At 38.0% G+C, this 140,390-nt stretch overlaps 7 protein-coding genes across 7 annotated transcripts; 4 read left to right on the forward strand and 3 right to left on the reverse strand.

The window, feature by feature from the left end:
* Positions 1–12,886: 12,886 nt before the first annotated feature.
* Positions 12,887–26,487, forward strand: LOC100888137 (solute carrier family 15 member 4). The gene is made up of 7 exons (XM_030987045.1): positions 12,887–12,919; positions 13,886–14,055; positions 14,677–15,128; positions 19,042–19,228; positions 20,256–20,456; positions 24,866–24,997; positions 26,129–26,487. Exons 2-7 carry the CDS (start codon positions 14,004–14,006, stop codon positions 26,404–26,406), a joined length of 1,302 nt encoding a protein of 433 aa, XP_030842905.1. The 5' UTR covers positions 12,887–12,919; positions 13,886–14,003; the 3' UTR covers positions 26,407–26,487.
* Positions 26,488–29,257: 2,770 nt separating this feature from the next.
* Positions 29,258–36,195, forward strand: LOC115924573. Its single transcript, XM_030987046.1, has 6 exons — positions 29,258–29,867; positions 31,641–31,848; positions 32,522–32,691; positions 33,857–34,497; positions 35,352–35,539; positions 36,086–36,195. Exons 1-6 carry the CDS (start codon positions 29,357–29,359, stop codon positions 36,135–36,137), a joined length of 1,770 nt encoding a protein of 589 aa, XP_030842906.1. The 5' UTR covers positions 29,258–29,356; the 3' UTR covers positions 36,138–36,195.
* On the forward strand, positions 36,133–41,473 carry LOC115924574 (solute carrier family 15 member 4-like). Its single transcript, XM_030987047.1, has 3 exons — positions 36,133–36,286; positions 37,148–37,279; positions 39,323–41,473. Exons 1-3 carry the CDS (start codon positions 36,148–36,150, stop codon positions 39,595–39,597), a joined length of 546 nt encoding a protein of 181 aa, XP_030842907.1. The 5' UTR covers positions 36,133–36,147; the 3' UTR covers positions 39,598–41,473.
* A 12,616-nt stretch (positions 41,474–54,089) lies between these two features.
* On the reverse strand, positions 54,090–57,998 carry LOC115924575 (hyaluronidase-like). The gene is made up of 3 exons (XM_030987048.1): positions 57,479–57,998; positions 56,206–56,781; positions 54,090–55,119 (listed from the first exon to the last, which is right to left on the reverse strand). Exons 1-3 carry the CDS (start codon positions 57,899–57,901, stop codon positions 54,775–54,777), a joined length of 1,344 nt encoding a protein of 447 aa, XP_030842908.1. The 5' UTR covers positions 57,902–57,998; the 3' UTR covers positions 54,090–54,774.
* An 18,375-nt stretch (positions 57,999–76,373) lies between these two features.
* LOC580123 (aminopeptidase N) lies at positions 76,374–98,228 on the forward strand. Its single transcript, XM_030987473.1, has 18 exons — positions 76,374–76,702; positions 80,314–80,633; positions 81,177–81,450; positions 81,943–82,063; positions 82,602–82,750; positions 83,560–83,673; positions 83,956–84,090; positions 87,436–87,567; positions 87,777–87,952; positions 88,624–88,715; positions 88,847–88,983; positions 91,605–91,808; positions 92,427–92,509; positions 93,203–93,343; positions 94,553–94,714; positions 96,218–96,358; positions 96,892–96,985; positions 97,840–98,228. The coding sequence occupies exons 1-18, from the start codon at positions 76,403–76,405 to the stop codon at positions 97,993–97,995; spliced, it is 2,931 nt and encodes a 976-aa protein (XP_030843333.1). The 5' UTR covers positions 76,374–76,402; the 3' UTR covers positions 97,996–98,228.
* Positions 98,229–99,728: 1,500 nt separating this feature from the next.
* LOC115918709 lies at positions 99,729–104,630 on the reverse strand. Its single transcript, XM_030987609.1, has 5 exons — positions 104,441–104,630; positions 103,623–103,784; positions 102,513–102,659; positions 100,507–100,623; positions 99,729–100,227 (listed from the first exon to the last, which is right to left on the reverse strand). Exons 1-5 carry the CDS (start codon positions 104,465–104,467, stop codon positions 99,967–99,969), a joined length of 714 nt encoding a protein of 237 aa, XP_030843469.1. The 5' UTR covers positions 104,468–104,630; the 3' UTR covers positions 99,729–99,966.
* A 2,862-nt stretch (positions 104,631–107,492) lies between these two features.
* On the reverse strand, positions 107,493–119,410 carry LOC100893554. The gene is made up of 5 exons (XM_003724585.3): positions 119,172–119,410; positions 117,927–118,088; positions 115,193–115,333; positions 109,209–109,325; positions 107,493–108,194 (listed from the first exon to the last, which is right to left on the reverse strand). Exons 1-5 carry the CDS (start codon positions 119,196–119,198, stop codon positions 107,967–107,969), a joined length of 675 nt encoding a protein of 224 aa, XP_003724633.2. The 5' UTR covers positions 119,199–119,410; the 3' UTR covers positions 107,493–107,966.
* Positions 119,411–140,390: the final 20,980 nt, after the last annotated feature.

Raw genomic sequence — 140,390 nt, forward strand, 5'->3', positions numbered from 1 at the left:
GCAGGCAATCGCAACAGGAATCTTCTTGTGCTATGCAACTATCGGCCAAATTGTTGCCATACTCATCGTACCTCTTATAAACACAATCACGGCAGGTAAGAACTTCCACTTCCATTATTTTTAACATGGTCAGTCCAAGCTATCGCAGTAGGAGTACTGTGGTATATTGGTGAAGGCTCTTGATTCTCATACGAGGGGTGCACGGTTCGATTCTTTTGAACGGTGTTTACATCTTTGGACAAAGTATTGGCCCACATTCCACTAGAGGTGTTGTAGTAGGCCTATTGTAGTTCGTTCACTTGAGTTTCAATCTAAAGATTGAGGGTTCGAATCTCAGCCAGGCACTAACACCCTTTGAAAAGACATTTGTAACTCTCCACCCACATGTTAATGGGTACCTGTCAATCGTCGGGTGTAATACCATTTGCAGGGCCCTAGGAAGAACAGAATTGAAGCTAATAAGAATCCCCGGAGTAACCAACATTATAATTATTTGATAATAAAATCTGCATGGCCGCCTGGAGAGCAGCATTAATACTGATGCTGAGACGAAAATTAGTATTTCCAGGGCATATCTGACCTTTGGTGTAACCAACAACATGCATGTAATGGGAAACTGTTTTTTCAAATCACATACTTTATCGTGGTACCTATAAAATCACGCTGTTTTCACGAAGTGACGGTAGTGAAAAAAAAATTGCATTCACTTTGCGTGACGATTTTCCTCACTACCGTCACTTCGTGAAAACAAGGACGGTATGTCCATGACGACGAAAATCACAAACTTTATCATGGTACCTAAATCATGTATGTCCCTTACGACGAATGCACGATCAACATCCCTCTAAAAGTACACCAAGTAGACAGAAATATCTGAGGAAACACCCGTATTATATGATATTTTATACCAAAACACCATTATCGTTTCCAAAGTTCACTCAGTATAAACTATAATTGTATTTTCAACCTTCTCTTTAATCTAGATGACCCATGGTATCCACAAGAGATCAACAATGGACATCTCAATTACTATTTCCTCGTCTTGACCGCCATAAGTCTGACCAATCTCATCATGTTCTGCCTGGTGGAGAAATTTTACAAAGCATTGGGACAATTTTTGTCAGAAGATACAATTAACAGCACGACGAGAGATACAACGATATCTACACAAGCGATGACTGCAGACAAAACTACCACCAATGTCACCACTGCACTGATCAACGATCCGGCTACGGGGCTTCCCCAACCGGTACTACATGTACCTACGACACCCTCTACGGAGGACTAACGATGAAGATCGGAAGAAAATTGATTACCCTGTAAATATGTTGCCGACGTTTGACGCTCACGTCCTGATGACTGCATATTTAGAAGAACATCGTAAATTGTTCGTAAACAAGGCCTTATTTAGAGTTTTCACTAAGTATCAAGACGCTATATACTTGTTTTAGTGATATGTATTAAAGGGCACCTGCCATCCAAATACAGTTGGTGCGTAGTCCTGCATACATCTCATGTTTTGATATGTAAACTTCTGAATGTGTTTCATAGATTTCTACATTTTAAAATATCCACCCTCAAAATCCTCCAGATCCCATGCCCCTTGTGACATCTTCTGTCAGTCATAAATGAACTTACTTGAGAAAGTGGTGTGTAACTTTGCCAAAGTTGACCACCTGTTACAATACAACAAAAATAGCAACATATAAGTTGCTATATCATGTCAGACTAAAACAGTCGGCTAAACTAATACTCTACAATAGACAATGGTATGTAATTTCCCCGTACTGAGCACACGCTCATGAAATAATTGCATGTTTCATATATGTACAATACATCATCATTGCCTTTTTCTTCCTGCTGATGCTACAGCATGTGTGACATATCAACTTTTATGTTGCTATTGTATTACGTATTGTGCAAGGTGATCAACTTTGGCAAGGTTACATACCACTTTCTCAAGTTAGCTCATTGGTGACTGACAGATGATGTCACAAGGGGAATGAGATCTGGAGGACTTTTAGGGTGGAGCTTTATAGCAAGTTTGAAGAAAAAAAACTTTCAAAAAATATTTGAAAATCTATGAAACACATTCAAAAGTTTACATATAAAAATATGAGATGTATGGAGGACGACACACCAACAGGAATAAACTTGCATTTGGGTGGCAGGAGCCCTTTAAGACAGTGTGAGATTGTGTTTTGAATCTATTACCCGCACTTATGCTAATGGTATCAAACTTATTACCCTAGATGATAGGGTTCTTTCAATGTCAACCGAGTTGGCGTTGACCACAACAGTATATCGCATCTAACTAAATGTGTTTGAGAATGATATTGATATGTAGTGTTGTCTTTTCCTTTCACTCTGATCAGACTTTCTGTCTCTACTTAATATTTGCTGGTATGTTAAAATCATAAAATTCTTTGTGCGGTTTCTTTGATGCAATTTTGTTATTAATATTGTAAAGTCATACATGATATATTACATGTAGGAACCGTTCTTCATTTTGAATCCGTCATTCGTATTAACTCGAGCTAGAAGGCATTTTGTATTGTGATACGAGCGTGTCATGTTCAGTTGGTGCGTGTGTGATATTAAGGGGAAATTAAGGGGAGAAGCATTAATTGAATGTGATGATGAACATTTCTTGTTATTAAACCTGCGAGTTTTCTTGAATAAAATTAAAAACATAAACGCATCGTGCCATGTAATTCATCAACGGTGTGCCAAAGCACGGGTTCGACCCATTGAAATCTTGTTAAAACACGACAGTTCTATTGAATCATGTCTAACGTTGATGATACTGCACTTCCAACGTCGTCTACGACACCTGCAGAGGCTGGAGAGGAAGATGTGGAGAATGAGGTGCCTACAGTCACGCTAGCAGCATCTATATCCCCGGTCACCCAAGCTAATGTCACCGACACCATCGACAACATCGAAGATGCGCTCGACGGAGACATGACGACGGCCGACGGTACGGTCATCCCGAAAGAAGTCGTCAGGAACACCGCCTGCATCATATTTGGTGACTTCGCAGCGACGTTCATCGCCTATACGGTCATCAGCAACATCGTCGTTTTCGGGGAGCAGTTTCTCCGCCTCGACAGAGATGACGTCGAGGAATGGAACCTGATTGTCATCGGGGCCGATGCCGTGTTCTTACTGCTGACAGGGTGCTTCACGGATTGGTATGGCGGTGCTTATGAAGCTATGCATATCTACGGTGTAATCATCTTAGTAGGTAAGTTTTTTTTTTTAACGGACGAATTGTACGACGAATAATTTGTTCTTTCCTTATTCCACCACTAGACACAGTGGCGTAGTGTGGAGGGGGCATATGAAAAATGGGGGGGGGGGCCTAGTCTTACTCCGAATGAAATGCAAATGTACAAGACTATTGATTGAACAGACGGTTTCACAAAGACTATAAGATCAACTTTAAGTTGGACTTAACTATGGCAGGCTGTTCATGCCACTGTTTGCTCTCACCAATATGATCTTTAGATAACAATTTTTCCTTCACTAATGAATTATCATAACATGTAAATTCTGTTAGATTTGTGACAATGATTTGCACGTCCCTTGAGAGACCAATGCCAGTAAATGGTGAGAGCAAACAGTTGCATGATCTGCCTGCCATAAATGGTCTAGCATCCTTTTCTCATTATTTTTTACCTCCCCCTTTCCCTTTTTTTCCTCTTCTTTTTTAAAATTTCCACTTCTTACCAATGGGGGCACGTGGCCTTTGCCCCCCCCCCGTAGTTATGCCATTGACCAGTGCAAAATCTGTTTAGAAATTTAAAAGAATTTTAATTATGTATCATTATTTGTGTACAACTCTCTCCTGATTCGGTTTGTTATCAACTTGGATTAACGATAAAAATTCTCCCTCCATATTTCATTTTATTTTCACGAATGTTCTTTCTCTTTCCAATTTTACGTTAAATTCACCCTTGTTTCGTCAGTATGAATTTCAGGTGGGGTTGTTTGTCTTTTTTTATGAGCGTTTTCCATGTTCAATGAAACAATGGAATTTCCATACAGAATAAATTAATTACAGGTAATTAAATATCCTGCTGGTAGGAGAGTAACATAAGTCATGTTGTGATGTCCTTCTCCGTATTCACTTTTTTTTATATTACGTTTCAAGAACGGTCCATTCAACTATATTTTAAATGCAATATCACAAAAACTTCTTGCTTCCTGTGCCCGTTATTTCTTGTTAATCTGCTTCTTTGTATTCGTCTAGCATTTCTTCTTTTTGTTTTTGTTAATGAATTATTCGCCTTTCTCCTGATTTTTGTGTTATATATTAGCCATTCTTCTTCTTTTTTTTCTCTCTCTCTGTTTTTCTGTTTACTTTCCTGAAATGGAATATGGATCATTCACGCAAAACTCCCATGAAAACATGGTGTTGGATTAAAATTTATCTATTTTTTTCCACTGCGGTACTTAATAATTTGAACAAGTTGTAGCTTAATACTCATATTCTTTAACTTAATCTTTTCATCTTTCTTGAAAATATTATTCCTCCAATTCTTCATTTGGCAACGGTGGATCCAGGAGGGGGAGCGGAAGAAGCATCGAAAACAAAATCACTGACGAGCAAGCAAGAAAGGCTTTCTCAGGTGACTGTTTTACCACAACTTCGCTGACAAGCTCCCCCCCCCCCCCCCCCCACACACACACACACACAAAAACAACACCACAAAAAGACCAATGGGGGGCAATTCACCTCTGGATCTGCCACTGTTTGCTAACACACACACTATATTTTTGGTTGAGTATGGGCTTTTGCATACTGTACACATTATATCACATTCTCAGTAAATTCTTTCAACGCACTTAAAAGGGCTTTGGGCAAAGGCATAACAATAAATGAATTAAAAATCAAGGATAAGCATGACAAACTAGGTCCTTGGCTTTTTCAGGTGTATAATTCTTTCCTGCCCCTCCCCTTTGAAGTAGGATGTTTTTTTTTCTTCAAATGAACGTCTCATATATACAAGTATATTTATTTTTGGTTAAGTGGAAGCTTTTGCATACCGACATTTATCTTACATTTCACATTCTCATCCAGTAAATGGTTCTTTGCACACTGTATACATGTAGATGGGCATTCAGTTCATCAAAACATAACAAAACAAACAGAAAATATGCTCTAAAATCTGTTTATTTCACTTATTAAACATGGTACAAATCATACTTAAAGGTATAGACCAGTTCTAAGCATGCGATTGCATTGTGAAAGAAACGTTGTGGAATCGATCAGAAAAGGTTGATCATCTAGCATATATATATATTGGTGTGTACTGCAAGGTTCTGAAATCATCAACATGATAAGAAATTTGGCCCAGTCTTGGTAAAGTTACAAGCACTGTACACAGAAAGATGTATATGGGACTACCCTATATCTATTCAGTCCGGATAGATATAACGATTTACCAAATATATCAATTAGTAGGCGGTTTCCCGTAATTAGTAATAAGAGCTTCCATTTCAATTTTTGAGAGGGGGGGGGGTTCCAAAACTGGTCTTTACCTTTTTAGTGTTTTTATACAAACTTCATCTGACAGGAAGAGTGAAAAAAAGGATATCAAATTTTGTCACCATTTGTTTAGTCAAAAATGTATAACTCCTGACAAAGTCAATGTCTGTGAACCAAACATGAATATAATGAAATCCCATTATTTAAAGGGGAAGTCCACCCCGAAATTAAGTTAGTTTTAATAGGAGTAGAAAAATGAGAGAAACAAGTCAGTGAAAGTTTGAGCAAATTCCGATTAAAAATAAGGAAGTTAGGATTTTTGAAGTTGTGATCAATCAAACACAAATTGGCAACTCTATGACGTATCATGCGAGCTCAACTTCCATTTGCTCAGTAGTCAGTACTAAAAAATATAAAATTTTCATTTTCCCTCAAGAAAAATTTCAACCATACATGCACCCTAAATATAATAATTGCAAATGTTTCTATACTCCCCCTGCAAGGAACAAATATATATTCCGTCATCAATAACGAAGAAAACGTGATTTTATGGAATATTATGCACAAAGCAAATGAAGGAGAGCTTGTATAATAAGTCACAGAGTTGCCAATTTGTATTTGATTGATCACAACTTCAATAATTCATAACTTTCTTATTTTCATTCAGAATTTGCTCAAACTTTCACTCACCTGATTTTCTTATTATTCTGCCTCTGTCGAAACAAACTTATTTTGGGGGTGGACTTTCCCTTTAAAGATCCAACAGACATGAAGTACCGTAATACATTAGGTAATTCTTTACACTTCACAAGTCTCTGCATGTGCTTTGATATCAAATTTTTTAGCCAGTGAATACTGTGTAAATTTAAATTAACTTTGTTATATTTCTTCCTCCAGGAAAGTCCTCGTTCAGACTTGAAGATCACACATAATTGCACAACTTAAAGAATGATCTCAAAAACAATATATATATATATACTGTATAATGAGCAAGAGTTCATTACTGTAGTATTGAAAGTTTGCAATACAAATACCAGTACAATCACATCTCTTGCTATTTTTCATCAGAATCACAGTGGTTTGCAAAAAATTCCTTTTTGCACACAAATATGTACACATATTAAAGCCCCACTGCACTACTTATAGCTATATGTACTTGCGCCCTCTATACCGGTATAGCAAATAATTCCTAATTGGTGACCATTGGTCGGCCATGATCCTCTTTTTCTTACAATACTGTTAATTGAGAGCTGTTTTGACGAGATAACCACCGGTCAGTGACCATGCAGGGAGGTCTAATCCCTCCTTGCCAAACTAGTGTAGTGGGGCTTTAATATGAAACACTTGGAGCTTCTTTGTAACATGTAAATAATTTTATCAGAACTGTTGAGGAGAAATAAATGTGATTATGTTCACACAGAACAAGTACCGGTACCTTACTGTGATCAATGTCCATACATAATGTGTTTGAAGTAAAACAGACAATGCAAGAATGCAGAACCGGATTGGTGACCAAACAATTTGCAAATGTCCTGGTACCATTTACATACCTGCCAACCCTGAAAGCCATTAAATACATGTACAGTAGGAACAACTAATCAATTTTTCAGAAATAGCAACATTATCAAATTACTTATACATTAGGTTCAATTAATAGATAAAGACATAAATAATTTTTGAAAAAAAGGAGGACAAGAGTGAAATGCCCTTTTCTTTTCACCAAAATAGGAACATTTGTATTAAGTACTGTAGGAAAAGTTGGCAGGCATGCATTAAGTGTACACTGTTCAACAGTTCTCCATCTTAGTGGTGATGGACTTTTAAAATGGGTGAAATAAATTGTTAAAGGGAGTGTAGCCTGATGAGACTATATGTCTTTCCCGTAGCCTGTCTCGGGCCAATGGGGTATAATACGACTATAGACGATATGACCGGAGCAGTCATGTGCATGCAACACACGCAAAACCAAAACGTGAGGAGAACTTCGGTCTGTTTCGCAAAAGCTGACCATGTAGAGATTAAGTCGCTGACTGCCATTAATTAAGTCCATTCGTTACGTGCAGTTATCCAAAAGGAGACGTAGATGGCGATAACCAGTATTTGCCAAGCCACACCCACTCCCTTTAATGATTTTATCCATACATGTACATGTACATGTAACTGCTTCATTCAATTTTCTGAAAACATGGATGACCATTAATTCTTGAGTGCAATCCTAAAACGACACAGTACTGGAAAATCCAACAAAATAATAAAAACAGAAAAGCAAAACTAATTCAGAACCTAAATTAGGGTAAAATTTCAAATCCCACTGAAGGAATGAGGTCCCTAGTAGCAACACTACTAGGTTGTAATCCAGCTGGAAGAGAAGAATCCTCTCGGTTCATTTCTCTGGTTGCAAGCCCTGTGTTATGTTCATGTGGGTTGTTTGGGCATTTGTTTTCATCCATTCCATTGGACGAACTGTAGATTACATCTTGACAGACGTTTAGAATTTGTTGTCGTAGTTTCGGATCTGCTACCTCCACATGTTTTCTTATCTCCGGTTCACTGGATGCACCCACCACCCACGAGATAAAGTTGTACAACTGAGGTGGTACGATGGCCATTGCTGCATTTTCGTTCAAATTTTCGGCAGAAGGAGGCCCGGGAAGAGATTTGGTTGTGTCCTCGATTGAAGCCCTCAATGATTGTGCTGAGCCATACATGTCTTTCAAAGAAATGTTACTTTGTCTGTGCTGAGATCCATTGGTTTCTTCTGATGATTCCTCAGCAGCTGACGATGAAGGAAGGAGCGTTTCTCGCATGACAGTTCTCTGTTCTATCAGCTCTTGTGTTGGAATATCGACTACATACACTATTTCACCTTGATTGGGTTGAGAAGGCTTCGCGAAACAGAGCTGTGGGAAAGCACTACGGAGACGAGGCTTCAAGTTGCTCGGCCTGTAACCTTGAATATCTACACCGTCTGTTTTTCTCACTTCTTTTACAAACATTGATGTTAGTTCAGTTAGCCTCATGATTTCTTTCTTATGGATAATTCTTTCCTTTACAATTTCACAAAAGTTTTTGAACGACTGAGTGTAAAACCCTTCACCCTTCTCAGTGGGTTTCCGAGTAAGAAAGTAAGTATATGAACTGTAACAAGACGGATGGTACTCTACTGCAACACAATCCCTACCCTTTATCTCTCTAAGCAGATCGATATTGTCATTTTCTTCGGCTGCTTTGATTAGGCGATCTGCAGCAATAGCTGTGCAAGCTGTTAACTGCTCCAACTTCCTCTTTCTCGATTTTTTACATTTTATGAACTTACACTGTTTGCAAAGTACACATACAGGCGGTAACATTTCCTTTGATTGTGCAGAAGGGAGGCCCTGGGCTTCTGATGACAGACACTGAGCAGCTGAGTTTGATGCTTGTGGGTCTCCATCTCCAGTTTTGTTTCCTAAAACAACAAACACAAGACATAGCTAAATGTAATTCGAAAGTTTAAATGTTCGGTATGAAGCAGTAGATTGCAATAATTATCTTCCATTGACTATTAATAAGTTGTGATCTGTAGAACAGGTAAATAAGCGATAAAAGTAAAATACAACAAAATAGATGTAAAAAGATGTCTTTAAATCTTTAATAATATTCAAAGTTAATGATATGATAGCTTGTTAGTTAACCAGTTTCCCAAAAATTTCTCATACTTGATTCTGAATCCAATACCAAAATGGAGATTTAAATCTTTTGTTCTTACTTTAAAACATGAGAAAAGGTGAACACTGTAGTTTGCTTGCTGAATTTTTCTGATTCCAGCCAAGCATACATGTATCTTTTAACTATATTCAATGTCAGTGTTTACATACATTCTTCAATTCAAATCTGATGCCCCCCCCCCCTCCCTCCTCTCTCTCTCTCTCTCTCTCTCTCTCTCATTCTGATCAATACCTGCTTCTTTGTCTCTCAACTCCTTAGCTGCAGCAGCTCTCCTGACCTTTGATGCATCAGTATACTGGCAGTAGCATGAGCTTGAGGAGGAAAAGAAAAGAAAAAGAACATACTTTTACAATACACACCAATGGCATACTGATGGGAGGGGGGCAGTTGACCACCAGATATAATTAAAATGTGGTTAATTTCTAATGCGATACCAGCAATTTACAAATGTTGCTAAAATGACATTATTTTCCTCTTTTTTTCTTCTCACTTTTGCTCATTAGATCTATGTGAAAAATTGGAGTAAAACAGCTGAAAATAATTTTTTAAAATTCTCCAACCAATGTGATGTTATTGTTAACTTAAAGGGATCCGGGTAACTTTGTCTTAGATCCTTTTTAGAAATAATCCTTGATTTAGCTCATGCTGCAATGATAATTATAAACCTTTAGGTCAGTCAGGAACTCCATGACTTTTACAAGCCGATCGCCTGATTATCAAGATATTAATGATTGGAATTACAAATTTTGAAAACCTTTCGCCAAATGGTTTTCATATTACTAGTCTATTGGGAAAAACAAGTAGATCTAGACTAAAAGTATGGTAAAACCGGTCACTCAAAGATTTTTACTTTTTTGAGGCACTTCTTGATCATTTTGAAGCGCGATATTTTTAGGGCTTCAATATCACACCATATTACAGACACTGGTAACATGTAGGACCGTGTATCTCAGATTTAACATTGTTAAAAAAAGATCCCTTAAACTGGAGCTGGAGGTAGCTCCGGGAAGCTCCAACACCTGGAGCTTCCCGGAGTTAGAGCTGGAGGAAATTTTAACACTACAGAGTACAGTTTATATCCGTACCAAAGTCAAAGAGGTACAGTAATCACTAAATTCTCTCTACGCTCAAGCGCCCATATCACGAGTTCTACGGCAACTGTACGAGTGTAAACATTATCAAATCTCAATTTCTCACCGATGATACACGGCCTGTGGCAGTGGGAGTTCGGCGAGCAGCTCTGCCAGCGCCAGCTGATCCACAGTGGCACTGGCAGGTAGATCGATGTTTTGTACGAACTTCCGAGCTATTTCACCTTGCCAGCAGTCGTATTTCCACCATTGTGCAGTGAACTTCAAAAAAGTTGACCAACTTTGCTTGGTAAAAGATGAAGTTTTCTCGTACAACTTAGTGTAGCGTATGAAACACGATGATTTTTCACCTTTTGGCTTGTCATTTTCACACCAATCGGGATCGGTGGACGACGCCATGTTTGCATGCTCTGGACTACTCGATCTCTCATTGGTCAATTCACGCCAACCTCTTTTTAAAGTTTTTTTTCTTTGAGCTAATTGTCAAATTATGCGATATGTTTTGCAGATTTTTTCTAAAAAGTGCAATCCTTACACCGGGGAACACGCCACCATAACTCAAAATCGTTTCTTGTGTCTGGACCAATGGCGTATAGGCCATGCCCCCAGGGGCCCTAGCTATTCAGCCCCTAAAAAAATAAAATAAACATGCAGTACCTCATGCTTTTTGTAGGAATTGTATACCCCCCTCCCCCCACCCCCCCCCCCCCCCCCCGGTACTCAAACGTTGTTGATTTATGAAATATCATAATTTTCCGGGATTTTTCCTCACTTCTTAGTAAACTATACTTTTAAATGCATATGTTGGAAATGACAAATTCCCAAATTTACAGTCAGGCAAGAAAAATGCTTATTTAGAGGCCTACATGTTTCTGGACCCCACTCCAATGAGTGTCCTGTCAGTGTCACAAATAAGCAGGCGCGTAGCCAGGGGGCGGTGGGGGAGGGGGGTTCCCCCCCCCCCAAAAAAAAAAAAAAAACGCCGGGATCGGTACTTTGAGTCGTCTTCTTTCTCTAATAATTTAATAAAACTTCAAGTCTCGTGCTTCGTTTTCGAAATTGTCACACAGCTGACAGCCACAAATGACGCTTTCTTTTAAATAATTTTGTTGGTACTTTCTTTCACAAAATCCTATTCATTGTATGTCCAGTGGCGGATCTAGGGGAAACCATGGATAAATGGGATAAATTGGATATATGCAAATTATGGTTAGACGCTATTGGGAAGGAAGGTCAGCTTGCTACAACTTCTGTAAACTATTTAATCTTCACAAAGATATCCCACAGACTAACATATTATAGCACCAGACGGGAAAAATACACCCTGACATAATGACTTAGAAAAATAAAGAAAGAAGAAGAGGATTATATATCAGGGGCGGATCTACGGGGGGTTAGGGGGGTTTAACCCCCCCCCCCCTCCCTCTTTGGCTGCCAAGTTTTTAATGTGATGTACATAGAAAAACACCCCTCCCCCCCCCCCCCCCCCCAAACAAAAAAACAAAAAACAAAAAACAAAATCGCCTCGCCGCTACGCGGCTCGTGGACGATGCTCCGCATGATAGTAGATGCCAGGAAAACATCACTTACGGGAGTTTGATTTATAGAGTCGTCTTGTTAAAACTACTGACTTTGTTCTGACCATTTAACGAAACGCAATGATAAATATACTTTGAAATGGGACTCACGTACAAAGACACAGTTATATGATTCTTACCACAGAGTGCGGAATTGTAATTTCTTTCCGTCATTTGAAAAGGCATGCCCAGACAGCTAAGCCTCTCCCTCGATCAAGGAGGAAAAAAAAACTACAGTGACATCTGTGAGGTTGTAGACTTTATCCAATATCAGGTTGAGGGTTCGGGTCGTCTGCATGGCTACCGATTGATGTTTGAAGGAAGACAGGAGCGGATCTCGCTTTTTTGCCAAGGGGGGGGGGGTTGACCCAGTGGCGGATGCAGGATTTTCCAAAAATCGCGCCGTTTTACTGTTTGTTTTTTTCTTTCTCTCCCCCCCCCCCCTTTTTTTTTCACTTGGCCGCCCAAGAGGGGGGGGGGGGTGGGGGTTAAACCGCCGAACCCCCCCCCCCCCCCTAGATCCGCCCCTGGAAGATGTAAGAATAATCCTTGGAGTTATCGACCCAGAAGGGACTCAACTGAGAGGAGAAGGCTAGGAGAAAACTGAGGCGACGTCAGTATTCATCCAACGGCTAAACTTGTTGTGGCATCTGAACAGCAACGAAAAACTGAAATCATTTGGAGTACGCATTAAATGGCTGCACCGTTGAGTTTTCTAGGAAAATAATGTGGATGAACGCCTAATACACTTTGTATACAAAATGAATAACTGTGTGTATTATTATGTGAACTCATTTTGTTTTAAGTGAATGAATAAGATTGTGTTTTCCGTTTTTCCTCCAGGAAACTGTATCCTACCTGTGATCACCTTCGATTGGTCAATCTTCGGCCCTTCTGTTGTAATACCAATCATTGCTCGGCGTGTTCTGTTTTACATGTCCCGAATCCTCATAGGGTTAGGCGTCGCTGGCATCACCGTAACGGCTCCTCCCTTCGCGGCAAGGCAGATTGAAATATGGAACTGCGTCCGTCCAAAGTTGCTTCCATTAGTAAGTGTGGACATGCTTGAAACGTTTGAAATTTGATTTTAAAAAAGTTAAAGCCAAGGGTTGTTCAAAAGAAAACGTGAACATTTTGATCTCTTGGACCCGTCTGATGAAAAGTCGCGACTGATTCGTATCTCACAGTTGCGATTAATTTTAATCAAACGCAACTCTTTATAATACAAAGCCCTGGTGGGAGAATTTTGGTATAAATCGGAAAACTGAGGTCCGATGGGCTTTTTTAATGATCAAAATAAATAGAACTAATAGATCTTTTTGAAAATCGCATGCACTTAGCACAGGAATACAGGTCTACACACACATTTTTTACAAAAAATTATGCTGCATGAAAGATTGGTCCAAACTTTTCAATTATTTCTCGTCATATTTCGAGCATCCGAAGAGCATTTTTTCAGGGGACATTACTATGATTTTCTTCCAAACTAACATAAAAACGTGAAAAAGTTCACCAATTACTTTTCATCCGAATATAAGAACTAAAGTTTTCAAATAGTCATGAGGTCATAATTTTCACCGTGGCGCCATCACACGTATATGCACCCGTAAAACAAAGCTTAGCAATTGATCATACGATTATTTATTTATTTATTTATTTATTTATTTATTTATTTATTTATTTATCTATTTATCTATTTACTTATTTATTTATTTATTTATCTACATGTTTTTTTAAATAATATATATATATATAATATAATATATATATGTATATATATATATACATTTTTTGTTTTGTTTTTTGTTTGCGGGGGGGGGGAATTAATTGAACTGATCATTGTGTGCAATTGATCGCTCAATAATTGCTCAGATTTGTGTTACGGGTCCAAACTTATCGTTTATTCGGTATTTCATGACTTCTAAAATGCACTAACTTTAGCAGAATCAGCTCAACATTTCAAAATGCTGAACATGTCAATAATTCATCATCGTCTTGTCTCCTTTAATTCCTAGCATTTACACGGCCGTGCAGTTTGCCCCTCTACTCGCTCTCACAGGTGTATCCTTCATTCAGCTCGATGTATCCTTCTTCGTTGGATACTTGGTGACTTTAGTTGTCAACATCGTCACCATGCTGTTCTTCAAGTATGCCAGGAGCGTGTTTCAACAGACTAGCCCTGACAGTTAGTGGAAGGATTTTTACTTTCCTTTTCAAAAATGAACTGAACAATCCATGTTTCTTCATTGCTTCTCACCCATAAACTTATTTGTATCGCGTGTAAAGACAAGTTTGATCTTTTAGAACGTCAATGTTTCTATGTATACGACTAGTTTTTTTTTTTGTATTATTATTATTATTATTTTTTTTTTGTAATTATTATTATTATTTTTATTTTATTTTTTTTTTTGTATTATTATTATTATTATTTTTTTTTTTTTTTTTTTTTTTTTTTTTTGGGGGGGGGGGGGGGGCAGTAGTGACCTAGTAATCTATTAGTAGTATCCTTAATTACCATACCATTGTCTTTATATAGTAGCCAGAGATTAGATGATTTTTTCTTTGTCAACATGCACCTATAGAATATAATTTAGTTTAGAACCGAGGACCTGCAGCTCCAATACCAATTTGTATGCATACGGTTATATAATATATATAATGTAATAATATGGTATAGCTACCATGGCTGTGATCTAGCAGAACCTTCTTAACTGTATGTGGGTGGGCCTTATTCCCCCCTCTATCTCTCTCTGTATAATTTTCACCTCGTAGATTTACACAGAATTTCTCTCTTTTTCATTATCAGAGGGCAAAGCAACTGCTTTGGTCGTGACAGCAGCAGGTAATGCCATAACGAGCAAAGTTACTGCGACACTAGCAACGGTCTCCTCTTGTTGCCATTGCAACTGTTGTCCCAACCTCTGCTCTTCCTTACAAAAGATCGATGGAGAAAGTGTAGAGCTCCTTAGTGAGAGCGCCCTCAAGTCCACCTCGACAACTGTAGATGTTGCGGACGTGGATGATCCGTCGACCCTGTCATCAACGGCCAATCCCACAGGAAGCGCCTCGGTAGACAAATCCACGTCCATTTGTCCAGCTCCGACTGCAGTTACATATGGTACCCTTGACCTGGACACAACCATGACAGCGGAGAGCACACAAGGAGCTCTCCCCGAAACGGCCCGCCATGCTCTGTGGGTCTGCTACGCAATAATTCTACTCTCCTGTGAATTTCCATACAGTATCGTGCGATACCAGGTTAGTAATTGGACCCGAACCAAAGTAATCTACTTCACAAGCTCGTTAGTTGGTGTCGCATTCTTCTGATCTTCACTCGTTGACAACTGGATTCTCTGATCCCAGGTTGCGTTTATCGACCAAATTTTTGGCTAGAATCAAGTTTTTCAAACGTCTTTCAGGCAAATTTAGAAGGTGATAAACGCAAAGCCTTTTTTAAAAGTCTTTAGATATGGGCATATCTAAAGACGCAAAAAGGTGTGTTTTGAATGTGACATACAGTTTTGAACTCCACATACAAATCGGACAACCCAGGTCGTGTACAAGCATGTGTGTGTAGTTGACCTCCGAGAAACTGTCTGCTTCCCGGGTCAAAACAGCTGCGCAGAAACAAGGCCTTTATTTTGAATCGTGAAGAGACGATAAACGCGACATCCCGCAAATCACTTTCGTATAGTGGGGTTCGACAGTGGGGTATGATACGATATCTACATATCTAGTGGCAAGACCCAATAAACGTGCCCCAAGTAGCTTTAATTAAGGAACATCAGGTTCCCGTAGGCAATTTATTACTTATACTTTAAAATCAGTGAGTGAGACAAGAGAATGTTAACGGATGTCTTCTGCAAAAAAAAAGCACAATGTGAGTAAATATGCATTCCATTAATCAGCCGCGTTGTTCTCTATAGAACTCTACAGAACATTATGGCGGTCAAGTCCTTGTCATTATGTACTGATCCGACTTTTGCTCGGGTATTGTTTCGTCAAAGATTTTATTACTAGGTTTTGCTTACGATTGGTGTTTAGCCTATAGCTTAGGTTCGGATTTAGTGTATTATGGCGAACTGGTATAACCAGGGGCGTAAATTCCGGGGGAGTGGGTGGGGCTGCATCCCCCCCCCCCCCCTGGCTTGAAGTAGGGGGGATGGCCTGTACAAACATCCCCCCTGATATTACAACAAAAAGAGAGAAAAAAGGAAGAAGAAGAAGAAGAAAAAAATGTGATTGTTTCAATTTCAGCATAATGCATGAGAAATGCGTTATTTGTTCATGTATGTATAACTGTATAGCCTACACGTATACAGTATGTCACTATCATTAAGAATAGTTGCGCGACGTGCGCGAACAAGCACTTCATAAACTTCAGAATAATAAGAATCCCACTATAATATACAAAATGCATTGGGCGGCGCAGTCTTCCGCATATTGCACCGCATGCATGCTCCGCTAGCTCTCTCGCGCTAGCAATGAAGAACAATTTTTCCCGCCCGCGCAATCTAGGGGAGGTAGGGGGCCAATATTATCGTGACGACTGCAGGTCGTCACGGTAACCGGTAAGACCGTTTCAGGACCGTTTCAGGAACGGTCTAAAGTTCGCCTTCTCGTCTTCTTTCTATAATAATTAAATCAAACGTCTAAGCTTTTCGCGCTTCGCGCGGGAAGGGGAAACTGAATTCAGACGAGAATTAAGAGTCGAGAACAGCACACCCAATCGTCTGCTTTCTCTAATAATTTAAGGAAACGTCAAGGCTTCCGCGCTTCGCGCGAGAGGGGGGAACTGAATTCAGATAAATAGGGCTTATTAAGAGTCGAAAACGGTACAACGTATCGTCTGCTTTCTCTAATAATTTAATAAAACGTCAAAACTTCCGCGCTTTGCGCGGGAGGGATAAACCGAATTCAGACAAAGATTAAGAGTCGAAAACGGTACATCGAATCGTCTGCTTTCTCTAATAATTTAAGGAAATGTCAAAGCTTCCGCGCTTCGCGGGGTAGGCTTATCACCCACAACACCCTAATGAGCGCGCTTCGCGCGCTCTTTGAGTGATTCGCCTGTTCACTACCGCCCCTCCCTAAAATGGGATCCTAGCTCCGCGCCTGCATTAAAATAGATAGCTATGATGCTGACTAAGTTGACGAAATAATTCGTATATTTATGTCGTCGAGGAAAATGACCATTTGCGCATACGCAAGTACTGTAGATAGTCCGTAGGAAAAACAATTTAGCCTTCGGCCCCGGGTATATAGGGTTAAATTTGTAAATATTGGGACATTTAATTTTGTCGGTAATTGGGGCTAGTTTTGTCGGTAATCGTTGGCCTCTACACCCCCCCCCCCCCCCACTAAAAAGGCCTAGCGACGCCCTTACCATTATACATCATTTTCTAAGTGATGGGACTCAAAATAAAGAGTTCATTATCTTCCTGACGAAATACTCAATCTTTATGTTACTACTTGAAAGTGTGTCGTCTTATTTCGGAGTTCATTATATAGGATTTCCCGGCCAAATTCGCGAGTTTGTCATTCAAATTCATTTGTATTGCGTTCAAACTCGACGGTTTTAGTGCAGTCAGGTATATCTCGGGTTTATATTCCTTCTTCTAGATTTCAAATCTATGAAATTTTCGTTAGAATCTATGTATGTTTCATTCAAATTAATGAAAAAAGTGCTTCTTTCGCTATTTGGTCATTCGATTTAGCGCAACACGATTTTCTGACATCGCGACGGTGTACTTCTAGCATTCTAATTCATTTGTAGCATTCAAATTAGCACTTTGTGCACTAAAATTAATGGTCAATATACATTTCTCGTTTATTAAACACTTTTTATAGCTCATTCTTTTTCTTTCAAGATCGTTTTTTCATGTGTATTTCATCCTATTTTATTTACTTGCATTTATACTCTTTATATACTTTTAGATTTATCAGATATTCATCAGCCTTTAAGTTTGATTGTTAAAAAAAAGACTTACATCTACGGACTTGATGGTCTTAATATTTGTGTAAATTTTCATGAAAGGAAGTTGTTTGTCTTGTGTTTCATCATAAATTTATCACAATTTCCTTATGGAGGAAGGGTAAACTATTGTGACTGGGGTAGGTGTTTTTTTATATCCCCACTTCTCCGGGGTATATGAACATGTCCGTTCAGAGATGCCATATCCCTTGATTTCGCCCCTTCTTTACCTAATGTCTGACTACACACAATTATGCTTTGTCCTCAAAATTAATGAATTGAATAACAGAAAAGACCCCAATGGCAAATTGTGTAGTTAATTGCATTTTTTAAAAACTGTAAACGTGTATTGCATTTCCCCCTAACATTCCTAACTTGAATAAACATAATTCGAATACGAATGACAGGTGTTAATTTGAATGATAAAAATGACGCCTCGACAAGTGACGATTAATTTGAATGTTAGTTGAGCAGTTTCTAAATTGAATGACAGATCTATGAAATCCTTCGACCAAAATCCTAAATTAAATACAAAATCGGGAAAATTGAATGATAATTGGCATGGCAAAGCTGAAGTGCGCTAACTTAAATGCAAAGTAAATGAATTCGAATGACAAACTCGCGAATTTGGCCGGGAAATCCTATAATAAAACACTACAGTTTGCAGCTGTCACTATTTCGAAATATATGTCCAATTCTTTTACTTTATGGTTGTCAAATTTGGCATGTGCGTGCATGTATGTATGCATGTATAAATTTATGTTCATGTGTTTGGGTATGCGTGTGTTTGTTGTGGGTGTGTGTGTGTGTGTGTTGTGTGTTTGTGCGTGCGCGATCGCGCGCGCTTGCGTAAATTAGTGTGGGCGTGTGCTCGTGCTAGTATGTGATGGCTATCGCCGATCATTCCCCCCCCCCCCCCACTCCTCGGTACGGATTTACGCCCCTGGTATAAAGGTAGTGCAGATTTGAAGTTAGACAATAATATTGATCCGAGTTACAACCTGACTTTACGGAGCGCTTGCCACCGGAGCATGTCTCATACATTAGGTACAGGGGCGGAGCGATCGGAAAATTCCCTTTATTTGTTTTACTTCATGGGACTATAAGAAAACGATATTTTACTCTCAGTCGCCATACTAGTTTTAACCTTATTATCATATATTCAATACCATTCTAACCATTTCCATTTTTCACTAGGTTACCTCATCCTTCGTAAGTCAGGCGGAGCGCATGAAGCCGACCATTCTGGGCCAAGCTGTCAGTCCATCCCTCCTAGCGCGATATCTCCCCTTGCTAGGGATCGCGTTCGCTCCTCTCGTTAACACTTACATCTATCCATACGTTAGTAAACGATTCATCACAATGACGACGCTCAATCGAATCAGTAAGTACATCTTGATTGCGTAATGTGATTTAAATTGTGTTTTTTTTGTTATCATTATAGATATTACACTAGTTATCGTAACTTTCTTGTTCATCTTCATATAGCCCCCCCCCCCCCCATTTTCTTGTGGGGGGGGGGGGGGTGCTGCCTTTTTGTGGTATTCTTTGTTTCTTTGTATTTGTATAATATTTGATATTGTATCTAATGTACATATTGTGTTGTGTATGCTTCTTGTCATTTTCAACTTTCCTGTTGTTTTAATGCTAGAAAGTAAAATAAAATAAATAATTAATTATTTCCTCGAAAGACAGATTATGTTACCACAAAAGGCTGATCACACAGAACGATTACTCTTAAGATATAACAAGATGTAAAAGGTACATCATATAGTCTGATTCCATCATTAAAGATGCTGGTTATAAAGACGACTTAAACAAAATATATACCACACACGGAGTGGTTAGTCCGGTGTTACTTCAATTGAAAACTTCGTTATTGCTTTATGTATCGTGAGAGAAAAATGTCTAACCAGCCCTTAATGCCACAATTGACAACATTCTTCAGAGGCTGGCAGAGTTAATTCATGATTTCATTTGGGTTTATATATCATATATTGGATTTAATTACCCCACTTTTCATAAAATGAGAAAAAGCTTCCAATAAGAACAATTATAGTGATCATTAATATTATTGCTGATAGTGGCTATGTATATTATCACAAATCAAATTCATGTTTTTTTTATTCATCGTTACTAATAATTACTAACCCTCGGGTACACGTGCATCTCTATTCATCACCATCATCACCGTCAGTCAAGGAAGACAGACGTTTGTGGAGGACAATCGGATGTCCCCCTTTAAAAGAGACACGTTCCCCAACAGTGAATACGCATGAATGTTGAGCCACGAAAAGTTGACACATGTTCACTGATGTAAAAACTTGTCCCGTTAACGAAGGACATTCGTTGTCCTCAAAAAACGGCTGTCTGACTGATCATCAACATAATTATTAAATTTTTCCTTGCAGTCATCGGTATCGCCTTAGCCACCCTGTCTGTCCTGTCTGCCGCCACCGTGGAGACAGCCCGACTGACGTTCATCGACCGAGGCGATTTCTTCTTCCAGGAGATCAACAACCAAACCGTCGTCGCTTCGACCCTGTCACTCGATTTTCTCATCCCGCAGTACTTTTTCATGGGAGTGGCCGATGTCTTTATTTTCATCTCCGGTAGGTAGCAAGAGGGCGCAATTCACAATTACCGTCTTAATACATCGGAAAACAATTCACGAAATAAGGACCGGTCCCATATCACCATATAACGATAACCATAACAATACTATACAATATTATAATTGTACATTTGAGTTTCCGATGAGATAGGTTGCTTACAAACAAGCATTAATGCTTTCTTAGCAATAAGGTAAAATAACCACCACTACTATTACTCTAGGAGCGACACTAGGGAGCGGTCGCATTTTCTTTTTCCACATAAACCTCAAGAGACCGACTTTTGATAGGAATCGACCGTTCCACCTATCGTCAGAAATGAATATTAAGGGATAAACGAGAGCTAGAAACAAAACATAATGGTTTGCGGTTCATTTTCCATGTGAATTTTCGATATGCAATAGCGCTAGCCAACTAGATATTATTATTATTCAATAATTGGAGAAAATGTCACTTGTGTTTTATCATGTCTATCATGAGGTATAGTGTTGGGTTAAAGGGTTACCAGTGGCGGATCCAGGGGGGGGGGGGGGGGGGGGGGGGGGGGGGCCGGGGGCGAATTTTTTTTTTCCCAAACAGGTTTACCTATGAGAGTAAAATCCTGCCTCCTGATTGGTTCAGAGGTATACGCGTCATGAATATTCACGAGCTGAGTTCACAGTTAGTATATGTATTACGCATGCGCGTGGACTTCAGTTTTGCTGGCCATTTAGGTGTACAAAATGTATGTGAGCTAGCTGTGGTGCGAGGGGATTTTTATTGGGGAAGGGGGGGGGGGTCTGTTTGTTTGTGAACATTTCTGGTTATTCTGGTGCTTGGTTTATATAGTTTTACACTGCGGATTTTTTTTCTCAAAGAGTTCACTTACATTACACACACTAATATTCCAATTTCACACATAGGCTATAGTCTACAAACACTATCTTTCTCTCTCTCTCTCTTTCTCTCTCTCGCTCTCTCTCTCTCTCTATAAACACACATCCACCCACCCTCATGTATTTACAAACACATAAGCAACAAATGCACACACTAGCTGTCAAGAATACACAATAGACACACACAAGGGGTATGAATTATCTTATCAGGATGGTCCGACATGAGATGGTTGGATGTGGGTCAAAGCCACTGTGTTGCTCTGAGCATGATATCTTGACAAACATTTAATATTATCACCCGTAACTGAAACCAACACACAATTAATATCACGGTATTAGTCTCTTTTTTGTTCCACCAAGCTAATTTTTGCACCTTGCACAAATGCACTTCTCAACACGAAATATTTCACTAAATTTGTTTTGTTATTTTCACTCAAAATTAATTCAGCCATGCTCACTTTTAATCACTTCACTTATATCTTATTTAACATTGAATACAATGCAGTTGCACGGGTTGTTCTTTTATTTTTGTTAATTTGGCAGAGGCCACGGTCATGTTCAAGCATTTACGATTACGACATGTGGTCTCCTGCTTTTTCCTTTTGAATGAAACTTTTATTTTAACTAGAAACAAATTTTGTCAAACTTACATGTTATTCATCATATTTATTTGGATGTTTCTTTGTATTGATATTAAAAATTTGAAAAAAAACAAAACAAACAAACATATCAATGGTTCTGGTTCCTTTGTGACAGATGAACCTGGCCAAAGAAAACAAAGGACATAAAGTAATATATACAGGCTCTACACATGTCAAGACAAGCTTTTATTATTAATATGCATACCAAGTGCACATTACACTGATTCATCTCTTATTTAAACATGAATATCTGACTAAGTCCTTTTCAATCTTTATATCTTCAAACTTCTTTTCTCAAGATTATCTAACTTAAATCAGAATCAAACAATATTTAAAGGACATCCATTTCATTGCATTAATTTGAGCTTTCAACAATAAATACAACAGCAGGTTCATAACCTTTGACCTACTTTCATGAATTTAAACTTGATATGACATGCACAGGATATGATTTTACATTTTATGTTATTAAGATACAATCCCCACACACATTTATTTCACTGCCTCTGTCAACTAAATTTGAGACTCCATATATATTGCATGCATGTGTCACTGCTTTTGAGACTAATTCAGAATACATAATAACATAACCTACTGACACTATATACTGACAATTTCAAAGCATTAAAATAAAAAATAAATCCCAATTTTAATTAAAACCTGAACTCTCACTATTTATTCTCAGATTCGAAATTAGACATAAACACTCTATGTGCAAGAATTTAGCATGACCTTTCACATAAAAAAGTAGTATGAACTTTTACCCAAATTATTTTCAAGATTTTGTTCTATTAATAATCTTTCTTTGTCAATACATTGAACATTCTGATTACAAGTATGTATTACACTTACTGAAATCTATGAAAAATGTCACCATTTTCTTAAATGAACAAAAGTTATCTTGAATGAACTAAAATCTAAATTAGCCAATTAAATCATCAGTCATTAAAATGACTATATGCGTGAGATAATATCTTACTTGCAAATTCACTCATGCCTCCATTTATTTCCTTCAAAAGTTATAATGTGCCTTCATTCTACCCTACAAGACTATTTTGTGTCTCATATAAGTTCTTAACAATTTTCATAGCATTATGCCTATAACTTGATTAACTCACTTCGAATCTAACTTGGTACAATTTACTTGACAGAAATTGTTTATATGCCTGTGATTGAAGTATTTTTGTGCTCACAAATCAAATTTGGGAAATATTAAAAGAGAATGAAACCCTGGGAAAATCCACTTTAATGAAAAGAGAGGATGGAGATAACCAATTTTTAAAAGTTCCATCAAAATTGGTTACAAATATTTCGTGTTGAGAAGTGCATTTGTGCAAGGTGCAAAAATTAGCTTGGTGGAACAAAAAAGAGACTAATACCGTGTGTTGGTTTCAGTTACGGGTGATAATATTAAATGTTTGTCAAGATATCATGCTCAGAGCAACACAGTGGCTTTGACCCACATCCAACCATCTCATGTCGGACCATCCTGATAAGATAATTCATACCCCTTGTGTGTGTCTATTGTGTATTCTTGACAGCTAGTGTGTGCATTTGTTGCTTATGTGTTTGTAAATACATGAGGGTGGGTGGGTGTGTGTTTATAGAGAGAGAGAGAGAGAGAGAGAGCGAGAGAGAGAAAGAGAGAGAGAGAGAGAGAAAGATAGTGTTTGTATGTATAGCCTATGTGTGAAATTGGAATATTCGTGTGTGTACTGTATAAGTGAACTCTTTGAGAAAAAAATCCGCAGTGTAAAACTATATAAACCAAGCACCAGAATAACCAGAAATGCTCACAAACAAACAGACCCCCCCCCCCTTCCCCCAATAAAAATCCCCTCGCACCACAGCTAGCTCACATACATTTTGTACACCTAAATGGCCAGCAAAACTGCATGCGTAATACATATACTAGGTACTGCAGCTCAGCCACAGTGCTGTGAACTCAGCTCGTGAATATTCATGACGCGTATACCTCTGAACCAATCAGGAGGCAGGATTTTACTCTCATAGGTAACCTGTTTGGGAAAAAAAATTCGCGGCCCGGGGGGCCCGGGCCCCCCCCCCCCCCCTTGAGAAAAAAATCATGTAAAATCACGTGATTTTTACGATTTTGGGGGGTTGGGCCCCCCCCCCCTGGCGCTCAAGGGGGGGGGTGCAAATTGAAATTTTTTTTGAGGATCAAAAAAAAAATGTGCTCACTACCCCCCCCCCCCCCCTGAGCGAATTTTCGGGAGCAACAAAAAAAAAAAAAATTGTGATCTGTACCCCCCCCCCCCCCCCCCCCCCCCCCCCCCCCCCCCCCACTGAGCGACTTTTCGGCCGGCGCGAATTTCAAATTTTCGGGAGCAAAAAAAAAAAAATTGGGCCCCCTCCCCTAAGAAATCCTGGATCCGCGCCTGAGGGTTACGTTACGCCACCGGTTAGAAGAACCAAGGAGACTGACGGAGCAGTTGTCACCGCATCATGTGAAGTAAAACCACCATGGATGACCGCAGGCAATATCATATCCCACTGCTGCCACTATGCTAACCAGGCCCGTAGTCACGGGGATGGGGGCACGGGGCGGGCACGGGGGGGGGACACGTGCCCCACCCCATCCCCCTAAACAAATCTACGTTGGACTTAAAAACTATGGAGAGCCATTTGTAGCCTTAAAATAAAATATATTAAAAAGTGAAAATTCAAGTATTTTAGAATTTTTATAAATTCCTCATCAAGAACATTAAATCTCCATGATAATAGAAAATATGAATGATTTGAATCAACATGTTATGCCTTTTAAAATAACTTTAACAAAAAATATTTTCAAGGATGCTAATGGCTTTCCATAATTTTTAAGTTCAACTTAGGATCTTTGTGAAACACCCCCTGATCTTGTCTTCTTCCAAAGGTCTGGAATTCGCTTTCACGCAGTCTCCGTGCAACATACAGTCTATTGTGACGGGAATCTTCTTGTTCTATGCGGCAACTGGGCGGATAGTTGCCATATTACTTGTACCTCTCATAAACACCATCACGGCAGGTAACTGTACATGTATTATAAGGAACTTTTAGATTTGCACAACGACAACGTGGATTGCTACGATCGACGTCTTTTTAATGCCTACCTTGAATGGACGTCACACGTATCAGTCCACGCAAGTCCCTATTATCGTCAATAACTGTATTCCTCCGTTAAAGCATCTTCTTCGTAGCAAGTGATGTGTATGTGGGCGGGTGGGTAGGTCTATGACGAGGCAGTAGGCAGCTTAAGAACTGTATAAATGTAAATAGTATTTGATCCTCATGTATATTACCGTTAGACGTTAGTTTTTGTTACACATTCATTTATAAATTATATTGACCTTTAGTTATCTTTATATTTTGTTTCATGTATGCACCAGCCAATGTGGAGAGCCTCCTAGATAGAACTTTAAAATTCTTTTAGGTGATCCTCCGGCATTGGCTGGTGCTAAATATCATTATGTTTATGTTATATCATTTTGCCAACCTTGTGATGTTGTGTATGTTATCATCTTGCCTGGAAATAAGATAAATTACAATTAAATAAATACTAAAGAGATTGTATGTTAAGGTATAGACCAGTTCCGGAAACGCCCCCCCCCCCCCTTAAGAAATAAAATGGAAGCTCTTATTACCAATCATGATTGTGAAAGAGTATGTTTCGACTAATACGTGATAATACCAATTTTGTCGGGAAACCGCCTACTAATTGATTCATTTGGTAAATTATCAAATTGATCCGGCCTCGATAGATATCGCGAATGCACTTCAACATTTGGGCATATATTTGCTTTTTTGCGAATTTTAGGTTGAAGTATTGCCATCTAAACATCTGACGGCAATATTTAAACAATATTGAATGGATATTTTGCACCCAAAACCCTTGAACCGCAATTTTACCACTACCGGTCTATATTTTTAACAGGAGACCCCATGTGAGGCTAACAATAATATCATAATCATCATAACCTTCATCGTAATGATAATAATGATAATATTGATAATAATATAAATGATAATAATACATTTACAATGCCAAGATATCCACAATTAATTTTTAGTTGTATAATCTTCATTCCTTCGAGACAAAATGCTGTCTGATTCATGCCGATACAATAATAGTTTCACATAATATTGTTCTTTAATACAGCTGACCCATGGTATCCGTACGAGATCAACGATGGACATCTCAACTACTATTTCCTCGTCCTGACCGCCATAAGCCTGACCAATCTCATCATCTTCTTCATGATGGAGAAAGGTTACGAGGTCGTCGATGGATATCTATGCCCGGACGAAGACACAATTGACGGGTCGACAACGGCGGCGACGACGACGGCGACGACACCCTCTGTAACAATTTCAGCGAACGCCAATACAGTTATGCCTCTCCCTCAACCTGTGTCATCTATCACGTCATCAGCATAACTTTATGAAAATCGAACTGCTCGACAACCAAAATAATGATTAAAGGAAAGCTCGTCATCTCATCACGTTCGTGTATTTTTCTTTTTTTATAAAAGACAAACAAAATAATTCGGTATATTATTATTTTTTTTTGGGGGGGGGATCAATATTTTGTATTGGTCGATTAAACCCGCAAGCCAGAAAGAGCAATTGTGAATGCTTACCTTACAATCAGCTCTTGTTAGCCCAAATGTCCTCTTTGTGGCTATTTATGAAGCAATATATACATTTATTGGAGAGGGAGAACATTTCTTCAATGATACGTCAATGGCAGAGGTGTGAAAAAAATGTTTGCTTTGGGGGGAAATGTTTGCTATGTGGTGAAAATGGAAATTTTAGAAAATTCTTTTTAATAGTAGGTGGTTGTTTTCGAAGAGTTTAATTGAGGTAACTAGACGAACTTGTTATCATTTATTACGAGAGGTTGGCCAACCGAGTTCGAGTTGGGCACAATATGCCAAATACTGCTTTGTTTGGGCAAGCACAAACCATAATATAGGCTCTACGCCATAAGGTGACGTATTGAAACGAAGTTGGCAAAACTCTATGTACACAGATATGATTGATAGGTAGTCCTGCACTAACTATGCGGGAATTAGGATTTACATAACTTTACGCGTGGTCATACTCCCGGCCCCCCACTCCGAGAACGGACGGACCCCATGCGTGTTACCAAAATGTCCGGTAAAGGGGTACTTTTCGTACGACAAAGTCCGGCCCGAGAATTGTAAAAAAAAAAGGGGGTGTATTAACTTTTCACCCGGAGATTTCTTTAAAAAGGGTGTTTTTTTTCTTCTTTTTTTCTCTCATCTCTTTGGACTCCTGAGAAATTATTCCGAATTTAGGGGGGTACATTGAGCATTTTTCATGATTGAGGGGGGTCTCCACGGCAGGAAAAGCCCGCAAAAGGGGGGTTCGGAAATGTTGGCAGTCCTCAGATAGGGGGTGCTTTCAAAAAGAGGGAACAAGCATATGCGTACCCTAAATAACACTGAGTGGGGGGGGGGTGGGGCCATACTATCCTGAAGAGCTCTCACTTCAAGTAGATGTCGTTCTTGTTTTCAAATTTGCTTCCATTCTTTCGAGTCCATGAGCCCGACAAAGTCGATTATTAATGCGGTGCTTCTGAAAAGTTATCTAAAAGTTACAAACAAGACCGACGGCCCACGAGACTGATGAGCCGGTCTCACGGGCTATATAACAGCTTTTCTTTGGGCTAAAAAAAAAATCAAAACAAAAGATCTCAAAGGTTGTTACTCTAATGTGATATCCGTTTCTTTTAATCAATTCCATAATCACCCCAACAGTAATTGTTGAGTTATAATGAATGTTCGAGTACCTTTCTGAGTATTTCTTATAAAACATGAAATTATTTGTAAGCCGGAAAGCAATCGACATTGAAGGTGTAGGGGTCCCATGGTATAGTGGTACACTCACTTGACCCTGTATCCAAGGATTAAGGGTTCGAATCCCAGCCCGACACTGACGTCATATGGCAAGACAGTACTCCATATTTGCCACGGATGAGGCTACCCTAGGTAAAAATGACCATAATTATCATTATCATTATTAATTATTATTGAAGTAATATGGAATACATCAATAACTCGATTCATAGGCAAACAAAGAATTTTAGATAAAACTGGAGCAATTATATGTATGTAATTATATTCTAAGTATGCCTATGACGTAATTATACATCAAAGTGATGTAATTAGTGGTGTTTTTTTTTTCTAAGCTCTGTTATGTATTAAATCTTACCTCAATTACCTATAAATGTATTCGACTATTACTCTCAGAAGAATTTTTTTGTAAAACCTTATTGTACAGCTGTTAATGATTCCTTTTTTTTCCTTCTTCTTCTTAATAAAGAAAGGTGTCGGCGTTACCTCGGAAGTATTTGAGTTTTCGAGTTTTAAACTGAATACAATCTTTGTCCTGACTTACCACCCGCTATTTGAAATATTTAGAAAGCCACCAAGAATTATTGTGCTTCCAAGATTAAATTGAGTAAATGATTTCATGTTTTCCGGGTGAGAATTTGTTGGTATGTAAATGATATGTTGTTATTATAGCATGCACGTATTTACCTTTAATGATGCACTTTCCCTTTAAAGTTACTGGTACTTGGTATATCTACTTATATCTCTTTGTTTTTATGATGTCAAGTAGAGTTTATTACGTTAAAGGGCCAAATTTCGAGGGGTACTTTCTTTGTATCATTTTGTAGGATCTACCTGGTAGTATGCATTTCACAACTTTAAGACTAAGGGGAAATCTCAAAAAAGAATTGAGAAGCTTCAGGTGCTGAAATTAGGACAGGAAGTGGACTGTTGCCAAGAGGAGGGTTGAAGAAACCAGGAATAGATTATGTGTGCATATATTGTGTTATCGAAAGAATACGAACTTATTCTACGATACATTATTTGAAACAATAATCAATTCAGACGTCTGTAAACTTGTGACTACAGCCAGTCTGACTAGTTGAAGTGACTACAGCTCATGGATATGATTGGATATGCAGATTGATATAGGAAGAAATATTTTATAAGGCTCCTGCAAGTTGTGCATCTGATTTTATGAAGAGAGATTAAGAAATTATCATCACAATCTAGCTAGGTGCAGTCGACCATTATTTTCTTTATTAAAACGCAAGATTCTATGAAACATGCTATCCAACAATGACCACTGCAGATATTAGTAGGGCTTATACCTGTGACTACAGCCTATCGAATTGATCGAAGACGACGATTGATAGAAGAAAACATATTTTTTCTTCAGTTTCATGCAAGTTTTTCCTCTGACTAAGAAAAAATTTAAGATAAACTCACCGTTGCCTTGAAGTATCATTACTTTCTTCGTGGACAAAACCAGATATTTTCTTCATAAAACCGTACAATTCTGTGAAACCATGGCCACTGGCGACGACGGCATACTTGGTTCGGTCCAATCATCATTGTCGATATCTTCGATGGAAACCAAGTTCGATGATGTCGAGGGTAATGTGGAGAACGACGTCGAGGACGACGTGGAGAACGGAGAATCTGTGATCGAACAGGATATACCTGTCCCCGCAGTCGCCCAATCCGGTGCCATTTCGGACACAATCGACGGCATCGAAGACATGCTGAGCGGTGACACGACCACGGCCGACGGGACAGTCATCCCGCAGGGGGTCATAGTAAACATCACCTGTATCCTATTCGGTGACTTTGCAGCGACGTTCATCGCTTGTGCCATCGTAACCAATATCGCCATTTTCGGGCAGCAGTTCTTGCACTACGACGGCCACGACGTCGAGAAGACGAACCTGATCGTCATGGGAATCGATGCCGCGTTCTATCTGCTGACGGGATGTGTTACGGACTGGTTTGGAGGTTACTCCACAGCCATGCATATCTACGGAAAATTCTGCTTTATAGGTAGGTCCATCCTTCATAGGATGCACGCTCCCCCCCCCCCTTTTTTTTTTCTTCTTCTTTTGCAACCCCCTCCATAATGATCACCAAGGAGCAATATTAGTCTATCGTATGGCCAGTTTTAAACTTCAGAGAGCAACAATAAATACATGCATTCGAATACTCTAAGCCTCTAAGGTGAGTAATTGATGTGGTCAAGTATTATCAGCATGATTGCCCTTTTTTTTTCGTCGGGGAACCAACGGAAGGTTCATTTCAAAACCCTTTTGGATACTTAATAGAAATAATATTCAGCTGACGTGATACGTCATCGCAATGTTCGCATTTTTCAAAAGAATTTGGTCAAAATCTTGAAGTTATTGGTTTCTCGAAAGTCCGCGGGATCGTCGTTATCAATTTATAATTGTGTAATAACCTAAATGTTGTGTTTTTCCGGCACAAATTTAGACACGTAATTTTTGCCGAACTTAATTGGACCTACCGGTGGTCAGAATTAATGCGTTACAAGTTTTGAGCTCTTTAAGGTGGGAGTTAATAGATATGGATAGTGAGTGATACCCAAAGGTAAGTTTTGTGACTAAACTATTACCATACACACCCCCAAGAAAGACAACCGAGTCAGGGTCCTTTTCAGGACTCCTCAATCCTCTCTCTCACTCTCTCACATGGCGCACCCGCAATCAGAATTCTGACGTAGTCCCTCCTTTCATTGTTCTCTTGAGGATTCATTTTCTCCATGGTTTCAAGGTCTTTAGGTTCATTTTCATTGTACATGTATATCTTATTTCGTTTTGTATATCAACTTTTTATCCACTTTTTATAATGACTTTCATATTTGTTCCGATTTTCTTCCATGGCTTGTATTTCTCCATCAAATTTTCATTAGATCGTAACTCATAAAATCGGGTTGTTTGATATCTTGCTGGTAGGAAAATGACATTTGTATTCCGGTCTTAAACCTTTCTACCACGCTATTGGAAAAAACACGTCTTCCAAATTGCGAAAAGTAGTTTATATCTTTTCTTTTTTCTTATTATTCTTTGTTTGCTTCTGCCTCCCTCTTTTTCTACTTCATTATCACTGTTCTCTCCTCATCTTCCTCATTCTTATTCGTCTTTTTCTCCTTCAGTTTCTTCTCCTTCCGTTTCGTCTTTTTCTTCTCCTTCTTCTTCGTCTTCTTCTCTTTCTTTTTCTACTGCCTTATCTACTTCGTCTCTTTCTACAAGTCCCTGTTCCTATTCGTATATTGTTGCTGCCTTTTAAATTCGTTTTTTAATCATGTTAATGTTCCTGTTTTATTCATCTTCCTCTCGTTTCATCCGCTTTTTTCAGATACCTTACTTCTTACCTATTCTCAATTTTGTCCTTCCGTCTCCGATCATTGTTTCTTTCTTTTTTCGATTTTTATCTGTGTGTGTGTGTGTGTAATTAAGTGTTTACAGACGTGTACATGCAGACATGATTGTTTACGTTTAGGACCGACCTTTAACGTCACCATCCGAAAGACGCGACCCAGTTTCGAACCGGGGTCCGGCTGTATAGGCGAAGACTGAGAGCTGACCAAGCGAACGTACCGCTAGACCAACTCACATCTCCCATTATTCATTTTGGAATATCTGTTTTCTGTTTTCCATGTTCCTTGACTAACTCAATCCATTTTTGTTGTAATGTTGTGGGCATGGTGCGACAAGAACGTGCAAGTGCATCCAAAAGAAGAATCCAATAAATTATCCAAAATGTTTGAGATTTTTAATTCACTCTTATGTTTACTTCCAGGAACCTGTATCTTACCTTTGCTTACGTTCAACTGGTCAATCATTGGTCCTACATATGGGATATCTGTTCCAATTCGTCGTATATTCTTCTATGCGGCCCGAATCGTCACAGGCTTAGGCGTGTGTGGCATCCAAGCGACATCGCCTCCCTTCGCGGCGAGGCAGATCGAGAAGTATGGAAGTGCGAGCGTCCAAAGTTGCTTTCACTAGTGAGTTATTGAGGTTTTCCCGACATGGCGATGATGAATGTTATGGATTCAGAACAATATGTCTGATTTCTTTAAATAATTGAATTATATAAGTGACGTATCGTGGCTCAAGCCATTAAAGGGGCACTTGTTCATTTATTATGGGGGCAGATGAAATATTATAGGTAAATGGCATGCGATTAAAAAAGGCGGTCGAGAGAGGGACAGGATAAGGTGTGAGATATGGAGGGATCATCGTATTCTTTCTTCTATTAACGTTGCCTTCATCTTCTCCCATTTCATTTCTCTAATTCCCCGTTCCTCTTTTCCGCCTTTCGATTGGGTCTCCACCCCCCCCCCCCCCCCTCCCCGCCCTACGTAGTCATACGCTCCCGAAGTTATTCACAAAACAGTGACAAAACAATTTTCATGCACAATGTTCACATTGAACACGAGATAAAATATACCTTCAACCACGTACCCTATATGATCCATGCTTCAACAATCGTTTTGATGTAGTGATTTATAAATGCCTTCATTTCTTTCAGCAGCTAAAGCAATCCATAGTCTGTATAGATTATATTGATCGTGTTTATCAGTGTCACCTAAATCCACAGTAAGTTTCCAAAATCCCGAATTCCATTAGATCAAATCTCTACTTTCCTCTTTCCTCTAATCACCTGTCTCTTTGTAGCATTTACATGGCAATCCAGTGCGCCCCTCTTCTAGCTTTGACAGGTTTGTCCTTTGTCCAGCTCAACGTGTCATTCTTATGTGGATACCTGTCGACTGTAGCTTTCAACATCTTCACCATGCTGCTGTTCAAGTATGTCCGGACTGAGGTTCGTCAGAGCATCCCTGACAGTGAGTTGAACCCATTGATTTGTTAAGCAGGGCTCCCACTTAGCTGAGTTGGGGCCTCGAGTTGTGGCGAGCTGGCGCGATCTTATGGCAAGCAGTTTTATCAATAAAACATATTTCTTGATATCCTGAAATCGAACTCTTGATATCACGAAATCGATTCCTTGATATCAAGAATTACCATTGCTTTACAACGTAAACTTATTTCTTGATATCAAGAAATATGTTTTAATGACAAAACGGCTTGCCATAAGATCGCGCCAGCTCGTCCACAACTCGAGGCTCCAACTCGGCTAAGTGGGAGCACTGCTTAGTCAAGTCAACATTGAGTTTGTAGAAGCACGATGGCTCAGTAGTGGAGTGGTAATTCTGTAACCGGGAGATATTCCGAGTTCGAAACCAAGTCGATGCGCTATAGTGCCCTTTATTTGGTATAGTGCATTACTCCTCATTACCAAATACCTCGGAGATGACTGAAAGTCGTCAGTCCTCTGGTTGCTTACAAGTTTATACTTCTTCTTCTTCTTCTTAATAATAATAATAATAATAATAGTGGCTACTTGTATAGCGCACAGGTCCACCTTTCGGTGCTCATGGCGCTTAAGAAATAAAACGTGTCGGTATGTAATTGCTTTCTCACCAGTCAGGTAAAAACAAACTCACAATCCATCAAAGAAGCTTGAATTTCCTCTCTTTTGACATAGTGCACCATTTGGATTTTTACCACAGAACAGGCCAGGCCCAAACGATTTAGACTAGAGCCTACAAAACTTCCCCCCCCCCTCTCTCTCTCTCTCTCTCTCTCGCTCTCTTTCTGTCTCTCTGCGTGGTGTAGTTTGCCATCTCCTTTAGATTTAAACACCTTTGCAATCGTCCTTTTTTTGTTTGGCGATCATCATCGGGGATTGTTTTTTTTTGTATACGTACTCATCGCAAGTGGTTTAATCGTATGTAATATGCTCATCATGGTCTTGCCGTTAGCAACCACTGTCAAAAAATCACTGTGCTATTGGACTGTATGTTTAATTGTAAGTAATTCCTGTGAGGCTTTCGGTTTTGCGGTTATGACGAGGATGTTGCGTGGATAAAGGCGTATAGGTATGGGTTATGGTTGTGCGTTGGAGAATAATTTACTACTCTTCTCTTTACTTCTCTTGCTGGTTAACAGAAGGAAATGCAGCTGCTTCGATCCTGGCATGTGCAGCCCATGAAATAAAGAGTAAGCTTGCAACGTGCTCTACATTTTGCCACTGCAACTGTTGCCCCAATCTCTGCTCTTCCGTCCAATCTGACGATGAAGAAAATATGCAGCTCCTTTGTGAGTGCGCTCCAAAGTCCATCTCGACATCTGCTAACGGTACAGATTTAGTGAAGCCATCATCATCATCATCATCATCATCGAAGGACAAATCCTCAACTACCGATCCAGCAACCACGACAACTACCCACGAAAGCATCGAACTGTCCGTAGCGAAACCTGACATGTCTACAACAGCCAACGCCTCAAGAATTGAGTCGAAGGACACTTCCTCTAACGACGTTCCAGCTTACACAATAAATAACAACGGAAGCACTATAATAACCGTAGCTAAGCCGCCTACAACACCTAACCTGTCAGGAAATGACTTGAAGAAAAGATCCGCTACCATCAATTCAGCAACAACGACAACTACTTACGGAAGCACTGAACAGTCTGAACTAGCAACGTCTACTGAAATTCTTCCTGAGTCATTCCGCCATTGTTTGTGGGTCGGTTACGCAATGTTGCTTCTCTCTTGCCAAGTACCGTACAGTATCATGCGTTACCAGGTTAGTGTTTTTTCCTTTTGCCTTTGGTTATCATTTTGTTTATTATTTTGTTCATTGTTTCGTTTTTAAGGGTTGTCTTCAAGGTGCCCTTTTAAAGGAATTTGTTTCGAGCGTTACCTTACAGTCATTTTATTTCACAGATATAGTTATGTACATCCTCTCCTTTTCATTTCTCTATATTATGCAAAGAAATGCAAATTCTTTAACATCACTCTGCCTTAAATCAAATCCGGATCTCTGCCTGTATAAGAGTTACCGACGCTGTTATTTCCTTTCCGTTACACATTTTGGTGGCCTTGAATCCTTTATGGTATATTGGCAATACGAGAGGTTTCGGGTTCGATCCTTCCTCGGTGGTAATTATGCTCGAACAAAGTATTTTCCCCATATTTGTCTCTTTGGACCTAGGTGTATCAAAAACATGTACCTGGAAATGATGTGGTAATGATAATTATAAGGCCTGCAGTAGGGACATTGTTAATAGAGATATGACCTGCCTGGATTATACTGAAATACCCACCAAACTATTAGTTGTGCGTCTCGCAGAAGGCGTACCGCGCGCTATCCTGTACAGCTAATCACGGACATGCATTATTGAGTTAAACATAAGGTAACATGCATTAAAATAGCTTTGGAAAGGTGTGTTTCTTTGATATCAAATTATGTAGTTACCATCCAATTTCATCTGCTTAAAATTAATCGATAGAGAAATCCTTGTTATCATTAAAAATGGTTGTGATTAAAATGGTTCCAGAACGTACATGTAAAGAGAACTAGTTTGGTGTGATGGGGGCTTAAGGGAAAAAGACATGATTAAATGATATAAATTGTCATTGTCATTTTGAATGCTCTAGATTGGCACGTCCTATGTGAGTCAGGCGATGCGGATGAAGCCGTCGATATTAGGGCAAAATATTAGCCCCTCTCTCCTTCAGCAATGCTTGCCTCTGGTAGGCATCGCTATCACCCCTGTCGTTAATGTTTACATCTACCCCTACATCAGTACAAAAATTTACCACACTGACGATGGCGAAGAGAATCAGTGAGTATTACTATCATAGCTATTATCATTACCATGAGTATTATTATCATTATTATTGTTATTCTTATCATATTATTATTATTTTTATCACTATTATTATTATTATTATTATCATCATTATGATTATCATTATCATAAATATTATCATCATCACGTAATACTAGTAGCAATAATAGTAGTATCAGTAGTAGTAGTAGTAGTAACAACAGTAGTAGTAGTTGTAGTAGCAGCAGCAGTAGTTTTTGTAGTAGTAGTAGTAGTAGTAGTAGTAGTAGTAGATGTAGTAGAAATAGCAGCAGTAGTAGTAGTAGTAGTAGTAATGATAGTAGCAGTAGTATACAAATAATAATAAATGTAGTAGTATGGGTAGAATTGTAATAGTTGTAGCAGTAATTGTTGTAAAAGTAGTAGTAGAAATAGTATTGGTTAAAAGAGTTGTACGACACGTGCTCCATGGTAACTTCCTACACTAAACGAATCCCTATGCACCCCTGGACCCAACACTATATCTGAACCTAACCCTAACCCTAATCCTAATTATTTCAGTGCTCGGCATCATCTTGGCGACGCTGTCTGTCTTTTGCGCCGCCATTGTTGAGACGGCTCGGATGATGTTCATCGAGCGAGGCGACTCCTTCGTCCAGGAGATCAACAACCAAACCATTGTCGCTTCGACCCTGACACTCGATGTCCTCATTCCGCAGTTTGTTCTTATTGGTACGGCCGATGTCTTCATATACATCACAAGTAAGTTCCTTGCTTACGCCTATCAAAAGCAATTTTGGTCAAAAAAAGATAAGAAAATTGACACAAAACGGTAAGAAACTTAACGACTTTTAAATCGTGACCATTATTTGAACAACTGATGAAGATTTAGTCGATTTTCGGTATGTTTTGGTAGGGTATCCCCACGCCGGAGTTCCGGGTCAAAGTCTGGATAGACTTCTGAACTAACGCCGCAATTTCAAACTTGTGATGGTAGTATGGTAGTTCATGCATTTAAATCACTTGTCATCATTCAGTCGAGTTGTAATCCCAGCCCAGCACTAGTAACGTCCTTGATAAAAGCCCTTGATCGCTAGTTAATTTTGTGACCGGGTTAATTTATATATCCAAGTCATTGGTTATCCCAGCGTGACGGAGATATGAGCTCTCTACAAGATGCCGTTATTAACCTTGGCAATTAATAACGAGTTCAACAAAATTAAAACGAACGGAGGGATGTTTCTCATTTAAAGTTCTTGTTAAAGTTTTCGAGTCCTTTAATACTTCTAGTCACCTGGGATCCACTTCCGATGCAATCATTCCGCAAGATGTCGATCATGGTTGCGACTGGTGGTTTTTGTAAAATTATAAGTAACTCTCTTGCTGACGCTGTTCAAAGGAAATATCTTCAGGCACTTAACCCCATCCCCTCTAAACAAGAGGGGAGGAGTAGTGAAAAGGGACGAGAAGGTTAGACGATATATATATATGCTTGGTGGGGGGGGGGGGGGGGGGGTAGCGGTAATATAAGGAGTTCTAATTTTTGTTCTTATTTGTATCCTTATTCTCCTTCCTTAATAATTCTTTCCTAATTCCTAATAAATCTCATCTTCTTTTTTTAAGGTTTGGAATTCGCTTTCAGGCAAGCTCCCTGCACCATGCAGGCAATCGCCACCGGCATTTTCTTCTTCTACGCAACCATTGGGCGTATCGTGGCCGCACTTATCGTTCCTCTTATAAACAACATCACGGCAGGTAAAAACAAAAATGACTGAATCCCATCTCCAAACTTTTGATCCCGTCCACGGTATTTGATAACCTTTATTGTACACTGGTATACTTCAGTCACACCGTCAAACCCGCTCGAAACCGACCGCGCTGTTTGACCATTGGAGCTAATGTGATGTTTCTGTATTCATTCTTGTGTCGGTCCTATTGGTGGGACCAGTGGCGGATCCAGGGGGGGGGGGCCCGGGGGGCCCGGGCCCCCCCCCCTTGAGAAAAAAATCATGTAAAATCACGTGATTTTTACGATTTTTTGGGGGTTGGGCCCCCCCCCCTGGCGCACAAGGGGGGGGTGCAAATTGAAATTTTTTTGAGGATCAAAAAAAAAAAAAATGTGCTCACTACCCCCCCCCCCCCCCCCCCCCCCCCCCCCCCCCCCCCCACTGAGCGAATTTTTGGCCGGCGCGTTTTTCAAATTTTCGGGAGCAAAAAAAAAAAAAAAAAAAAAATAATAAAAAATTGATTGTGCTCTGTACCCCCCCCCCCCCCCCCCCCCCCCCCCACTGAGCGACTTTTCGGCCGGCGCGATTTTCAAATTTTCGGGAGCAAAAAAAAAAAAAAGTTGGGCCCCCTCCCCTAAGAAATCCTGGATCCGCGCCTGGGTGGGACTGTCGGGTATAGGTCTCTTCTACCACAAACAGGAAGACTCTGACCTCAAACTAGCTTCTTTTGTTAAAGCGATTTAGGACTTAATCCTAATCCAGCATCGCGTTTAAATTTCTGTAGAATATGGACCCACGGAGAGGAAAACTTGATACGTGGTCATAAAAATTACGGTAGTCATTATTCATGTATACACCAATATTAAATTCTGTGAAACATAGGTGAACGTATGCTTTACAAGGGGAGAGACAAAAGGTATTCATGAATCATCCCCATTACTTTGAAAGTAATTACGTATAGTTAGGCACATGTTGGGACTTCACCATAAATATTACAAAGATTTTTGGATATTTGGGGTAATAAATACAATGTGCTAACTACGATATAGACCCTATTGATAGTAATATTGCAATCAATATCAACTTTCATGGCAAATGCGAGGTTACCATGGAAGTTACCATAAATGGGGAATTTTATGGAACGGGCGCCTGGGTCCACTACATCCACTGGCCAAAGGCGTTTCTTTTTTTTTCTTTTTTTTTTTTTTTTTTTTTTTTCTTCTTTTTTTTTTTGGGGGGGGGGGGGGTTGCCAATGATTCAGATCGCCACCTCCCATAACCATTATCAAGACCAATTGCAGTAGTAGATAAGGGGACAACCGACCAATTTCCGTATACAACCCAATGTGGCACCTATATATACACATAAGAAAAAATTGCTCTCTAAAGTTTATTGTTGAGCCCCTTTCAATATTTCGATACAAAATGCACCTTGAATCATTGCCACAATTACATGTACATTATAGAAATCATACCGTGGCATATGGTGCAAAACCTAGGTGCTCCTCTGCATCCATTATAATAATAATAATCTATCTAGAAATTCTATTCCGAGGCGCATTTATTATTACCCGGGCTTTAGCCTAGCTGCCATTACAGGGCTCCAGCATTTCCAGGAATTAATTCCTACCAGGTACCCATTTACATCACCTGGGTTGAGTGTGGCAAATGTAGATCAATGTCTTGCCAAAGGACATTAGTACAGCGGCGGGACTCGAACCGCGGACCTTGTGATCGACAGTCCGGCGACGTATCCACTCGACCACGACACCTCTACATAATTATCACCTTGTGGATGTGTTGTGGTATAACGGTTGATTCATTCACTTGAGTCTCAGTCTAAAGGGAGAGGGTTTGAAACCCAGCCTGACACTAACGTTCTATGACAATACGGCATTAACCCACGTTTGCCTTTCTCCGTGAGGTGTAAATGGGTATCCGATGCGTTGCATATTTGGCAGCTCGACTACGATAATAATGTTGAAGCGCCAGAAACGTCCTGACAGACTACAGCGCTAGATCCAAGAAGCCACCTTTTTATTATTTCCATTATCAATATTTTCATTTTCAGCTGACCCATGGTATCCACAAGAGATCAACGATGGACATCTCAACTACTATTTCCTCGTCTTGACCGCCATAAGCTTGACCAATCTGATCACCTACAGCTTGATGGTGAAAGGTTACGAAGAGGTGGATCAATACCTGTGTCCCGACGAGGAAACCTTCGGCGGTGGAGAAACCCCCAGCGGTTCCTCAACTCCTGCAACTGTGACGGCAGGCACACCAACCTCGCCGAATCCTCCAGAGGCACATCTTCAACAGGTGGCATCTATCGCGTCCTAAGACTAATTGTGGTCCACGACTGGATGCACCAGCTACAATTGATCCGCCATCAATATCCTACTGATAGGAAGGGCTGGATTAATACTTGTGTCCCAACGAAGAAACCTATTGCGGTGGAGACAACACTAGCAGTTCTTTAACTCTTATCCCCATTGTGCCAAGCCCATATCCCCCCGTGCCAGGTTTTTTTGGAGATAATCTGATTAACGCGATGGTTCTACGAATAGCGCGTGCAAAACACACAGTCCAATAGCATGAACAATAACTGCTATTACGAATGCTTGCTTGCACGCACATGGCAGTGAATCAATGGTTAGCTCGCAGGTACAAAGCACTATAATGGTAGCGTGCATGCAGCCTCATGGCATGCTATGAGTTAACCACTGCAACATTGATATCGGACAGACCCGACCCGTCGCGTCCACCAGAGGCACTTTCACATCTACTATGTCCTCCGTTTAACTGAAGAGACGCCATGGCTCATTGTGGTAGGACAGTGTATCGTCATGTAACCGGGAGGCACTGGTTTCGAAAGCAAATCGATGCGCTAGAACTGTTGGTTAAGCATTAATCCTCATTAAAGTCTCTTGGAAAGAGCTTACAGCCGTTGGTCCCTTGGTTGCTTACTATACACATACACATTAGCAGTCAGGTAAAACTAACCACTAAAATTAATAGTGGTCCTTAACACACATCATACAGCGACAATTGCTCCGTGCTTAACTTCCTACACTAATCATGCTAACTGAAATTCTGATTTTAACCCTAAACTATTCAATATGCCCAACATACATCCGGGTGCGTATCAGGACAATTAAACCGTGGACAATCACCCCCCGGAAAATAACCCACTAGAACCCCCCCCCCCCTCCGAAAAATTGCCTAAGGATTTACACCCCTCCTCCCATGGAAAACTACCCCCCCCCCCCCCGTGGACGATTACTCCCCCTAACCAGAGGGACAATTACCCCGCTCTACAATTTATCCCCGTAGGACAAATACGCTCCAAGGACAAACACCCTCGTGGACAAATACAGCCCCCCCCCCCCAGGGAAATCCATCCTGATAATAATTTTTTTTTAATGAAAGCAAGACAAATTCGAGTGGGGGTTGTCCAAGAAGATAATTATCCTCAGGGGGGGGGGTAATTTTTCTAGGGGTATTTTTCCGGAGGGTTATTGTCCTCGAGGGGGAGGAGGGGTGATTTTCCGGGGGGATGGTAATTGTCCTTTGGGGGTAATTGTCACGCTGGTAATTTGCAGGGGGTGCTTGCCCAGGGGATAATTGTCCTAAGATCCTTACGGTGTTGAATGTTTTATGCAAAGTTAAATCGCACTATGAAGGGACGCATGTTCAATGTGCATACTGTCCTCAATGAAACTAATTTTTAAACAAGAACTTGGTAAATTGACTACCGTAATAGTATTGTTTTAAGACTATGCTATGAAATATATGATTATAGTTATAGTATAGTTATTATGTATATGAAGTATACCTCTGAAATGTATGATGTTTTGAATGACTGTAATATTTGGGGAGTATTTCATAAAACCTAAATTTTATTTTAAAATCGATTCGATCAATTTTTCAATATGTAAGATATGAAATCGATTTTAGTTCAATTCTCCCCATTGTTTCTTATTCTTTCTTTTTTTCATTATTGAACAAGAATATCTTACAGATCCTCATGTTCATTAATATTTGTGCGATATTCTAAATCAGACCTAAAGGTTCAATAAATGTGCATATCCAAGCATGACTATTCCAAATTCGATCTGAATTATATTTGATTGTGATTAATTTTCCTTTAATTTTGATGTATATTTTATCGACGGTTTATATGAAACTTTTGAAAAATAAAGAGTGTCCACTTTAATTTTATTTTCATGAGAGTACATTTATCTCCATCCTTCTTTCTGTTTCTCTCCTTCCGTCTCTGGTTCTATGTAGATCACTCTCGTAATGCCATAGTATTTATGTTTCTGCCTCTTCTTCTACTTGAGGGACAGTTGAGTTTTGTTGCAGAGGGCGCTACACAAAATATTGGGGGGGGGGGTGAAATAATGAAACAGTGAGTGTCAAATTTGAAAGAATAAACAATTTAAATGACAAAATCAGTTCAGAGGCGGCTTCAATATCCATAAATATAACCATTTCTAATACTTGTGGGGCCACACAAAATATTCGGTAATTTTGAACCAGCCGTTGAAAAAACGAGATAGCGCCTTTACGTTTTATTCCAGCCAATGCCAATATTGGCCTTTTGTTGGCTTTTTTTTGTGTTGGTTATATTAGGCACAACCAGCCGGCCTGTGTATTAATTAGTTTATTAATCAACGGTCACCGTATATTTCTTTTTTAAGTGGTGCTGAATTGGTATGATCGTTTTTATTCTAAATTTCACATATTTTAAGGTCTAAAATTACCTTCACAGCAATTTAAGGTTCTAAAAGGGCACTAGAAATGTCATAAATAAGGATAAGAGCAATAACCATGCACTTTGAAGGTATTTGCGGTCTTAAACAAGAACTCAACTATCCCTTTAATGTCCGACTTTCTGCCCTGCATGAGTTTTGTGTACCCTCATTTCTATGTCTGCCAATATCTCTCTCTCTCTCTCTCCTTCTTTATCTATCTATCTCACTATTTATCCATTTATCTCTTTCTCTTTTCCTCTTTTCTTTCTGCCTTTACAAGTATGTCTGTTTTTAAGGAACATGTGTGTATTTCCTTCTTTCTTTCAAGTGTATATGTTGCCCCCACCCTTTCTGTTCTTGTCTTCTATCTCTCTTCTTTCCCCTCTCTGTTTTTTTCCTCTTTCTCTCTTTCCTTCCCCCCCCCCCCCCCCTCTCTCTCTCTCTCTCTCTCTGTTTTTCTTCCCCTCTCTAACCTATCCCCTCACACAAATACATTGAACAACTATCTTGTTCCGGAAATAAACTTAATCAATCGTTTTCAACAAAGAGTAACCAGCAACTGCATTGTAGGCATAATCAAACAAGACACACAGCTTTTAGCACCAACTATATCGAAATATATATTTAATATTCTTGCAAGCAGAACAAAGATACAAACATAAAAATATTCATGTAAAAAATACTATTAAAACATTACTTGTGCGTTACAAGCGAAAGACTCGTATGAAGTATAACAATGACAATATATATACGTGTACTATAGTTATATATATTTTTAGTTTCAAAGAGACAGTCAAAATAGCAAATTGTAGGGGGTACCCCAAAAATGATTGCAAAATAAATCACTTAACTGCAGTGATTCCAGGAATAATCTTCTGATTCACAACATAGTAAGCACAATAGGAAAGTAGTGGAAAGCAGCTTAATTTGCATAATTTGCATAATTTGCAATTAGTTTTTGTCCCCGCTATTGATATTTTCCCTGTATACGTGTACAGCAGCGTAGTATCGAGTCTCTGCTGCCAGTGCTGGTGTTCAAATGAGAGACTTACGGCTTCGAAATATCGACGGGAATTTCTCCTCCGAAGCCAAATATTGTCTGAACATTGCTAGGAGGTAGTCAAAAAATTATCATTCTCTGAAAATATTGAGTGGTTTTATAACTTTTGATGCGAGATTATTAATTAGAGACGTGGAATTGGACCTAGTTGATGATTGCTTACACAGACTGCATGTGTGTGCGTGTGTTTGTATGTGTGAGTGGGCGTGACCGTTCAAGTTTTAACGGGCAACCCTTACAGAAGTCTTTAACCAATGAAATGCTATCTGATTGTCAGTCGGGATTTTGGTCTTTACATTCTACTGCGAGTGCCCTCCTTAACGTTACAGATAAATGGTTGAATGTAATTGATACGGGAAATATTTTTGGCTTGGTGATGATCGACTTTAAAAAAAGTGTTCGATACGGTAGATCATTGAATTTTCTTGCAAAAATTGAAATGTATGGATTTGATAAATTGTCTTTAGAATGGTTTTAAAACTACTTCAATGACAGATATCAGTTTACATCTGTACTTGGTACTTGGTTGGGTAATCCCTTTGGCAGCTCACTCAGGAAGCTATACTGGGATGGTAGGTGAGGCAAGTGACTACAAGGAGTGTCATGAATTGCTGGAATGGTGTGTGGACAAAGCACTTGTCAATTTACAGTAAAATATGCTAAGTCCAGTGCAAGTAAAAACCAAGCTAGTAAGCTTATATGATGTGAGAACCAACGGGGGGCTGCATCATTCTGATGGAGGGTAGAGCAGCCTCCTTGAAGTTGGTTATTCCTGTTGCATTGACTGCTGAGCCTGGCAGATGGTTCCAGATCCTTATTGCTCTTGGGTAGTATGAGAACTTGAAGGAGTCGATAGTTGCAACAGGAATTACATACTTCAGGTTGTGGTCATGTCTTCCGAAGTATGTAGCAGGGATAACAATAGTTGGTGCAGGTATGGGGACAAGTCGGTGATGGATCTTGTAGAGAAGGGTGCATTGGTCGAGGATTCGACGTGTGTGAAGCGTGTCCCACCCTAGAGCTGCCACAAGAGCTGATGGTGATGTGGTGTATCTGTAGTCACGGTACACAAAGCGAGCCGCTGTTCTTTGTACTTGCTCTAGCATTTTTGTGACCGTGACGCTGTGTGGGTTCCAAGCCTCCGAGGCATACTCCAATTGGGGGCGCACTAAGGCTGTGTAGGCCCTGGACTTTACATCCCTGGTACAGGGTGAGAGAGTCCTGCGAAGAAGACCTAGAGTACGGCTTGCTTTATGCCGAATGGTTTGGCAGTGCTTGTTCCAACGGAGATCAGCAGCAACCGTTACTCCAAGGTACTTGTACTCTTTCACTCTCGGAATCAGTCCATTTGACAGGTGGTATTCTCGGATGCTGGGAGTACGCTTCCGTGTGATGGTGAGGATAGCGCACTTTTTCACGTTGAAGTCCATCATCCAGTTTGAAGACCACCTGGACAGCTGTTGGAGATCGTCCTTTAGGATTTGATGGTCCTCAGGGCATCGAATCTCACGATAGAGGGTGCTGTCATCTGCGAAGAGACGCATTGTGGACTGGATGTTGTCTTGGATATCGTTGATATACAACAGGAAGAGGGTAGGGCCGATGACGGATCCCTGGGGGACTCCAGATGTTACATCCCTCCATGTTGATTTGGATCCATCAACTACGACTGCCTGTTGTCTATCAGTGAGGAGAGACATTATCCACTGGAGTGAGTCACCACTTATTCCATAGTACTGAAGTTTGGTTGACAGGAGAAGGTGTGGTACTCGATCAAATGCCTTCTTGAAGTCCAAGAAGATTATATCAGCTTGGCTACGCTGCTGTAGGATGGAGGACCAGTCGTGGACGGCTGTTGTCAATTGAGTGGTTGTTGACAACCCTCGTCGGAAGCCATGCTGTGCATCAGTGAGGATATTATTCACTGCAACATGCTTCGACACATGGCTCAGGATGATATGTTCCATGACTTTGCAGCAAACGCAGGTAAGTGAGATCGGTCTGTAGTTGGAGGGGTCACACTTTTCTCCCGACTTGTGAATAGGGGTAACCAGTGCCTGTTTCCATTGGGCTGGAACGATGCCACTGTTGTAGCTTTGTTGAAACAGGAAGGACAGTGGAGAAGCAATCTCGCGAGCTACCAACTTAAGGAGCTTGGGTGGGAGTTCATCAGGTCCGCTGGCCTTTGAAGGGTCCAGTTGTTGGAGGCGTTTCTCGACACCAGTCCTGTGAACATGCAGGTGACCAATAGTTGGAAAAGGAGAAGGTCCTTTCTGTACAAGAGGTTGGAGCTGGTGAGGAGTAAAGACAGACTGGAAGTAGTCGTTCAGTGTCTCTGCCTTGTCTAATGCTGAGGCGCATAGTTTAGATGGAGTACGCAAGGTAGGAATACCAATGTTTTCAGAACGACATGTCTTGATGTAAGACCAGAAAGACTTTGGGTTGTCCTTAAGGCTTGCCCCGATGATGTTGTTGACGTACTCACAACGTGCTCTGTGCACATTCTTGGCAACTTGGTTCCTGAATTGTCGGTAGGCTGTCCAAGCTGTGGAGCAAGACTGGCTGTGTGCCTTCTTGAATAGGCTATCTCTCTTCCTCATCTGGCGTTTCAAAGGAGGAGTAATCCAAGGAAGATGTTTCCTTCCTTTGCTCATTTTGGAAGGAATAAGCTCAGACAAACACCTGTTCAAGAAGTTGACAATGATGGACCAGTTTGTCTCCACTGATCTTCTTTCTGGATCTGATTGGAGGAATTCCGTCGCAAATTCGGCTGCTGCATCTCTCAGTTGCTGTTCGTCAGCTTTGTGGAACTGGTAGATCTTCCTCAGGGGCTTGACAGAGATCTTTGGATTTGCAGCAAGAGTAAAAGTGACGATGTTGTGGTCTGATATCCCAGACTTTACGCACACATTCTCAACCAGGGCGGGATTCGACGTCACAACTAGATCCAGGATGTTGTTGGATGAAGGTCGGGTGACTTCCCTGACTGTTTGAGACAAGGAGTTGTGCAAAAGGATATCCAACAGCTTCTGGTGACAAGTAGAAGTGGCTGGATTTGTAGTCGACTGGTCATCCCAGTTGATGTCTGGGTGATTAAAGTCGCCGGCTATCAAGATGTTAGGGTGGCTGCGCCGGTGCCTTGTCATAATCTTGGACAATGACTGGTGCAAGCCTTCAAGACCTTGTTGTCTGTTGTTGGGGGGGCAGTAGTAGCTACCAATATACAGTGGCTTGGCATTTGCAAGTTGCACATTGCACCACTGTATCTCACAGTCTGAGTCAAACTCTGGACATTCAGTGACAATTAGCGTGTCGATGATTGCTATGAAAACACCACCTCCATGGATGTTTCTGTCCTTACGGTAGATTGAGTAATTGCTTGGGAAGATTGAGTATGATGATAAGCTGTCATCCAGTTTTGATTCACAACCAAAAACAAAATCAGGAGTGTGGTGAGCAATGGCTGCATGGAAGCTTGATTTTTTAGCATTCCCCTTAAGACCATTGCAGTTTACAACCATCACTTTAAATGCCTTTTTGCGATTTCTTGATGGAGGGGGAAATCGTGGTTGACGACGTCCCCCAGGGCTCGATGTAGGCGTAGAGGTTAGAGGGTTGATGGAGGGAAGGATTTCTTCATTACTGGAGTCGTGGTGAAGGGGTGAGAAACGATTGGTCTGTGAGAGGTTTAGACCTTGCAGCGAGCTGCTTGACCCTATGTTGGTAGAGGAACACTGGCAGCACACCCAAGCGAAGCTCCTGGACTTCTTCGTCAAGATATCATAGGAGTCTGGGGAGATACCGACACATGAGATGTGGCACCAGCAGTCGCAGTGATCGCATAAGAGAGCAGGGTCGTTGTCTCTCACTTCATCCCCACAGATGGCACATGGAAATGTCTCAGGAGCACTAGTTGATGGACCAGGGTTGGTTTCAACTTGTCCGCTGAGGAGAAGTAGGATGGTTAGGTGGCTCAAAGAAGTCGACCTGAAGTCAAGTGGACAAAGCTTTGTATTTCGATTCCACTTATTACAGGATGATATAAAAAGTAACAGTTTGCAGTTATCAATATCTGCAGTGTAAGTACGCCTTCTAGTAGGCTGGTGTAGTGATCTTGGTTCACAAAGCGTTGCGTGTAGATCGAAGAAGGGTAAAGAAGCTGATCTATGGTCTGCAATCTGCGTGTACAGGTTTCCACTCTTCAATAGTTTAAGTGCACACACTATTGAGAGTATTGCTAGAAGGAGTGGATGTGATCTAGAAGAAGAGGGTGGTAAGAAGTAATTCTTCATGATGGCGTTTGCAAGTCGAACGGTGATGAATACCGGTGATTAAATTTGGCAGGACAGTATTCAATATTCAATACGTATTCAGAACAAACAAAGGGAAGTCAGAAAAGCTCACAGCAGTCTCACTCACTCAGCTACACCCATTTTATGTAGGTTAGCTATTAGTAGTAGTAGACGGTTAGCTAAATCATCTGGTAAATGATTTAAATCCCAGTGAGTAATTGCTTCTATATCATAAGAATAATATAAGCATAATTCAGTCAGAAAATATACATTACAGTTATTGTTGCCTGTAGTGTAGGTATGAAGAAGGCTGGGCAAAATAAGCAAACTCAGGATCCTCCATATGGGACTACAGGTGTGTGTTCAAATTCCTTGGCAGAAAATGGCTGTAAAACTATCACAATATTCTACCTCCAGAAGGTATCAAAGAACAAAATAATCATATCAAAAGCTTGAAGATATGTTCAAGAAGCAAAATCAGGTAAATAAAATACACGATCTGCAGTTAAAAGTGCAAGATTAAGTGGATTTTATATCACAAAACCAGACCATGTCTGCTCCCTGTAGCCATCACCTCACTGTGAAAGGTTATCTATCCGAGAAGAGACAAATTAGTTGTGGTGTCCCGCAAGGCTGGCATTTGGGCCCATTATTATTCCCTCTTTTTGTCAATGATATGCCAAAGGGTGTTAACTGTTGTGAAGTCGCACTGTATGTTGACGATACATGCTTATATACATCAACAAAAGATCCACATCTATGAAGCTGTACGTGATTTTAATAATGACCTAATAAGTTTATCTCATTGGTTATCTGAAAATAAGCTGATAGTAAATCTGAAAAAATGTGAGGCCATTCATGGGATCAACTCAACGCCTGAAGAAAATGCAACATGAATCTGATATTAAACTCTGATATATTTATTGATGGCATGAAAATTCAACAAGTCGAATGTTGTAAATATTGGGCAAAAAATCAGGTTGCATATGAAGAAAAAAGTTATAAAATATATTTATCTTTTGAGAAGACTCCGACCATACATTAACCAGAATACTGCACTGTTGTTCTACAAAACCATCTTGCAAAGCCACTTTGATTACTGCAGTCCTGGTTGGTCAAATACCTGTAAAACATATCTTAGAAAAATTAAACATTTTGGAAAATTAAACATTCTGCAAAATAAAGTACTTTGTACAGTGTTAAATGTGGACCATGTTTTTCTTTCAAAAGATTTATACCGATAACTATACTAGACAGTCTCAATGAGCGTTGGTCAAAACACCTAGCTTGTATCATGTATCGATCAATTCACAAACTCTGCCCAACCTATCTTAGCCAAAAAAAATTCCCTTATCAACAATTTGTATGTTTATCTTGTCGATGGACCCCTTTGAAGACCAGCTTTTAGCTGAAATGAGTGTTCCTTCCCCATACAATATATGGAAAGTAAATAAATAAAATAAAATAAAATAGATAATAGAAATGAGACCCCCATTCAACACCTTTTTTCAGTTAAATCATGAAAGCATTTGATTAAGTAGTGTGGGGGTTTTACATAGATTCTAAAAAAATATGCTGGTATTCTGCCGGTAGAGTTAGAGTATAACTGTTAGTATTAATGATTCTAATATTTCCTAGAGTGTCTCTCGACTACGTGTCTCATCTTATAGACCAAGCACAGAAACAGTACTATTCTCCTTCCATTGCTGATTGTTCAGGAGACCAGAAACGTCTCTTTAAAATTATTAACAAGTTATTAGACAGGAAGAAGGATCCATTATATCCAACATAGTCCGACGTCGGGATCGAAAGGACAGCTTATTGCGGCTGTCGTGGGTAGCAGAAACCTCACTTGGTGAGACTTAATCCCGATCGAAAGTTGAAATTTCCAATTTACTACACGTGTATGAGTGAATGATCAGCAGTACAGTATGGCGTATGCAGTGGGGCCAGGGTTAATTGGCCAGATTTGGGAATATGTTCCCAAAAGAGAAAAATATGGGAACTATGTTAGAAGTTTCCAGACATGAAAAAATCTAGTAAGATAGCGGAAGTGGACAAAGTAATTGTATTCTTAGCCATAGTTGGGCCTGAGCCCGAGACGTTCGAAACGGTGTCTAATCATTTTTGTTCAGACGATTGAAGTACAAAATTTGTCAAAGAATTGAATGATGTATTGGATACCTATTATGGTTCAAGTAAAAACCAGATTAGGCTCCGTTTGGCGTTTAGACAATGTCGGCAAGTGGCAAAGGACTCGATAACGGAGTACATCCTTGAACTAAAGAAGCTTGCAAGACATTGTGGGTATGGTGAGCATCTGGATACAAACTTCTGAGACATCGTAGCAAGTCTGCGAAATAACAAGGTAGAGGTGAAGCGCCTGGCCAAAAGAAATGATCTGACCTGGAAAGTTGCAGATGACGCAGCAATTGCGATGGAGGTGGTAGATTGGGCTAGTTTAAAACTACAGCAAAGGTCAAGCGCCAGCAGAGATGCATCCGAAAAGATGTTAACGATTTGGGGAAAGATATAAATGCTGCAAAATCGAGCACTTCAACTTCAGTTGTTATCAAGAAGTCATAGAAGTCACACCTCTGTATATCTACTCTACACTACCTACAAGCACGGCTCCAAAGAAGAAGGCAGTCAACAAGAAGTCTCCTGCTCCTCGAAAAGAAGAGGACACGCTTGCATTCCCCTGAACCACCACTGCAGCTAGACCCTGTTGATGTAGAAGACACTGAAGACACTGTAATTGAAGTTGATATAGTAGCCAGTGAACGTGATTCCTCGATCTCCAGAAGTGATGCTTCGGGTGAAGGTGCGGCTACAGCTACCACCACGACCACTGCAGCAGTAAGTCAAAATTATAGTTATAAATATGGAATATAGTATACAATAGTAATAATTTATATATGTATAATATAAATATGTATAATGTTGTATATAATTGTACTAATTGTACAATCATTTGTTTTATGTGTATGAAATCGGCAATTTGTCATACTTTCATAAGCACAAGAACAGGAAACCTTAGACCAAGATGGCCAGATCTCTCACGAAAAGAAGAAGAGGATGAGGATATTGGGTAGCTGAAGTCAAACTGATTCTGTTATGTATATAGAACAACATAATACACATGCCAGCTGCAATGCATACCAATGTAATGCACATGCCAATGTAATGTACATGCCAATGTAATATACATACCAGCCAGTGACAATAGGACAATAGATGGATACCTGAATAACATACCATTACCACTATAGGAAGAATGTCACTGATTTGAACTTCCAAGCCACTTCACTACTAGCAGCCAAGTAGAAAGGACACTCCCTTAGCTCTCAGGTAAAGCACTCATGTTATAGTCAGTGTATCAACAGATTCCTTAACGACAAGTTCAATTTCGAGTTTAAAAACCGTTACAAGAAGGTCTAGGAGATGGATCCCTGGCAACCTCTACAGATGGTATACTTTGTTGAGGACCTAGTATGTGAAGGAGGTGAAGAAGAACGAAAATGCAGCGCGATCCGGACTAGTGCTGTATATGACGTCATGACGCATATAATCACCAGGTTGTTGGAGAGGTTCGAGTTCATCAAGAGGTATGTCTGTCAAGCCAGGGCCATTAGAGGGTCGAAAATTCAGAGTCCTGAACAGCACTCTGACTGCAGTGAGTCATCAGTGACGCCCCAGACTACCCTTGAAGGTACACCACAGTTGGCGACAACATCAGCGACAACAGACCTTATTCTTTTATAAAGAATGAATTTATTCATCGATATTCAGGTAACCAAACATTCACTCCTGCAACAATTGCTCCTGTCTTAGTTTCTCCAAAAATTAAGGGATTTGGATTTGAAAGGGTTCTTGGTTCATAATAATGTTAGGATAATGACTAGGGTTAGTGAAGGTTTTGTGTTTGGCTTAATGTGTAGATTTTCCATTGGAGCAGTTGTCAGCAGATCAAATGTCATGGAATGGATATTTAAGTAATTCAAGACAAAAAATGATTCTCAGGTGGAAGTAAGGAAACAGAAGGCATGGGAGAAGTTGGGTGACAGCCTGAGGAGCAGTGGAGGGAAGATGGAGAGGGAATGGAGAGACAATACAAAAAAAAGTGGCAGGACCTTAAGAGCAGAGCCCTGAGTGTCCGTGCCAAAGTCTCGCAGCAGCTGGCAGAGCCGAAGGGTGATATAGAGAAGACCTGCGACTTCCTCAGCATGCTCATGGCAAAGACGACCCCTTTCTGTCTGAAGGATTTATCCCATTAAGCCACCTTTAAGGTGATGGAGTATGTGAAACAGTCCAACCTGAAACGTCGTCAAGCACAGCAACCACCGCAAGTCACCTTTTTGCAGCCACCACAGCCTCCGTTCAGATTTATGCAGCAAGTCAGCCAGTCAGCAGTACACCCTGTTACAAGCACCACCACAGCTCGCCGCAGCTCAAAGTCCTAGGCCGACAACATCCACCACAGTGTTGAGGCAGACCCAGCAGCCCCAGCTGACTGTGAACTACAGTGTGTATATCATGGCACGTAGCCTGGCTCTATCCAACCCATCTGCTGATGTCCTGCAATAATAAGGACAGTACCCGTGAACAGAGTTTCAGCTGCAACCTACCACCTACTCTACCCCAGTCCGCAGTAGAACCCAGGCACTCGCCACTACACCTTCGATGGATACTGCAGCAGCCTTCACAAAGCTTTTCAGACACTGAACCCCAACACTTCCTTCATCTCGGCCTTCAGCTTAAGTGCCTGCTATGCCCAAGGCTACGACACATTAGATTACTCTACAAATCAAAAGCAAAACTAAAGACAATGATTTGTTGATATGAAATATTTTTTTTGTATATTTGCTTCTTTCAAACAGATTGATCCAATCGTCAAGACAGATTATGCATTCTTTAGCATTTCTCCCAAGCACTTGCGTGAACCGAGGAGAGTGGCAAAAAAACAGAAATCAACATACTGTTTCATTCCAGCGGGTTGATGGCACCAGGTGAGTAGCCCATCACAAGAAAGCCCTTGTTGCCTCTTTCCACAACTTTCCAATTTTTCTAGAGCATCTCGAGGATGTGTGCAGCCCTCATAGGAATGATGTCAAGGGAGTGACAAAGCAGCAGATGAAGGAAAACATGAAGAAGATGCTGACGACCAAGTTTCTCCTTTTCTGCAATTTCTACCTTGATGTGCTGACTGAGTGAACAGCCATTTCTGAGACTTTCCAGAGGTACAAAAATACATTAAACTGAGTCTGAAATCTGAATTGCAATTTACAATACATAAAACAATCTAATTTTAGATTGCAACCAAATTTGATAACACTTTCTAAGATGTCTTCGTCCGTTTCCCAGTTTCTTTTCACAGAAGTGACATATCCATGCAAGAAACTGTTGAGAGATTGAGTGTAGCCATGACAAGACTGAGGAACCTGAAGGAGGAGCCAGATGCCTACCCGGGTATCAATGTAGAAGCGATAAGGAAGCAGCTGCAAGAAGATGAAGAAGGAAGAGCTGTTCTCAATGATATTGAGATGACAAATTTGGCCACAGCAAAAGAGATTTTGTCAACCATGCGACCGACTACAATGGCCCAAATCCAGGAGTGTATACAGGAGCGCTTTTAAGATTTTGAAGGAAACCCAATCTTTGCCAATGCCACAGTGTTTGACCGATCATCCTGGCCGGCTGATAAGTTACAAGAATACGGCAACGAGAAGGTGAATTTCCTTCTTGACCACTTCAAGGCTGTCTTGCTGTCCCTAGGGTGCGACTTGGAGAAGACAAAGCGGGAGTGGCAAGCCACAAAGTTGTTTGTATCTCAGCATCAGCATCTCCAACTGAGCTACAATCACTTCTGGAAACACATGCTTACCAAAAAGCAGTTGCAGACGAGATATGCCAACATCCTACATGTAGTGGCCATTGTCCTCGACTGTCCCATCTCTAATGCGGAATTGGAAAGAGCGTTTTCAGCCATGAAGCGCGTGCTCACTGACTGGCGAAAATCACTCTCCACAAGTAACATAGACGACCTTCTTTCAACAGGAAGGTGCTCCTGTGTGGACCTTAGAGGCAAAGCAAGCAGTGAAAGCCTGGCTAGTTAGCAGCAAGCGTCGACATGGTCAGAGGAGAAATAAGGGCAGAGACAGCGACAGTCAAGACCAACATGGACATGTACTGATTTTGGGCTCTAAGCTGTAAGAAAAAAATCCACCCACATCCTGTTCGCAATTTGGACATCTACCATGTTTAGTAACGTTAATAAAATAATTTAGGGCATATTGCAGTCAGGTACTTGGATGCAAATTATGAAGAATGTTTTTGTTTTTTTGTTATGTCCAATGTTAAATTGCATATTATGCGTATTTTAGTCATGGAATTATTCTGAAAATGTTGACATTATGTTCTCCAAGTACAAAACATAAATTTAAGCACTAAAACTTTTCAAATGTATTAGTTAAATTCACATTTAGAAGGAAAATATGTATTTTCTGTTAAGACAATAATTATATTTGCATATTATGCAAATTTAAGTCCTTTCCACAACTTAGATTTTTCTAAACTTTTAGTAAGTTGTTTAGATGAAGTTCAAGTTCAAGCCTATTTCCACATTTGGTTGATTATATTGTTTTGATATTGGTTGTATAAAAATGTAAATGAAAATGTAATTTAATTTTGTTATAAAAATATAAAAGTAAAAATTGCCCATTGGGGCAGAGATACATGTATGTGGACAAAATGCTTCTTTGGTAATAACATATTTTTGTCTTCCATGACCATGTGGCAAAGTGCAACACATTGTGGTCACAAAGAGACCACAGGAGACAACAACAAAACACACAAACAAACAAATATTACCCTCACCAGCACATCATTAGTGATCATCCACTGGCACTGCCTGGACTGTTTCTGTAGCGCGCGCTAAATCAGCTGAGAAAATAACACACCCTCAATGCTAAAAGGGAGGAGGACGTACATGATTGAAGAATTTAGAAAAATATACAAAAACAGACAGAATCTGGACTACATTATTGAGTGATCACACACAAGTTTTTCTGAGAGTTAAGATTTTGAAATACCTAATTGCACGAAGGTTGTTTAAACCTAGACCCATCTAAATAACTGAATCAGTTTTTGAAGAAGAAAATAATGCTTTGGGTCTTTCATATTCAAAATCCTTAAATAGTCATATAAAATACCTTTCAAATGGCAATTAGTGGAAACAAATACCTGTACATGTGTATTATCTTTTAAAAATATATCATGCACCTATTCATTGAGCTCTGTGTTATAAAGTACAGTATTGTGAACAGCATTATGCTCACATCACCACTAATAAAAAATATAAAAAACGTTTCATATCTGAACAAGTCGTTAATGTAAGTACTGAACTCACTTAATACTTGACTCTAGTACTACAATCATACCCTTGCCATCCAACAAAACATCGACAGGTACAAACACTATCTTTCACCTCTCTTTTCTTCCTCTTTTGCCGATGGTCGCCTTTGCCACAGGTTAATATCTCACCGACGCATCTACCTTGCCCTGAGCACACTTTGTTGCTGCACGATCCGGCGCCCTCTCTAGCCATGACCACCACAGGTCCGAGGGCATTGATGACGTAGTCTCTCAGCTCTTGGCAGGTCTGCAGCGTGCCATCATCGTAGTTATCTCCCCAGAACACTATACCGTGGGTTCCAAACTCAGCAGAAGTCAGGATAGTGTGATTCAAATCTTCCTAAAAATTGAAAGGAAAATAAAAGAGAAATTTTATTTTACAAAAAAGAAAACAAAAATCAGTGAAATTTTGAGAGAATCGGATTACCAGTAAACAACATCATGGTAGATTTACCTTTTTAAAGTTTATTTATCACTACATAAGTTAGCAAATGAATGATTTTTGTAAGCTACTGTGCATTTATAATTTGTTCATGATATCTAAACAACTTCAATTTGTCTATAAAAGATAACAATGGCATCAGACATGAATGTGTATCACCTGTCCTGTTGGGAGCCAGAAAGGTGTTAATAAAATATTTAATATTTAACACCTGCCTGACTCAATTACGATGGGAAGAGTTGTTTTTTTTAATTTCTATTTGAAAGTTTCTTCTTTATTACTTAGGTGGATGTGTTGTGGTAGAGTATTCCACACTTGCTCCTCTGAAAATTGCTCTACGCAATTTCCCTCAGTAACCACATAACCACTTAGCTTTGACCCTGGTCCCAACATTATACCTGGTGCCTACCCTTAATCCTAAACCTATTACTTCACCTAAAACCCAGTTGAAGTTGCAAGGGCTCTAACCGAATATCTAAAACCAAATAAGAAACCAAATATCTATAACCAAAGTATTGATATATCTGCCAACTACACGGCAAAGGCTAGATAGAGAGAGAGAGAGAGAGAAGGGAAAGAGAGAGGGAAGAAGTGGATGGATAGAGAGGTGGGAACTATGGACATAGTTTATCAATCAAAAGAGCAATTACTTCTCTTCATGAATTATGACTTTTTTTCTTAAATTATTGAACCACAGTAGACTACATACAGGTATGTACCCGGAGTATCATTTTATTTGGCGTTTGTATTTTTTTGCCATTTATGATATTGCATTGTTTGTATTTTTAAAACTTGCTTGTAAATTTAAGCCATTGACTGCTTATCATAAAATACTATGAATAAATAAATTAATAAACTGAGTTGCTGTTGCAGTCCTGAGCAAATAGAGGTTTACCGCATCACCCCCCCCCCCCCTTGAAACAATAATGCTGACATAATGATGACAATTGTAATACTCTCACTCAAGTACATGAAAACTCTTACCAAAGTGAAATAATAATAGGTGCTAGTGTAGTTGAACCTTGTGTAGCTCATTACGGCCCCTTTCGGATCACTGGATTTCTCTCTAATTCTGAATGCTTCTGCCAGTCTACCTTTAACAGATGATTCAAAGTCCGCCACGTGTTCCGGTATCAAGTAGATACTCGGATACATGATTGTTGATTCGTTGAACAGCCACAAGATCTCGTCGTTGAGTTTCGGCTGAAGGGGGTGACATTGAGTGCTGTTAGCAAGCACCATACAGTATGGATAGTGGTAGTATCCCCAGAGTGCCTTGGGCCTGAGGAGCTTGGCCAGTTGGAGAGTGCTTTCCATGAAAAGCTTGGCACCCTCTGTCCATTCCAGCGCTGCAACGGTATTGACGGTATCCTTGTCCCATTCTGGGTGCTGACGGCTAACATGGTCTGTGGAGTAAGTCCTGTAGCGTTGTTCGATGGAATTCCATTGAGGGTACCACGCTTCCCAGTCGATCATCGCTAGGCCCGCATAGTCAGGATCAGAAATCGCTGTTAGAATGTCATCGGCTACTTTCTGCAGATGGGCTGTAATGTTTCCAAGCTGCAATGATACAAAATGATACGAGGGTATTAAATAGGGTCAAATTTAAGCAAAAGGGGGAAAATAAGGTCTGGACAAGTTTTATAGTCACCTAATTTTTTTTACCAGATTTAAAACATGTATGAAATGTGAGATTAAACTTAAAGTGTAAATACTATAAAGTAGGGATTTTTTATATCAACTACATGTGAGTTTCAATACAGATCAACCAACCTATCATATACATTATTACAGCAGATACTTTTTCTGTGCAACAGACCCATTGTGATTTTCTATTCAATATGAACCTGTAGGATCAATCCATCCTCATTGATAACTTCTTATCAGACAATAACCACAAAATGTTAGGGAAAAAACACATAATTCCTACTGGTACTATGGTTTCCCCTTTGTTCAGAGGCGGATGGCAATGTTGAGCTTGGGTTTAGATGTCTTGGGGTAATTGCCGGGGATATACAAGTCCATGGTGGACCTAGATACAAAAAGGGGCACATCTCAACCCCATCCCCCCACCCCCCTCCTTCCTCCCCAAACTCAACCTAAAGCTGCTTAATACACACAGGTCACAACATTGTGCACAACCACAAATGTGGAGATGTGTGCCCCTGGCCAAATGAAAGATGTTTTTTTAATGTTTATGTTTAATTACACAAACTTAGTTAGAATCTACTAAAAGTTGATAATTGAAATTGGATACCTGTGGAATTCCTCCATTTATAAATGTTCCATCCTTAGTCACATGGGGGTAATAACCAATCATTTGCGCATCAAACTGGCTAATAACATCACCTGTCCACCAACTATGATTCTTGTTGAATTCTATGCCATAGTCACTCAATGGAATTTCTATCCCATGTCGTTCTTCGCACCCATTCGGCACATTCCAAATTGCCCGGAAAACGTCTCCCCCATCAGCGCTCCAGCGAGTACCTTCGCTGCCGTAAGTCCGCGGAGGAAAGCTCCGGATACGACCAAAATTCTCCCGGAGCTCATTTCTGTCGAGGTATTTATTGAACACGTTATGTAACACTTGCTCTCGCTTGACTGTGCAGTGAATAGACTTGAAGAGACAGAAAATGAGGAGGAGCTGGCATACTAGACTAAAATAATTTCCAGGCATTTTCGATATGTAAAGATAGTTGCTGCTTCTTAATCACAATCACATCAATACACGCCCATGATGAACGGAGGCCAAGTATAGAGCTGGCCTGGGCGGTCATGAATAAACATGATCTATGACGTCATGGTACGTCACCGCGGTAGTAATGTAGCATCTTTATAACATTTTTTTATTTAATGATCATTTTCGTGTATATATATATGCGCCTTTCCGGAGAACTATCATTATGTATTTTCACTCCAGCATTGCACCAGCCTATTATCAACATATTATATGGAACAATGAATGACTTCATATGATTCTTTTGATATTTATGTCAAATATATTCGGAAGAAAAGAAATCTATTAGAGACAATCTTCTCATCCAAGCTATCAGACTCAATCCAGCCTCGAACTAATTACCCAATGCATCCAGCCATATAGTAGGTCCATGATTCAGCCTATAGCCCAGGCGCGTACACAGGGGGAGGGTTTGGGGGTTAAACCCCCCCCCCCTTTGGTAATTTTTTTTTTGTAAACCCCCCCCCCCCCCCCCCCCTAAATTTCTCTTTAAAAAAAAAACCTTTTGGATTTTTTTTTTTTTTATTAACAAAAATTTAAAAAATAAAAAATATTCCCATGGTTGACCTAAAAAAGCTGACCTTACCCCCCCCCCCCCCCAACGGAGCAAAATGGCAAATTTTCAAATTTCGAGACAAAAAAAAAAAAAAAAAAAAGTGTCCTCTTGAGGTTCTTGTATTTATTAAATATTTGAGGTGAGTTAACCTGTGAGTTTTCATGTGATGTTCGAGACTTAATACACAGTTTTAGTATGGGGTCAGGAATTTGGTTCCAATGAATATATTGGAAACATATGCGATCCTACAATATTCAGTGATCGTTGTCGCAGTTGGAAATCGAGTCTAAAGTTATGAAATTGTAAATAATAAACTCTTTATGTTGTATAGCTCCCTTTCAAGGTCAAGATATTAATTAAGCTTTAAAACAATTTTTCTTGACTAAAATCGACCGATTATTTATTCTCGTTTGGAAATTACATAAACTATGAAATTTCCATGGTCGCAGCTACCATTGTACAGCCGTAGGCACTATTTGAAATTTATCAAAATTTACCGGGAGCAAATTTTCTCGAAAGCAGAAGGGTTTTAGGGGCTAAATTTTCTAGTGCTTATAATACATCACAAAAATTACTTTCCACCCAATTTTCAAAATTTCCCAAAACTTTGTATTACCTTTAATTCACGTTACACATCTTATGCATGTGAAATGATGCAATGGACAATTAAGCGAAAAGAGAGATCATACTTTTATAGCAATTGACAACATAATATTTTTATTACACCAAGTGAAACCTATTCACAATTTAGGTCAGTACGGCTTGCATTTTCCAAAACAAGGGCATACCAAAGGGAAACTGGTATTTTTAGCTCTTCCTCTCTCTCTCGTCTCAACACAATGTTACACATGTATTTCAACGGAAGTTAATACGACCCAGGAGTGTACATACAGACAGACATGTCCATGGACACGGTCATTTCATTAGACTTCATTTCCACTCATTTCACCTGAATTAAATAAGGTCAATAAATCCATTATGCATGTACATGTACTGTAGGTCTTGGCTGAACTCAAATGTTATTGGCTTGTACATGTATATTCCTCAAAATCTTTGTAAAGAGGAAAAAGCATATTATTGCAATCATGCAATGATTGATCAAAAATTCTTTTGACAGAGGGGGATGTTATAATACTCAGCTAATACTTAGGAATAACATGGTCATGTTAAGCCCAGGTTGTAGCAAGACTCATCAGCATTAATACAGCTCTTGCTAATGGCCCTTTTCCTTTCTTTTCAAGGTTTACTTAAGTTACATAATTTCAATACATAGTTACACAATCATTGAATGAAAAATAACATTGGCTAAAAATTAGAGTATATTCAACAATTTTTCCAGCCTAGTATTCAGGGTTGGGCGGTAAATACCGGTGGCGGTAATTACCGGCGGTAAATACCGGTAAATACCGTCCGGTAAATAAGATGCGCGTCCGGTAAATATGTAAAAAACGGGAAATATGATTTTAATTCTCTATTTATTAATAATTTTACTTGTTTTTAGCCTCATAACTGAAAATATTGTTCTGAAATAATTAGCAGGACAATACACATAGTAGGAACACACAACAGATTTATAAAATCCTCAATGCATACAAAATTGTACACACCCAAACAAATGGCATTTTGTGCATATGCTAATTAATAGGTATTCATGAATATGGTAATTAGCAACTGGGAACCAAAACCTTCATACAAGTTACTTTTATTGTAAAATTTAAGATATTTGAATAAAATCAGTGAAAATTTGAACAAAATCAGGCAAGGAATTTTCAATTCAATTCAATTCAATAATGGTTTTATCAAAAAAAAACATTGCCTCGCAGCCAAAATGCTGAATTGTGCATGTTTACATCATTCATTCAAACAGTATTGGTAACATTTAAACAGAATTCATGTGTAGCGTTTAAAATCAATCACTATATATTATTTACATTTTTAAAATCTATTAAACTTCACAATAGTAATAACAACAATTGATCAAAAGCAATACAATACATAACATACAAATAAGTAAAAAGCTAATACTGAAATTATTGCACCTGTGTCTTTAACAATTCATATTCATTGAAAATTAAAAGTCAGCAAAATGTTGCTCTATGTTGCCTGTTCATCAACGGTAAGTACATAATTATAAATTGATGTCTCTGTAAAAAGATAAACATATTCCAGAGTGGGTTGTAAAACATGGTTTTCTACGTTAAAACTAAATCATAGTTGGGTATGTATTAAAACATTAGATAATGATAAACATATTTATCAAATATTGTTAATATATACGTTGTGTAAAAATACATTTCAATTATTCATTATTTAGAAGATCTATAAGGTATGGTATTGCACTCTTTCTAAATCTGTTAGTTTTGCACTAGTACTGGGTGTACTTTGTTGTTCTCCTCAAGCAGTAGCGACTTTCCTGTTTTTTAACTAGCCAATTCAATGAAAAAGGATTTTCTTCCAGATTATGAGCAAACGTAAGACATAATTGTTTTCTTCTTTCCTCAAGAGTCACTAAGTTACATGTTTCTAATGCAACATTGTATGAAGTATAACTACTACCCAGAATTATTCTACATGCTCTCTTTTGAATTGATTCAAGTGCATAGATGTGCTGTTTTGTAAGAGTTCCGTTGAACACAGGGGCACAGTACTCTACAATCGGTCTGATATATCCTCTAAATATGGTGATAAGATCTACAATAGGTAGTTTGAATGATTTCAGTCTCCTGAGTATGTACAACTTCTTGTTACTTCTCTTCAAGAGATCAGTTACGTGTTTATTCCATTTTAGGTCACTCTGTACGATCAAACCCAATATTTTGGGAGATTCTACATTACATAGTTGGGTATCATCAATACACAAGGCCGTCTGTTGTACAGTTTGCTTACAAAAGGAGATCTGCATAACTGAACATTTAGAGGCATTTAGTTTCATATCATTCCTATTAGACCATTCCTGTAGTTTGCGAAGTTCATCTTGTAATTTTGAAGCTTTACATATACTCCTGCTTTCTACCATTGACAAAGCATTGTGAAAGAAAGGTGTGGAATGGATCAGAAAAATTGATCATGTAGCATGTAAGTATTGGCGTGTGGAGTCATCAAAATCATAATAAATTTGGCCCAGTCTTGGTAAAGTAACAATTAAGCACTGTACACATAAAGATGAATATGGGACTACACAAAAAATGTCGGGGATACTGCCTTGATTCCCATATCTTTCTATGCGCATTACTCATCATGCATACATTTTCTATCAAAATTGTCTGGCAAATGACATTTATTTGTAATCTTGAACATTCAGTGTAAGTTTCGTCTGATTTTGAGAGAATTCATTTTTTTTGTTTTTTGCCAGAACTCAAGTTTATCTTTAAGTACATCTGCCCAAACTTAGTAGTACAAGTTAATTTTGTCAGCACTTTTTTTCTAAACCTCTGGTGTACTGTTTAGGTATAGGCCTACCTTTTAAAAACAAATATATATATATTTATATATATATATATATATATATATATATGTCTCTGATTGGTGCACCTTTTTACATAAGGAACGAGTCCCTTCTCACTTCTGGTGAGTGCACTTTTTTCTTTCTAACAAGTGCCCTCTCATAAGTTTCCCTATGCCATCGAATAGATGCCCTTTTTTAAATTTGACAATTAAGTGCCCTTTTACTTTGTAATAATTGCAATTTCCCTGAAAAGAAGTGTCTCTTTACATCTCTGATGAGCGCCCTTTTTATAAGTATGAGAAATACCAATTTCCAGCTCTGTTACAGCTCTGTTACAGCTCGAGGACACTACCCCTGGACAACTACCACCTGGACAGCTACCCCCCAGACAACCACCCCAAATGATAACCGTCCTCTAGGGCAACTACCCCCGGACAAATATCCTAGGGGGTATTTGTCCTGGGGGTAGTTGTCCTAGGGGGAAGTTGTCCTAGGGGGTAGTTGTCCGGGGATAGTTTTCCGGGAGTAGTCGTCCTATAGAGGATGGTTACCTAAAACCCCTGGGCTTCCTGGGGCTACGTCCCCTGAACCCCCCCCCCCCCACACACACACCAATTTACGCTCACTACCCTCTACCTGATCGTAAATACGTTAGCCCCCCCCCCCCCCCCCCCACTTTGATAAAGTTAACGTTCCGCAGGGCTTGTGTATACGCATACAACACTGATCTTTATGATGTCTTTAAAGGGATCGTTTAACAGTGTTAAATCTGAGATACACGGCCCTACGTGTTATCAGTGCTGTGATATGGTGTAATATTGAAGCCCTAAAAAATTGCGCTTCAAAATGATCAAGAAGTGCCTCAAAAAGTAAAAATCTTTGAGTGACCGGTTTTACCATAATCGTTTTCCCCAATAGACTGTAGTGTTATGAAAACCGTCAGGCGAACGGTTTTCAAATTTGTAATTCCAATCATAAATATCTTGATAATCAGACAGGCGATCGGCTTGTAAAAGTCATGGGGTTCCTGAGTGGCCTAAAGGTTTATAATTATCATTGCATCATGAGCTAAATCCAGAATTTTATTTCAAAATCTGAGACAAAGTTACCGGATCCCTTTAACGTGGCCTATCTTCTTCTCCCCTTGCAAACGAGAAAGAAAACAAGGTCATTCAAAGGGATTAAGCGACAAATAATGATTGTGATTCAAATTGATGCGAATATTTGTTTGAATAAGCACTGCTATTCACCAGAATCTTCTTTGTAAAAACCACTTTTACAAATCTCAGCCATGCTTACTGAGTTGAGACGTTCCATTCAATTTAAAATACTCATTAAAGAATACACTAATCTGGAAGTGATCTTACAACACAGTGGTAGAATTGCATTCATGGCTGAGTTTTGTAAAGGTCCTTTTTACAAAGAAGATTCTGGTGAAAAGCATTGCTTATTCAAAAAAATCCTTGTATCAATTTGAATCACAATGATCATTTTGTTGCATGATCCTTTTATTGAATAACCGTGTTTTATTTTTAATTTGCAGGGGGAAGAAGCTGTGTCACGTTAAGAAATCATAAAGATCAGTTGTATTATGCGTATATAATGATAACAGAACAAAATGTTGATTATCAGAATGTCATTTTGGAATACCTCTATACAAATACCCGATGTTACTGTGCCGATACCACATTGTCTTAAGCCCGTATCAGTATTAGAATGAGCCAATATAAAGTTATTATTCTTTATTCAGTTCAGTATAATGCTTTTCTTCAAATATAGTCTCGCTATTTTTTTAGGGTTGAGACGCTCAGAAATGGTTTTAAATTTACATTACACAAACCCTAAACCATTGCATAATGATGGTTGTTCTCTCTCTCTCTCTCTCTCTCTCTCTCTCTTTATTTTAATCATGCATTATCAACTACATATAAAGCAGCAACAAAAAACTTAGGGTTAAATGGGATAGGTGAAAGTGAGAGCTAGAAAGAAAGTCATGCTAAAACGGCGCTTCACCTCCCCCCCCCCCTCGAAAAAAAAGAAGAAGAAATTAGTGGTCCTCCTCTCCAGCACCCCCCCCCCCCCCCCCCCCCCCCCCCCCCCCCCCCCGCTTTAATATTCACCGGCCGGCTGAGTCAGCGCAAAAATGTTCCCCAAAAACTGGACCCCAAAAACTCTTATCCACCTCTCCCCACCCCCTGCTCATTCGCCATTCGTCGGCTGGCTGATTCGCCGCTAAATATTTTCTCAAGATTCCCCCCCCCCCCCTCTTGCCGCCGGCTGGATCCGCCCCTGGGTATTTGTATATGAGCATTATGGCTCAAGGCATGGGCACACAGAGGATTTTTTATTTTGGGAACCGGGGTAAAATGCAATAAATAATTGAAAATCTATTGCATTTTCTGTTTTGTTTTTTTAATTTATGGAAACTGCCCCCTACCCTAGCCCCCGCTGCGTACAGCATGGTTCAGTGACAAAGCAATGGCCTCGTATTAAACTGTGAGGCCCCAGGATCAAAACCGTGTCGATGTGCTATATTAGTGCCCTTTTGTGGGGCATTAATCCTCATTACTGTCATTTATGACTTAAGGGCGTAGGTCCCCTAGTTGATAAGCATAGAAGCATATAAGTCATGCTTTAGCAGTCACGCATAACACACATTGTCCAACTATTATTCAATAAAATCTGAGAATGTATACTATTATCTAGATCTATTATTTTTTAATTATTTTTTAAATAATTCCATAAATTGGGGTAAAACAAAAATATTCCAACTATATGAGCGACAGTGTATGTAGAAAAAACAGGATTAAGATCCCATGCAACGCTTCGAAATGTAAAAGAAGAATAAGAAAAATAAAGTTGAGATACACCTTTATGTCTAGACGTTGCATAATGGAATTCGTATTGGTATTTTATTCCATCTCAGAGTGGTTATAGACGTTTTTTAAGGATAATATATACCGTTTAAGCTGTCCGGGTGTTTAAAGATAATGCCTTAAAACAAATCGAACAAGCTGTTTATTTCTTTATGTCTGTTTCTACTCTTTATCTATTTTCATTGCCAACCCTCGAAAAAGAATGTATTATGCATTTCACAGAGTAAGTTTGAATAGGAGAACTATATATATCTCTATCTATGTATATGTATGTTATATAAATTATTTATTGGGCTTATTTTGCTTTCTAATGGATCCGTGCAATATGACACAGCTTTAGGGTCCTAGAAGAGCCCCTACCGGAGGTTCCGGGGCGAAGCCCCAGGATGCTCTCGAGTTCATTTGACTTTCAAGAGAAAGTGTCTCTTAGGCTGCGTTTAAGCTCAATTTTGAAGGCAGAATGAGCGTTATGAAATGCTCATCGTAAACGCTCATCGTAATCGCAGTTCCACGGTGTACTGTTTATGCTCACTTCTCTGGCTCCTCCAGGCAATTCTTGCTGGGTGGCCCTAATTGGTCTTGCAGCTGGATTCGCAAACCTGCACTGTGCATGCTACGTAGACCCACTAGAGGTCAGTGCGTTGACCCCATTTAAACGCGTTTACAAATTGTAAACGCACCTTTTTGTGAGTTTACGATCGGCGATCGTGATCGCCGTTTTTCGGTGATTCTACAAAAGTGAGAAAGGACGCAACCGTGTTTTAAACTAAACGCGTAACAGATGCCTGATTCTGGCTAGCCTATCTGATATGCGTCGGGCTTTATGGCAAATATACTGATCGCGTTATGGAGACTGACATCAGCGGGCGTCAGCCCGAGCGCCTATCATCACTGGTGAACCCATCATTATTCATGTGACGAGCGTATTCTCATGCATGATTCATAAGACTAGCCTTATTTGGTGCTCGATCACTTTAATTCAACCAATCAAATATCATCTCCAGTTTCCTTATCGCTCATTGGCCTATTTTGGTCCATGCTATATAAATAATCATGAAAGAGCTTTACAGGGGGTTCGTAGATTTTCTACGAACGAAACAAGGTACATCAAAGAAAATAAAACTTTTCGCATGTACCAGTGATGATAGGCGCTCGGGCTGACGCCCACGCCGATGTTAGTCTCCATAACGCGATTAGTATACTTTTAAAGCCCGACGCATATCGGATAGGCTAGATTCTGGCCAGAACAAGTTGAGCATAAACACGCCCTAATTATATAAAGAGATGATATTTCTTAAATGAAGTGAGAGGACTCTTGAAAATTAAATAGCCCTTTCATTTCATTTTAGAAATAAACTCTAATCCATCCCTTGATATTTAAATTGCACTGCTCCTACTGTGTGCTTTTTTCACACTCTCCCTGATCTATAAAGGGTGCTTTCTTTATTTGATCATCAACAGAAGCAAAATGCTAAGCCACGAACTTTTCGAAGCGTGACCAGGTTCAAAGTATGCTTAAATGGGGGCATTAATGTATGTAGAAAAAACAGAATTAAGATGTGTAAAAGAAGAATAAGAAAAATAAAGTTGAGATTCGACCTTTATGTCTAGACGTTGCTTAATGCATTTCGTATTGGTATTATCTTCCATCTGAGAGTGATTATATATAGACGTTATTTATATGGATAATAAAGATAAAGCTGTCCGGGTCTTTGAATATAATGCTTCAAAACAAATCGAACAAGCTGTTTATTTCTTTAGTCATGGTTTGCTTCTACTGTTTATCTATTTTCCTTGCCAACCCTCGAAAACGAATTTATTATGCATTCACAGAGGAAAGTTAATGAAACATAATGGGCGCAGGCCAAGATTTATACCCACTCAAGTGTGAATTTGGCGCATCTTCCCTAAACTTCTTCAACCAGGAAATGGACTTCATTGTAGCCTTAGGACAGGATGGTGACATAAAATTGATAAAAGAACATCATAATCAGATTATCCGACCCCGGAAACCCAATGAATTTATCAAGTTTTATCATACGGGTCTTTTTCTTTTGGAACTACGCTTGACCTTTAAATCGGATGGCGGCCATTTTTATTTGGCCAATATGGCCAGCATGACAGCCCCAAGGAGACCTGTAATCGATACAAGCACATCATAATCAGATTCTCTGACCCGGAAACCCCCTTACTATATAAACTTTTTATCATACTAGCCCTTTTCCTTTTGGAACTTCACTTGGCCTTTTACTCAAAGGTGGCAGCCATTTTGGATTTGACCAATATGACCAGCATGACAGCCCCAAGTAGACCTCAAATCGACGAAAGAATATAATGATCAGTTTTTCTGAACCCGGAAACCCCATAAATATACACTTTTATCATACTAGCCCATTTCCTTTCGTAACTACAATTGACCTGTAACTCAGATGGCGGCTATTTTGGATTTGACAAATATTACCAGTATGACCCGAGGAGATTTCAAGTCGATGAAAGAACATCATAATCAGATTCTCTGACCCCGAAAACCCCATAAATATATAAACTTTTATCATACTAGCCCATTTCCTTTCGTAACTACACTTGACTTGTAACAAGTAGATGGCGGCCATTTTGGATTTGACCAATATGACCATTATGGCAGCCTTAAGGAGACCTCAAATCGATGAAAGCACATCATAATCAGATTCTCTAACCCCCACACCCCATAAATATATAAACTATTATCATACAAGCGCTTTTCCATTTGGAACTACGCTTGACCTTTAACTCAGATGGCGGCCATTTTGGATTTGCCCAATATGGCATACCCAGAGGGCGCCCTTCTTGGCGTCCGGCAGAAATCGTAAAAGTATGTAATAATCTACCTCTGGGCCAAATTTGGTGCTTTTAGAAGAATCTGCACCAAACAACCCCTATTTAGCCCTAACAGCCCCCACTATTATACAATACTCGAATGTCAATAACTTACACAAACTTAGAATATATTTTCTTTATATTAAAATGTAAAAAGTGGTCATTAATTGGATACCTGTGGAATTCCTCCATTTATAAATGTTCCATCTTCAGTCACATAGGGGTAATAACCAATAAATTGAGCACCGAACAGGCTAATAACATCACCAGTTCTCCAACTATGATTCTTGTTAAATTCTATGCCATAGTCACTCAATGGAAGCTCGATCCCATGTCGTTCTTCGCACCCATTCGGCACATTCCAAATTGCCCGGAAAACGTCTCCCCCATCAGCGCTCCAGCGAGTACCTTCGCTGCCGTAGGTCCGGGGAGGAAAGCTCCGGATACGACCGAAATTTTTCCAGTGCTCATTTCTGTTGAGGTATTTATTGAACACGTTAAGTAACACTTGCTCTCGCTTGACTGTGCAGTGAATAGATTTAAATAGACAGAGCATGAGGAGGAGCTGGCAAACTAGGCTGATATAATTTCCAGACATAATGTAAAGATATTGTTCCGACAATTAACGCCCATCCAGTGCTAGGCCTAGTTTAGTTCTAGTCTGGATCCCTATTTATGTTTGTTATTCGCCGACTATAAACGTTAAGCCGAGTGGTGGCGCGATCCTTAGTGATTGCCATTGCCAAAGAGAATCGATCATACACAGTGGCCCGAATTCACAAAGGAGGTTTGTCGACAAACCGAGGTTTATGTACGTCATATGACGCGTTTTTACGCGTTTTTTACAAACCTGGTTTGTAAATAACAAAAGGAGGTTTGTCGACAAACCGAGGTTTCATTTGTCGACAAACCTCCTTTGTGAATTCGGGCCAGTATGTCCTCCGTAGGCGTGATCGCGCGATCCCCACAAACCGCCGGTAATAGGGTCCAGTAAAATAGGGACTTTTAGATTTGCGTGGACTGATACGTTAGACGTCCTTTCAAGGCAGTGCACTAAAAGAACGTCGATCGTAGCAATCCACATTGCACCCCTTCGTGCAAATATAAAAGTCCCTAATTGCTCAACGCTGACGACTTTCCCTGATATTTTTCAGGGAGAGCAATTAAATTGGCCGCGCCTCCCAGCCAAAGTACTAGTCTATTACCGGCGGTTTGTGGGGATCGCGCAATCACTAAGGATCGCGCCATCACTCGGCTTAACGTTTATAGTCGGCGAATAACAAAAATCAATATAGGGTCCAGAACTAGACTAATAGTATGCATTCAATGATGCAATGGAAAGTTGAAAAGAGATATCATAGATGATGAGACAAGATGTTAGTACACTGTTAATTTGTGGGTTTTATGTCGATTGAAACTATGTCTTTGAAAGCTTATATACATTGGCTTTTAGGAGTGAATAACTGAATTATAAAGCAGAATTAACTGTTTTAATAATATAACAACATGAATATGACCTGACCCACATTCAGTGCATATGCCCAAACTTATTAGTACGAGGCGATGTTGACAGGAGTGGGTTTTTTTTTTTTTATCCCCCACCCCCTCCCCGGTGCTCAGTTTGGGTATACCTTTTAAAAACAAAAACAATATATATATATATATATATATATATATATATATATATATATAAACTATATATAGAACGACGTCCACATAGGGTTCGCTCCCAGGTGGGGCACAGCACCCCCCCCCCCCCCACTCAATTCGTTTTCGAGTACCCCAAAAGTGCCCCTTTAATATTTCTGAAAAATGTCCCTTTACTTCAGATATAAAGTGTTCCTTTCCTTTTTCACAAGTGTCATATTTCATCTCTGATGAGTGCACCTTTTTACATAAGGAACGAGTCCCTTTTCACGTCCTGCAATTAGACGGAGTGACAACGTACTTAAAACGAGATGGACGTACTACGAACGGAATTGCCGTACTTCGATCCTACTAGGAACGTGTTAAAACGTGGTGTGGTCGAGCAGCAATTAGGAAGAACGCGCTGGGTGTTTATAGCACTTGAACCAGAACGGGATTGCACAGCACGATATGAGCGCGTTCGAACGCACTAATAATGAGATAAAGACGAGTTGAACTGTCTTTGAACCAGTTGGGTTATAAGCTAGTTAGAAGAAGTTCCAAACTAGTAAAAAAAAAAATGGTTTGGACTGCTTGGAAATGTCAAATTTACCCGATCTGAACTTAATACGAACTCACTGTCGACGGGTACAGACGAGTTGGACGTATATTGGGCTGTTAATAAGCGAACTAGGATCGTATTAGAGACATTAGTCCAGTCCGAGCCCGTCCACGAAGTCCTAACAGTTCGTTAACAGTTGCTATAATTACGTTCAACTCCGTTTGCACACAGTTTGGCAACATTTTTGAGAACATAGTGAGAACTAGTTTGGTGTGATGGGGGCTGTAAACATAATTAACCTTCCCAAACCCTGAACAAACAATTGCAAACATGCTCTCGGTTTCGACAAGGGGGGGGATCAGTTGTACAACAGCAATATTCCCAACCTAGACAACCTGTCCTTATTCACACGATCTATTTCACAACTAATTTACGAAATACCGTTTTCATTTTTTGGCCTGCAAATGGGACATAGTACCTTTAATAATAGCATAATTATGGGACGCAGCAGGAGGCCGCATCCCGGGGCGTTCCCGGGCCGCATCATGCTGATGAGTAGTAGTGCAGCCTCGATCTCTGAACGTAGCTGGCATGGGTTTGCAGTAAAGTATCTGTAAACACTTTCATTTTCAAGAAGGATATATCTTATTTTGAAAGTGTGGTTTTTTGTGTTAGACATTTTATTTCAATGAATATGAACATTTTTAAAAATTCAGTACAGAGGAAATGTATTCTTTAAGGTCCTTAGTAAAGTAATGATAATAATAAAAGTTTTTTCTTCATTAAATCACTTTTCAGTCCCCGTGAGAGAAAAAGCAGAATAAGGAAGATATCAAATTAGGCGATAGAATACCATTAATAGTTTAAAGTATAAAGGATTTTGTTGAAAGTCCTTTTGAGGGTGCATAAAGCCCCATAACGAAATATTATTATAATTATTGTTATTCTTCTTATTATTATATATTTGTTGGTATTATCTTTATTATCATTTGTTTAGTTGTTATTATTACTATCACTTTTGATATTGTAAAATCATCATCATTATCGTCATTGTTTTGCTTGATGTCTTCAGATTATGTTTCCTAAATGAACCTTTTGAATGTTTTCAAATGCAAGCTGAACATTTTTGGAAGACATACTGAACATTGTTAAAGACAGCTGACCGCCTGAAATTACAGCTGGTCGGGTTAACGCCCGGGTTAAACACTACACCAGAGTTGCTGATAAAGGAGCTGTTTTACTCGCATATTTATTACATTTTTAACACAGTGATAATCAATCATGATTTTGTTGTACTCCTCCATTGCGATGCACATGCAGTGGGAAATACTTTAGGAAGCAAAACAGGCGAAACAGAATGATGTAGAAAACAGAAAACACAAAATGCAAAAATGAGAGAAGCCGCGTTGTGTCAAATTAAAGCGCGACCATCCCTTTCGATCTGATCTCGATTCTCAGATGCAGGTTCGGGTTCAGGGGGGAAACACTCCGTTCCTCGGACTAGAGCGTTAACTGGCGGCCCCTTGCGTAGGAGAGAGTCACACTCTCTGCACGTTATACGCTAAACTTCTCGCAATGCAAATAGTAGGGTGTGAACCCGGTGTTTAGTGTGCCCGCATATATTGTGCAAAACTGGCTTTGAAGATAAACCAAAGAGAAAGAATGTGAACGAGCCCTCAGGAGGCACATCCCTGATACAAGGTACGAGCGAGGCAGACCGTGTACTGGAAGAGGGCGAGACCGACGTACTCCACCAGCTGTCGGCAGTTGTATCCTCACCACCGATATATATCATTCTCTTCCGTTCCGAACGGTAAGCTTTTGTTATTTAAACAAACTTTAATTCTGTCTCTACGATTTTTATTTTTATTTAACGGGCTATCATCTCCAGCCATGTAATCCCACTGTGATAATGAAGCAGAGCCTCATCCAATTATAATTGTACTGTCATACTGTGATCCATATTTCCTCAACTTTTCGAAAGTTATTTTCATGAAAGTTCTACCCATGCGCGGTTATAGAAGAATATTTTAAAGGGTTTTGGGGAGCTGGGGGGGGGGGGGGCTCTTGAGAGTTCAGTCTGTATAAGCATGTGCCGTTTTAATTCAGTAATCAAGAAAAATAATAGGAGCTTGAGTAAATTAGAATGTACGGCACTTTAAATCACTAGATGGCAATCACTAATTTCATCACCGATGGTGAGATGTACAACAGTAGTCAGAGGCTTGTAGGATTGGTAAAGATTTGTCACGGCCATTCTAATAAAATATCTCATTTCATATCCTCCCCCCCCCCCCCCCAAAAAAAAAAAAAAAAAAAAATTGTACTTTGGCCCATGGTGTTGTTATGGTATTGGGTATTGTATTGTATGAACACAATAACACTAGTGTCTGGGTTCTTGTGAAGTTTTGTGTCCCTGGCAAATGTGTGAGTTCGTAAACGCAATGTGCAAAATCTTCACAAGAACCCTGGTACTAATGTTATTGTGTTCATACAATACAATACCCAATACCCTAACAACACCATGGGCCAAAGTACAAATTTGGACAAAGATCTCAAGGCTTACGGACGCAATTTTACTGGTTTGGGGGGGGGGGGGTATTATCTCTAGCTCAAAATTTTCCTTCCATTTTTTTTTAATTCTGTAAGTGAGCAAATGAAAATTAACAATTTTGCTATAAAGTAGACATTGAATTGTTTCTCCCTTCCTTCGTTGGTTCGCAAATGAATCGTCAGACAATCATACACAAATGAAAACCCTGGTACTGCAGCAATATTTTGGCCCACGTAAACAGACAATGTTGAATATCATTTCTGATAATGTATTAATTACAATGTTTGGTATGTGCGTGGATTTTTAAAAAGCACTTGAAACAATTAATCATAATATATTACTAGGTAAGCTATCTAGTTATGGCATTTGAGGGATACTTCTTGAATGGTTAGAGGACTATCTTAATAACCGATTTAACCGTTCAGTGTGGTCTAACGTTATCTGGGAGGAAGAAGATAAAATGAGGTGTTCCACAAGGATCAGTTTTAGGGCCAACTTTGTTTTTGATTTATATACAAGATTCGCCAGCTGTTAATGATTATTTCAATTTTTGGCTGTTCGGCGATGATTCCAACCTATTTCACACTTTTACTGCTGATCAGGGTGAAATTAATGTAAATGAAGTGGATATATATTATATCTTTGATCAAGTAAAGATGTATGGTGTATAGAAAACCTTAAAAAAAGAGATAGTTTTTATATTCCCATATTGTGAGTAAATCACATTGTGTCATACATAGATGCGTAATATCTAACATTCAAATGAATATTAAACTCATTATATAAATTGAAACGTTTTTTTTATCAGGTGATATTATCTGATCAAAAAAATAAAAATCATTATTTGTTTTTAACTTTCTTTCACATTTTTATATTATTTGCAAGAGTTGTAGCATGGATGCCATGCAATACCCCCAAATGCCGTCCAAAGTGAAAAATACACCTCTTCGCTGGTCTACTATACTGTTTGGAATAGTTGGTGGAGCTTATTTATTCACGAAAACGATTGGTCAGATTGGTTCTGTTCAAGAATCCGTGATCTAAAACTAGAATAATATGTTTTACACATGGCATCCCATAATCAGCATCAACGGTTGTCGGGTTTTTTCTCCAAACACTTTAACGGAACCAATGAGAAGGATTTGGTATATGTTTTTGATTTTGTGTTATTTACCTAGGGTACCCACAAGAGTATTAATATTGCTATGTGGATCCTTTCAGCTTTTTATTAGTGTTCACACTTGTACAAGCACTGCTTTTTAGTGGACCCCTCTGCTTCCAACAAGTATTTCTTACATTTGTTTTAAATGCTTATAATTAATTTGTAATGTTTTGTTGGAAACATGAATAAATTGAAATTGAAATTAAAAATACCAGAGAGACAAATGCGAGTTAAATACCTCACTGGGGATGTAAGCACCGAGAAAGGATCAAACTTGAGTCCTTCCGTACGAGAGTCAAAAACCCTCCTCCATTATTATACCACGGTGCCTTTTCATATTATTATAGTATAAAGCTAATGCAGGTCACATTTCATGTTATTGAGTTTCATTTTTGTTTTAAGCTTTGTGAAAGGGATGCATTCCCTTTAAATTAATTACAGTTTTGGGAATAACCACAAATCAGAACAACTCGGAAGGAACTCGGGTGTTATCCTGTTTCCGTTTGATATTTATAGACACATTTCAACTGGCCCTTTTAAGTGAAATATATTGTGTAACAATTAGCCGGGAGTTGTGTACACGGGAGTTGTATACGCGGCAAAACATCAAATAACTTTAAACCCTGTTCCGTTTAATGAGGAAAGCATACCGTCACTGGCGTACTGGTGATGGGGGTGGGACTGCTGCCTCGACCCCCCTCAAAAAAGGTAGAGCATTGCGTCACTTTATAAACAGCTGCTATTGATGCAGTTCTTAATCATACAGATCATCAAAAATGATACAATGTATAGTATTCATACACAAAATAAAAACAGAAAGTATAGGAGAAAAGGAAGGAAAATTGAAAAAAGGGAACAAGTTATTATTTAAAAAATTCAACTTGCTGATTTCTCTCTGCATGCCGAAAAAGATTTAAAAATCAAGAAATCTTTTTTTAATCACAAGTGCTCTAATTTTACGAGTGATAATGAAAATCATATGACGTGCTTAGAGGTATTACGCAATTTCCGGTATAGAAATATCTTGTTATTATTATTATTATGTATGGAAGTTGTATAAAAAGCAAATCAAGCCCTTCAATAACAAACAATTCTTGATTACAAATGCTTTTAAGCAAGGCACGTGTAGGGGAATAGCGTAAGAAGTATGATTAAAAAAAATGTAACTATATTCGTCTGAAGCCGCGCCTATGCTTGACCGCATTTCAACGGAACAGAACCTATAACATGGTATCGGGTTACTTCAACCGTTTAGGTGGATCTCGATATAAAGTATGATGTGTTGTGATGATTTTTAAAGTGTGTTAAGAAGGGTATATAGACGTATCCATCTCCGGTCAATACTCCTTTAACGATGTTTTCTTGGATTCATGGAGGTAAATAAAAAGGGGATCGTTTTTGCTGATCTTCCCCCGGCGTTTGACCTCTGCGTTGAACTTCGCCGTGTCAAATGTCACAAAGTCAACCAATGAGTATTCAATCTGTTTCTGATCAACGAATTCCCTTCTTTTAAAGGGGATATTTCCCCTGATATCTGGCCTAGTTTAATAAACAGAGGTAAAATGAGAGGAGGTTGTTTGTGAAAAATAGATAGAAGTCTGATACAACTCTGGAAAGTTCTAAATCATCATAATCATCATCGTTGTCATTATCACTAATATCGTCACCTGGATGGAGAGTGGCAAATGTAGATGAATGACTTGCTAAAGGACTTAATTAAGTGTCCCGCATACAGGGATGCGACACCCCGTCTAAAACATGGGTTTCATAGTCCATGTGATTAGTAGGGACTTTTAGATTTGCACGACGAGAACGTGGACTGTTTTTAAGGCAATGTGACTGGCAGTCCCTTAAACGGACGTCAAATTGTCACGCGTCGCAGTCCACGTTCTCGTCGTGCAAATTTAAAAGTCCCTATTCATTTAACCACTCACCCTCTCCGGAAAAGGGGAGTGGAAAAACTGTTGACTCTGACTGTGACGTTGAAGGCCTGGGAAGAGGTAAACTAGTAAAACACGTGTTTGTTACACTTTATCTGTAATTTGTTTGAACTTCTCTTCTAGCTATAGAGTACTATTCCATAAGGTTCATAAGGTTCATATCTATTGTCCATTTAACGATGGAAATTCGTCGAGTTACATAGTATTGCGATAAGCTTAATATATAACATATACACTCATACACAAATCATTAAACTAATTTTTGAGTTGACAGAAAACATAAACAAACAATTAGAAATCAAAACAAAGATATAGTCATGCATCGAAAATAATATACATGTAGGCAGTGATATGACGATAGGATTTTACAAGTATCGATAATGTATTGCATTATTATCATTGCTATATTCCAGCAATGTATGTAATTTAAACGAAAGTTCGAATTTTGAATGATTTTTTAAATATTTTTCTTTAAGTTGTAGAATGATGATTGAATAGAATAGTTTATATTATGATTCAATGAAATGCCATAATCGTACATGTGTTCAAGTAACCAGCTTTAGATATATCTAAGTGAAGTGAATAGTCATGAGCATTGCAAAATCATACTCTTTGTAACTCTCTCTCTCTCTCTCTCTCTCTCTCTTTCTCTTCTCCTTCCCATGGATCCCTTAATCTCTTTTCTAACGTTCTGTCTTTCTTTATCCATTTGACGCACTGTTCTCTCTAACTCTCTATCTCTCTCTCTCTCTCTCTCTCTCTCTTTCTCTCTATCTCTGCCTCTCTTTCTTTCTCTTCCCCTGTTTGTTTTCTTACGGTAGGTTTATTTCTTTTAAACAAAGCTGCCAAATAAGGAGAATCAGCATGACAAAAAGTGGCCAGTTCGAGCTCCATGACGAGACCGGAATGAAGAAGACGAAGGGCTACTTCTGTTCGACGTTACACCTCATCGTCCTGGCAATCGTGGTCGTAATCCTGCTCATCGTCGTCGGATGTATGGCTTACTTCCTGCCTGACCGGCCGTGCAAGCCGCCGACATCGAATGGTGTCGTAGGGGAGCCGACAAAATCAACGGCCCCCGAAGAGGAATGGAACGGTCGTCTGCCGCGCAACCTGATCCCCAGAATCTACCACATCTACCTCAAGCCCTACCTGCTTGAAGAAGTAAAGAAAGACAATTATTTTTCTCTTTCACTTAATTTCAAAGTAAAGTTTGTTTACGTAACCCCCCCCCCCCCCCACCCACCCCGTATTTACTTGTATGTATGTGCATGCACCTCATCCAAAAAACCAACAACTCTACGGCAAACCGTACCTGTATGAAGAGTTTAAAAAATCTACATCACTTTAATTTAAATTAACATTTTCTTCCCATTCAATTAATCTTTAAAGCATTCAAGTAGTGTGTACGTATTTCATGTTGTATGGCGCCACCTCATCCCCAAAATTATCAACGCTACTTCAAACCATACCCGTATAAAGAAGTCAATATATATATTTACTTCTTTCGCTTAATTTAAAAGTAAAGTCTGTTTTCATCCATCTACTTGTCCCCATTTTCAGAAAGGTACAGAGTACTCAACCTTATTCTCAAAACCTACTGACTCTGCGTCAAACCCTACATGCATACAAAAGTAATTAATTTATCTATTTCAATTCAAAGTCTATTTTTCAATTATTCACATTTTACAAAACTTACCAATATGGGTAAAACATTGTATTATGTAGTTCGAAGGTCATTAATTATAGGCATATACATACAAGACAGGGTTGTACGACAGGACGCTCCTTGCTCCGACGTCATTTCCGACATTAATCTTAACTTTGACCCTTGACCCAGTACTATACCTAACCCTAAACCTAACAGAAAACCCAATTGCAACCCTAACCTTAACCCCATACTTTTGACAATCGAATGTAAAGCCTTCAGCAGTTGTCGCCAAAGCAAGTGTCAGGTCATTGCCAAGACGCTTATAAAATGTTTAAGAAGGCTTGGAATCCCGTGTTAGTGGGAGCCTGTAAAAAGTACATCCTTTGGTTTATGACCAGACAATTAGAACGGCGACAAAGGGAGTTTTGTTTCAGCTTTGATGGTGATGTAATTCCTTCGGCAAGCCATCATTCTACATTTGCCACTCGCTAGATTTCTAAAATTGAGAGGGTCATTTTCTGGTAGGCAATTACCCTGTTTTCAGTCCAAAATTAACCAATTAAAAGAATGCTTCATGTCATTGTGGTTAAACCCAGTACACGCCTTTTCCTTCTGGCATTGTACCATAACAAATATAGAAATATCTCACTGGTAAAGTATGCCAAGACATCGATAGGTTGAGGGTTAGAGGTACCATGTTCCAAACACAACATGTTCGTTCCTGCAAAGGGGGGGGGGGGCTTGGTAGGGACAAACTCACGATCCACATTTTACACTTTTCCTTTGTAATTTGATGTCACAATCATAAAGTAATCAGAAAAATCGAGTGGAGCAATGCGACACAATCCAGGTCTAAAAGAAAATATGGCACAATGTTGAAGAGAAATCCTTTTGGATTTGGGCGGTAAGGACTGTAAGCCCCTTGTGAGCTCAACGGGATTGAGTTGGCTCACAAATATTGTATCCAGTTACGTCCAAAAAATATCTCCAAAAATAATGTACTTCAAGATCATTTTCAAACATCTATACAAGGTATTGTACATTGGATAACAAATAGAACTGTGTAGGTCCTTCCCCAAATTTACAGACCATGTTCTAACTGTCTTGATGAGAAAATCCAGTCTTGTAGAGTCATAGCAGAGATCACTGCCTTCGGAGTTGAGTTCACTGTTGTAAACTGTTGTTGGTGTTGTTCTTGTTTTTGTTGTTGTAATTGTTGTTTTTGTTGTTATTGATGTTGTTGTTGTTGTTGTTGTTTTTAGAGTGGAATCTACTCCAAACGAAGTGATCCCTTTTATGCCTTCCCCCCCCAAAAAAAAAAAAAAAAAAATAATAAATAATAATAATAATAAATAGATAAATAAATAAATAAATAAATAAATAAAAAAAAAAAAAAAAAAATGGATTTCACGCCGGTACATTTATATCGTGCTTTATCTGACTAGCTTAAACGTATAAGAGCCGACAAATTTTTTACCAGGGGAGTGTTTCACTAACAGTAAGATCGCATTTAAATTGGACTTAAATATGGCAGGCCATTCATGCCACTGTTTGCTCTCACCATTATGATCCTTAGATAATATTTTATCCTTCAATAATGAATTATCAAACACTATAAATTTTGTAGATTTGTTGCCATGATTTGTAAGTCCCTTGAGAGACCATTTCCAATAAATGGTGAAAGTAAACAGTGGCATGAATGGCCTGCCGTATTCAAGTTCAACTGAAAGCTAATCTTACTCTTCATGAAACACTCCCTAGGATACATACATGTTCGTGCCCTCATGTCGGTCACGTGACGCATTCACTACTAGGCCTATATAAATTGCCAAACCGCAACATTCTGAACATGACTAAAACTAGGACAACCGTTGACCTCCCACTCCGACACCAACAAATTGCTGGGGTCCCATTAGCAGTGGATCACGAGTGATGGATGTGAACCTGATCACATGAGCGCCGTATGCGGTGGTGTAGCTAGAAGGGGCGTAGGGGCATCCCCCATTAGGAATAATAGGAAAGACACAGAAAGAAAGTGAGAGTGAACATATAGAAAGACAACCCCCTCCCCCTCACACACGCATACTCTCTCCTTACCTACAATCATGCTCCTAATACATTCACAGCTACCCCTCCCCCCCCCCCCCCTGCATGATACCAGTTTCCTTGCTATGTGTGGATCCAACGATACGCCACTGCGATCACATGGTCACAAGTTTTAATGTTGTCAGTGGAGGCATCTGATTTTTTTTAAAGTGGGGGCATTAATTAAACTCAGTGGCTTCTCTAGGAAAAGGCATGCACACAGCAACTCCTCCCTCTCGTTCGGATGGTGGGGGGGATAAACTAGTAGCAATAGCTGACAGATACATTCTGACGGTGCCAGGAAAAATGGCAGAGGTAAACATGTCTGTGGTACCAGCAAAATGAGGATAATACAATGTGGAAAATAAATTTGAAATTTAAATTTTGAGATAAGGTTTGCATATATTTCTAACATTTTTCGATATTTTAATTTGGTTGATGCTTTAATATTGTTTTGGTTTTGAGTAAGTAAGTACATAGAATATAAATATTGAATGAGATCGATAAAACAGAGGATCAGTTAAAAAGATGGTACAAAAAATCTATTAAAAAATAAAAAAATTGGGGGGGACCCTCGAAAATTTGAAGAATCGCACCCCCCCCCCCCTCCCCCTTGAGCGCCGGGGGGGGGGGCGGCATCTACATGTAGAATAAGACACGGGTGCCACGTTAACCACTTGGAAAACTTTGGATCCCTCACTATACCCCTATGGATGAATTCTGCCAAGTTTGGTTAAAATCTCACAATGCGTTTTCAAGAATAAGATGGAAAGGTAACATGTTTACGGACGATGGACGGGAATGGACGGCAATAGCTCACCTTGAGCTAAAAAAAGAAATTATGGTAGTATTTGGGTCAAATAAAGGACAAAGAGGAGCAACAAAAATGAAGATTTTATTTGTGTTTTTGTAGGCTTGAAAAATGTACTCTGTGATTCATGGCTTCGCCTTTTAAACGTATGTCAAAAACTTTCACAAATTTAAAATATTCTAAGGATAACACATGAACTGTTTTCCATCTTTCCTTTTGATACTCCAGGACGTAGGGCCAGATACTCGTCTCTTCACTTTCGACGGTCAGGTCAAGATAAACATGACCTGTGACGTGGCCACCGACGTCATCACACTCCACAGTAAGAATATCACCATCCTATCCTACGAACTCGTGGACGACGTCGGAAATGCGGTAACGGTCGCCGACGTAACCTACGAAGACAGATATGACTTCGTCCATTTCCATCTTGACATGATGCTGGAGGAAGGCAGGAGCTACGAACTGGTGGTTGACTATCTCGGAGAGCTGTTGGAGGGTAACACAGGTTTTTACCGCAATAGCTACGAAGAAAGAGGGGAAACGAAGTGAGTCTACCCAGATAACCTTAAAAAAGTACTTTTGTTTTAAGATCACATTTCAGATAGTAACATGTAGTTTGGCGTGTGAATTCTTCCTCGTCATCCACTCTCCTTCCATCCATCCCTCGTATCTCCTTCTCCATCTCTGTCTATCTTTCTCTATGTCTCTCTATCTATATATCTCTGTGTCTGTATGTCTGTCTCTCTGTTTATTTCTCTCTCTCTCTCTCTCTCTCTCTCTCTATCTCTCTCTCTCTATCTCTCTCTCTCTCTCTCTCTCTCGCAGTCCCTTTCCATGATTGTGTTCTTTGTCCAACCTTAAATTTCGTCTTTCTTTTTTTCCTTTTTTCCTCCAAATTCTAGAGCTTGTCTTTCAGTTTGTGAATCAGTATTCAAATCATAAATCACAAGATATTACTAATCAACTGTTATGACAGCATTAATCAAACCATACAAATTAATGAAACCATTCAAAATCGTATTGATGTAATCATAGAACGAATAATTCTGAAGTAAACTTTGAACTTCAATCTCTGTCTCCTACTCCAGGTGGTATGCCGCGAGCCAGATGGAGGCAACGCACGCGCGCAACGCCCTGCCGTGTTTTGACGAACCGGATCTGAAAGCCGTCTTCCATACCCAGATCGAGCACCGCGCCGACATGGTCGCCCTCACCAACGGCATCGAGGAAACCGAGGTCGAGACTCAGGATGGGTGGGTCAAGACCGCGTACAGGGCCACACCCGTGATGTCGAACTATCTCCTCGCTTTCGTCGTCGGTTATTTCAACTACACGGAGCAATATTCGGATAGAGGAGTTCGGGTGAGTTGACAAAGCGGTCAAACGGTCATAGACTCTAGGCCAATTCAGGGGGAGGAAACGATCCTTCGACCCCACCTCGACTATCTGGGAAAAAACATGAATAAGACAGCAGCAGCAACGTTCAACGCAACATGACGACAAAAATAATGACTTTGACGAGGACAACGACGACGGACGAGGACAACAATAAAAGCAGGAAATATGTTTTAGGGTTAGATATTGTGACTTAGATTTCCAAAAAAAAGTAATCGCGGGAAATTAAAAATCGGGAAAAGTGGTTTGTTCCTACAGCTTAGAAAGCTGAGATAGGGCCTGTGGGATTATTACCGTAAGAAAGCAGTGAGGTCGTATTCACACATATCCTTCACGAGCAAATATTAATCACTCAATCTATATGGAGTTTGTCATAATAAACAGTATTCTCTCCCTCAGAATAGCCTAATTGATCAGACAGTAAAGATTATCATAACATTTTGCTTTATTTTGTTATAGTACCGGGTTTGGTCACGACCAGAGAAAATAGAAGCAACAAGATATGGTTTGGATATTGGAGTCAATATGACGACATACTTCGAGTCATATTTCAATATTTCCTTTGATCTCCCAAAGCAAGGTGAGTTATGAATGTATTTCTGTTTTTAAGGGAAGTTTTTGACACCCCCCCCCCCCTCTCCCTCCTCATTCAGCGACGCCTGTATGTATTTCTGTCTTAAGCCCACCGCGCACTAACCCCACGATCGTCCTGCGATCCGATTTTTCGAAGAAATGGCAATAGTATCAATCGGAAATCCAACAAACATCATATTCCTGATTTAGCTACAAACTTATACAAGTGCGTTTTTGTCAAACTCTTCTAGTCATAAAAAAAACAGAATCGGCTGTAAATCGTAGACAATCGCATTACAAGTCTGGCGTGTGATGTCACTACGATTCTAAGCCGATTTTACTTTTTCCTCTTTTGAGGAAGCATGGAATCACTTTAACTTTTGAATTTCTAAATCATATGACTAATATTCAGATCTTCGATCGTTAAGATTTTACATGTTTGAATATTCGTATCACATGTTATTGCAAACTATCCCCAATCGGATCGTAATCTAATCGTGAAGTGTTCGTGCGGTAGTTTTATTCTTTTTCTCGTCGTGTCGCAGACATGATCGCCACGTCTGTTGGAGGTGCCATGGAGAACTGGGGCCTCATCATCTATGTCGAGAGTTATCTCCTCTTTGACAGTAAGATCGACTCGGCTGAAGACAAGCAACGGGTTACCACTGTCGTCGCTCATGAACTCGCACACCAGGTACTTCAAATGTTTCTAGGGTTGATGATGGTGATGGTAGGGGGGAAGAGGAGGGGGAGGAGGATGGTGATGGTGGTGATGATCATGATTATGGTAGTGGTGGATGTACTGTAATGACGATGATGAGTATGATGATAATGATGGTGGTGGTGGTAATGGTGACTGAAAGATTGATTCCGCTCGAGACAAGTACTGTGTTGCACCAGTCATCTGCCATGAACTTGCAAAATGTTTCCAAGATTTATGATAATCACCATCATCGTAATGTTGACGATGATGAGGGGGAGGACAACGGTGGCGATGGCGCTGGTGGTGGAGATGCTAATAATTATGATGATGGGGATGATGAAGATGATGATGATGATGATGATGGTAGTGTTGGTAGGATTGGAGGTTTATGACGATAATGATGATGGAGGTCGTAATGTTGATGAAGATGATGTTGGTGGTGGAAGTGATGACAACGATGAACCATAGGGTGGTGTTCTCGCAAGCGGACTAACGTTATTCCATGATTTAATCCACCGACTAAGTATGGAATGCCAAGTGTCAATATGAATATGTTTTTGAATAATGTAATCTGTCATTAATTTTTTTTAAATGTAATATCATAATTAATAAACAAGAATATAACTATGATATAATTATGTTATCATGGTAATTTAGGGACATATCAAATTATTCAAAAATATATTCATATGGACACTTGGCATTCCATACTTAGTCGGTGGATTAAACCATGGAATAAAGTTAGTCCGCTTTCGAGAATACGACCCATAGTTTACAACCATTTTTCTTTCGCCCTACAGTGGACTGGTAACCTGGTCACTTGTGCTTGGTGGAACGATATTTGGCTCAACGAGGGAATCACCACCTACCTATCAGACCTCGGCATCGACTCCGCTAAGCCGACCTGGAGAATAGTGAGTAACCCCTTCGCTCCTCTTCCTCCTCCAATCTCCCTCCCTGTCTTCCAAATGTCCTTACTTCATCCCCTCCCTTCCCCTTCTGCCAAAAATAATGTACCAAATTAGCCGTACAAACACCCCATCTTTTTCGACATAATCCTAGATCCGCCCCTGAATTGTTATTCGAATTCATTTCGATTGTGTCATACATCTCAAATGCTGTTTCCTGAGAGTAAATTGTTTTCACTTGTACTCTTTTCCCCCTTTTTTGTTCTTCTTTAATACACGCATATATAGCATGAACAGTTTCCCATCGTGTATGAGACGGTCTTCAAGACTGATGCCCGTGTGACGTCACGTCCGGTCCGGCCGCCACCTGTCGACACCCCGGATGAAATCAGTGAACTCTTTGAAGACATATCTTACTACAAGGTAAAGAACTATTGATATTCTATTCGTTATGGTGCAAAAAAATGTCGGCAAATATGAATTTTTAAGGCTGTCGGCAGCTGAAAAAAAGTTGATGACTTGTATTAAAGTTTCAGATTGGTTTTAAATCCAATAAACTTTCTCTTAATACAAAAAAGACTCATTTCATGTATTTTAAACATCATTCTCATAATACAGAAACACCGATATATATTAAAATCGATGGTATGCTACTAGAGAAGAAAACTAAGTCCAAGTTTTGGGGAGTTCTTATAGATGAAACCTTGACTTGGAATGATCATTTACACCATGTTACAATGTGCATTTCCAAAAGGATTGGAATAATCTCCAAGCTAAAGTTTCTTCTACCCCATGCAACCTTATTCCTACTATATAATTCGCTAGTTCTCCCATATGTAAAATATTGTAATAGCGTATGGGCAAATTGTGGTTCGATTTCGATTACGTATTTGTACAGGTTTGCATTTCTTAGCTCACACTTATCCTTTATTCTATAAACTTAAAACACTAAAAAAAAAATCGATCTGAACACTACTCAAGTAGCAGTTAATATGTTTAAGTACATTAATAATCTGTTTCCACCATCCTTTGATAACATGTTTAGGTTTAATAGTTCTGTTCATTCATACTCTACTCGTATATCTGGAAACTTCCATCTTAAAAACCCCAAATTATCAATAACACACATATCTGTTAGACATTCTGGCCCGGATATTTGGAATAATTTTCCCAACAACATAAAGTCTTGTTCAACCATCTACTCCTTAAAAGCTACACTTAAACGACAAATAATACAATCATATGCTCCCCTCTCTTTAAATTAGTAGAACAAAACCGTGACTTATTTTGTTCTTTATCATGCAACTGCTTAATGCACCTGCACTTGCTCTGCACCCACTTGATCACTCAGTTTTCCGAAGAGAGTTATGTCGCCAATTCTTTTTTTTTTATGAGGCCGCCATCCACCTCTAGCCTAACCGTTCACGATGGTGGTCTCCTGCGTTCTAAATTACCTCTCTAATTCATTGAGAATATTTCATATTTCTTATCTTATCGTATGCTTCGTACATGTTTATTGTATGATATAATTGTACATGATTTTTTATTTAATTACTTTTGTAAACATTTTATTCATTGTATTTGTTATTGTTCGAAGTTTTGTACTTTGAATTTGAATTTGTATATTTTTGAACGCACAAATAAAATCAATCAAACAAAACAAATTACTGTTGGGAATATTTTAGCTTAATTTCACGTTAGCAGTAGGATATTCTGTATTACTTGTATACTGTCTTTTATCATATTCATTGGTGGTGTTGGGTGTATTGTTTCTTTCGTTTAACTGAGATTCGGGATGTTTGGGGTTCTATAACGTCCTTTAGGTAGACATTCCTCTACGTTTGCGACTCGCAACCCGAGTGAAGTGATAGGATACAAGATAGTGCCCGGATGCTGTAAGAGTAAAAATGGTACAGGAGCCTCTGATGCACCACTGTATGAATAACACATTAATTTTGCATTGTATTTATCAATACTATACAATTAATACACAGCAGTGAGTGCATTACCGCCTCATGCGTGTTAGACTGTTCCAAAGGTACCGAGTGTGGGTAATTTTACTAATGCCCGAAAAAATGATGTGTATTTTTATAAGATTATGTTTTATTTGTTTTATAACATGATTTGGATAATGACCGGTCATTATCCGAATTACGCATTAGGCGAAATAAATGCCTGGCCATGTGTACGCTCTCAACCAATTGTTTGATTAGGATCCACGTCAGCATCTTATAAACTGTAATATCTTAGGCCTACGTGATAATTGTGAGCGAAACTTTATGATGACAATGATTATGATGATAAAGTTGGTGGAGATGATAATGATGATGATGATGTTGGCATCTTATATGGCCCCAATATCTACCTCGACTGGGAGCTCATGGCACTCGCTCTTAAATGTCATAGCTAGTTCGTCACTAGAAGTTGTCATTTCAAAAATGTTCCTTTCAATGGAGATGGTACGTGGGAGGAACTTTTCAGGGGGCGGGTGGGACAGCCACGGCTAGTTTTAGATCTACGTCGACATAGTGGACCGCTACGAGTGACGTCCTTTTAAGGCACTGGCAGTGCCTTAAAAGGAACTCACAGTGCATTAAAAGGACGTCACACACTGTAAAAAAAATAATAGTCGAAATAACTCAATAAAATTGAGGAAAAGAATTGCCTTATTTTTATTAAGTAAATATTACCTACGGCATCTTAAGTAGAATTTACTTATTTTGCTGAATAAATTTTTACTCAGTTAAATCGAGTTACATTAACGTAAATAATTTAAGTATTGTAATCATTTTAGATAATTAAAAAAAAGCTATGATAGGATTACATATTGCACGATTTGGTACCCATCTAATCTAACAAGTAACATCCACTAATCACTAACACTACTTTTATTTAAGATTTAACCATATATATCTACCACCATCACAAACTATTACATACGCTTCAATTCGACACATATTGAAAGGCTCCAAATTTTATATATACTTGATCGTAGCATCTTAAAAGGAAAATTGGTTGACAATTTCCTGAAATATCAAGTTTTGATTTGTTTTGAACTGGGTAACAATTAAAAATTGTCTTGTCTTTGCTTAGCCATGTTAAATGAATGAGTAAATGTTTTAAAGTCCTTAAATTTTCATTCAACCACAAAAAAGAATTGTTTTATTTAAAAAAGAGTTTAATTTGGTCTTAATGAATATTCATAAATTATGTAAATATTTCTATTACGCACTGCATCGGTCCTTACTTTAAAAAGATAAGAATAATCAACATAAATTGTTTGAGTAATACGTATAATTTCTGATTTTGAGTTAAAATTACTAAATTAATACAAGCTGAAATTACTTAAAGTTCTTATGTATTTGATTTTACTTAAATATTCCACGTATGTTCTACTAAATTGAAAGTTTGAGTTAGCAAGACTTAAATTTAGTGCGTAAGTGGCAAAACTAATGTTTTCAAGTAAATTCTACATGGAAAAAATACGTAAAAATTACCAATGAACAAATTCTTTTTTACAGTGCACGTAGCAGTCCACTATGTCGACGTGCAAATTTAAAAGTCCCTAGTGATGTGTAGAATGAACATACGTATATATTGTGCTGAGTTGGGACCACGTGGTATTGAAAGAGCGTTGGGCGTTCTTGAACATGATGTAACTTATGACCGCATTCAACATAATATGGGCGTGCATGGCGTATCTCAACTATATCTCACAACATTCAACGGTTTGCTTAAATCTTGGTTCTTTGTTGAATTTTTTTCTAGGGAGCTCAAATTACCCGGATGTTGAGGAACATGCTCGGCGAAGAAGTATTCATGAGCGGTATTCGCCATTACCTGAATAGACACAAAATGGACGTCGTAGTCACTGATAACCTTTGGGCAGCTTTCACCGAGGTATTGTTTCTCTAAATTAAAAAAAAAATAGCAAAAAAATTATTTATAGTTTAGCAAAGGAAATTGAGTGGAAAAGAAAGAAAATCAAATTTACAATAAACAGAAGTGGCAAGAATTAATGTACTACCGCATGTCTCTTCTGGAATGTAATACAAACATGATGATAAATAATATTCTCGCAAATTACATGGTTTGATTTCCCAACTCAGGTCGATAAGGGCATCGGTGACAACGACGTCAAGAAGATCATGGACACGTGGACGCTCCAGATGGGTTTCCCCGTGGTCGATCTCCAGCGCATCAACGACCACCAAGTAAATGCTTCACAGGAACGCTTCCTAGTCGATCACGACGCCGACGCAGAAGACAAATACGGCGATCTGGGGTATGTGAACAGTGATTCATGCCAGAAAGCTATATTTCACAATTTTTTTCCGACGAAATCATGGAAGGTTTCCCGACGAGTGAAATAAACAAAAGGCATTTAAAATGTTATATTATAGATAAATTGACTGTTATGAGAGGCACCACTGTTTCTATAATAGCTCAAGGGGTCGTTACATCCTGATATGACCCCTCGGTGCACCACCAGTTGAGTAAAGACTTGTTAAAACATCACAGAAAATCTGAGACACTGTCTCTAAATCTTCGCTGGAAAGTTGTCTGAATGTTACGATCATTCGGGAATTGTAGACAAAAATCACTGTACGGTATCCGCGCTCGCACAAAGAAACTTTGTGCACCTAAACCAATGGGGATCTCAGCAAACTGTATTTATGCCGCCCGTTACCCGGGGCAACGGGCATCTTAAAAAAACTATTGACCGGTAGGCGGGCATGCGGGCATCTTTTAAAAAAGTATTGACCGGTAGGAGGGGATGGCTAAAATCACGACTCCACGACTAATCAGATGACTAGATTTATTCAACATACTAAAGAGAGCTATTTTTTTTTTCTATTGAACGACGAACATGGAGTTGATTATTACATATATACATGTATATGTAATTATAATGTCAAATGTTTAAATAGTTATGTATTTCATATTTTTCCTTAGATACCTCTGGTATATCTACCTAACCTATACACAGAAGACAGATGCCAATTTCGAAATGCCGCTTTCTACATGGATCCAAAAAGAACCGTGGGGTAAGAATTTCAACGTACAATGTTGCCCAAAAAGATGGAATAATGTTTTCTCGCCTCTTTTCTTGAAAGATGAAGTTTATAAGTGCTCAGTATGTTATTGATCTATTGACCGAATATCTAATTTTTCTCAGCTCTGGTCGAGTTGTCACCCTCCATGGGGAACGAGGATTGGTACCTGGCGAACGTTAAGCAGTCCGGATTCTTCCGCGTTGACTACGATGACGAAAATTGGGCTCGACTCGGTAAACAGTTGGTTGATGACCACACGGTGAGACAGATTTACGTATAGTTGTAACGGTATTTCTGTTTGTTGTTTACACTGATTATGTCGTTGTAGCTGTTGCAACTAAGTACTGATGGTGATAGATAATGTTGATGTTGGTATTGCTATTGATACTAATGTTGATGATGGTGTTGATGATGTCAAAATGTTGATGGTGTTGATGATGTCAAAATGTTGATGAGGTTTATGTGTTAATGGTAATGATACTGTTGATGAACTTGATGTTGTAAATGATCTTGATGTTGAAGAGTTAACGTTGATCTTGATGATGATGATGACGATGATGATGATGACGGCGAGGAGGATGACGTTGATGGTGATGTTGATATTGATGATGATGGTGTTAACGATGGTGGTGGTGATAGTGTGATGTTGATGATGTTGTTGCTTTAGTACATGATAAATATGTTGCAGAAAATGTTGCTGTTCATTATGATAACGATGATATAATTGATGAAATTGATGCTGAAGGCGTTAATGATAATCTTGATAGCGGTGATGTTGATGATCTAGATTATTATTTTTTTATTATTTTTTTACTGATGATAATAATGTTAATACATGTATCAATATTAATTATCATACTGTATTGTTGATAGTAAAGATATATTTTTTTAAATAATTTTGACGTTGATGATGCTGATATACTTGATAATTTTCTTGACGTTGATGACTTTGCTGTTTAATTATGGTAATGTAGATGATAAAGATCCTGTTTTCCAGGATTTAGATGTCGACGAAGTCCACCATGTCCCAAGCACGACAAAGTATAGTATTTGTGAATGGCGCTCGCGTTAAGTGTCTCATCCGCGGATGCCGACCCCATAATGATGGTTCTAGGACACCTACCCCTTGGACATTCACCCCCCAGTCAACTACCCCCAGGACAACTACCCTCTAGGACAACTACCCCGGACAACTACCCATATGGAAACGTTGTTTCATCCGCTCAATCTGACTTGCGTACATAGAACAAATAAGCATTTTTCCATGAAAAAGTGAAGTTTTCTAAAAATGTGCGTTTCTTTCCAGCATTGGGGCGCCCGGAAGTCTCTCGGGTAACATTTCATAAAGTATAATATAAAAAGACCATATGCAAATTTTCTGTACTTTTGTCGGAAAAAATACATTTATCCAGCACAATGTCGTCTCTTTTTGCGTTGGAGAAGAGCAAATAGCGAGTTTCAATCACACTTTGGCCGCTCTCGCAAGCTCTCACTCGTTTCACCGTGGTCAAGAGACTTTGGGGCAAGCGATTAATAAAAATGCTAATCGTTAGCTTTCTTCTGGTATCAAACTTGTTTTGATTGATTGTATAATTTTGTCGGAATAAAGGAAACAAAAAGGGTCGACCAATAACTTATCAGCGTCTGAATTGACCTCTTGACCTTGAATTCCCTGATGCAAGCGCACTAATGACGTCATCTTCGCTAAATCAGTGTCTTTTATCGTAAAATGCGACACTTTCACAATGTTTATACATCTTTTTTAAATTATTAGTAAGATATAACATATTTTTTCTTATATCACTGAAGTTTTGGGTTTTATTTAATGAGTAATTTTAAAATAAGACCCATTTTAATGTTTTAATTTACTGGATCGTACCATTAAAGTCGCAGGGTAGAAAGATGCAGTTTCCAACCGCGCCAAATTTAATTTACGTTCCGACATTCTGTTAAATGGGTTCGTGTTGTTAAGAATCCACTGCTTTCTGCTCCAACAAACGTCCACATGCGGAGTCGTTTATCAACTAAATTATTCAAATTTATGGATGCTTCCTATAGCCTCCCAGGTGTTTGTGTTGCTGTTGAAGCATTTCATTCACCTGCTATCATTCTTTGTACTCCAATTGCCAGAACGCATATTTCATTTTGGTTTTATAGTTTCATCGGAGTCGTTTATCAACTATATGTATTCAAATTTATGAAAGCTTCCTCCCCAGGTAAGTTGTGGTGTTTATGCATTTTATTCACCTGTTATTATTCTTTGTACTCCAATTGTTAGAATAAAAAATGCATTTTGGTTTTATAGTTTCATGCAATAAGTAAGTCAATAAAAGAGTATGTTCTGCACAAAAAACAACGTGTGTCCCTATTGTACAATGTAATTTGTCCCCTCATTTTGTAATAGTTAATTTACCCATTCACATAATGGAACTACCTGCCCGATGAAGCCAGTGGCCTGTGACCCCTGAGCACTCAACACCGTGTGGGAGTCAGTTCGTGGTCAAATTCTTTTATGAGACAAATACAAGCAAACGTTTCCATATGCTCCGACAACTACCCCCTAGGACAACTTTCCCCCCGGACAACTACCCCCTAGACAACTACACCCCAGACAAATACCCCCTATGACAACCACCCTCTAGGACAACTACCCCCGGACAACTATCAGGGAGTTGTTTGTCTGGGGGTAGTTGTCCGGGGGTAGTTGTCCTGGTGGTAGTTGTCAATGGGTAGTTGTACTCGTAGGTAGCCGTCCTAAAGGGTGGTTTCCCAAGGAGGTAAATGTCCTAGGGGGTAGTTGACTGGGGGTGGTTATCCGGGGGTGCATGTCCAGGGGTAGGTGTCCGGATACGCATAATGATAGTTACAATTTTGTCCTAGGTGTTGCCAGTAGAGTCTCGCGCTCAGCTCATCAACGATGCATTTACTCTGGCTAAGGTTGGGCGACTTGATTACCCCCTAGCCTTTGATCTGACCCTCTACATGGTGAATGAACTTGACTATGTACCATGGGAGGCGGTCCTTGGGTTTTTGTCCCACATCAGAGATATGTTCGGGACGTATTCTGGTTACGGGCATTTAGAGGTAAGCATCACTATTAAACAGTCAAACCTGCTTTAGTGACCACCTGTCCACAAAGACCACCTGTCTACAAGGACCACATTTTTTGTTTCCCTTGAAAATGGTTTCTCATTGAAACATGTACTTCAGGCCCCTGTCTAAAAAGACCACCTGTCTACAAAGGCCACTTTTTGTGTTTCCCTTGGGCGGTCACTATAGACAGGTTTGACTGTAGTAATGATGATGATGATGATAATAATAAAAATGATATTAATAATGACAATAATAATAATAATCATCATCGTGATGATAATAATAATAATGATATTGATAATAAGAGCAATCAAAATGATAACAACAACAATAATAATAATAATAATAATAATAATAATAATAACAAATCTGAATTTAAATACCGTCTTTAAGTGTTTTAAAGATATTAATATTTATCCCGGGCAGTACAATCGGTTGATACTGAAGCTAGATATTTTCGCTTCCTTAGCCAATGACAGATTTTTCGTCAACTTTTGTTTTTGTATATTCTTGTATAATGAAAACAATCCTAAATGACTTATTCTATTTCAATCAATTTGTTTCGATACGATTTGATTTGATTTGTTCTTTCCTCTTGTTTATTGCTAGAGCTACATGCACCAACAGGTCCAGACATTGTACACTGCAGTCGGATGGGACGACGACCCGGAAACAGACCCTCATCTTGAACAGTAAGTGTCAAACGGGCAAAAAGCCACACATAAACACGTGCCCCTCTGCGCCCCTTTGCGCCCCTCCCCCTTCCATCGGCTTCCTCGCGCCTGACTATATTCACAATCGGGTACAAAACATAGTTTTACAGACTTGTACATTCTTTTGAAATTAAACTTTGTGAACCTTTTAACGTCACCATCCCCCTCCCCCCCCCCCCCCCCCCAAAAAAAAACGAACCGGGGTCTGTCGAAGTCAGTTTTGTAGGCAAAGAGCTGAGTGAACCGCTGACAGAATACCGCTAAACCTGCCTACCGCTAAACCTGCCTACCTCTTTTGTCTTTTGTATATTGCCTTCATGTAGCAGGGGTGTCGCTGTATCAATTCTCATTAAGAGATCGCATCAAATGTGCCGACAACATGGCCTAGAAATTCCAATCAGCCCCCCCCCCCCCCCCACAAAAAAAGGGGGGGAGAAGGTTCTCAGTCATAATTTTCATTTGCCGACAGTGGAACTGGTTGACAGATTATCAATTAATTTAAACAGCTTTTATTCTTGTTTTTTTTTATTTTAACTCTTTTTAATTCAGCAAAAATCGTTATGAATTTTGCATAGCCCCCATCGCCCGTCTATTGACGCTCATCAGCCCCCCCCCCCCCTCTTGTAGATTGTTAGTCTAATGTACTACTCAATATTTGATTCATTAAAACAGATTAAATAGGATCAACACCATTGAAACATCATGTAAATATAGCAACCAAGATTGTCTCGACAAAGCGTCCGCCCTCTACCGCCAGTATATGGAGCATGATGCTAATAACACCGAGAATAAAGCAGATTATGATATCAATCCGTAAGTATAATCATCGATTTACACTGAAAAGCAAAGCAATAAAAAAAAATAAAAAAAGCAATAATTTCCACTATAAACACATATTTAAAAAATCCTTGACAAATTGCCATATTGGTTGATACTGGCTTGGTAAATTAAAGGCTTGTTGAAAGTGGCCCCTTTAAAGTTTATTGTCCAATTTAGAACTTAAAGATACTATGTCCCTTCTGCAGCCAACATCGAATTATAGAGAACTTTGCAGGAATTATGAATATGTCATGTATGTCCTATCTGTGAAATCTAAACATTAGCAGTGTCCTAGTATTGAAATATTGCAAGGAAACCCGTATACCTTCTAGACTTTAATGTCAGACACTATTGAGTGACTGACTGACATTTTTTTCTTTGGTAATACCATACATAAAATGAGCTGTAACAGGTACATGAGCATTTGTCTACATCAATAACCCACTTAAGTCGATTCCACAACTAATGGTTGTCATTTTCCTGTTAAAGCCATTTTCAAGCCCTTTCGTTTTGAGGGAAGTTCTAAATTAGTATTGTCTTTCAAATGCCGTTGGAATTTAACCTTTTCATTTTGTTGGCCTGCACATAGGACATGGTACCTTTAACTTGCTTCTTTTTTTTACTGTTCATTTTTAAATGTTCTATTCGAAAAGAAGAAGTAAAATGATTAGTCTAATTGATTATTATGAGCTAAGGGTGCTTCTCGCTATGTACTTGATAGTACATGTAGAAGATAAGATATAGATATTCCGAATAGACTACTAAACATCAGGTAATTAAGGCTGTTGTCCGAATGTTTGAAAATTCGAAATTCGTGGAGGTGACATTGTAGAATTCTCTGTCACTCATGCAATTATTGGTTGAGAGCGTACACGTGACCAGGCATTTAGTTTGCCTAACATGTAATTTTGATAATGACCGGTCATTATCAAATGTTAAAATCATGCTATATAACATCACTTTGTAAAACAAATAAAAGATCTGATACACATCATTTTGTTCGGGAATTAGTATCATTGCCCACACTCAGTCGTGTTAGAATGTTCCAAAGGTATATTGTGTGGGTAATTCTTACTAATGCCCTCACTGCTGTGTATTATTTGTATAATATATGTATATATTAGATATTAATGTTGCCGACTTTGAGGAGAAAACATAATTCCATTGCCATTTAAAACCTCTGTCCCTCATGCCTGTCCGCAGCATAACTCCTAATCTTAAGAAGACGGTTTATTGCTATGGAATCCAAGAAGGAGGGCAGAAGGAGTGGAACTTCGGCTGGAAGAAGTTTACCGAGGATAAAACCAAGCATTCGATTTGGCTCAAAGCTCTTTCCTGCTCCAAAAGACCCTGGATACTCAACAGGTTATTATTTTGTTATCATTAATACAAATATTTCCTTAAAGGTAATACAAAGTTTTGGGAAATTTTGAAAATTGGGTGGATAGTGATTCTTCACAATTTTGATATATTTGGATGCCCCCGTGGATGTATTATAAGCACTAGAAATTTTAGCCCCTAAAACGCTTCTGCTTTTGAGAAAAATTGAATATAAAAATTAACCGGTGCTCCCGGTAAATTTTGATAAATTTCAAATAGCTCCTACGGCCGTACAATGGTAGCTGCGACCATGAAAATCTCAGAATGTGTAGTTGTGATATATAATGTCCAAATGGGAACAACTAAATGGTCGATTTTAGTCAAGAAACATCGTTGTATAGCTTAATTCCAATCTTGACCTTGAGAGGGAGTTATACAAAAAAGAGAGTTTATTATTTACAATGTCATAACTTTAGACTCAAATTCAATCGCGACAACGATCACTGAATATTCTAGGATCGCATACTTCCAATATGTTCATTTGAACCAAATTCATGACCCCATACCAAAACTTTGTATTACCTTTAAAGTTAGTTCATCAGAATAACAAGAATCAAACATACCGGTCCTAAATTTATACAAAGTAATCCATTCAAATTTAAATACAAAGAGACCCGGTTATGCTAACAATCAAGAGAGAAAACAACATACAAGTATTGTTGTGAGAAAACGTGCAAACAGTGTAATATTACAAGCTAAAAATACGAAATGGGTAAAATTAAACCATAATAATATAAGAAGAATGGACTAAGAATGAAGGAAGAGAGATGAGTATAAGTGAATTTCGAAGAAAGGAAAGAGAAAGGGAAGGAGTGAGAGAAAAGGAATGAGAAAAGGCAAAGTAAAAGTTGAATAGAAAACTATTAATAGGTCAAAATGGGCCAAATATTTGATTTCGTATATGGCATCATTTGTGTACATTATACATTTTAATAGTAAAGAAACAATGATCTCTTTTGTTTCTTACATTATTCATAGTTATTTTGTAATCTCTCGTTGTGTAATTAAATTGAAGAATAATATCGATCGCGTATTTTTTTCTTGAAGCGATTGACATTCACAATTATTCTGTCATAAATTCTCCAAAGCCGTTCTTGTCCTTTTCTACATAATTATGTGAACCGAACCTCAACACATACAGGATTGTGTACAACTGTGACAAGAAAGGGATCAAAGTTGTTAGACCAACCAAGCCACGATAAGCATCTACATGTACATGAATGCGAAAGCCAATGTGGTATGCTTAGCAATTTGAGCCTAGTAGCTCTTGTTGTAATGTTCCCCAGGGAGTGGAGAACGTGCATACATTGTATTCGGGCAATCCAGAATCCGATGACCGGGTAATAACGTATAGCGCTTAGAAACTCTGACATTCCCGACATATTCAGCGACATATAAGCAAAAGTGTTATCATTATTATTGATGCATTCAATAACCAGTCGAACCATTGCCAATTTGAGTTTCACGTTGTGTCTGGTATTTCTACAGATTTCTGTATTACTCTCTCAATACAACACACCTAGCAAAGCGAGATTCGTCTGTCATCATCAAGTACGTGTCTCAGAACGCCGTCGGTCGGGCACTCGCTTGGAATTTTGTACGGAATGAGTGGGACGACCTGAAGGAATAGTATGATCACTTTTCTTTGTTTTTTGTTTTGTTGTTTTTTCTGAATTTCATTTTGCTGACTAGGAAGGGACTGCTGACTGGGAAGGAATCGGTCTTACGACGTGTAAGGGGAACATTGTTGCCCCCCCCCCCCCCCACCAAACAAAAATAAAATAATAATAATAATAATAATAATAATAATAATAATAATAATAATAATAATAATAATAATAATAATAATAATAATAATAATAATAATAATAATAATAATTAATAAATTAATAAATAAAATGATTATTTAAAAAAAAAAATACGATACCAAAATACCAAAATACCAACAAAAAAGTGTGACTTCTATGAAATAAAGAATGAGGTATTTGAAGAAAAAATGCCTTTAGGTTGATTTCTTGGTAGCGTTGCTATAGTGTTCATTCCAAGCAGATTTATATGGGAAATACATTATTGCAATCGTATTTGATTTCAATTCTCGAAAGTCTTGGCTATCGCGGTTTTTCTTCTATTCCTTCTTCTTCTCATTTTAACTACAAATACAGTTACGGCGGTGACGAACTTTCTAAGAACACGGATCTACAGAACATGATATCCGATGTTACGGCAAACTTCAACACACCGCTTGAACTTCAAGATGTATGTATAATATTCTAATAGACCCAAGGTTAAAGGTAATACAAAGTTTTGGTAAATTTTGAAAATTGGCTGGATAGTGATTCTTTACAATTTGTAAATATTTGGATGCCCCTGTGGGTGTATTATAAGCACCAGAAAATTTAGCCCCTAAAACACTTCTGCTTTCGAGAAAATTTGAATTAAAAAATTTACCGGTGCTCCCGGTAAATTTAATTTCAAATAGCGCCTACGGCCAAACAATGGTAGCTGCGACCATGAAAATCTCAGAATATGTAGTTGTGATATATAATTTCCAAATGGGAATAGCCAATCGGTCGATTCTAGTCAAGAAACATTATTTTATAGCTAAATTGATATCTTGACCTTGAGAGGGAGCTATACAACATGAACAGCTTATTATTTACAATTTCATCACTTTAGACTCGATTTCAACAGCGACAACGGTTAATGAATATTGTAGGATCACATATGCTTCCAATATGTTAATTTGAACCAAATTCATGACCCCATACCAAAACTTTGTATTACCTTTAACTTGGACCAGAAAATTAGACAAAGTTTTAGGGAAAGGTATACTTTTTCCATAAAATGCATGAACAAGTATGGAAAAGTATTTAAAAAACATCAAACATATTAGCAACTTGGTTATAAGAGGTATGGGTAAAATTTGATCTTACATCAAGAAGAGGTGCAGTCCTAGAATAAATTGTTTTCAATGGAAGATGAAGGCCAGAAAGAGTTTGAGGGAAATCGGAACACCAATAAGAAAGTTTTGACTATTGAAACGAAAATAACATCAGAACCGAAGGAAAACTAAGAATACAACTAATTATCGTTTTCTCTTTTTCTTTTAGCTTCTTGCATTCGGCGAAGACAGGGACTTTGGATCAGCGAAGAGTAAATACGCGAAGGCGATAAAAAAGATACAAACAAATATTGCATGGATAGAGAATTACGCAAAGACAATTTCACAGTGGTTGGAAGGAGCCGTCCCTAATGATGGGGAGTAAAAAAAAAAGGGGGGCACCCCAATCTTTGGCGTATCCAACAGAGGATTATGCAGGCGGACGCCCTCTCTGGAAAATAAGCCAGTACATAATTATTAAAGCGTGTCTACCTTGAACGGGGGCTACCTATTAAAGTATACCTCACTCCCCTCCAGCAGTCGACTTCTAGATACGCTTCTGCAAGTCGTCGAACCTCACAATGTCATCGCCATCATCATGGCCACCGTCCAGTTGTACAGAGATTAATTATTAAGTGCTGTAGTTACGACGAGAACATGCCCACCCCCCCCCCCCCCCACCCATCTTCATCAAGAGAGAGTAACGAAGAAAAAGGAAAGTGAGATTTGGGAAAGGAACGTGGAAATAATGTGATAGGGCACCTCTCCCACCCTCCCCCCTCCCCATCTTATTGGCCTCATCAATGTTGTATTGCATCCACCATGTAAGATCGGTAAACCACCACCACCCCCCCCCCCTTCCCATAATGCAAGTGCCCCCATAATGGCTCTAACCTCTTTATTCCACAAAATATCATTTAATATTTAGTTATCAAAATCATGTCTCACATAGATGTACATGTACATCTACATCTACATATATACATGTAGTTTGTAGTTCTAATATGTAGTAACATAAGTTTCATGCGATTGCTGTTCGTAATTACGAAGCCGTGATTGTAAAAAACTGAAGTTTGCCTAATTATTTCTTCGTTTTGTTTTGTGTACAGATGTAGAAATGCATGTTTATTATTATTATAGCTTTTCGAATTAATTCTTTTCTAATCGTATTCAAATACAAATTATAAACCAAGATTTACTTTGGGGATTTATCTGTGACGATGGCATGTGACAAAATATATTTGCTATTTATTCCACAAATACGTATATTACTATGACAATAAGTAAAGAGGAAATAGAATAAACGGGTGTTACATAGTAGACTATGACAACATTGACGTGCCACGTACAAACGCACACACACGTACAAACACACACGCACTCCCACACAACATCTTGACGAAAATTTAAGATTGACCAAAGATTGACTATGCGTGTTACAAACTTCTGAAAAAGGTATTGTTTACACAAACTACAAAAGAAATATTTTGTATACAATACTATAATACCAATTTATTATAATCATGATAATTGTGGTGGATACTGTTTGAATTTTACTTTGGTGTTTTATTTTTCTTCACGGCTTTATATATATATATATATCTGTGTTTCTGTCAGCTTGCATCAATATTCTTTCTTTCTCTCTCTCTCTCTCTCCCTGCCTCTCTCTCTCTCTCTCTCTAGTTCTCTCTCTCTCTCTCTCTCTCTGACTCTCTCTCCCTCCCCCTCTCTCTCTCTCTCACTGTGACTCTCTCTCTCTCCCTCAATCTCTCCCTCTCTCTCTCCTTTTTTTCTTTCTCTCTCTCTCTCTCTCCCTTTTTTTTTTCTCTCTCTCTCTCTCTCTTCCCCTCGCTCCCCTTTCATATCTTTCCCTGTCAACCGGGGCTCAAAAGTTTCCACCCTTACCTGTTAAGTGTTATTGGATCTTGTAATCTTAAGTGGATTGAAAATGATTATGTATTTGTTGTATACTTTTAACAGACCTGAAATACAATTTCAAAGGAAATATTCAATAGAAAATATTTTGTGAATTTATTTTATGTTTTCGTTTGTTCCTTTTTTCTGTTTCTTATTAGTTTTATTTATTTATTCTTATTTTTTCGTATTTTTTGGGTATTATTTTTTTTTTTTTTTTTGGAAGGACAAGGATGTCTTAGGTCGCTGGTTTGCCACATGTGAAATAGCCACCAAATAGGCATCAACAGAAGGTTTTCCTTTGAGCAACACATGATATGCACAATCAGATGTAATGAGCAATTCAAAGTCACGTACAGATATCTTCCATCAAACCGCAGTTTCCGTACCAAAACTGACAATGACCTTTTTATTGCTTTTTCAAACTCGTTAATCTTGTTAATTAAGAAGTATCATCTGTTGAATCGAACGCAATGTCGAAACAGAATCCGAATATGCAAATTCGTATTGTCCCTGCAAATGTAACGGCACGATTTCTCCGCCCACCTCCCATCACGGAAGTCTGTTCTGTCCAATAGGAGGCGTCTCCGGTGCACAGAGCGCTTATGATTGGTCCGTTAGAGTTGGTGACGTAACCGGCGGCGATTTCCCCTTGAATGGCGTAGTTCATTTCCTTAATACGCGCCGCTGCTATGTCGATGGCCTTATATGGATAGTAGAAAATGAAAGAAAACAATAACAAAAAATGTATTAATTTTGCGATTTTTGTTTTTTGTTTTTGACAGTCGAAACTAGAATTTACAAAATGAAATTTCCAATATAGAATTTAAACAAATCATAATGCATAATCACTTGTATAGGATTGTGACGAGAAAAAAAGATATACGGGTTAGCTGAACTCTTACGGGAGAACACCATCCCCCTCCATCCCCCCCCCCCCCCCCCCCGATCCACCACTGACGGCGATGATAATATATCATACCTGTTGCTTTCCGTCCCTCATGAAGTTTGTAAACATATCCGCCATGTCCATCATGTCTCCGTGCAGTGCTGATGCCAAACAAAGAGAATGGCCGTGAACATCAGTGAAAACTGCAGACTATACGTATAAAAGAATTACCGATCAGACGTAATTAATGATAATGGTGATATTGGATATTAAAGGAGAATTAACCTCAAACTACATGTTAGTTTAAGTTTGTAGGCCATTTAAAACGTTATATATATTTGTTTTTAATTTTTTTTTTTTTTTAAACATCACACATTTCACGAAAGGGAGGGGGTAACTCTTTTTCAGAATCATTCGTCTTTCCAGGCTCTAAGAATGTTTAGAACGTCGCCATTGTCTTTGTGTTTTGTGACGTATCGCATGGATACGACGGAAATTGCGTACGTACGTTTCCATGCTGTAAACTGTAAAATAATCACTGCAGATCACATCGTTTTTCCTGTCGTATTTTTTGTCCAGATAAAGACCGCGACATCTCTAATTAATAAATACTATTAATAAAATTACAGCCATTTCGGTGTCATTTTCGATATGATTGGGGATATGATGTTAAATCAATCTACAGTGAGTTGGAAAGTTTATTAGCAAACTATTACGAGAAACGATGAAAGGAGTCCGAAAATGAAATGTTAACAAGGATTACAGTTTTTCTTTTTCTTCTTCTTTTTCTTTTACCATCCTTCATCAATTTCTGTGAGATTACAAACAAGATTTTTTTTAAATAAACAAGGATTTCTTCGCTTTAAACTTTCGACGCAGATTAAAAGAGACTTTTGCATAAATCAAAAATATTTTTAATTCCTTCGCCACGTCTCTTGGAGCTTCTCGTAATTTGATACAACTTGAAGAGCATTAGGATATGGATACTAATGTTCACAGAAATAGCAGGTCAATTTCATTATATTCAAATAAGATAATTTGCCCTTAAGCACTCTTTGAGAGTGAAAGTGTCATTTGAACGAAGATCTCGAGTCAAGTGCCGAAAGTAATTCTTACCTAGCGACAAATCTTCGGATAAGCTTTCAATAGTCTTGTTCAGACGGAGGCACGTTACCCTGGGGTAAAGGTCGTGTTAAGAGCTAGTTGGGGTAAACATGGCGAGGTAGGTGTAAAGGTCGGAGTAGTGACCGTCTGAACGATGATCGTGTTAGCTAAACCTACCTTTAGCCCGACCTATCATTTTAAAACATCCTGTTACGTAACGTTATCTAGTAGAGCTATCAATGCTTCCTATCGATGTATGACACTCCTCGAACAATTACGAATTAGTTTCCATGTCCAGCCCAGTGGTATTTTTTTTACAGAATTTAAATGCCTTGCCAGTTGCTTTTTTCTTCTTCTGCGAAACAGGCCAATAACCCAACAAAATACTGCAATATTTATAATACATAGGGGTTCCCTCTCCCTTCACCTCCACCTCTTTCTCCTCTCCTTCAACCACTCCTCCTCCTCCCCCTCCTCTTCTCTTCCTCATCTTCCTCTAACCCTCTTTTTCATCCCCTCCTCTTGTTCCTTCTCCTCCATCCTTTCCTCCCACCTAGTTCACCCTTTCCTCACTCTGCCCTCTCATTGTCTCGTCCCCGTCTTACTCCTCCTCCTCCTCCTCCTCCCCCTCCTCCTTCTCATCCAACACTCTCCTTCCCCGTTTTCCCTACCATTGTCTCGTCCCCGTCTTACTCCTCCTCCTCCTCCTCCTCCCCCTCCTCCTTCTCATCCAACACTCTCCTTCCCCCTTTTCCCTACCATGTTCCCCTCCACCCTTCCTCCCTCTTCCTTCTTCTTCCTCCCAACCTTCCCTCCTCTTTCTCCACACCCTCCCCCTTCTCCTCCACAGTTTTAGACACATTTATTTTATTCAAGCATCTAATGACATATTACTACCATGTTTTACCAAAACATTCCCCCCAAAAAAATCAAAACATCTCTCGTTACCCTTTCCAAATAACCCCCCCCCCCCCCCCAATATTATACCCCTTTACCCTTGTGAAGTCGATGACGACGGTAGCTTCTCTAAAGCCGGTCATGTTCGAAGGAGTTTCGACCAAGATCGTGTTAGCATCGTAGTCGTATCGTGCACTCTGCATACCTATCTCTGTCTTCCCATCAAACATCATTACGTTCATGACCTGAAAGCGTTACAATCGTATTCAATTAAACTTTAATCAAGGTAATTAATACATAGTCTCTACCATAAATAATATTCATTCAAACTGTTGAAGGACATTGCCAAGACCTGTTTTATACGATCATTTCCATTGCAAACAAGACAATACTGGTTGAAATAGACTGAATTGTAAAAATGGATATATATATATATATATATATATATATATATATATATATATATAGTTTTGATTCTATCGAAAAATGTTGACTTTGAAGGAACATGTATGCGTATAAACACACAATAGAGCGTATCAACACAAAATTACCAAACTTTGGTAGCTTCTAATTAAAAAGTTACATTACGTGTGACCTTTAATCATATTACATTGTAAAGAAAAACAAATACCCTGTCTAAAGATACCATTGTCATAATTGTGCTCTTTAAGATGACTGAACAGCGAGATTTTGAGTTTATTGGTTTCACATTTCACATGCAGATACAATACAAAATATACATTTTTTTAAAATTGTTTCATAATTCAAAAAAATGATAATAGTAATTTACAAATCAACCAGATTACAAGGTTACATATCATCACATTTGTTTGACAACTATTATCATGTAAAGGAAACCCAGACAAGAAAAGCACAAACTGTGAAATGAATTTTCAAAATGTATTGTCGAAGTCTCATACGCAACATTTAGTGCGAATTGGATCGTGATGCAAATCGCGGAGATTAGTGAAATTATTCTGTCCAAACACGCAAGAGGACGATCTTTGGATCGCGATGCAAAAATCAAATTGTAAATCTCACTTTTTTCTGTAGGTGTGAACGGGTCTAATGTCGCTTCGAGCTTTATGCATCTGGAGGGTTTTATGATGGTTATTTCGTGCTCGCGTTTTGTTGAAGGAAAATAAAGTTTCCAAGAGAATGACAGAAAGACCATGGACCATAATTACAGTAAAACCCTACATACTCACCACGTTTGTGTCCATAGCTTTCAAGGCTCCCCCTCCGCTCGTGCTCGTGCACCGGTTCAGGTCTCGACCATAGTCGCCACCTGCTAAGATAACAGCGGCGATGATCATTCCGACGGCGACGATGGTGGCGACGACGACCGAGGAGATGGCGTGAATTTTGGCCTAATCAATTTGAGAAACAAAGTACATGTACTCACGTTGTAGCCTCCTATATCACGTTTATCTATTTCATATTGAGTATGCATTAAAAGTACAGACCAGTTTTGGAAACGCCCCCCCCCCCCCCTCTCAAAAAATGAAACTGAAGCTCTTATTATACCAATCACGTGAAAGAATATGTTTTGGCTAATACGTGATGATACAAATTTTGCCGGGAAGCCGCCTACTAATTGATATATTCGGTTAATTATCATATCGATCCGGACTGAACAGATATCGCGAATGCACTTCAACATTGAACATTTGGGCATATATTTCTGCTTTTTTTGTGGCGAATTTAGGTTCAAGTATTGCCACATAAACCTTTGAAGGCAATATTCAAACAATATTGAATGGATATTTTGCACCAAAACACTTTAACCGCAATTTTACCACTACCAGTCTATATCTTTAAGCATGTAACTCTTTTATTTTTTCTTCACATTTCCTATAAATATACTTTGTTGGAAAAAATGTAAATGTCACATTTATATGTTAATTCTCATGAATGAGCATGTTTGAGAAAGAAGTGAGAAGGATGAAACAAAAATAGATGATTCAATTACAATTACAATTGCCATGACAATTACAATATCAACATTTAAGAGCAAACGAATTACCGATGTTGAGTCCATTGTCTTCTCCATTTTCTCTCAATTCTTGGTGAAAAGTCGTTAGCTAATATGGCATCAGATCCTTTCAGTTATTCTTCCTCCACGGAAAGTGAGAATGCAAAGAGAAGAAAAATTCTCCTTTCTAATACTGTGACGATCCCCTTTCATATGACTTCTTCTATTGAAGTTTAACTATTAGGTTAGCGGTTAAAACAGGACCTGATATGTATTGATTAGCAAGCCAAAACAGGACTCCAGCCCCCCACGGTTAATATTTTTAGAATAGGAGATTGTCAACCGTTAAAACAATGCTATCGCACAGGAAACAAAAGGAGAGAGATGGTTTAAAGAAATTGGTAATGATAATCTCTTTAAGAAATGGCAGATCCTGGGGGGTGTTTCACTAAACTTGTCATCAGTGACAAATGACAGTTTTTGTTATAAGCTAATGAAATCCTTGCTTCTAATTGGTTATCAGCAGAATTGTCACTGATTTTTTTCATTTGTCATTGAAAAAAAGGCTTTGTGAAACGGGTCCCAGAACGACTGTTTTTAGAAATAGAGATTGTCAACCGTTAACACAATGCTATCTCACAGGAAATATAGGGATAGATATAGGTGAAAAAATTCGGTAATGATTTTCCTCTTTAAGAAACTGCAGATCCAGTGACGACTGTTTTAGGTACTAATCTTGTTTAAGGTCGTCCCTCTATAAACACATATAGGCCTAGATAAAATATTCATAAACCTATTTAAAACGTTGCATTCGAAAGCAGAGGGTTTGTCATGTCGATTCATGTCACTGAATGTTAATTTCCAGGAAAATCTCAATTTACTAAACATCGGAATGAAGATGGCAGAACATTTTGTGTTTCGATTCGACTGAAGGAGACTGACCTCCTCTCCGATAGACTCGAAAGCTAAAAGCGTTTTTATTCAACACTTTTTTTTGGGGGGGGGGGCACTTTGATTTAAAGTTGTAATCGTAGTCCGAAAATAGATGTGCGAGTATTTAACCCACCCCCCCCCCTTTCCAATCTCTCTCTTTTATATATTATATGCAGTCAAATCTGCTCTAGTGACCTCCTGTCTACAAAGACCATATTTTTTTGTTTCCCTTGAAATTGGTTTCTCATCGAAACATGTACTAAAGGGACCTGTATACAAAGACCACCTGTCGTCAAAGACCACGTTTTGTGTTTCCCTTGGGCGATTGCTATAGACAGGTTTGACTGTAAATATATAAATTCAAATTCAAATTCAAACTTTATTGATTTCAATCCAAACATATATGGCTGTCTATCTATCTATCTCTCTGTCCCTCTATCTATATACCCCCACCCCTCCTCTCTTTCTCTCTCTCTCTCTCTCTCTCTCTCTCACACACACACACACACACACTGTCATGTATTTATTCGCCCCCTTTTCTCTCTCATTCTCTCTCTTTCTCTCTTTCCTTCCATCCCGATTCTCTCTCTCTCTCTCTCTCTCTCTCTTTCTTCTCTCGTTATCTATTTCATTTTTTTGCAACTATTATAATGTCTCTTTCTCCATTTGTGTATCTTTCCTATTTCCTCCATCTTTTACATAAAACAATCATCTCGTCCAGTTTCACTTTCTTATCTCTTTTCCTATCTCCCTGTTCATAATCACCACACACTCCATCCATATCAATATAAGAAGAGCTCGGTTCCAAAAGGTACTATACATCCATTTTGGGGTATTTCCGAGTAAATCACCGTTTTTCATTCTACCACTTTCCCTTTAGTAATATTATATGTTCATCTTTTATATATGTTAAACCATACATATGGTTTTTAAAAATCTACCAAGTATATTATATTTGTGCTGAATTTTAAATATTTTTTCATGAATTTAGCTCCTTTTGGAATTAACATAGTTTTGTAGCTATCTTTTTTATACTTCAAGGTAAAATTTTATAACGTGATATAGTGGGATGTGTTCCTATGTAGTAAATAAGCATTTTAAGATCCAAAAAAATAAATCATGATATAGCTCATTTTGGAATCAAGCTCTTCGTACGTATATCTATGCTTCCTTCTCTCCCTTACTCTTTTCCTTTCCACTCATACAGGGAGATATGGGCATCGTTTCGTGAAAAAAGTTCGCTGATGACGTTGAACTTGTGTTCGAGTCTAGCTGTTAAAGAATTCCATTATGACCCATATCATTCAAACACAATGATAAAATTCATACATTTAATACTTGATCTTGCTATAAATGTTTCCATTAATTTTATTGAAACCAGAAAAGAAAGAAGAAAAATATTAATTCCTATTTAATAGGCCTACATCAAAGAAATTACGAGCTTAAAAAAAAATGTAACAACTTGCCCCGATGCTGGGGTAGCTTTCAAGATTTTGTCCTTTTCAATTATTGTTTTAATATGCCGAGTCATATTCGAAGGTATTATTTTTAAGTATGTGACATATAAATATATAATAATATATATTTTCTACGTTGTATTACATGACTTTGTAATCACTGACTAGATTATCATACAGTGCAACGACAAGATATAGCAAACTAATGTATGCATCAAATAATTATGTAAACAAAATGGTCTTTGTTTTAAGCAGTTAAAGGTATTACAAAGTTTTGGAAAATTTTGAAAAATGGGTGGATAGTGATTCTTTACAATTTTGATATATTTGGATGCCCCTGTGGATGTATAAAAAACACCAGAAATTTTAACCCCTAAAACACTTCTGCTTTCGAGAAAAATTGAATATAAAGATTTACCCGTGCTCCCGGTAAATTTTGATAAATTTCAAATAGCTCCTACGGCCGAACAATGGTAGCTACGACTATGAAAATCTCAGAGGATGTAGTTGTGGTACATAATTTATGAACGAGAATAGTTAATCGGTCGATTTTAGTCAATAAACATTGTTTTATAGCTTAATTAATATCTTGACCTTGAGAGGGAGCTATTCAACATAAGTTCGTTATTTACAATTTCATAACTTTTGAGTCGATTTCGACCGCGACAACGATCACTTAATATTGTAGGATCGTAGATTCTTCCAATATGTTCATTTGAACCACATTCATGACCCCCATACCAAAACTTTGTATTACCTTTAAGGCCTTGATATAATTTAAACTTCCATAGTTTGAATTATAGCTGGACTTATCATTATTTATCCCAAAAAATTCCAAAGAATTGGGACTTTGGATTTGGATTTTCAATTGATAGAAGCATACAAATGAGTTCACTTAATATACTTATATACAATCAAATATATATTGAGCTTAAAAATGTAACCACCGAGTTGAAATGTACGCGACTGAGTAGAGACAGTTTTTGAGCGTTGTGGTAACGTGTCGTAACACGCACATTAAACCTTATTTACTCAGCTATGAAAAGAAAATTTAATTTACTCAGCTTTAGAAGCATTTTTTTTATTTCATCAGCTATGGTATGGAAGTTTTTTGTTTGTTTTTTAAATACTCATGGTAATTAAAATCAAGAGATATCACCTAAACCACTCAGTTACAGCTATTTTCATTAAAATGAAATATTGAAACAAAACCCGAATATGCAAATTCGGATGTCGCCTGAAACCGACCGCCGCTTCCGACCTTCCATTGTGGTCTGCTCAGTCCAATGAGATTCGTCTCCTGCGCAGAGACCGCGGATGAGTGGTCCGTTGGAGGTGGTGACGTAACCGGCCGGGATGGCGCCTTTTCGAGCGTACCTTATGTCTTTGGTACGTGCGGTTGCTATATCGATCGTCTATAGAAGGAATGGAAAGAAATTAATCATTGATGGTTATCGTCACAAATCAATTTACATGATACCTGTACCATAATTTGTATCTTTTCTGGGCATGCAAAACTACACTCTTAGTCTTGATAACATTTTGATTTTATTTTTAAATAGTTTAAAGCAATTACCAAAAACTACCATGTTTTGAAAGGTAATTTAAATAAATGAAACAGATAATTATGAAAATAGTAAATTGATCTTAAACTTAAAATAGAGTTGTTAAAAATCCTCTAGCAAAAAAACGACGATGTTTTGAAAGGTAATTGTATATAGATGAAACTGATAATTTTTAAAATGGTAATTGTTCTTAAACTTAACACACAGTTGCTAAAAAGCAATTAACAAGAAACGACAAAGTATTGAAAGGTAATTATATATAATTGAAACTGATTATTGTTAAAAAGGTAAGTTGAATTTAAACCTAAAATTGTACTTCCATGAAAACACTCTGCAACAAATAGAGTTGTTATACCTTATAAGGCGTATGATCTAAATGCATATTGAATATCTAACATAAACCTTTAGGTCAGTCAGGAATCTCATGACTTTTACAAGCCGATCGCCTGTCTGATTATCAAGGTATTTATGACTGGAAATCGAAATAAAATTTTGCGTTTTTCTAACGGCTTTTAAGACATTACAGTCTATTGGGGGAAATGAGTATGGTAAAAACCGGCCAATCAAAGATTTTTACTTTTTTGAGGCACTTCATGATCATTTTGAAGCGCACTGATATTTTTTTAGGGCTTCAATAGTACACCATAAAATTATCACAGACACTGATAACACGTAGGGCGATTCATCTCAGATTTAACATTGTTAAACGATGCCTTTAAAATTGCCCTTGCTTTGTCTTTTCGAAAGTATAGTTGAGATCGTGTTCATTTATATTAGCACATTTTAATAGCTGGCGCACACATATAAGCCAGTAAAATTACATTAGGTTTTCTTTTGTTAGAAGTTTTTACGATCGTCACCAACCTGTTGCTTTCTGTCCATCATGAAGTTGGTCATCCTGTCCGCCATGTCCATCATGTCTCCATACAGTGCCGAGGCCAAGCACAGTGACTCCCCTTGTATCTCGATGAAGACTACAGACTGTAAGGTATACATAAGATGCACTGTCACCTCTTTTCGTGAAATGATTGTGAAAAAATATGATTTATAGGGACTTGGTAACATTGTTCAGACGAGAGAAGATGGTGCTAAGGTAAAGACTTCAATACTAGATGTAAAATCAGAGATAATCTGAAAATTTGAGTGGAAACAGACCATTATTAATGATAAAAATCGGGAAAAACTGATCTGATCGATTCCTTAATTCTCCCAGCTATATTATTACAATTTGATTACATTTTAGGTTAATGTGAATCATCACAAAGCAAATAATTGGCTCTATAAACCATTCCAGACATTTAAGTGTTGACAGATTTTTAAAAGCCTGACTTATGTCTTATTTTCATGGAAAAAAGGTTTGGAAAATTCTAAAATGGGTGGGAGAATTTACTGTTAACTGGTGTTGCACAATGACACCTTCAAAGAAAATCATAAATATCTTTGTGGTTTGAGATTTTTTGTCCAGGATATTTTGCATGTTAGAGGGCAGGATAAGGAATCTAATGAGTAACATTTCATACAAAATTGCGCAATCTGTTCAAGAACCTTCAACAATGTTACCGAGTCCCTTTAATTCTCGATGGATACAGTTTGTATGTTCTAAGAACTGCATTGATCACTCTCAAGTGTCAAAGAGTTTGATCAATACAGTTATGAGAAGATACAAACCATATCTATCAGGAGTAAACCTTATTGACATCACCATTTCATGAAAATAGTTTATTTTTAAAAAATCCAACTTTTGTGGCAACAGTGTATATTGTCTAAAAAATAACTAACATTTGAGTAAATGTTTAAGTTTATTTTTTAGCCTACAATCAATGGCGTATTAACTGTTAGAGGAAGCCGGTGTACCCCTCGCCCCCACCCCCTCCCACTCTCCCTTGCTCCCAATCAAACATAAATGGGTACTCTGCGATGCATCTTGCGAGCTCCCCTCTCATTTGCTCTTCATAGAAAATTTCATTTACTTTCATTATCTTAGTTATTGATGTCGGAATATATTTGTTTCGTACATGGATTGTACAAGGACAAATTTGTGCATGACTGGAAATTTTCTTTAGGCCAAAAATGCACATTACCGAAACCAAAAGCTTCAACGCTGACGCTGTCAAATCTCGTGACAATACAACAATTATAATTCGCATTAACCAGGATATCTAATGAAACTAAAATGCATCCTGAAGTTTCATCAAACATTTTAAACTACTGACAGCAATCGTATACAATATTTGTTTGTCCATTTGTAGTTTCCATACCCTGGCTGTCATCAATTCGTTCTTCAAACACATAGAGTAAGTTTTACAATGAGGGGAGGAGTCATATTGTTTCTGAGGTGGGATCTAGTTTAAAATCCCTAATAATATACTAATAACAAATATAATACCAACGATAAAAATGATAATCTAAGAATAAGAATAATAAGAATAATGATGATAATAATAGTAGTAATAATAACACGTCAATGATAAGCTCATGTTCGGAAATTAATTGAAAGCAACTGCCCATATCCCCCCCCCCCCCACTCTGCATTATAGGGTATACATTTCATTTCAAATCAGTTTCAAAATACCTCTTACGAACATCGTCAATATGCAAACAGATATGAATAATAATGGTTATTTTATCTATATGCAAAAATCTTTAGATGATTAATTGTCTCTAATATTAGGATTTGGAGCTAACCAAGTCTTACTCTTGATAACAAACTTTCACTTCGATGACATTAATTTTGTGTCAAGTAATTATCACCTCTATAAGGAGGGAATGTGCAGTAAGAAATGTATAGTTATGTATATTTGATCTATATCCAGAAAATATTTAGATGATTAATTGTCTTCAATATTAGCATTTGGAACTAACCAAGTCTTACTTTTGATAACGAACTTTCACTTCGATGACATTAATTTTGTGTCAAGTAATTGTCACCTCTATAAGGAGGAAATGTGCAATACAAAGTGGATAATAATGTACATTTGATCTATATGCAGAAAATATTGAGATAAATAATGATCTTTCAAAATGCTATTTTGAGGTAACTAAGTCTTATTTTTTATAACGAACTTTCGTTGTGATGACATTAATTTTGTGTCAAGTAATTATCACCGCTATACGGAGGGAATGTGCAATACAAAGTGGATAATAATGTACATTTGATCTATATGCAGAAAATATTGAGATGAATAATGATCTTTCAAAATGCTATTTTAAGGTAACTGAGTCTTATTTTTTATAACGAACTTTCGTTGTGATGACATTAATTTTGTGTCAAGTAATTATCACCTCTATACGGAGGGAATGTGCAATACAAAGTGGATAATAATGTACATTTGATCTATATGCAGAAAATATTGAGATGAATAATGATCTTTCAAAATGCTATTTTAAGGTAACTGAGTCTTATTTTTTATAACGAACTTTCGTTGTGATAACATTAATTTTGTGTCAAGTAATTATCACCTCTATAAGGAGGGAATGTGCAATAAGAAATGGATAATTATGTATATTTGATCTATATGCGGAAATATTGAGATTGTTAATGATCTTTAAAAAATAGCATATGGAGCAAATCAAGTCTTACTTTTGATAACGAACTTTCGTTGCGATGACATTAGTTTTGTGTTAAGTAATTATCACCGCTAAAGAGGAAATGCAATAATTATACAGTGCGTATGAGAAAAAAGTGTACTTTAATAAGTGTTGTCAAAATCGCACTGTACCAAATTCGGGTTGATGCAACGAATGTGAATCAGGTCATATGCATGTGCTTCTTTGGTCTTAAATCCTATTAAACTTTAGGCCTTGTGCTTCAGTGCTTTATTGTTAAAAATGATGCAATGTATCTAGGCCTTCACAGACCCTTGTTTTGATCAATGGGATAACTAACATTTATTTATTTTTGAACAGCCAACTAACTTCTTGGCTCATGATATCTAAAATCTCTCTTCTCGCTAGCCGCTGCGCCATTTCACACGAGTAAGGAGCACGATGTGTTTAACTCGAATAGTGAAAGAAAACTCATAGGTTACTAGACCAAAAGGCAAGAAAGAACACATTTGATGACAAGTATAAAAAGAATAGACAGTAGACTTTCTTAAAACATCCCAAATTAATTTTATCAATTTTGTACCACTCAATGAGAAGGGTTACCTTAAACAAGGGATGCGAGTAAAGTCAAGATTGTTACCATCATAACTAAGAGAATATCATAAATTATGCTTGTAATAAGCATTTCCTTGAGTTTCAAGTTTCAAGTTTCATGTTTGTGTAAAAAAAGAACGAGAAGGGTTACCTTAAACAAAGGATGCGAAATCGAGATCGTGAAATCGAGATTTTGCTTGTAATAAGCACTTCATTGTGTTTCAAGTTTCAAGTTTCAAGTTTCAAGGTTCAAGTTTCAATTTTCAATTCTCAAGTTTTAAGTTCCAAGGTTATTTATTCCACGTTTTACCAAAAATAAAGAAAGACATTAAAAATAGAAATTATATATAAATATATAATAATGTAGTATGATGAGCACGTCTCGATGACACTCAATTCATATGATAATAAGTGGAATGTGAGGAACCTATTGAAAAGCAGTGCTTGTAAAGTAGAAGTTGATATTAATACCCATTATTTTCAACTGCCTGATATAGTCAAGGTAAATAAGTGAGCAAATTTTTCTTGAATGGGATGAAACACACATAATGGTTTTTGATTCATATTCATTTTTCCAGTTCAAACTTGGTACAACTAGATTTTGACAATTTGTTGAGAAGCCTGCTGCTCAGTCATCCGTGGCAGCACAATTATGAGTTTCATTCAAGGCTGAAAATACACGGGGGCGGTGGGCGATTCACTCCCGTGAGCTACATAATCGCCTCCGTCAGATTGCTCACGGGGGCGGTTGCAAAATTAAAAATCGCCCCCGTGGAGTTTTAAAATATATAATATATATCTCCCACCTCCACATCTCTGTGAGTATTACCGAAACAAACAACGGAAACTCGCAGTGCAATGCGGACGTCAGCAGTGGGTATAGCTGCGTTGAGTAGGGGTCGGGGAGATCTGACCATTATAGCTGCATGTAACTTGTAAAGTTGTAATAGGAAAAATGCAGACTTAATAAATAATAATGATGAAATACATGTAGCAAAGAATTTAGTATTATAAATGGAAATTTGTATTTAAAAAAGAGCCCCCGTCAGTACTAAAAAAGCCCCCGTGAGAAGGCTCACGGGGGGCTCTTTTCTTTTTAGAAGAGCTCCCGTGGCCAAAAAATTAATTGGAGCCCTGGTATCATTAGACAGGAAATTAGTTGCTTCTTGCCATTAAATATGAGACAAGGTTACACAGGCCATAATTTTTTGATAAGAAGTCACCACTTTTTATACGCACTGTAGATCATTATTTTCTCGTGTTTCCTGGTAATGGATTCGGTGCTTAGATTCTTAAATGATGAAACCACAAATCACGTCGTAAAATTGATTTAGGGTACTTTTGTTTATTATGTGCCAGCCATGTGCATGGTAATATTGTATACAGTAAGTTGACAGTTCACTTAAATGTCTAGCTATGGTACGAGGTCCAATTTAAAACTAAAAATTGAATAACCGATCCATTATACTGTATATTACACATACAAATTCATCACTCAAAGATAAAGTTGGGTCTGGTCATGCGATTGCATTGTGAAAGAAGCGATGTGTAACCGATCAGAAAAGGTGGATCATCTATCTTATAGTATTGGTGTGTACTGCAAGGTTCTTGAATCATCAAAATTATAAGACATTTGGCCCAGTCTAGGTAAAAAGTAACAAGCACTGTACACAGAAAGCTGTATATGGGACTACAGAAACATGTGGCATAATAACGAGGCCCACATTTTTAAGCTGTTACATGTCATATTTAGAATATGAAGGCATATGAGGAGCTATGCTTTTCAGGAAACATTTTTTCTCTGATGTTCTTCTACACTGTCTTGCATAATAACAATGCAAACGCTCACAAATTTCTGTTCACCTCTCCCCAGGACTCAACCTTCTCTTTAAATAAATTGTTGGAAATATGAGACCGCTCTTCTAGGCGCATACCAAATTTTGTAGACGGTGATTGAACTATGTAACCCAATTGTGAATAACATTATTTCCAAATATTATGATTTAAACTATTGATGAACGAGTTGAATATCTGTATTCTATTGATTTATTATGTATTTCACAAAATGATAGTTTGCATATTAGTCTTAATGCGCGCTCTCTCCTTCCTATCTCTTTCTTTTCCCCTCTCTCTCTCTCTCTCTCTCTCTCTCTCTCTCTCCCTCTCTCTCTCTCTCTCTCTCTCTCTCCCTGTCTCATAGATTGTTTTGAGGGTGGGGGCAATTGTTTCAGGCAAACGCTTTTTCACTGATCCTCTCTGCTCTATCACTCACCCTGTCTCTCCCAATCCCCTGAATTTTCTCCCCCCCCCCCCCTTTTCTCACCTCTCTCTCTCTCTCTCTCTCTCTCTCTATCTCTTTCTTTCTCACACTCTCTCTCTCTCTCGTTCTATCTCATGCTATCCATCTCTCTCTCTCTCTGTCTCTCTCTTTCTCTAACTTTCTCTCTTGTTCTCAGTCTCCCTTCCTCCGTCTCTCTCCCTTTCTATTGCTCTCTTTCTCTCTTTCTCTCTCTCTCTCTCTCTATCTCTCTCTTTCTCTAACTTTCTCTCTTGTTCTCAGTCTCCCTTCCTCCGTCTCTCTCCCTTTCTATTGCTCTCTCTCTCTCTCTCTCTCTCTATCTCTCTCTCTTTCTCTCTCGCTCCCCCCCCCCCCCCCCCCCCCTCTCTCTCTCTCTCTCTCTCTCTCTCTCTCTCTCTCTCTCTCTTACCCTGTCATAGTCAATGGCGACGTTAGCCGCGAAGCCACTGATGTTTGCCGTTTCGATCAGGATCGTGTTTTCCTCGTATTCGTATCGTGCCATCTGCATGCCGATCTTCCTACCACCGTTCACCAACATTACGTTCATGACCTGCAATCAGAAAATGAAAAAATGACGAATCGTTAAAAAATGATTTCAATAAATAAATGACTGCTATCTTCTTTACAGTGTGTTACCCTTCAATCCTCAGGTACCCTTATTAAGTACATTTTAGTTATTGCTTTGTATTAACTTGAGCAATAAATTTCTTTACTCTTCTCCAATTCATCGCATATATCATTTTACACTCTGTTTTTGTTATTTTGTTCTCTGTCTTTTTTCATAACTTTGACGTTTCTGCTATCCATTCTATATTTTAAAAATGATTTCATCGCTCATTATTTTGCAGTCAATCGTAATTTTGATATCTTAAATGTTTTATATGTTGTATGTGGGAGGGGGTCGTGTGTGTACATATATATATTATGTGTGTGTATATTTTGTTCTATTTTATCATATTATATTATATTATATTATATTTTATTTCATTATTTTATATTGTATACTGTTATATTAAATTATATTATGTATTATAATACATTATATCATATTACATATATCGCAAACCGAATTGAAATAGAAATAAGCGTATTGTAATGACCAACAGTAACGGATGCAGATGAGATCAATAAGATACTCCAGAATGATGAAAGTCCGTTGAGGCTCAATTTATCTTTTACAGCAGGTCTATTGTTTTTGGTCGTTTTGTGTCCCTTTAAAATTATGAAAGTAATTATTTCCAACTTCTGAACATAAATTTACATCCAATGTGTTATTTCACATAACATTTCGTCTTATAAAAGCTCTAGTAGAGCTGTTATCAGATAAGGCAGAAATAACCGTCTTAGAATTGTGATCTGTGACGTATATGATAAAATAGGTTTGACTTACGCTTTACATTCCTCCCATAAATGTGTTCTTACGAAACAGCATCTCTAATTATTGTCTATATAAGGCTTTCAAGTGCTACAATGAATCAGTGTATTCAACATATAAAAACGATTGGGTCACTGAACATGGTGTAAGGAGAATGACGTGAAAAACACGTCTTTTTTTGCATCTAACCTCATTCTGCTAAAAAGTACCACATATTTTGACTAGTTTGACTAGTATAATACCACGGAGACTATATTCTCTCGGGCAAAGCAATCAAATCACAATTTGATTATGAGTGACGATCGCGTTTTGGGAGTGAAAGTAGTCTTTTCAACTCGTTTCCTGTATATAATCAACGGGTCGGGCGACAGAGCTTTATTACCATGTCACAATTTGGCATACCGCATTTATTTCATTCTTAGTTTGAAAAGGACATTTTTCTCTATAACTTATCTTTCCAACCATATAAGACTCGTTTGGATTGATCAATATTATCCCCCCCCCCCCCCGTTACTCCAGGAACGGAGGTACCGCATTCACAATTCTGTGGAAGGGCACGTACCCCTGACACACCATGTTCTCGCGGTACATAGGAAACCTTGAAGAATCAAGAGGAAACCTAGCGTGATAGATTAATGGATACTCGAGAGTAATAGCAGATCAGTGAACGGGTTTCAATTAAGATCTTTAAAAGTATATGCTTAATTTGGCATATAATTAATTATTCCCACACTTTTGTTTGTTCTCTCTTACTTCTGTCCCTTTGTTTATAATGCACATGCTGTAATGTGCTATTTTTTTCTTCTAAAGTGCGCCTTGAGCATTATAAGTGGATTTCAAGTGGATGTCAATTAGTATTACTGAAGGATGTATGATGAATTACAGTTTCCATCCACTCGAATGTACAGTTAAGATTAATTATCAACGTCACTGATTATTAATCGCTCATTTTTTAATTTTGTTTAAATTATTATATTTGGGGAAAGGTTGTCATGGACAAGGACAAATACCAACCGGACAACTACCCCCGGACAACTACCATCTAGGACAACGACCTCCCCCCCCCCGAACATCTTCCCCCGGACAACTACCCCCTAGGACAACGACCCCCGAACAACTACCCCCGGACAACTACCCCCTAGGATAGTTCTCCGGGGGTAGTTGTCCTATAGAGGATCATTGTCGTAGGGGGTGGATGTCTGGGGGTAGTTGTCCTAGGGGGTAGTTGATTGGGGGTGGTTATCTGGGGTTGAATGTCCAGCGATGTCCTAGAATCCCATTGGATAGGTCGGACTGTCGCTCACATGACCCGAGGTTTAAGTCCCGCCGCGACATTATTCTACAGTTACCTCTCTCTACACAGGTGTAACTAAATGGATACCGGTAGTAAGGAATTCCTTAAAGGCCGTGGGCACCGAAATCGGTGGCCTAGCAGAGCCTGGGTAATGTGGGAGGGCCTAGTGCACCTTGCGTTGTGGATTTGCGGTTTGAAAAATATCAGTTATGTTTTAGTAGTATTAGTATAAGTATCATTGTTAACTGTTTTGTTATTACTATTGTTTTGTTACAATTATTATTCGTATCATTATTCTTATTCTTATTCTAATTAGTAATAGTATCAGTAATATTATTTGCATTATATGCATTATTACTATCAATACTACTACTACTAGTACTACTACTACTACTACTGCTACTACTGCTACTACTACTTCTACTACTGCTGCTGCTACTACTACTACTAATGATAATATGCCTATATACTTACCATACTACTCTCCATCGCTTTTACGGCTCCCCTTCCCCCGTCAGTCAAGCACCTGGGATGGTCTCTCCCATAGTCGCCACGGGCTATGATGGCGGCGCCGACTATCACGCCGATTGCGACGACGATGGCGGCGATGACCAATGCGATAGAGTGAAATTTTGCCTGGTCGATTGAAGAATTAAAATTTATCGTGACGATCAAGAAAAATATACAAAAACACAAGCACAAATGACACTTTGCCGCTTTGTTCTTGGGGTTCCAAACATAAGCTTTTCATATAAATTTTGTTGCCTCCTTTTGCGCCTGTTTTCGTTAATATATTAAACATACTGTAAAGTTTATCAGAAGGAAAACAAATGTGAAATTCACCATAGATTTAAAAGGAAGATTTAAAAAAAATATTTTTAATTACGATGCCTGCTGTAATTTTGCGTAATTGTTTTACCTATTGTACACATTTTATTTAAACACGAATATTGTCAAAAAGGAGGCAAATTGTGTTCAAATATATCTTAAATAAAATCAAGATAGAAGGTGGTGGTTGTTTTATGGTCACTCAAACAGAAAATATATTCATCCTAAACCCTAAATGACCAAACTCTATATCACAGGGTGATTTCACAAATATAATTTTTTTTCTCAACAAAACTCGAAAAGAGCCCGTCAGCTATTTTGCGCAATAATCATAAATATCTGATTGTTGATATCTATCAAAAGCTTCGGTAACTAACCAAATTCTAAGACTTTTGAAAATATCATTGAAATGGACATATCTTTATGATATTATGCATACTATTTATCTTAATCATCTGTGAAAGTTAATTCAATTTAAAGAACACTTTTATACTGGCTTCAGTAAAGGGCGGTTATGCATGCACAAAGTGCCCCGCACGACATTCGTCTGCTGTTCGTTCATTTCATCCGAAAAAGAAGAATTAAAATCATGAACAATGCCTATTGGCAGCGATAATAGAAATCGTATTAATAAGAGAATTTCATCGTTTTGGACGAAATAAATGCATTAAATTCTTACGAGACACATAATTATTACGGAATCTAAAAAATTTACCTTGTTTGTCCTGTATGATAGATTCCGAATCGGAAAAAATAAAATAAATGAATACATGAATCAATTAAATTGCTTCGAATCCCCAAAATGGAGAAAAGTGGCCTGTAAAAGAGGAATCAGTGTTAGTGCAAGACAAACTGTTAAATGTACAAATATGAAATAGTATAAAATATTACCGATGATGAATCCATCGCCTTTTCCATTTGTTTCCTCCTAAACGTTGAAAAATAGTAGTTAGACAACAAATTGACGATGACAAAGTTCAACCAGGTTCTTTCAAACCGTAAAGGAAGTGAGAAAAAAAAGACGAGACTGCTAGTGAGTCGGAAGACAAATCAATCCTACACTGTTTTCTTTAATAGTTTGTGCGGGTATTTATGACGTGAAATTACTTTGTGATAGCTATGATGACTTGACAACAGATACGAACGGGGTGTAGTTTCGCCTGAAGTCGAAACTATACACCACAAAAGGGCGTTGCTTATGAAGGTCCTTATAAGCCCTTATTCGTACAATTGATGTACGCCGAGTTGCCTGGAAACCAGTTTCACGTCGAGCGAAGCTCACAATACAATCGAAACCGGGCTGACCAGATTGAACGAAATAAACATAATTACGAAGATGCAAACCATCAAGAGATTCATAATAGATAGCGATACTGGTGAATTAATTATATTTTTAAAATCAGTTGTTATTTTCAGTTATTTTCATTATACAACTAAACAGCCATCGAATGGATGTACAGTTTTATGCAATTAGAACACAGGACAGCCATACAACTCTGCAACTTTGAAACTATACAAAATACATCCGTCGAATGGATGTATAGTTGCAAAGTTGTATGGTTGTGCAGTTCAATATAAATGAGTCTTATATGGTTGGAAAGATAAAATTATAGGGAAAATGACTTTCTCACACTAAAAATTAAAAGAAGGCGGTATTCCAAATTGTGACATGGTAATAAAGCTCTGTCACCCGATCCGTTGATTTAAAATAAAACGCGATAGTAAATCATAGTGAAATTGTATTAAGTGTTTGCTTTACCCGAAAGAACATTTGTCGTATTATGCTAGTCAAACTAGGCAAAATATGTGGTACTTTTAGCAGAACTAAGATGGATGTAAAAAAAAAAAAAAAAGTGTTTTTTAACGTCATTCTCCATAGATCTTTTGTTGTTTGTAATAAAACAAGGACTGTTCAGTGACCCAAACGTTCTGATAAGATAGCCTGTAAGGCGCGTCGTACACACTTGCAACTTAACATGCGCTCGCAGGTGCTGCGATGGATGTAGATGTAGTTTGCATATTTGTATTGCTGGATGGTTGCATCTGCGTTCTGATTGGTTAAACCTCTACATCCATTCGATGCGTACTATCTGTACGAATAACGGCCAGTAGGGCCCGCCATAGTCGCCACGTGACAGAAATTGATAAATACTCTCTAACTTCAGTCATGTACTAGAATTTCACTCTCGTTGACGTAATTTTGAAGATAGACCAAAAAGTACTTTCGGGTATTGCTTATTATTAAGGAAATGCTATAGCACGCAGGAGAGGGGTGTGGCTCAGCCAATGCGAACACTCCCACCTTATTTGGGGTTTTTTTCTTCTAACGAATGGTTCTGCGATACATGGGGACCTGAATGCTTGGGTACTCAGTTGCTCGCTTTGAGAGTCGTGTCCGCAGAAAAATATAATCCTACATAGCACGATCAGTATTTATTCAGTATTATTTTTTGGCTTTATAAATATTGAGGCAAGGCAATAAATACTCAACTCTTAAATCTGTGTGACCTCTTTCTAAGCTGCTAATGACGTAAAAGATATAAGCCAAGGTCCGGAAATCTCGTGGGGGAAAAATGACGCTGCCGGGGTTGTATTGAAGCGTTTTGTAATTGATAATAATCATTACTTCGAATGTTTAAAAGCATAGAATTTTGATAACCTTGTCCAATCAAGGTTGCACGTTTGCAATAATAAATATATATATATATATATATATTTAATCAATGAATATCTACTTTAAAAAACAAAAATTATGATGTATAGCACCTCAAAAGAGGATTTGACGGGAGACATTTGTGTCGGTGATCCTCTGTTCGAAGTCTCCTGTAATGAATATTTCCTGGTGTCCATGACGACAACAAACTTACATGGAAAAAACATGTTTATTTTATATGTAAAACAACCTCACGCAACATCTGTGTGATTAATACACCTAAATGTTACTTTCCTTCTTTCACCCTTCTTATGCTTTACCCAAGTTTCATTTCACCTGATCTAAACTATGGTATCCTTTTAGGGGTAACACTCATCAGTCGCTGTTATACAAAATATTATTGTTCCGCTACAATAGCACGCTCTACCTTAAGTTCTTGATCAGAAATTTCGTAGAAAGGAAACTGCTCGTAACTAGCCCACCCGGCGGTTCAATAAATTTATTTTTACTATTAATGAGAACTATTATGGACCAAAATACTGTTGCTTTCACCAGTCCGAAATTTGGAATAAAATTTTGATACCATTATAAATGCACCAACCATCCCTTATTTATAATAAGAAAAATCAAAGGGTTCATTTCATCACCATACAAAGCCTAATTCCATCTCTTTACTTATACCCCCAGCTGATATTAATTGTCATCAGTGGTGTACGCAGGGTTTTTTTCAAGGGGGGGGGGTTAGAATTTGAAAATCGCGCCGAAAATTTCGCAACGCCTCAGCCGGCCACTGAATAAGCGAAGGGGGGGGGGGGTAAGAGCCCCGAAAATTGGAAAATTAGGCTGACTGATATTTCGTATTTCGATTGTCTGATGTTGAGTCATGCATGCGGAGATTCAAATGAAAATGGTACCTAAATATACTAGGATTATAACTCTATCATGACATATCATGGAACCCATGATTAAATATTCATACTTCAAACAATACAAGTTTTAAAAAGTGGGACATTTTTTCTGACACACTCTGTAATGCCTAATTCGTGTTTTGGTGGGGTTTTTTTTTTTTGAAGGGGGGGTTGTTTTCTTTGTTTATGTTTTTTGTTCTTTGGGGTTAGCTATTATAAGAAGAAAAAAATCATGCTATTTGTGTACGATAGTGGATTCAGTGGAAAGAATTAAAATCACAATACTTTGACGGTTAAGCAATATTGAAATTTGCACTGTTGGCCTAAATATGTAATATAATAAATACCCTGGACAAAATGTCGATAATCAGAGTATATCGATGAGCATTAACCAAACTCCATCTATCGCTACGTTTTAAAAATAAGTGATCATTTTCGGTATTTGAATTTTAAATATATCTTTAGAAAAAGACATTAGAATTTCATCGATTATTTTATTGTGATTATTAAGACACTTTAAAATGATTTATGAAAATAATGTTCATATTACGTTTTTTCATGGGAACCTACAAAAACAAGCTATGCTTTCCAGTAGGTTCCTGTTTCATTTCATAATTTTGATCTTACTTTGTCAACTATGTTTTTTATTGTGCAAACAATTGTTATATGAAATGAAATAAAATCAGTCAATCAATCAATCAATTATACAGCCATGAAGCCATAAACATAGAAAACAAACTGCTGTTTGGAAATCGTTCCTTTTTGCTAATTTTCCTCCAACCGCATAGCATTATTTGTTTCAAAACATAATGCACAACCATCACAATTTATTCTCTTTATTTTGTATGTGCAACACATACATTTTAATTTCAACTCACAGCAACCAACAGCAAATTAGGAATGAAAGCTATACAATGTCTTGTATGATTTGCGAAAAAATGCAAATATTTAAACAAAAAAGTCGTATTTGTAAATGTAAATGAGTTTGACCGATGCTGAGCACAGAGAGCCCTGTGTTGTCACTGCGAGAATAACATATCCCATCATCTGTACTATCAGAAGAATAGGAATCCATTTCTGTTCATTCTCTAATTAAATAAATATGTCGAATATATTTATGTAATAAGGCCTAAAATAAAAAACTTGTTTGCGACCGACCCATAAATCTGAAAATCTACGGTCGGCATTTTAAAAAAGTTTTTTGTTTTTTATAACCGTTTTTTTATTTTATTTTTTATATTAATAAATTTAAAAAATATGTATTTTGTTTGTTTTATGGAATATGAATGCATAAAATCAAATTATTCCCAAATTCTCACTCGTCTTCTGCCCTAGTTTCAAAATCCTACTAGCGTAAACATGCAAGTAGACCCCGGCCTCGCGTACGTGTTTATACCATGCACTGCACCAACTAGAAACCCTGGCTAGAAACCAGGGAGATTTGGGCTACGGTCGCTGTTTAGAGTTTTCTACGGAAAGGCTCACAACACTTTTGAAATTTTGAAGGCACTAAAAAACATTACAAACAGAAAAACATCGGCCCACAAGAGGGCGAAAAAACAAAGTTTAACAAAAAAAAACTTTCCGACCGACCGACCCATGTTTTAGCACCCAAAGGGCAATACAACAAGTTTTTATTTTAGGCCTAATACACATTTCTATATATATATCATAAGTCTACAAGTTAACAGTTCAACCGTGTTGTGATATGTCAGGCATGCGCTACAAGAGATATCATCTGCTGTATCAAGCAAGCTCAAAGGGATAGTTGAGTTTTGTTGCAGAGGGCGCTTCACAAAATAATTTTTGTGTGAGATAATGAAAATGTGAGTGTCAAATTTGAAAGATTATACAATTTAAATGACAAAATCATCTATGTTTGATCAAAATTGGTTCAGAGACGGCTGAAATATCCATAAATATAACTATTTCTAATTATGTGTGCTACCACAAAATATTAGATAATTTGAACCAGCCGTTTAAAAAAACGATAAAAACGATAAAGTGCCTTTCACGTTTTATTCCAGCCAATGCCGATGTTGGCTTTTTGTTGGCTTTTTCGTGTTGGTTATAATACCCACAACCAGTCGGCCAGTGCATCTTTATTATTAATTAATCAACGGTCAGCGTATTTTTTTGAAAGTGGAGCTGAATTGATATGATCGTTTTGGTTAAATTTCACATATTTTGGGGTCTAAAATTAGCTACATAAGTCCTAAAAGAGCACTAGAAATGTCATAAATAATTAAAATAAGAGCAAAAACCATGCACTCTGAAAGCATTTGCGGTCTGAAACAATAACTCCCCTATCCCTTTAAACAAGAACTCAACTATCCCTTTAAATATTTAAATTTTCATTTGTTTTAATCTACATGATACATACGTATATATTCCATATATTTCACACAGAAAAATACCGACCCATCTTGAATAAACCAAATTTTAGAAATCTATTTTTTTTCATTTACGTCGGTGACAGACTGGTGACAGATAGGCTACGAATAATCCGGATAACTAAAATCCGGATTTTGGGCCTCTGTGTAACACTGCCTATAGATATATATATAAACAAATCCCACTCAAATTGCATTTGTTCTAATATACATGATACATACGTATATATTACATATACATTTTGATATATAGATATATATAATCAAATCCCACTCAAAACATTAAATAAACTGCTGAAGGCAGGAGAAGAGCTGTCGTCATTTTCACTAACACCTATGAACAACAAATTTGAAATAAATTATTTTTAAAAGACTGAAATAGTATGTACATGTATTATATATGATTAACAAATATTTTGACACAAGTGTAGCTAATCGGTTTACCTAGGTAGATACATGTAATCCAGTAATTCAAGTCTAACTTCTGCATTCTCACAATTGTACGAGACTGCATCCAGATTGCGCACGTTATGACATTTGACAAGAACAATGTTTCTTTTTTTTCTTTGTTTGGTTGGTTGGTTCTTCGTTTAGATGGCGCTCTTCAATCTCAAAGATTATTTGCGCCAGTCAATTTCGTGTATAGCTTTGGCGTGGGCTTCGGAAATCAAGCCCACGAGCGACTTTCCTTGGTGAAATGAAATTAATAGTGATATGGTTTTATAAAAAAATAAAAAAAAAAAATATATAAAAAAAAGCTGCAATATTAAAATTGCATAAAATGCACATAAAAGGCGAGATGGGAGTTAGTTGCAATTGTTCATGGAAAACCGCAAATACTTCATTTTATATATTATTACAGGATCGACATAAGTTAAGGGGATCCCTGATAGCTTTAAAAGCTATCTAAAACGATTAGTATCGTATATGTAACCCAATAATTCACGAGTAAAAATTGGGTTAGACATCAATAATTGTTTCAGATTGGGGTTGTTCAATTTAATCCTTTCTTTTAAGAGACGTCTATCTTTGTCGTATTTTGTACAATAGAAAATAAAATGTTTAATTGTTTCATCTTCTTGACAAACTTCACAAAGACCAGTATCGTGTTGGTTAATTTGAAAAAGGTAATAATTTAAACTACAGTTACCTACTCTTAGTTGTTGTATCAAGCATTCTTCTCTGCGAGATAGGCCTTGTCTATGTATGGGCTTTGAAACGTCGCTATGCAAAGCATATAAAAATCTACCGTGTTCTGCATTGTCCCATTCTGCTTGCCATAATTTGTTATAATGGATCAAACGAGATTTAAAAGTCGTAGATAGAGGGCGCAAGTAGCTATACGTAGTGCAGTAGGGCTTCAAGTCTCTTTTTATAATTTGTGTATTTTCTTCTTTTCATTTCAGTTGTGACCATGTTCCTGCATTCTTTAAAAAAAATTATAATCAATTGGATTATTGAGGTATTTTCTGTACAATATTCATTTTTCTTAATTTTCTTAATTTTCTTAATTACATCCATGTCAATCCACGGACAACTGCCCCCTAGGATTGTTATACGGGAGGCAGTTGTCCTAGAGGATGGTTGTCGTAGGGGGTGGTTGTCCTAGGGGGTAGTTGCCTGGGGGTAGTTGTCCGGGGTAGTTGTCCCGGGGTTAGTCGTCATAGAGGGTGGTTGCCCTAGGGGGTAGCTGCCCTAGGTTGTAGTTGTCCTAGGGGTAGTTGACTGGGGGTGGTTATCCGGGGGTGGATGTCCTGAGGGTAGGTTCCCTAGAACCGTATATTTTGTAAAACAGCATCTGAGGAACTAATACTTCCACAAGCTCTGCTTTTAGCTAGTTCCTCTTTTCTAGTCCTATTTCTATTATATTTGTCGTTTCATTGTATAATCGTCGTAATATACTTATTCATTGTAGTATGTTTTGCATGAAAAATATAATCATATGAATTTGAATAATGGGAGCCCGATGACTGCGCACCTATTATTTGAGTGGGCTTGACAATTACGAGTAATTTCTATTGTATTACCTTAATGTCTAATCTGATGCCCTTCCTTATGTTCTAAGGCGTAAGTGTGTCTAAAGGGTTATCAAATTTCGAGCTAAAACAACGGAATTTTCATATGAAATGATGGCCGTGTCATACATTGCAAAAACAAAGGTTCCGTAGGCCAAGCGCTCCTTCATTGTGTACGCAGGCTGGGATTTTCGACATGTGAATAACAGAAATGTTAAAAGGCGAAACTATGAATCCTGTTTTTTACATGAATAAGGGCGTTTACAGATACAATCTGCGCATGGGCAGATAAAGGTCATTTGTACCAAAATGGTAAAAGCCATGTAGAGATGAATACTGGATATGCGCTCATGAAAGTTATGGAACATTATTCATTTATGCACCAACAGTACATTCTATGATACGCAGGTGGAAGTATTCTTTTCAAGAGGTCAAACAAAAGGTATTTATGAAGCACATCTAGGAATTTGACAGTTATTATTCTAAGATGCTCAAAGTGGAACTTCTCCATGTGTAAAAGATCTGTGGATATTTGGGGTCATTTGTACCATGTGCTATCTGTAAACTCCCTTATACGTATCGCTATAACCATGATAACAGAGACGACAATTTTGTATTATAATTTCACGTTTTGTTTGATCAAATTCACGCAGTTTTGCGCACATCGTTCAGATTCACTCTTTCCGGCATAAAGTACATAGGCTTAAACAAATCAATAAATCGTACATTTTCATTTTGAATCATTCAACAAAAAAATCTGATCCATTTTGCCAAGAGTGCTGTAACAAACATCAATATCACAATAAAGTAAACAATATTTGTATCAAACATAACACGCTTTCACTTTAGGATGGTCAAATCTGACTGACATGAGTGCTATACAAGAATCCGTTATTACTGTTATTATTATTATTATTATTATTATTATTATTATTATTATTATTATTATTATTATTATTATTATATCTTCACACAAAATTAAGCAAGCACTCAACTCGTTTTCTTTAGAATCTGATCGATAGGTTATTCATGATATCCTTTTTCAGATATCTCATTAAAGCCGCTCGCTAAGGCTTTCGACAAAAATCAACCTCAGGCAATTTCAATAGCCCTTACCGCAATGCTTTGATATGTGTGAACTGTATAATTTCTAAATGCGATACAACATACTGTATTCCAAGTAACCAAGCGGCCCCTTCTTTGTCGAGGAAGTAACAAGGAGCGTGCATACTCATGGCCCTGGGAAGAGGGGGTGCTGAGGGTGCTGCAGCACCCCCGGAATTTTTCCAGGGGGGGGGGGCACAGCACCCCCTGCACATTTTGTTGGTATGATATATTTACTGTATATCATTATATGCTTCGCTTACAAAGTTGTCACACAGCCGACAGCCACAAATGAAGAATAGAAAGTACAACATTATAACGTTTCTTTCTTTCTTTCGTTTTATTTTTTTTTCTATAATAACAAAAAAAGAAAAAAAAAATTGTGGTAATTGGTGACCCAAAATGACAAACCTTAACCCCCCCCCCCCCATACCGATCGACCAAATTTTCAAATTATGAAACACAAAAAAATATATATATATATATATATATATGTCATCTTACCCCCCCCCCCCCCCCCGCTTATTCAACGGCTGGCTGAGTCGTTGCGAAATTTTTGGGACCAAAAAAAAAAAAAAAAATGTCCGCTTACCCCCCCCCCCCCCCCCCCCTCTCCAGGATAGCAGTGCTACCACAATTAAAGAGGTAATCCTGATTAATTTAAACTGAAAATCAATCAATAAATAAATTAATAAATAAATATATCTACCATGCACCTGTACGCAAGCATATGTTTATAAAGAGTTTACAACTGAATACATAGTACTGCAAATTTGATGGTTTTCTTTTTCTTTTTCGTAACTCAAGAATGAAAGGCGGAATGGTTGAATAAGGGAATCTGTTGAAGGCTTTTAGTAGGTATAGCACTCCAAAAATAAGTACAACAAACACATGTTATTTGATGATTGTAAATGATCAAGCTTTATGAAAGCTTCAAAAAACAAAAAACAGAATTGAAATTGGTCAATGCGTTGTGATTTTATACCATTTTTTTGAAATCGCAGAATTACCGAAAAACCTGCCAGAAATGGTCAGATTGGCAAAAATGGCAAAATTCGACAAAGTTGACAACTTAATTCATCACTTTCTTGGACACAAATAATAAATTAAATCATCAGACACTTACATATCATCTTTGTGGTAAAAAATACAAAAAGAAAATTCATATATCTATTACCGTTTTGAAAACAAAAGCCAACAAAATAAGTAATTTTTGCTATTTTTGCGAATCTGCAGATTATGAACAAGTTGTGAAAATAACTAAGTCCACCTAATTAATATGCGCATATGTAATCAAATCAAAACCGAACATGATACATCAGTGTAACCTATATATATATCAGACAGATATGGAAATATATTTTGTTTCAAATTAAACAAAATCATGAATATTCATCAAATATGTAAATTAGGTCATTTAAGCTAGTTATAAATTTTGTTGGCATTTTTTAAATCATATATTTATAGATCATATTTACACCAAATATTAACATTAAATTCCAAATATTTTTGCAATGCCAAAAAAATATGGCGATGGAAATTACTTGGAACACCGTCACAGCTATTTCCTCATGTGTTTCACAATTTATTCAGAAAAACCGATCAAATGATAAGAATTTACAGACTTTCAGCTACATCACAGTATATTTTTCTCTTTAAAAGATGTCAGATTTGAGGATTTATGACGTTTTTCCGAGAAACTATTCAACAGGCCATAACATTCCACAGGGACTGAATTTCAGAGTAAAAAAAGTTTGGTGACACCAGTACAGTTGTGGCTACCTTGAGTGTAAACAACAAATTGATTCAATGATTGAAATACATGAGGATATTGCATTTTTTGTAGGGGAGTTTTATAGTTTATAGTTTTAGATGAAGTGCTGTTGAAGTTAAATTGTACCAAACCTACGGCTTACCTGGTATGGAGCAGTAGTACCAGCTCGATAAATTCGAGGATACACCAAACACGCTTGGTATGCCTGAATTTATGACCTCCTTTAAGACTAATTGCACAACCTCCCCATTTTCTAACGTCTTCGATGGGCACTCAATCTTGATAAAACTGGGTTGTTCAACGGCATCGGCTGTAAGGTTTCAAATGAATGGGAGAATTATAGAAGTGTTTCTTTGCGTGAAATAATATGTACGTTTATACTCTAATCGGTTTTTGTATATAAAGAAGGCACCAGCCACATAATTCAGAATGATAAATTTGAAAAATAACTAGAACAAAGAGCAAGGAATAGATGTTAATAAAGGAAGAACTGCTCTATTGGAAGAAACAATTATAAGAATTGGCTTTGACCTGTTGAAAATTAGGTTTTAATTGGAAATGAATCAGGAAAGTCAATAATCATAATTACAGGAAATGAAGAAAAAAATTAAGGGAAATATATTTGTTGTATTCTCCCAGGTTTCTTTACATTTCTAATTAATCGATACAGGAAATGAAACAATTTGCTTGAAATCAAACGCAGTTGTGCTAATAGATCTTAATCTTTATTACTCGTTCGTTTGAGTTACATCTAAAGTGTATATACACTAATGGTTATAAAGGTAGAATAATGTTTTGTTTTACCCCAATGTATACAATGATTTTGACAATGATTTATTCCTAATAGATCTAGATAATAGTAAGAAATCCCGGATTGTATTGAATAATAATTTGCGAGTGTTTGTTTTGCGTGACTGTTATTTATTTTAAAATTAAGGCATATACTCAAGGCATGGCCAGCCACCCCCCCCCCCCCCCCCCACTCAGTGTTATTTAGGGTACGCATATGCATGTTCCCTCCTTTTGAAAACACCCCCCTAATTTCGGTGTGTAAAGTCAATACGGGCCGGATTTTTGTGTACTACGAGCCGGACTTTGGTGCGTGAAAAGTACCCCTTTACCGGACATTTAGGTAACACGCATGGTATCCCTCCTTTCTCGGAGTGAGGGGGCCGGGATGGCCACACAGAGGATTTTTTTATGTTAGGGACCGGGGGGAATGCAATGAATTGTTGATAATTTATTACATTTTCAGGGGCTGCCCCCTACCCTCGCCCCCGCTGCGTAGGCCTACAGTCATGATTCAGTGACAAAGCAATAGCCTCGTAACTGTAAGGCCCCAGGATCAAAACCGTGTCGATGTGCTATTAATATGCCCTTTTGTGAGGCATTATTCCTCAATACTGTCAGTTATGACTTAATTAAGCTATGGTCACAAATCAGAGCAGCGACCGACCGATTAGCCCGGTGGGGTCACTCAATGTGACTTCCGGACCGCATGACCGTTACCAAAATCGCGGAAAAAGGGGTCAATTTCAAGCAATGTCCGCGGACAAAATATTCCTCGAAATAAAGAAAATAGGGGGGCACAGGTGTCTCCGAAATTGATAAATAGGGGTCAGGAAAAGGGAAAAGAGAAAACCGGGAAGGGAAAAGAGAAAACCGGGAAGAAAAATTCTCGGAGCCGAGTCTTGTCCTTGAAATATGGTAAAATAGGGGTAAATTTGTCCTAAAAGTGTCCTTACAATCTTATAAATAAGGGTATTCCAAAGTACGATTTTGTCCTTGTTTTGACGTAAAAAAGGGGTTAAATTTCACAAAATGTCCTTGAAATTGACCGCAAAAGGGGGTTATATGCATTGGTGGTAACGGTCATACGTGTCACTCTTTGCAGGGGAGTGACCCCACCGGGCCGATTAGTAGCCTGCTCGGTCGCCGCTGGAATTTAGGCATCGCCCAACGAATTTTTGGAGAAGTTGAGCAGGCTGTAGAGCCCAAGCGATGCCTGGGCGGTGCCCTGTCGATTTCCAGTCGCTCGCTGGTCAATTTTAGGTCAAAACTGTGCGAATCGGAGAGCTTCTCCGGGCGGCGTCCCGGCAGTGACCGACCGATGACCCACCGATACCCGAGCGGTCTTCCACCGACCACCGGATTATTTTAAGGAAATTGCCCGGCAGCCGGCCGGTGATCGGCGGGGCGCCAAAACACGCTCGGTGCCCGGGCGTTCGCCGCCCGGACACCGACCTAATCGAGCGTTCGCCGTCAAAAATCAAATCCGCTAGGTCAAAGGTTGCTGACCGATTTTGAACTCGCCGCCCAATGACCGACTGATCTCCCAGCTGCGACCGGGCGGCGAACGCGCAGCAGCCTTTGACCTAGCGGCTTCGATTTTTAACCTTAATCGCGCGACGGCGAACGCTCGATTAGGTCGGTGCCCGGACGGCGACCGCCCGGGCACCGATCGTACTTTGGGCGACGATAGAAAATGAGCAAGCGCCGCCCGAATTTTAACTCCGCGCTAAAACTTCAGCAGCGACCGAGCGATGCCCTAAAAACAAGCCGTGCCCGGGCGGCCGCCGCTCGGTGCCTGGGCAGGCTACTTTTAGGTGGTGTGACTATAGCTTAAGGACGTAGGTTTCCTAGTTGATAAGCATAGTAGCACATACATGCTTAAGCAGTCACGCAAAACAAACACTCGCAAATTATTATTCAATAAATTCTGAGAGTTAATACTATTATCTAGATCTATCAGGACTAAATCATTGTCAAATTTATTCCGTAAATTGGGGTAAAACAAACACTATTAACATGACGGACAAAGAAAGCGGACAAAATATACAGTTCCTCATTCTACCCTCAACAATTGCTATGGTAGACAAAGGAACATCCCTTCACTGCTATTATGTAAAAATCTGTAGAACAGGTGTCACATGCATATTCACCTGTTCTACACATTTTTACATAATAGCATTGAAGGGATGTCCATTTTTCTACCATAGCAATTGTTAAGGGTAGAATGAGGAACTGTATATTTTGTCCGCTTTCTTTGTCCGTCATGTTCATAGTGAAAATTATTCCACCTTTAATATGACCAACAGTGTACGTTAAATATACGGTTCTTACCTGTTCCCTGAAGTAGGATCATTAGCAACATGACCAACACAAACATGACGAAACTGGTCACCACGCGACACTGTGAAAATAACACAGAACGAGAAGTATAACCTGAATATTTTATAGACCGAATTTCCCCTCTCTTTCAATTTTCCTTTGATATCAGAATATACAAAAGTGACGTTAAGGTGATACGGGACATAATTCTGCGCCCTCATTTTACGTGCATTGTTTACTTAAAGAGCAATCCAACCCGTGTAATAAGTTTATTTGTATGTCAGAAGGAAATTAGAGAAACAGAATATCGAAAATTCAAAATAAATCGGACTCTCAATAAAATGATTGTTTGAAATATAAGATCACTAACTCTATGAGAACATGAAATTGGCAATTTGGTCGGTTGATTGTGACGTAGTCACGGATAACTCTCCCGTTTGTCGTAGTACAAAAATATCCTTAAGTTCTGTTTTTTGCTTAGTGCCTTCTCCCGTGGGGTACTACTCAAAACATATTATGGATAACTGATTAGCATAGGTCCTGTAAAGGGGGAAACCTCCTGAATCATACATTTAAGAAAAATTGAAAATTTAGTCATTTTGTGAGACATTACCAATGCCACCAATATGAAGAGCCTATATGTAAAGTGATTACGACTTTCTGAACTGTGTACCTTCTAATTTTAGTCCGATTTCATTTAAACTTCCCCTATCTATTTTGTGATTTTTCTGCTTTCTTCTAGAGTAATTTTCTTTCAAGGTTGGATTTCCCTTTAACACTTTACCTGATTGAAAAACTCGTTCCCCTGAACATTCATGCTTTTATAAAGTACGCCGTCTTCCTTGTATTACAACGGTAATTATTTTTAATTATTCATGTCATCCTTTATGTATGTTTGTATTACTTTTGTTAACATGGAAAAAGTAATGGAAAAAATAAATTTAGATTAAAACGAGTTGAATTCACCTTCATAATAGACACTGGATGAAAAATCTTCTTATCAGGAATCAATTCTTTTATTTAAAAAAATTCCCTGCCAAACATTATTTGGAAATCGAGGTGCTTTGACAAATTAGGTAAACGTGTAGTGTCTTGTTTATTTATGCTATTGTGGAATTGACAACGAGGGTTAAAATGGAACAAAACTTCAATGTGAAGAAAACTTTGTAAAACGTGAGGCTATAAATTACTTGTCTTTTATAAAGTCTCCAACGTGTGAATAATCGTACATACCTGTCTCTTTTCGAAATTCAAAGTGGACACATCTTGAAGTTCTATATTCACGGACAAATATCCTTCTATCGCAACAAGAGTGTAAACCCTTGGATTTCAACAATCAGCGATAGATGTTGAACCACAGTTGAAGTTTCAGGAAAACTCCTCTTTTCAAAGAAAATACGCCGCTGAAATCTGACTTGAAACACTTTGAACACGTCAAGATACCTGGTAGGAACTGTCAGTTAATGGGTGTGGAAAATATCTATCCGATTTTACAGAGATCGAACCGATTGATCTGAAACGTGGGCGCGAAACACTTGACTTGAAACACTTTGAACACGTCAAGATGCCTGGTAGGAACTGTCAGTAATTAATGGGTCTGGAAAATATCTATCCGATTTTACGGAGATCCAACCGATTGATCTGAAACGTGGGCGCGACGATGTGTGTGTACGTACATGTATGTGTGTGCGCGTGCGTGTGTATGTGTGTGTGTGTGTGTGTGTGTGTGCGTGTGTGTGTTTGTGTATTGTTTTTTGTGGGGGTGTTGTGTGTGTAGTGAATATGCTTGTGTGTATGAATGCGTTGGGTTGTGTGGTACGGGGTGGATTCTGCTTGCATTTTTTTATATAATTCGACGATAAGTATGCAGGTATGTTTGGCTGCAGATAGTTTTTTCTATACATTTGCTCACGGTGGAAAAAGATTGTGTGGAAGTTTCTTTGGAGTTTATCGATGTAAGGTTTTGGATACAATTACACATAAAATAACATGGCAGTGAAATTATCTTTCATGACATTAAATGTTAGAGGAATAAGAGATAGGTTAAAAAGAGTGAATATTTTTGAATGGTGCAAAACTAAAAAGAATAGTATAATTTTCTTACAAGAAACATATAGTACAGTAGAGATAGAAGAGCGGTGGAAACAAGATTGGGGAGGGCCAATGTTTTTTAGTCATGGGTCAAACCATAGTAGAGGGGTTCTTATTTTATTTTCTAATCATTTAGATTTTGAAGAAAAAAAAATTAAAGTAGATGAAGAGGGGAGATACATTATTTTTAAAGGTGAAATACAAAGGGTTAAAATGCTATTGGTTAATGTTTATTTTCCAACGAGAGATAAAGAAACTTTACAAATTGAATTTTTGAAGAAGTTAGATGAAAGTATTTTTGATCAGTGTGATCGGGACTATTTAGTTTTATTAGGAGGTGATTTCAATAGTATATTGGATGGAAAATTAGATTATGTGGGGTCAAAAACACCGGTGAAATCTCGGGTTATTGATTTGATTAAGGAATTTTTAAATAAATACGATTTAGAAGATATATGGAGGAAAAAAAATCCGAATGTAAAGCAATTTACTTTTCGACAACATTGGCCGGTGGTGCAAAGCCGTTTAGATTATTGGTTTATACCTTGTAGTGTTGAAAAATTGGTGGGTACGTGTGAGATTTTGACATCTATTACGCCAGATCATTCTGGCGTTAGGCTAGAATTTAATGATCTTGTTGATAAGTTTGTTTTGGGGAAATCATATTGGAAATTTAACAGTAGTTTATGTATGGATAAAGATTTTGTTGAAGAGATGAATAAGGAAATACAGGAATTAAAAGCTGAATGGTCATTACAGATTTTGAATAAATTAGTATTTTGGGATTTTTTAAAGATGAAAATGAGAGAATTTATTATAACATACTCGCGGAAAAAGGCAAAAGCAAGGAGGGTTGAAATAGAACTGTTAGAGAAACAAATCAAGGATTTAGAAGGCGAACTGGTAGTGGGACCCACTAAATATATTGTTGATTGTATTGAGGAGAAAAGGGATAAACTAAATAAATTGTATGATTTTTCTCGACAGGGCATTGAAATAAGATCAAGAGCACCTTGGTTTGAAGATGGAGAAAACAACACGCAATATTTTGAACAGTTGTTAAAATCGAATAAAAGGAAAAGTGTAATTAGGGAGGTGTACAAAGAAAATGGGGAAACTACTAGAGATAAGGAGGAAATTTTAAAGGAAATTAAACTATTTTATAAAGATTTATATTCTTTAAGGGCTGATATAAATCAAAACGACCCTTTCTTTTTCAATGATATTTCAAAGTTAAATGAAGACAATAGGGAAATCTGTGAAGGTAAATTAACTAAAGATGAATGCTTGAAAGTTTTAAAAGAAATGAAATTGAATAAAACCCCGGGAAATGATGGGTTAACAGTTGAATTTTATTATACTTTTTGGCCAGCTTTGGGTGATTTGTTAGTAGAAGTATTGAATGAAACATACGAAAGGGGGGAATTAACGGCATCTCAAAAACAAGGGGTAATTACCTTAATTGAGAAGGAAGCGAAAGATACTCTCCATATAAAAAATTATCGACCCATCACGCTTTTGAATGTAGATTATAAAATTGTATCTAAAGTTCTAGCAAAAAGAATGAAAGAGGTTTTAAATGAAATAATTCATCATGATCAAGTTGGATATATAAAAGATAGAAATATTGGGGAAGCTGTACGATTGATAGATGACATGTTATTTTATTCTATGCATTATGGGGAACAAGGGAAAGGGTTTTTGTGTGCAGTGGATTTTGAGAAAGCTTTCGACTCTGTATCTCATAGATATTTATTTCAAATATTGAAATTGTTCGGTTTTGGAGATTCATTTTGCTCTTGGGTAAAATTATTGTATAAAGGGATTAGTAGTTGTGTTATGAACGGTGGTCACTCCACGGGGTATTTTGAAATAGAAAGGGGAGTAAGGCAAGGGGATCCATTATCGCCATATTTGTTTTTGGTTGCCATCGAAATTTTGGCGCATGCAGTAAGGAGGGACAACGGTATTAAAGGGATTACATTTGGAAAATCTGAAATTAGGCAAGTGTTATATGCAGATGATATGACAATATTTTTGAAGGATATTGATTCGGTTAGAAGGTTGCAATATATTTTTGAATCATTTGAAAAAATTAGTGGTCTTAAAGTGAATAAAACAAAGACACATTTTATGTGGATGGGTGAGGATGAGAACAAACCTGATGGGCCTTTATTTGGAAATTTGGTTAAGGAATTACATATTTTAGGGGTTAGTTATTCATTAGATCGAAGATTAAAAGATGATTTGAATTATAAAGAAATTCTAAGTAAAATAAAAAAATTGCTTGTATGGTGGAAACAAAGAGATTTAACTATTATGGGTAAAATACATTTGCTAAAAACTTATGCGCTTTCAAAATTAAATTATATTTCATCTCTCGTTATTGTCCCTCATTGGGTATATAAAGAAGTTGCAAAAATTTCATTTGAATTCATATGGAGGGGGAAAGATAGAATTAAACGGGCAATAATGTATCAGGATTATGACTTTGGAGGATTAAGAATGATTAATTTTGAAATGTCCGTTAAAATACAGCGCATAATGTGGATAAAACGTCTTTTATATGGAGAGAAAAGTTTGGGATGGAAATTGTTTTTTGATCATTGCTTACAGTTTGTGGGTGGTAGATTTATTTTTTTATGTGATTATGATTTAAACAAGATTAAACTCGTTTTAGATATTCCACCATACTATATGGCAATGTTGCAAGCATGGCAAGAGACAAGTAATTTAAGATATTTGGAGGGTTATATTAATCCAATTATTTTTAATAATCAGAATATATGTATAAATGGAAAAAGTATATTTGATAGATACTTGTTTGAAAGAGGGATTGTTCAACTGAATCATTTGGTTGAGAAAGGTCATGTTAAGCCTGTTAAATATTTTATGAACCTCGGTATGAAAGGTAATAATTTGCTTATGATTATTGATATTTATGATGCGATACCCAGGTTATGGAAGGATGATTCAGGGTTAATAGAATTCCTCGAGGTTGATTTGATAAGCTTTAATACTTATTTCCATATTTCTAGTAAAAAAATACAGTTTGTGGATGTGGGTTCAAGAACAATCTATGATTATTTCATCAAAGCACTGCAACGAACGTATGATTTGCAGGTAAGGGATGGACAAAATGATTATGATTTTATAGATAAAGAATTAAAAGAAATATTTGCTAGACCAAGAATTACTATACTCATTAGAAAACAACGTGAATTTCAATTTAAATTATTGCATGGAGCCATATACACTAATGAGCATCTTCATAGATTTGGTTTTGTTGGTGATAATTTATGTTCGTTTTGTAAGCAGGAAATAGAAACATACAAACATTTATTTTTATCTTGTGGGAGCGTTCAAAGGTTATGGCAGGCTTTAATACAACTTTTTGAGTTAGATGAAATTAAAGATTTAGAATGGCGAGATATATTTGTTGGGTTGGTAGGTAGTTCATATAGAATAAAAATGTGTAATACTATCATTTTCATGGTGAAGTATGTTACATTTATGTCAAGATCGGGGGGGCGAGTACTAACTTTAGAAAAGATGAAAAAAAGCATTTTTAAGTATAGGGATGAGGAAAAGAAAATAGCAATTAAAATGGGAAAGCTAGGATCACATTTCTTAAAGTGGGAGCAGCTTAAGATTAATTAAGATTTGCTTTCTTCTCCACCGTGAGCTTGTTAAAAGCGTAACTTGATTTTGCGGCCTGGATAACTTATTTAGTATATTTTTCTTAAGTTGAGAATGTTGGCAGACATCCACTGAGTGAGTACTGTGTGTGTGTGTGGGGGGGGGGGGGTGGGTGGGTGGGTGAGTATGTGTGTGAGTGGGTGAGTATGTTTGTGTGATAGAGGGTGAGTATGTCTGTGTGATGGAGGGGGCAGGGAGGGGGCAGGATTTTTTCAGTAAAATTATCTCCAGATTTGTTTTTTTTTTGTAATATATAAGTAAATAACATTTACAATTGACATATTACGTTTAGGTACTTATACGTTTACTTTGTTGCTAAGTTATATTATACTGCAAATAAGTTTGTGTTTAATTATGTTTATGTAAAAGCATCAATATTGAACACGTTTATTTTATTCAATTGTATGTCATGGTTGGTATTACACATCTGGAGAAATAAAACAAAATTGTTAAAAAAAAAAAAAAAAGTATTGTGTGCGTGCGCGTGAAGGCGCAGTCCTCAATTCACCAAAGTATTGTTTGTTGATCAAGTTATGAAACTATGGCTTGTTATCATAGCAACGTTGATGCTGATAATTAGTATATTCTATTATACTGATGCATTGTGTTTTCTTCGACAAAATACTATTTTTCTTCTTAATAACAATCGCAGAGTTCGCCAGTCATAATTGAATTTATCTGAAGACTTTCCACTACTTCAATATGATTTTTATCGTCGATTTAATTCAAGAATTAAGTTCTTTTCTATTTTTCTATTCATCGTACATCAAAACACTTTAAATGAGCCTATGGATGTGTGTGTGTGTGCGCGCGTGTTTGCATCTATCTGCATTTGCCACTGAACCTCGGTTTTGGAAGACAAATGTGAATAGGCCCACCTCAAGTGTCCATAGCCATGCGTACTTGTGTACTATAAATAATGTTACGCTGTGTATGGAGAGTTTCACTCCAAAAGGGGATAAATCCACGCTTTTTATAGTAAATCAAGGATTTTCAATTTGCCACTTTCCTTTTTAAGGTATCAATTCTTTGTTATGTAAATATAAATATGGTGGGGGAATTGCATTACATAGTATTTGTAATAATCTTTTTATTTAAGTCTAAAAATCAATCCAATTTTTCATGATGTAACTTTGAGTTGAAAAATGGCCACTTAAACTTGGTTTCTGTAATTTTTAGAAAAAGAGATTTACACATTTGTTTGATATATTTGCAGTAGTTTGTTAGGATCTTTATGTACAATAGAGAAACTATGTTTATGTACAATGTGATTGAGTATAACTATATTGATTTACATTATATTATAAAGCATGATATTTCATTCTTCTTCCTTTTGGATTCTGAAATACACCCCAAAACAATTCTGTCTCTATTCTGACACATGGTTGGCATAGCTACATTATATATGTGGTTAATCCCGATCCATTATCTGATTATTTCCTACATTCAATTTTCATTATACTGTGCATGTAATAAAAATACATTAAAAGACATATATTTTACAAGCCTTGGCTTCTAAGACTTTATACACAAGCAAAATTTATTGTTTAAATGATTCATAATATTTCTTACTTTCATTCTAAATCATATTCCGCGCGCACAAAACCAGGATGTGCTCTTCACATTTCATTGATCGTATTATGTGCTGATTTGAGAAGGTAATAAATAAAAATAAATGACACAACAATCGGACTCCTTGTTGATGATGAAACAAAGAGATCGAAAGCAATTAATTGATGTTTATTGATGTTCATTTTATTTCCAATATACATAATTAGTAATACGAATTTTAAAGAGGTCGCATAAAATCATGCGTAGATATAATTTAAAAAAATACTAAAAAGGGGTGATCATAAGCAAAGCTTGAACTGACGACCTTAAATATGAAAGAGGAAGTACGACATCAATAATTCCAAGCATCATATCCATATTTAATTTCCAATCATTCTTAATATTTTCTTTTCGAAAAAATCAATTAAATGACAACTACAGCTAATTTATTTGAATGAAATGAAATGTTCATTGAATTGGCTTGCGTTGAATTAGCCTTTGGCACATCTAAATGTTATATATGATAAAGCCCGAGTCACTATTCTATCATTACTGCATTTTTTTCTTTCATTTTACGTTCCATGTAATAATAAATGTAAATGTTTTAAAAGCCTTGACTTTTTACACTTTACAATCGTGTATTTTTTATTAAATGTTTGGATGCATAATATTCTTAAATCATTTTCTAAATCATATTCCGCGAGAACAAACCAAGGGTGTGTTTATTCACATTGTATTGTTCGTATTATGTGTTGATTTAAGAAGGAGATGAATGAACAAAATGCATGGCATGAAGAGTGGACTTCTTAAT

This window comes from Strongylocentrotus purpuratus, unplaced genomic scaffold (assembly GCF_000002235.5).
Source record: "Strongylocentrotus purpuratus isolate Spur 01 unplaced genomic scaffold, Spur_5.0 spur5_scaffold_16, whole genome shotgun sequence".
In the NCBI taxonomy this organism is placed as follows: Eukaryota; Metazoa; Echinodermata; class Echinoidea; order Camarodonta; family Strongylocentrotidae; genus Strongylocentrotus; species Strongylocentrotus purpuratus.

What these genes read in the sequence shown, in the direction of transcription:
- LOC115918709 (XM_030987609.1), bottom strand. Translation starts at nt 104,467, where the DNA reads ATGGAGAAGACAATGGACTCAACATCG. An exon ending in TCGTCATCGACTTCACAAGG is followed by an intron (nt 100,624 to 102,512) that starts GTAAAGGGGTAT and finishes TTATACGTATAG; the next exon opens with TCTGCAGTTTTCACTGATGT. An exon ending in TGAGGGACGGAAAGCAACAG is followed by an intron (nt 100,228 to 100,506) that starts GTATGATATATT and finishes TATCCATATAAG; the next exon opens with GCCATCGACATAGCAGCGGC.
- LOC100888137 (XM_030987045.1), top strand. Translation starts at nt 14,004, where the DNA reads ATGCTGTTCTTCAAGTATGCCAGGAGCGTGTTTCAACAGACTAGCCCT. An exon ending in TCAACAGACTAGCCCTGACA is followed by an intron (nt 14,056 to 14,676) that starts GTTAGTGGAAGG and finishes TTTCATTATCAG; the next exon opens with AGGGCAAAGCAACTGCTTTG. An exon ending in ACAGTATCGTGCGATACCAG is followed by an intron (nt 15,129 to 19,041) that starts GTTAGTAATTGG and finishes ATTTTTCACTAG; the next exon opens with GTTACCTCATCCTTCGTAAG.
- LOC115924574 (XM_030987047.1), top strand. Translation starts at nt 36,148, where the DNA reads ATGATGTTCATCGAGCGAGGCGACTCCTTCGTCCAGGAGATCAACAAC. An exon ending in TGTCTTCATATACATCACAA is followed by an intron (nt 36,287 to 37,147) that starts GTAAGTTCCTTG and finishes TCTTTTTTTAAG; the next exon opens with GTTTGGAATTCGCTTTCAGG. An exon ending in TATAAACAACATCACGGCAG is followed by an intron (nt 37,280 to 39,322) that starts GTAAAAACAAAA and finishes TTTCATTTTCAG; the next exon opens with CTGACCCATGGTATCCACAA.
- LOC100893554 (XM_003724585.3), bottom strand. Translation starts at nt 119,198, where the DNA reads ATGGAAAAGGCGATGGATTCATCATCG. An exon ending in AGGCGATGGATTCATCATCG is followed by an intron (nt 118,089 to 119,171) that starts GTAATATTTTAT and finishes TCAATCGACCAG; the next exon opens with GCAAAATTTCACTCTATCGC. An exon ending in AAGCGATGGAGAGTAGTATG is followed by an intron (nt 115,334 to 117,926) that starts GTAAGTATATAG and finishes TTCTGATTGCAG; the next exon opens with GTCATGAACGTAATGTTGGT.
- LOC115924575 (XM_030987048.1), bottom strand. Translation starts at nt 57,901, where the DNA reads ATGCCTGGAAATTATTTTAGTCTAGTATGCCAGCTCCTCCTCATTTTC. An exon ending in TAAATGGAGGAATTCCACAG is followed by an intron (nt 56,782 to 57,478) that starts GTATCCAATTTC and finishes GTATCATTGCAG; the next exon opens with CTTGGAAACATTACAGCCCA. An exon ending in CCTATTATTATTTCACTTTG is followed by an intron (nt 55,120 to 56,205) that starts GTAAGAGTTTTC and finishes TTCAATTTTTAG; the next exon opens with GAAGATTTGAATCACACTAT.
- LOC580123 (XM_030987473.1), top strand. Translation starts at nt 76,403, where the DNA reads ATGACAAAAAGTGGCCAGTTCGAGCTCCATGACGAGACCGGAATGAAG. An exon ending in AAGACATATCTTACTACAAG is followed by an intron (nt 84,091 to 87,435) that starts GTAAAGAACTAT and finishes ATTTTTTTCTAG; the next exon opens with GGAGCTCAAATTACCCGGAT. An exon ending in GCAGATTATGATATCAATCC is followed by an intron (nt 93,344 to 94,552) that starts GTAAGTATAATC and finishes GCCTGTCCGCAG; the next exon opens with CATAACTCCTAATCTTAAGA.
- LOC115924573 (XM_030987046.1), top strand. Translation starts at nt 29,357, where the DNA reads ATGGCCACTGGCGACGACGGCATACTTGGTTCGGTCCAATCATCATTG. An exon ending in TCGTCAGAGCATCCCTGACA is followed by an intron (nt 32,692 to 33,856) that starts GTGAGTTGAACC and finishes GCTGGTTAACAG; the next exon opens with AAGGAAATGCAGCTGCTTCG. An exon ending in GACGATGGCGAAGAGAATCA is followed by an intron (nt 35,540 to 36,085) that starts GTGAGTATTACT and finishes TAATTATTTCAG; the next exon opens with TGCTCGGCATCATCTTGGCG.